The sequence below is a fragment of the Neopsephotus bourkii genome, unplaced genomic scaffold, assembly GCF_033783945.1.
Source record: "Neopsephotus bourkii isolate Nb327-2 ecotype Australia unplaced genomic scaffold, CSIRO-AGI_Nbou_v1 NB_998, whole genome shotgun sequence".
NCBI lineage: Eukaryota > Metazoa > Chordata > Aves > Psittaciformes > Psittacidae > Neopsephotus > Neopsephotus bourkii.
The window spans coordinates 568,887-700,901 of NW_026901490.1; the positions used below are offsets into that span (position 1 = coordinate 568,887).

At 38.5% G+C, this 132,015-nt stretch overlaps 3 protein-coding genes across 14 annotated transcripts; 2 read left to right on the plus strand and 1 right to left on the minus strand.

Annotated features, from left to right (window-relative positions):
- Window positions 1-4,648: 4,648 nt before the first annotated feature.
- Window positions 4,649-86,928, minus strand: PPP4R4 (protein phosphatase 4 regulatory subunit 4). Of its 12 annotated transcripts, none has more exons than XM_061359858.1 (25): window positions 86,467-86,923; window positions 85,910-85,983; window positions 64,589-64,691; window positions 58,042-58,189; window positions 57,294-57,367; window positions 54,723-54,829; window positions 52,195-52,302; window positions 49,202-49,323; window positions 46,508-46,630; window positions 44,065-44,234; window positions 42,902-43,021; window positions 40,974-41,051; window positions 39,534-39,617; window positions 38,128-38,310; window positions 37,328-37,433; window positions 36,375-36,522; window positions 34,842-34,986; window positions 33,929-33,970; window positions 33,762-33,836; window positions 31,674-31,749; window positions 31,188-31,268; window positions 30,777-30,870; window positions 30,259-30,329; window positions 29,244-29,379; window positions 4,649-4,812 (listed from the first exon to the last, which is right to left on the minus strand). In XM_061359858.1, exons 1-25 carry the CDS (start codon window positions 86,581-86,583, stop codon window positions 4,809-4,811), a joined length of 2,589 nt encoding a protein of 862 aa, XP_061215842.1. In that variant the 5' UTR covers window positions 86,584-86,923; the 3' UTR covers window positions 4,649-4,808. The 12 variants fall into 12 exon arrangements, 10 of the variants coding, with proteins under 10 accessions (XP_061215842.1, XP_061215840.1, XP_061215841.1 ...); XM_061359856.1 differs by lacking the exon at window positions 4,649-4,812 and adding an exon at window positions 23,811-25,313 and having other exon boundaries at window positions 86,467-86,924; XM_061359857.1 differs by lacking the exon at window positions 4,649-4,812 and adding an exon at window positions 23,811-24,990 and having other exon boundaries at window positions 86,467-86,921.
- SERPINA10 (serpin family A member 10) lies at window positions 13,185-20,965 on the plus strand. The gene is made up of 5 exons (XM_061359854.1): window positions 13,185-13,338; window positions 16,331-17,068; window positions 18,504-18,777; window positions 18,878-19,025; window positions 20,753-20,965. The coding sequence occupies exons 2-5, from the start codon at window positions 16,363-16,365 to the stop codon at window positions 20,942-20,944; spliced, it is 1,320 nt and encodes a 439-aa protein (XP_061215838.1). The 5' UTR covers window positions 13,185-13,338; window positions 16,331-16,362; the 3' UTR covers window positions 20,945-20,965.
- A 10,573-nt stretch (window positions 86,929-97,501) lies between the features above and the next one.
- Window positions 97,502-112,997, plus strand: DDX24 (DEAD-box helicase 24). The gene is made up of 8 exons (XM_061359866.1): window positions 97,502-98,254; window positions 101,942-102,319; window positions 103,995-104,148; window positions 104,562-105,077; window positions 107,140-107,215; window positions 107,760-107,948; window positions 109,864-109,997; window positions 111,800-112,997. Exons 1-8 carry the CDS (start codon window positions 97,519-97,521, stop codon window positions 112,029-112,031), a joined length of 2,415 nt encoding a protein of 804 aa, XP_061215850.1. The 5' UTR covers window positions 97,502-97,518; the 3' UTR covers window positions 112,032-112,997.
- The last annotated feature ends 19,018 nt before the right edge of the window (window positions 112,998-132,015 follow it).

The following is a 132,015-nucleotide window of genomic DNA, read 5'->3' on the forward strand; positions in this document are numbered from 1 at the left end:
CCTTCTCATCAAGACCCCTTCCACATGTTGGACCACAGGGCTTCTAGCTCTTGCTCACAGCTGGGTGGAGAGACCATAGGGGAAGGCTGGCACAGGGCTGTAACATGATCTCTCCATGTCATGGAAGGACAAGATCTGCGCAGCAGAGAGAGGACACCCACACCACCCTCACTCCCTCTGGGTGCAAGGGGACACCCCTTCAGAGGAGGCTGTGTCCCACAGCCTAGGGACGTTCTGGGTGACCACTCCAGGGCTAACAGGCACCCCTCCGCTCTGCTGAGGTGGCCAGAGGACACCTGTCCCATGGAGAATATTTCAGACCACTTCATGAGTCTGGAAACTGAGGAAGGCAGTACAACAGGCATCAGTATGACTCCCTTTTCTTTGCCTCCTTATCTGATATGACTGTTATTCAGTCAGTAGACATTTAGCAACTTGACCAAAAGCATTTTTATTTTATTTTATTTTTTTTACTGCATAGCCATAGGAAGTAAGATTTCATCATTATTTATTTTGTCTTATCATCAATAACTGAGCTAATAGGCTGCAGGTTAGTGAAAGGCATCGGCATGCCTCTACTCACTGGCAAGTGATAGTAGCTCTTCAAGAGGAGGAGAAATCACAGCTAGAAACTCTAGTAGGTTGGTTTCTTCATGGTTACTTGGAAAAAACTATTAGAAAACAAATCTTCCCAGGTGTAAAAGACTGTGACTGTCCTTCTGTGACAGCTACACAGAAGCTGCTATGGCAAAACCTGTGTGTGCTCATTCACGTGTGTCAGAATCACCACTCCCAGAGTGACCAGCCTCCAACCAGAGCTGTCATTGAAACATACAGCTTTTTCGGTGTTGGGTCACTGATGACTATCAACATTTTCAAGGACAGTTTGTTGCAGGCCAGGTGTGAACATGGTTGTGTGGCTTATCGGTCATAGGAGACCAGTGTGAGAATCTGGCTGTGTTTGTTGATCTCTCTCCAGGCAATTTGAGTATATGGATTTGAAGTACTCATGTTATGGCTGGATCTAGTTATAGCCATTATTTTATACCCCTGGGTTTGCTATGTTGGTATTTTCTTTACACAGAGAATCTATTTGCCTGCTAAATGATACAGCTGAGAGATTATCAGACTCCCCAGTATGTTGAAATAGCTGGCTTCAAAGTGAGGGAGATAATTGTTTAACTAACGTAACATGTTTGGCCACAGGTAAAAGTCTAGCATGACTTAATATTTGTATAACATCCAAAACTTTAACTAAAGCTTTAGCAATATATACTGGAGGGATTTACTTTTAATATAGTCTCAAAATATATCCTGAGTTCCTCACACATTAGTGGGGAAAAGATACACTTCCTGAGTAGCTTTACAGTGGCAATGAGCTCAGTCTGCCACACTGGGCAATGAGGGTGTGGCCATCTTTGTAGCCCACTGGCATCAGTCAGGGAAGCATGGCAGACTCAGCAGTCTTCCTAAACAGGCAGATCTCATACGCATTACTTCCCAAGAGGTCAGCTTCCCCTGGTCACGGAAGAAAACCTTTCCAATTGTTGCAGGGTTTAGTAACATACAAACACAAAGTTCAAGAAACAAAGGTTGTGTTTAATCTGGTGGTTGCAGAAAAGTTCAGCCTCCCTGGTTAGCATGGGAGGCCAGCTCACTCTGCTTTTGCCCATGGCCACCAGGACTGAGGATGTTGGGGCTAAGCCTGACTCTGTGCGAGGCTGCTTATGTTGAGAAATCAGGGACATCCCTACAGTGAAGGCTGAGGATAAGCAGGACCTTGGATGTAAGGAGTGACAGGGTTGTGGCTCCCAAACTCACTGCCAAGCGGAGAGCTGCTAACCATGATGCAAGAGTCCCCATGTCATCCACACTGGGCCCCTGCCTGTGTTGTCCTTCCTCAGGTAGCACACAGGGGGACAGCAGAGGAAGGTAGAAGTCTGGAGTTGGGGGTAGAAGTGTGTTTGCTGCCACATTTGGAAGCATTATCTGCCCTGCAGAAGAAATATCGATTTCCAAATGTCCCCTTTAACCTGATACAAGTAAACCCCACGTATTTAAGGTATAGTAACTGGGATCATTGTATCACTTGAGGATCAAAAATAGACACTTCAGGACAGCATGCACATCTTGTTTCAGCTAGGCTCTGCCTACTGTGTATATCAAATTGTAACTAATGCAGGTTACATTTACCAGCACAGGGCACAATGACTTGTGGAGTGCTTCAGGAAGAGGTGACTCTCACACCCCATACAGATGGGGAAGTGACCAAGACTCTGTGACAAGTCTGTCCCATCAGCTCCAGGCCTGTTCTCTTGATGTCCTAGCATATGGTAGCACCAAACACTGTGTTCGGTGTTACCATATTTCTTTCCTGCAGATGCATTCACACACAAATGCACATACACACAGACACGCTCATCTTTGGTGTATGTTTTGGGAACACAAATGCATTAACCACTGTTGTTATAATTAAACCAAATTACTCTATAGCAGATTGTGGCTAAGACACTTTCAATGAGTCACAGAGATTCTATGAGAAAATGCTTTGCTAGTTTATATATATATTTTTTTTTTTTCCCAGTCTCCTGGGGGAAATTTAAGATAACCTTTATGTTTGCATTGCAGTGAGCATGCTGACTTTGCATACTTCCACCACCACACCCTGTTGCTTGATTTTAAACTAGGAGACAAACTTCTGGGCAAAGAATCCATTGCACAGCTTATTTTTATTTTCAGCAGAACTCATTTCATGAGTGCTTAGGACCAAATTTCTAGCCTGGATTCAACTTTTCCTTTTGCAGCTTATCTTGTTTGCTTACAGGCTTTCATGCTGCAGACTGGCCTCAACACCTGCATCCATTGCATCTGCTTGAACTAGATGTGTTGTTTACCAACATAAACTGCAGCATGTGCATAATTAATTACTAAATTGGTCCTCCTTCCCTGAGCAAGGACAGTTAAAACAACAGCCTGCTCAGTGAAGTAATATGGTTATGTCATTATACAATTGTTTCCTACAGAGACTGTTTATGCTACTTTCCCTGGGCAGCATGAGTCTCTCACTGGCCCAGCTCTCAGTGAGAACTCAAAACCCATCACACTATGGCAGGTCTGGGCACACCTAGGGTGAGAACCACCCTGTTAGGTAAGCATAGGAGCCACACAGACACAGCAGGGCGATACACCTACTCCCATGGTTTTGACTAGCAGCAGAAGTTACGAGTTTTCAAGGCTTCACATGTTGAATTTTGGTCAAAAAGGCAGAAACAGTCATGTTAATTTAAAAAAATTCACATTACCTTCACATTAAAAATGCATGCACACAAGAGCAAGGTTCCCCTATAATATGAAGGATTAGTTTAAAGCCATATAGTTCTAAAGTAAAATATTTCTGTACAGAAACCTTTGTTCTTTCATAGAATCATAGAATAGTTAGGGTTGGAAAGGACCTTAAGATCATCTAGCTCCAACCCCCCTGCCATAGGCACAGACACCTCACACTAAACCCTGTCACCCAAGGCTCTGTCCAACCTGGCCTTGAACACTACCAGGGATGGAGCATTCACAACCTCCCTGGGCAACCCATTCCAGTGCCTCACCACCCTAACAGGAAAGAATTTCCTCCTTATATCCAATCTAAACTTCCCCTGTTTAAGTTTTAACCCATTACCCCTTGTCCTATCACTACAGTCCCAATGAAGAGTCCCTCCCCAGCATCCCTATAGGCCCCCTTCAGATATTGGAAGGCTGCTATGAGGTCTCCATGCAGCCTTCTCTTCTCCAGGCTGAACAGCCCCAACTTTCTCAGCCTATCTTCATGCGGGAGGTGCTCCAGTCCCCTGATCATTCTCGTGGCCCTCCTCTGGACTTGTTCCAACAGTTCCATGTCATAAGAAATTCCTTTTTATTTGTGTCCTGTGTTCAGCAGTAGCAGTCATTTTTTCTCCTTCTTGGTAGCTGGTGCAGTGCTGTGGTTTTGACTTTCGGCCTGGGGACAGCACTGGTAACACCGATGTTTTTAGTTACTGCTCAAATATTTAGTCTAACCAAGGGTCGTCTGAGTCTCATGCTCTTCCAGGGACTAGGGGAAGCTGGGAGGAAGCAGAGACAGGACACCTGACCCAAACTATCCAAAGAGGTGTTCCATACGTCACGTGATACCCAGGTTGTAACTGAGAATTACCCAGAAGGGCTGGCTCCCTGATCAGTTGGGCTGGATGTCGACAGGTGGTATTGTATTCTTTTCCCTTGTGAATTCCCTTATCATTATTATTATTGGTGATAGCAGTAGTGGTTTGTGTTACACCTTAGTTACTGGGCAGTTCTTACCTCAACACGTGGGAGTTACATTCTGTTGATTCTCCTTCCCATACCTCCAGGAGTGGGGGTAGGCGTAGAAAGGTGGGGAGTGAGTGAGTGGGCTGTGTGGGTTACTGACTGCACTTAAGCCATGACAATTTGTCATATGGCAAAGAATTTAAACTCAACCAAGTAGTCACTCTTATGCTGGAATGAAAGTTTACACAAGGATTTAGTGTAGCAATATTTTCCAACCACAGTTCCACTGCATGATTTCCTCATGAAGACAGTCCTATGTCAGTTAAACTTAGTCTGATACAATGAGAAAACATACCCACACTGAAAAGACTGTTAGCTTTCTTCTCTATATTATTGTAATGGTCTGTATCTTACAGGTTTCTTTCTTCGAATGAAAAACACCAGTTCTCTGTTTTCCATATTCTCTTTAGTGCTTCCAAAGTGTCTGCTAGCAGACATGGCTCTTCTGTAGCCCACCATGTTATGCATTATCTGAGAAGAACAATTTGATCTGATAAACAGTAGCAGGAGTATGAGCATCTGAGCACATTGTCACATATGGTCCACATTACTCATACAAGCCTAAGAAGGAGTTGAGACCTGATGCCTGGCACATTTGTCTATACGCTCCTACATATATGCAGTACTGACAATGTGGATTATCACTGAGTCTGACAGGTATCAAAGTAGGTCCAATGACTATATCCTTACTGTAAGGGACTACAGAACATCTTTGTGTCCAAACTTAGATTTTCCTGTGCATATTATGGATATGATATGCCTAAGCTATAACTATGGTTAAGCTGAAGCTATAAGTTTGGGTTTCAAGTATATAATGCTAAAGACTAAAGCTGTTCTCAAGTGCTCTTTTGATACAAACTCCTCAATTTCATGCTATTACTGCACTGGTATTCACAAAAGCACTTGTTTTCCTGTTGGTCAGAGAGCAAAGTCTTGTTAAATATAGTCGCTCGCTCAATAAAATGTAGTTGGAATATGATACTCACCCAACATTTGTCTTCTACTAAATAGAAATGTTGGCTGACAAGAAGTCTGACCACAGGACTGGCTGTTCTTTAGGACAATGACTGGAACTTGAAGGCACCACTGCTCACTGAAGAAGAATGGGTGGTGGACTGTAATTTGAGCCTCCTGTCAATGCAAATGCTTCCATGCTTATTACAATGCCAAAAAGAAAAATGAGTACCTCTATCAAAGGCAAATTATATGATGCAGAAATCTCATATTCATTCTATAATCAGCTGCTGACCAAGGTTACTATCATTCACTATGAAGTGACTTCAGTGGGATGCAAAAATTGTTTCATTATATAGGGAACAAAATAGATGCTTTCAATCAAAAACATCTAAGAAGAAACAACTGAAGATGCTGGATGAGACCCTCTGGATGGCAAGAAGCGTGTCTTGGATGTGTTCAGTGACTTATTCTGATCTGGCCACAGACCCAGGAAGGGTCTAAAATAACACTGCTCCCACACTGAAGACACCATTCTCTTTAAAGGGATATATAATACAGTGCGTTACAGGCTTTTAAACACTTCAGTATGGCACAAAATCCTGACTGCAGGAGACCGTGAATCTTTTCAAGAAAAGGCATATAGAGCAGTGCCTAGAGTTAGCAAGACTAACCTACAGCTGAATCTCCAGAGGCCCTAATGGTGAAGGTGCTTTAAGCTGGCCAATTGTCCACACCCTGCAGGAACACAACTTTCTACTCCGAGTCAGCACCCAAAGAGACTGCATTGACAGCACCAACCACATGGCAAAATGCTCTTGCTAGCCAAGGAACCTCTGTTCAATTGACCTCTGTTCAATGAAGTCTCAACTTCCTGCAACCTTGATTGTCTGCCTTTTCTTTTCCCCTCCATCCTGCTCTCCCCTCTCCCTCTAGGTATGGATACTTACATAAAAATTGCTCATAATCATATCTCACTACTCTCTGTTATCCAGCAAGTGAATATTAAGGTTTCATTTCCCTCCAGCACACTGATGGGCCTAACTTACTAGAATAAAAATATCAGAAAGCAAACCTATGCACTTTTTTTAAAATATAGAAATAGTTATCTGGACCGCAGATTCCAAAGCTGCTCTGGTGTGGGTTCTCTGATGGCTACCAGAGATGAGCTCATCGGCTCCTCCCACAGTGCAGGCAGTAAAAATGTTTCTGACCTAGATCAGGTTATCCAACTTCATGAAATCTATGAATTTGGTATGTTTCAGCCCTTTATTGTTTTGTCAGTTGGATGCAAAAATACTTTCCAATTTGTGAAACAAAATGGAAAGAAGGTAAGACAGAATGAGACAGAGAAAGTTTAACCTGAGGTTCCTTAAAGAAAACAACCAAGCTGAAAATTCACTGAGTCGAAGTTGCAAAGTTGGATGGCATTTTAGCCAGGAAAGCAACTAAATGCTGTAGTAGTCTAAAGGAAACATCCCAGAAGAACTATAAACTTTTCACTCAGTTTCCATAAAGGAGATTCATTTCCCAAATCATTTTTCTAATATAAATGTTATTCTCACTAGCAATGCATGTGCATCCTTAAAAAGCTCTATTTCAAAGATGAGTAGGGTTGCTAAGTGATATTAACACTTAAATCAAGGAAATGAATAAGTAACACTTCACATCTGGCACTGCCCACACATTAAATGCAATATTCTTATGAAACAGAAAACCGTATTTGAGCTCCCACACAGCTCACAGACAGGGATTGCTTTTCATTTAACTACTTCACTGTCTAAATATTTTTCCTTATAGGAAAGAAACAGTGGAATTATTAGTTACAATTTTTCAACTGATAATGGATTCTTAGTAGGTCTGTTTCTTGAAAATTAATATTATAGATATGATTGAGTGATAGACACAAGTATCCAGTGTCTCTGGCCTTACATTTGAGACTATTATGGTTGTCTTCTGCATGTAACAGCATGTAATTTATTATGCTTTTAACTCAACCTCACAAGAACTATGCTGTGGCCATATGACAGCTTCATATGGAAGTTGAGGAAAATGTTTGTACCTTCTGAAAGATTTGTTTATCTGCCCTTGCTTCTCAACTTTTTTGTTTTCAGGTAAATGCAGACATTGTCTTTTAAAAAGGGACTGGTCCCAACACCAGCATGCAGAAATGAACAGAAGCTCACAGACAGTGACTTGTCTCATTGAAGATCGGGCAAAGTGCTGAAGCAGTTTAAATAGAGAAACCAAGTCCTGTAGGGAAACTAACCCCTGCTTAAATACTTTGTGAAGGCACAGCCAGGCAGATACATACTTTCTCTAGGAAGAAGGATTGTTTTCGAATACCCACTACATGAAGCCTACAGGAAGCCCACACTCAACCCATGAGAACCAGTACCAGACCTGCAGCAGGTTACTGTATTGATATCCATGTTTAAAAGGAAAAAAACCAAAACCAACCAAACAAAAAGCCCTAACTCCACAATGCAGAGCTCTTTGCTAGCCACTCTGGCAATGTGGGTAACTAACTTGTACTCTGTAAACCTCAGCACATTTCACAAGTTCAGGAAAACATCATTTGCTTGTCCTTTACAGAGGCCAAAGTGCAGAGGTTTCTTCATTGCATCCGGTAATTGCTTTAGGCCAGACAGTCAGACTGCAAGTCACAGGAATTCAGCTTGGTTATCACAGCAATAAGGAGATGCATGCTCAGTGCATGTAAATATGGAATATGGATAGAGGACATTCCAAGTTCAGGTGATTAGAAGTCAGCGATGCCAAAATTTTCTGCCACTTTGAAAATGCAATAATGAGTTCAGCCCCCCCCCACCCCCACCCCCCCCCAACACATTGCAATTCCTGACTTTAACGTTTATTTTTTTATCAGGAATTTAAAATAGGAATGCACTTGCATTTCACATCTACTGGAGAAACTGTAAGATGCCCTCCCAAGAGAACAGAAATATCTTCCAGGGCCTTTTTTAAGTTTGTGCCCTGTCTGCTCAAGTCCTGCCCTGCGATACAACCTTAGTAAGGCACAAAGAAGGGCAGATGTCCAAGCACACAAAATTATTCTTCTTCCCAACAGAGAAATAAAGGTTCTGATGACACCTGCTGGCTCCACAGGGACTAGGCCAACACCAAGCCCCTGCTGCAGTTCTTGGATTCTTGTATATGAAAACGCAGGCCAAATGAATTATTGAGAATGAAAACGTTCCTTTGCTCTGAGTTAGAGAATCACAGGAAACAAGGCTGGGAGTGATTTTATAAGATCATTTACTCCATCCTGTGGAATAAAGTAGGATTCATGCTACTTCCATCATACCCCAGGCATGATTGTTTTACCTGTTATTATACAGTTTTTCATCATTTTTGCATTCCCTATAAAAGCTTCTATAGTAAAATGTCCTATTAGCAGACAATTAGAATTATATTTGTGTGTTCAAGGACAATTAGACAGTGCTTGACTCTGAATTTGAAAATATGAAGGGGTATTTCAGCCATGCATTATGAAATACTACAGCTTTACCACCTTGTCCATCTTGTACAGTAACACACCCTTCCAAACCCAGTAAGACACAGGAATACATACCTTCCAAAGATACTTTTACTACACAAATCCTCCCATATGAACAATTACATAGTCCTAGTTCTTTGCAAAAAGGGTCAGAGTTACAAACAGTGTGGAGCCATGAGAGTGTTTGCATCCTGCTGATTTCAATTATAATGTGCAGTCTTCGAGTGGGAGAAGCAGCAGCCACCTTGATGAATCATCTCGTTAACAAACTAAGTATATTCAAGAGACTATATAAAGAGCTGGTTTAGAACTGTTAGAGCATGTTAGTTTATGTCTTATGAGTAATTTCACAGTGAAACTTCAGAATAAATACACATCCTTGATATTCATAGAATCATAGAATAGTTAGGGTCGAAAAGGACCTTAAGATCATCAAGTTCCAACCCCCCTGCCAGGGGCAGGGACACCTCGCTCTAAACCATATTACCCAAGCCCTCATCCAACCTGGCCTTGAACACCACCAGGGATGGAGCATTCACAACCTCCCTGGGCAACCCATTCCAGTGCCTCACCACCCTAACAGGAAAGAATTTCCTCCTTATATCCAATCTAAACTTCCCCTGTTTAAGTTTTAACCCATTACCCCTTGTCCTACCACTACAGTCCCTAATGAAGAGTCCATCCCCAGCATCCCTATAGGCCCCCTTCAGATACTGGAAGGCTGCTATGAGGTCTCCACGCAGCCTTCTCTTCTCCAGGCTGAACAGCCCCAACTTTCTCAGCCTATCTTCATATGGGAGGTGCTCCAGTCCCCTGATCATCCTCGTGGCCCTCCTCTGGACTTGTTCCAACAGTTCCATGTCCTTTTATGTTGAGGACACCAGAACAGCACACAGTACTCCAAGTGAGGTCTCACGAGAGCAGAGTAAAGGGGCAGGATCACCTCCTTCGACCTGCTGGTCATGCTCATCTCCTGCACTACTCCTGGTACACTGGTATTTTGTTTAGTCTAAGAAACGTGGAAGAGGTTAGATTACATTCAATGCAAAAATGTTCCAAATCAACACTTTTTACCTTAATGTTTCTTTTTCTCAGCAGATTCCAGCCTGGACAGTATTTCTGACTGATCTCAACTAGCTCCATCAAGACAGGTGTAAATATCCTGTGTCTGCCCTTGAGAAACCAAATGGGTAGCCATTAGCAAGGAACAGAAATTCACAGGGCCTTGAGTGAAATGTATCTTTTGGTTATTGCCTTGTTTGAGCCAGACAAGAAACTCAGTTCCTAAAAAAGCTCTTACTGGGAGCCTTGTACACTTATTTAACCCACCAGTTTCCTTCCTGGAACCTGATTTCTTAGTTCTGCAATCATGCCCATCATACCTCATAGACTACTTTGAATCTCAGCTGTGGTCAAGTTACAAGCATTGCTAAAATGGCACACAGCACGTAAAATGGAAGCATTAAGCAAGGTCTATTGCTTTACTGAGGAGCTTGTTATTGGAAGGAATTACAGAGAGCACAAAGAACCTGAGCCCAAAACAAACCAGTTATTAAGATGACTGATTGCTCCACAGTCATTGAAGGTTTCCTGAATGAGACTGAGGAAAATAAGTAAGAGGAAAAACACTCACTGAAGCAGAGGTGTTGCCAGCCTCACAAGAACTGCAAAAGGAGGAAAGGGGCTTGTAACACAAATCCTCTGAATATTTGGAACAAGCAGCTGATCCTGATTCTGCAACATTCCCACCCCCCCACCCCCCCCCAGGTACTCAAGAGTCTCAGGGCCTTTTAACAGATTGCTGAGAACCCGGACTACATAATCACTGCCAAGTTTTCAGAGTTGTATATGCATACAAAACCCTTTGTCTGTTAGAGAACAGACAGTGTTTAGCTCAAATCCTGACATACCAGTTGCCTATTGCCCAGCCTTAGCACTGTGCTGGCACAGGTGCCCAGCAGAGATGCAACTGGACAGCAATACACCTGTATTGCCCTTCCTTGTTCTGGTCTCAGAGGTGGTTTTGTCTTAAATTCTGCCAGTGTGACACACTGGCATTCCTCTCCCAGTAAATCACTCTGCAAATATGTATAGTTTAGCAGAGTGTTACCCATATGCTGTGTGGTGTTCTACTGCTCCGAAAGCTGAATCCAAGGGGCGACTGACAATATAAACAGTAGTTGGTGGAATACGTTACTCTTAATAGTGTGTGGAGGATACTCTCAGCAAGGTGTTACCCAGCATAAAAAATGAGCAAGGACTTCATGAGTAAATACAGAGAAAGACAATTCCCTTAGATCTCTGTACACAGACAACATTAATCATAGCAGCCTTCTTTTTCTGCCAGGTAAAATAGGATTGATGTACTTTTTAGATGGTTTTGTAGTCCAGAAAAGATTTAACAGAGAGATTCAAAGACTTCTTAAAGATTTCTTCAAACCTTTATTTTCACTGTATTTATAAACAAGACTTTTTGATATTAATCAAATATTAATATTGTTGGATCTTAACTCAGGCAGGGCTTCCAGTGGTGACCTGCGTGTCATAGTCGTGATGCTAGGGCTAGAAAGAGGTTTGATTGCTAGGAAGAGGTTTGAATGCTATTGTAATTGAAAATAACATTGCTAATTTTGCTGAGCACAAAAGATGGGTATGGGTTTTGTGTACATCAGGTTTTCCTTGTGCTGCCTTCTTGGGCCACAACCACAGTACCACGGTCTCCAGAAGATGCACAGATTGAGAAGCACATCTTAGTAATGCAGTTTTGTTCAACAACATCAGATACGAATTTCTTCCATATAATGAGAAAACATTGGAATTTTAACTCCAACTGAATTAACCACAACTAAATATAGTCTAGTATAGTCTTCTGGACAGAGAACTGAAGTTCTGGGGCATTCACAGTGGGGCTTTTTATGTTTAGGGAATATACTCCATAATGTTAGGACAGGGCCTTCATTCAGTAAGTCTGTCTTATGTTTATGTGTTCTTCAATACAACACCTATACTTGGGATTATCATGACCAAGATTTTTTCTAAAAGGAAGAATATTTCAAAAGAATTTAAACCAAGGAAGAATTTAGGTACCTAGATCCTGTGATCTTTCATGTCCCCAGTGCTGAACTTCTTAAGAGTACAAAACCCATAAGTGCCCTCCAGTAATGTGTATTTGCGATGGTAGATACAAACCTGGTCAGACCACAGAGGGACAATGTTCAAGTCTTAAGCACTTCCTATTCAAATCTTGCACTTTGTAAGCAAACAGTGTTGTCACTTTCATAGAAGTAATCATAGTATCATAGAACAGTTAGGGTTGAAAAGGACCTTAAGATCATCTAGTTCCAACCCCCCTGCCATGGGGGAGTTGATACTCATCAACAAACAAAAGCCTTTTTGCATTGAGTGCTGGATACACAAATACTTTATGGGCTTTTTAAAACGCCATCCTTTCCTCTCAAAACTTTTCCATTTAGACTGAATAATTTATTTATTTTTTCCAGTGCAGTTGAAAAACAGAGACTTGTTCCCTTATCCTAAATTTTAAGGCCAAACACTTTTTCTTTTACAATCCAAATTAGAATGAAATGTCGTGTTTCATTTGGTATTTTAAATTAAAAAGTGATTTAAGAGCACGATGGGAACGTAGGGAGTTCCATGTTTATATTTTATTTGGAATTAGGCCAATTACCGAAATAGTGAGGAGTTTAGATCATGCACACACACTACAGAAATTGCTGAGTAAACTGTCTTAACAAATGTGCATTCCCAACTAATGGTGCTCAAGACCCAAAACCAGCCTCCCATATCTGTCCAAGCAAGACCAACTGAAAATTCAAAAAGTTTACTCTTACCTCCCATTGCTCTGTACAACTTTTGCAGGAATATCAGCTTCCCACAGTTTGTCTTTTTTGACAGAAACATCGCTCAGCACTTATCAGTTGGTTAATTTTGGCATACTGATATGTTACTGAATAGCTGGGGTGTTCTTGAAACAGGGAGTGGGGCCCTGATCTTTCCTCTAAAGAAATGGCCGAATTGCTGAGCAAAAGAGGTGACAGCACCCCTAGAAATGTTCTGTACCTTTTCCTTCCCTCCCTTGTGTTCTCCCCTGCCATGGGGAATAGTGACCTATTATTTTACAAAAAGGGGTATTTTAAGCAGGATTGGATACTGCTTCCACAACAGAGCAGCTCAGAGCTTGTCTGCAAAACAATTCTCATGGGTGATCAGATGTGCAAGGCCAAATCCTACCAGGGTGCCGAGGGCCTGGATGCAAAGAGTGTACTGTTCTGTTTCTCATGAAAGATACAACGTATTTACTGGAATATAACCCTTGCTCATTGTGCCATTTATGGGAAACACAATACTTAGTGTTTATAAAGCAGTTAATTTGTAACAGAAAAAGCCAGATTATCACTGGTTTGGAAGAGCAAATATTTGTTGAAAATCTTCTATATGGGACAGATACCTTCATCTTGTTTTTAAACGTAGTCGATGAGAAAAGTTACAGGGCAGCTACCTAATAGGTAAGACAAGATTTATATTAAGCATTTAAATTGTAAAGGGATGGATTATTATATTTGTGTATATATACATAATTTTATATATTTATCACCTGTTCTCTAGATGTGATGCTTTAAATGGTTCTAGATCTCAATCAGCATTTTAATATATTTTTTCCTCTTGCTCTAGCGCTTTCAAAAGAAAAACACATTTGAGCAAGAATCTTCTTGATATCTGAGACTACTAGAAACAAGTATTTCTTAAAATGGAAAGAATGTTCACTTTGCTCTAATATTTAATATGTTTACTAATGAATTGTCTACATTATGCATAAAGTGAGTTCTCTAAAATTAGCTTCTCTCAGGTCTAAAAATTCAAGTCTATAATGTGAAATATATATCACTTTTTTGTTTTCAGAACTGTGTTTCCTAGGCCTAAGGGACATGCTTTATTTCTAAGGGACATGCTTTATTTCTAACAGTTACAAAAGGTAAATGGTAAATGATAAAGCTGTTGTAATGTTAACTTTAATTTTTCCTAATCTCAGTTTTGCACTGAATGCTTAGTGCAATTGTGAGGTTCTTATTCCTGTGATATTCATAAGACCCAAATCAGCAGCACTTGTGTATACCTGAGGATGCAGGACTCTTCTATGTGCTGAATGGTCTAGGATGTGCCTGTAAACAAGGGCTTCTGCATTTGTCCCATCCTGTCAGCATGAAACCTATTTGTTTTATGAAAGCAGAGTCCTCTGAAAGGCAGCTCACTGCTTTCTCGATTAAGTCCCTTCACATCTCATGGGGGCATTTGGTGACCTGCCAGAGCTGTGTACTGTCCCAGACCTCTCAGAGAGAGACGCAACAGTGACGTCTGCCAAACATGACGCTGTCAGGATGTAGCATGGGTATTGCACCATGCACAGAAAAGGCAATGAATAGCTGGTACTCTGCAATGTCTTGTGAACAGATAGGCCTGATGCTCTTGTAGACACACTGCTGCTGTTGCAGAAAACCTTTCCTCCATGATTGAATGTGATCAGAAGCAAAAATTTGCAATCCCTGACTCTTTGATAGAGCTGACTCTGCAATGTGGAAGGATACCTCTTTGAAGTAGGGATGGCTCCCAGGGGAAAGGACTACTTCGCTGCCAGGCAGGCAGGAACAGTACCTCAGTGCCTGTGCTACTTCCCACAGAAGTGGGTCACTACATAAGGAGCAGAAATGGCTAGCAACTACTGTACTAACTTAACAGCACTTCTTGCAGCTGGGAGAGTAAATATCCCAACCATGCAGAAGTCGCATGCACTGTTTGGCCAGCAGGGCAGCAGCTAAAGTCATCCCCTTCTCTGTTCCAGTCCTGCAAATCCAGGTACTGGGAACCTCACTGAAAATCAAGCAGGAATTAATGGGAAAGAAAAAAAAAATAAAACAAAAAACATTCACAACCACAGAACGCTGCATATTTTACTCTGTTTCCTGCCATGCACTCAAGAGGAGGCATAACATTCAGAGATTTCAGTGCCTCCCAATTAAGTCATTACAGCCCATCTGTGCTGCACCAAGTACAGAACGTGACCTATTATCTCCAAAGAAAATAGCACACCTCCTGACTGCCAAAAGCACCCTGTGACTTGGCACCCAAATGTCTTAGGGCTCACATCAACATACCTTTTCAGGACAAACTTCCACAGCCTGAATCAGGCAACTGTGAAATTCAGCTGAACTCAGAATAAACAGCAATCAAAACCAAGTTTCCCATATGCCAAGTCACAAATCATACAATGACTGTAATTTGCTCTTACAGGTCCTTAACGTAAAAGGAGTAGTTAATAGTTGCCATGTGTTTTCTAGATTATTGAAACACTTACTACTTTAATGATGGCTGTATAATCCATCTTTTCATCTCATTTATCCATTTGCATGCCACTGCTAGACAAAAAGATTCTGTGCAGGCTTGGTGGTCTTGAGCATCCATTTACAATGTACAGTTTGAACATCCAATTCAGAATGGGAAAATGCATTTTCAAAGATTATGGCCATTCAAAATTTTTCCATAAGTTGCAATTCAACACTGTTCTGCGGGAGAGAAGTTCATATGTTGCTTTGATGGAAAGATGAATTATAAGCTTATTTGCATTTTGTGCTTGAAAAGTGTGTGTGTGTGTGTGTGTGTGTGTGCAAATTTACACATGCAATGTCTCAAGGCCAGGCTGGATGAGGCCTTGAGCAACCTGGTCTAGTGGGAGGTGTCCCTGTGTATGGCAGGGGGGTTGGAACTGGATGATCTTATGGTCCTTTCCAACCCAAACCATTCTGGGATTCTATGAAGCCAAAGTTTTTATGAGGCCTCCTGTAAGATGTGTAAAGTCCTCTTCAAACATTTTGTTAAGATGAGACCCTGTATTAACTTCCCTCAGAAATCAAAATTTGTGTAAAAAATTGTAATTTTAAGCACAGAACAACTGTTTTATCCTTGTGCTATTTGACACTGAAACTTGGTATTTTCAGAGCTGGTATTGACAAACCTGCCTCAGAATTTGCTGGACAGTAAAGGACGAAAGAACAGGGAATCCTTTGGCATGTGATCAGGAGAATGATCTGAAGGGAGTAATAAATAACCTGTAGCAGAAGGATGAAAAGTGAAATGAAATAATGAAAGGCAAGCATGTAATTTCACCCCATGCTGCCTAGAATTCCTGTACTTATAGATGACAAAAATCTAATTTGAAATCTGGGTATCATTTTGTAAAGGAATTGCAGGTTGGCAAGTGAAAAATCAGTGACATACTTCTTATGTGAACCACCAATACCAAAAGATCATGATATATCTCTGGATTCACTTCATGATGTTGGAAAGTTCTCTCTTTCACTAATCTAAATTTGAACTTTCAGATGAGAACTAGATCTTAGGTAATACACTGAAGATGCAGGAAGTCTACCTTGCCACATCCATGATTTTTTGCATTTTGAATAGAACTAAAAAGTCATTGTGGTGCCTTTTTTTTTTTCTTACTAGGAAAAGGAAAGAGCTGATTACTGAATGTCAACATGAAAGCAGGATTTTATCTACTTCTCTTAAGTGAAATATGTGTTGAAATCATTGAGGCTGGCATCAAACCTAACATTCCACAGAAGGAGAAAGAGAGTAATTTCTTGGAAAGAAATAAAAATGTCACTATTTCTGAAGAGTGGCATCATCACAAAAATACCTCTAAGCCTTTTGAAGACCAAAGTCTTGAACTCACTCTTTACAACTTCACTGAAAAGACTGCAAATTTTGGATTTAACCTATATAGAAAAATTGCAATGACACATGATAACAATGTCATCATCTCTCCGCTTTCTGTATCAGCTCTCATGACTGCGTATATGCTTGCAGCCAAAGGGGAAACATACAGACAAATAATAAAAGGTCTAAACCTCCATGCTTTGAAGGACGAAGTGGATCGCTATCATTTACCAGCTTTGTTTAAACAACTGAAAGATAACATCACAATGAATGAAGAACTTCTACTTGCGCAAGGTACTCTTTCTTTTATCCAAAAGGACTTCAGACTCAAGGAGTCTTTCCTCAATTTATCCAAGCAGTACTTTGATATGGAATTTCTGAGAGTGGACTTTGAAAACTTTACACAGGCAAAATTTGTCATAAATCAAAACATTAACAAAAGGACCAAAGGAAAAATCCCAGAGCTTTTTGAAGAGTTTAACCACCATAATAAACTGCTACTTGTGGACTATGTTGTCTTTAAAGGTAACTGTTGTTTTTATTTTGCAAAATAATTATTTAATGAAAGAATCAGGACTCTTAACTTCAGCTACATTAGATGAAGTTTAAAATAATTTAGGTGTCCTGTTTTCTCTATGTCTTTCTCTAAATTTAATTTCTTCTGTTACATTTATTCAATAGGAAATGATTTTTCATGATAGGGAACTATAGTTCTTCTATGCTTTCTTTCATACAACAGTCTGAAAGAGAACAAAAAGCCCTGCAACAAACATTTCAATCCATCTCCACTTAAAATGAAAAAGTCTTAATCATGATAGTCTTTTGAATGCTGGATACTGGGTATAAAATAATTGACTGACTGTACATAGTACACAAAATAATGAAAAAAAAATCTCTATTTCAGTCGAGAATCTTTTTCCCCAGATGAACCAAAGTACCCCATTATATTACCTTACAGGACAAGGGAAAGAAATACCTGTAGAGGGCAGAGACTGTTCTGTGGAGAAGACGTCTACTGCCAGATATCTTATGCTCCTTTTTCCATTGTTGTTTTTTTTCTGACCACTGGCTTAGAAGATAGATAAAGGACTCCAAAAGGAGGTCCTGGTAATGACAGGGAGCCCACCCTTTACTCTGAAACAGCCATACAGAAGCCAGAGATACCCAGTTAGTAAAAAGCAAAGAGAAAGAGTTAGGGTGACAAAGGGGACAAGAGGAATGGTCTGCAGAGAACCCACATTCACAGCCACTACTCCAGGCCAAAGTACTCAGCAGACGCCATCCATGAAAACCCCACTAAAATAAATACACACATAAGAACAAAGAAAATTACCATACAACCTCCTTATGGACTAAGTTTAATCTTTTGCATTTACAAAAGTGCAGTTTGTCCAATGCCAAGGTTACTTTCCCTGGCAGAAAGTCAGAGAAAAGAGATAGATGACTGTGGCTACATTTGAAAGAAACAGCAGAGATCAGAATCATTAGTTTAGAAGAGGTCACATTCCCATGCACCTTACAAGTCAGTGTACTGCTGAATCCCCATCCAAAATATTGCCTAATTAATTTAATGACAGGATGTTGAACAGCTAGTGGAGAATTTTGGAGAAGGTGATACGTTAATTAAAGAGGGATGATCATATGGCATTTAATAGACAAACATGCTATCAGTTCTGAACTTGAGTAGCAACTAATCAATGTTAGGAAAAGATTTCTCTTTTCCTGCAAATTAAGGAGTTTATTTGGTGCATTATTACTTTTTCTGCTGTAAAAAAAAATAAATATTAAAGCACATACGCTAAATATACTGCAATTATTATCCACTTATCCCAGACACAACTGACATCCACTTCAACTAGACAGATAGAGAAAATATCCTCTATGTTTTTTTGAGTGTTCCTGAACATTTTTCTGAGCAAGCCTGAATGCACAGAATTATTATTTTGTTTTCTTTCCCTAGGCAAGTGGCTATACCCATTTAATTCCAAATTCACAGAAATTGAGACTTTCCACATAAACAAATATAGAAGTGTACAGGTACCCATGATGTTCAAGTCAGATAAAATTAATTCAACTTTTGATGAGAACTTAAGATGCACTGTGATAAAGATACCCTACAGAGGGAAAGCCCACATGCTGATTGTCATCCCAGAAAAGGAGGGAGATTACATTTCACTTGAAGACCATTTGACTACAGAGCTTGTGGAATCCTGGCTGAGAAACATGAAACCCAGGTATTGCTTCAAAACTCAAGGGCCATAATATCTTTTATGTCTATTACAACAAAGCAACAAAGCATAACAAGGAACTTTCTTGGGTTTTTTTTCCAAACAGGAAAATGGATATTTCATTTCCAAAGTTCAAACTGGAGCAAAAATACAAAATGAAGAAGCTACTTTATGCTCTTGGAATTAAAAATCTCTTTACACGTTCAGCAGATCTCAGTCACCTCACAGATCAAGAATATGTAGCAGTTTCACAGGTAAGTCTTCCAAAATTATTTGCTACTTGGATTATCATAGTACATAAATGGCCCAGGCAAGTGACTGTCATATACGCTTACAGGTGCACTAACAGGAAAGGAGCTCATCTGCCAAATATATGCAATCCACACACCTTAACAAGTATGGATCTCGCTTCAAGCATGAGGTGTACATAAGTGGCAGTTGTATTTAATATGTGTTCAACACAAAGTTAACCCATCAAAGGAGGAAAGCTCTGCCTGAAGAAGAATATGGTTGGCAAGGAATTAGTATAATTAAACAAAAACAAGAGCAAGAAAGACATTGAAAATGACAGTCAGATTGGAAAAGCCAGAGGGAGGGAGGGAGCAAGAGAATGAAGGAAAGAAGGAAGAAAGTGAGGGAAGCAGGCAGGAAGGAAGGAAAGAAGGAGGGAAAGAAGGAGAAAAGGAGGAAGGGAGGGAGACACCCTCCCTTCAGGTATTTGTATTCTATCAGAAAGAAACCTTCGAAGCTACTGGTGATGCTGTTGCAAGTCTCCCTACACCAAATCCTTACAGAAGCCTTTGTGATTTGCCAAAACCATTAATAGGTAGTATGATAAACACTTCTATACAAGTTACAAAAACACTAAGCCCTAAAGTAGAGTTTTTAAAAATTGTGCTGGTTTAACAAAATAACCTTTTTGGTAAAACATAACATCCTAACAATAAATATGTAACAGATAAAATCACAGTAATTTTCAGTTTGGTATAAACTATCTCACTTTTGTGAAACACAACGGCAATCTGCAGTGCTTTTCTCCCTTTCTCTTAATCATACATCCATTTCATGCTGATTGTCAGCAGTTAACTCTATTGAGTTATGAAAAAAAATCACACTTGAGCAAGGGTTTGCTGAAATTCAAATATATTCATCAGCTACAAACTGCCAGAGGAGCATCCTGTTCCTGTGAATGATGGTATCCAGCTTCATTATTTAACAATGTTTAGCAGAGAGCTCAACACTGATGAAGTCCTTCAACTGCCTTCACATAAGTCAGTCTTAGAATTAGGAGTCTGGGAGTTGGGAATGCACTAGCTGCCTGAGCAGTTCACTGATACAGATCCAAATACAGAGACAGTACCCAGAGGTACATGCAGGCTGAAAGAACAAAAATGGGAAAAGTACCACACCTTACCAGGCCACAGTTTCAATGGGAAGATCCTCAGACCAATCCAGGATTGTACCTCATTGCTTTACATATTTACTTTGTGCTATGAAATATAGAAATTAAAAATATAGAGGAAAAAAAAGCCAAGATGATTGGCAAATTTGCCTAAGCTCTTACAAAATCAACTGTGAATTACATATCCAGCCAGTCAGTTTTTGTGACTGATGAAAACAGACTTCACACTTTTGAGAAACTCTCCCTTGTTAGATGTCAAAAACGAGCACTATACAAATGCAATGGTTTCTTCATGCTACCACTTGCAAGAACAAAACCTCTATGCTCAGAAATGTAGCAAAGCACACTAGCATCCACACTGTTAAGTACTGTGGTCATGGTGGCTGTACTATCCCCTTTGCTGCTAAAGTAGACAGCACAAGGGTCTACCAGTCTAGCAAACAGAGCTAGATTGCACAGGCCTACTCCTTTTAATCCTTAATAAAAGCCTATTTAAACTGAGTGCCTTGAACTTGCAAAAACATTTGTCATGTTAATATTTATCTCTGTCACATAGCTTATTTCTAAATTGCATTTCAGGTTGTCCAAAAGGCAGTAATTGAAGTGGATGAAGAAGGAACTGAAGCCACAGCAGCTAGTGGCTCAGAAATAACTGCATTCACAGTGCCTCCTGTCATCAAAGTGGACCGACCATTCCTTTTTATGATTTTTGAAGAAACTTTTAAAACATTACTGTTCATTGGCAGGTTAGTTGATCCAACAGAAATGTAAATAAAGAAATCACTTTGCTTACTGGGCTATGTAAGAGGCTTTATTTCCATTTCTCATGGTCTAACCCCAGCTGACAACTATGTACCATGCAGCAGCTTGCTCACTCCCCTTCATCCTCCTAGTGTGATGAGGAGGAGAACTGGAAAAAGGTAAAACCCATGGGTTCTGCTCACGGCCTACTGACCAATGTTCAGCCTGACATGAGCAGCCTCTTCTGGCCTTCCCTGGTGGCCATATATACAGGCCATGACATCCCATTGGCTGCTTTAGGTTAAGTGTCCTGTCTCTGCTCCCTCTCTGCTTCTCATGCCCCTCCTCACTGGCATACCATGAGAGACTGAAAAGTCATTGACCAAGGTAAGTGCTACTCAGCAGCAGCTATACATCAGTGTGTTCTCAGCATTATTCTCAGACTAAAGCCAAAACACCGCACTGAGCCAAGCTACTAGGAAGAAAACTAACTGCATCCCAGCTGAAACCAAGACACTGTTTTATTAATTTACATTAGAGTAAAAAGACAGTGAAATATGAAAATATAAAAACATATTTTGTCTCTCCAGCTAGCAATAGGTCATCCTATTAATGCCCAAATAACAAGCTAAATTCACTAAGGCCCAAAGTGACAAAAATGTGTCTTGTAAAATGTACCCTGCAAATAAAAAAACCTCAAAGAAATTAAAAAAAAAAAAAAAAGGCAAACACGAAACTGAACTTGGGAAATATTCAGGAAGCTCATTCCCGAACACTGCAGGCTTCATATTCCTCAATATTATCTTCTGTTTAAATGAGACTTAAGAACCCACTGACCTCAGTGTTAGTAGAATTTTGCCACTTATAAAAATAGAACAGGATCAAGCCCTAAAAGAGAATTCACCACCTCTGCCTAGAGGTTTATTACTGCAGAAATTACACTCAGTCTATCATGAGGTCTGCAGTGGCTTGGAGTGTGACCTCTTTCAAAGTGTTTATTCAGAGTATTAAAGCACCTCATTTTCTCCGGGTACGTGGTGTGTCTGCTTTTAAAATATTCTTTCTATTAAAGACAAAATAATTCTGAAAAATCACTTAGATATTCTGAACATGTAAAATCCGAATCTGGACTGCTTTATAACGCCAAGCTGGGCCTCTCCTAAAACCAGAATTTATGCATGCATTATCGTCTAGATGTCAGGGTGAACTACATAACAGGGCTTTATGCCTGAATTAAAACAGACTTTGTCAGGAAAAAACACACTTCCATAAAAGTGGAATAAATCTGTTCACAGAGTTGATCCTAAAATCCACAGGGAGCACCAAAAATGTTTGAGAAAAATATTTCTATGATTAAGATACAATTCACTCTATTCAAGCAGTGCAGTGATTCCAACCAAACAGCAAGATCTTTAACATTTTGTACATTTTTAATAGCAGCAGCCCTATGTATTAAGCATGGAACAATGTGAAAAGCTGCTTCCAGCTATATCTAACTAAAAGACCTAAGCATTACTCTACTTGTTCATACAGCCTTCACAAATAGCTGCCCAAAAGGGAGCAGAAGAGTTTTAAAGATCATTTGACATAGAAGCTTCAAAGGTGTTTATCGATAAACACACACAGACATCTGCAAGAGAAGATGCAGAAGATATATTACAGGGTAAACCTGGTAAATACCTCTAAAAATCATGTCAGTTACCACTAGAGGTCTACTGAGACACTGGTGCAAGCCACTCACCAAAGTATTTAACAGACAGATACTGGTATCTGACTAAAATACAAAAGTGCATCTAACCTAACTCCACATTCCAGTATGAATGTACTAGGAAAAAAAAGAATCACTCATTTCTGTTTCTGAATGAGTAATTGGAGAAATGCTGCTCTATATAAGAGCCACCTGCTTAGCACTGTACAGTTGACTTACAGCTGTTATTCTGAGTTGCAGGTAAGTCAATGCTGCAAAGGGTTCAGAAGTATTGGTGCTGTCCAACAGAAGTAACCCAGAAGTAAGCAGCCCCAAAAAAGACTGCTGGGATGGAGGTCTGTAGTGTGACAGGCTTAGGAAGGTATACAGAAGACGTCAGGAGCATTGTACAAGGAAGATGTGCAGACCAAAAAAAGTCTAAATGAAGCAATTAAAGCTTACATAGCAGGAATTTAATACACAGTAAGGTTATTGAGTGGAGCATGTGTTACCAGCCCTAACTATTCTATGATTCTATGATTAAATGAATTAATCAGTTAGAAGTGACAGACATATGACAGCCAACAAGAAACAAAAGACACTGTGTTAGAACTCATCACAGGCTTATTAAGGGAAGAAATAGATTGGATTGAAGTTTCTGAACTTACTTGATAGTCTGCATTGCTCTAGTAAAGGTATTGGAGGGTTAAACACAGTTTTGAGTCCTGTTCTGCAGCTGGCCACTTCTGATCTGAGTTTGGTCCCTGGCAAAAGTCAGACTGAACAGATTGAGCAGTCTCCTGCCGCCCATGGGTGAGCAGCTGTAGCTGGGATGTTAGTTGTCCCTGGGGAACTGCGAGTATCTGCTTTTATTAATGAGACAAATGCAGAATCTAGGAGGAGCCAGTATAGGTCATCTGTGCATCTGAACCACTACTGAATGTTAAGCATCATAATACTTGAAAAAGGCTTTAAAGAAATCTGTGATTTACAAGATCCTATGCCAGGCAACAGAACAAACAGAAAACCTGAGTGTTTTCACAGGATCCAAACAACGTCTGTGACTAAACAGAGAATACTACTATAACCAACTGCTATCTAAGAAGCTTAAGAATTCAGGCAGAAAAACACTGCTAAATCCAAAGACACATTTTGTATGTCACACAAGACAGCATACATCCAGTGTTGTTATTATTTTAAATAAATACCTTCTACAGGTGAATGATTTTATTTATTTTAATTATAAAAGATGCCCTGAGAGTGCTTTTTTTTTTCAAGAACATCCATGTACAGCATTGTCCTACATTTTATTTTGAGTAAATCATCATTCATATTTTTACATTATAAAAAGTAATCACACACGCATATGCATTCACAGATCAGATCACCTTTATCATACACCAATAAACTTTAAAACCCACATATTTCTGATATCAATATATTTACGCTGCTTCCATTCTGAAATAGAGAAGCTGACAATAGCTTCATAGGCTCTCTCTTTAGTATTGGCATAAATAGAACTCTTTAAAACAGAATTGCATGTTTTCCCACAGGCGAATTTTGATAGAAAGATTAGCATTAATACAAACAAATGCAGATGACATCACTGAAGTATGATAGCTTGCAATAGCAGTTGATTAAAAACTAGCTTCATCATTATAAATTATTCAAGTGAAAATACAATCTGAAATACTAAAAATTAAAACAGGTATTTATACAATAAAACCTATGAAATAAAACATTTTTATATCATCTGAAGACATTTGCTTTTAGATTGCTTTGAAACTCACACAGTATTTTTATAAACTTTACTTAGCACTTGTAAAAACGTTACCTTCAAATTCACAGCATAATGCTACTAAAGTTTATGATATAGACCGATCAACTGTTCTGGACTTTGGTCTTAAAGTAAGTTTGAATATTCCTTAAAATGTGGGATTACTTTTGCATATTCATTACATTTCCTTCTATTTCTTGCATAAAACAAGGGTGCTAAGAGTTGCTGAAATTGTAAATAAGCTAATTAAGTAATGGATATGTGTATTCTAAATCCAAGAATTTGAACTATGAAGGCATAATTGAAGAAAACAAAATCCTCTCTTTAGCTGCAGCAGATTAAGAGTACATAACTGAAGTTATATTTCATAACATTTCACTACAACATTAGAATTCTGCAACTGTTACATTATTTATTGGAACCTATTTTACATCTTCGGATTTTATTTAAAAGATAAAAAGTTTTAACATTGCAGGATGCATTTTATTCATTCCAGGCATTAGAGAGTCCTTCTGCTGCTCCCACCTTATCGCACCAGAATGCTGCTTCTACCACTTTCTGGTTCCCTTTTTTTCCATCAGAAGATCTCAAGAGTTTGATTTTCTGGATTTTCTTCATACAAAAGAAGAAACACACGTTACATATTTTTGCTATATTTTTTAATAACATAACATAAACTGCTATTGTGTGTAACATTTTAATACAACTCTTAGCTGCTGTACTTTAAAAATTACTAGCTGCTCTAATGTACCCACTGAAGAAGCCAAACAGACACATTCTGAGGGCTTTCTTCACAAGAAGGGTGTATTTTTCTCCATTAAGCTTTCTACAGAAGGTTGTGTAGAGATCGCTCTAAGTGAGATGTTAATGTAGTCCAAGCAGTCTAGTGGCTGCTACATATAATGCCAGAAGTCTCCATCTTAACCCATAATAGTCTGAGGAAAGTGGAGATGGGCAAGAGAGAATATATGATTTATTCCTAGGTCTTCTGCTGACCATGTTAATTGGGCAATTTCTGATTTTTCATAGACTTAATTTTTAATCTTTAAATATACTGTTCTCAACTTCAGAACTGTAGCTGTGTCAATTATCAACCTGTTCTTATTGGTCAGAAATATGTCAAAGACTGTGGCTTAACATTTAGAACTCCAGGGTAATACCAATTTGCATCAATATTTTACAGTACCACTTACAAACAACACAATATATTGTTCTGTTTCACATTTTTTAAATTGCTAATGAAACCCATCATGATAATGTATCAGTGTCAGAATATCTACTAGCTTCATCTAAGAAATGGGACCCAAACCACATGCCAGACCCACTGGACCTCAGAAATCTTAGCATCTTGAATAGCAGGATGAAAACATCATTAGAAGTTTTAAGTAACCAACTCAAAGTGCAGTAGATCAGTGGCAGAACTACTTTATCTTGTGCTCAACTTCCTAAGCAATCTTATGATTGCATGAAAGACACTACTTTGAAATATTTATGCATATAATGCTTACTACATGGTCACACACCAATGTGGATGTCTTAAAGGTCAGCTGAGGACATCTTAGGAAATACTGATATAGAATCATAGAATAGTTAGGGTTGGAAAGGACCTTAAGATCATCTAGTTCCAACCCCCCTGACATGGGCAGGGACACCTCACACTAAAGCATGCCACCCAAGGCTTTGTCCAACCTGGGCTTTAACACCGCCAGGGACAGAGCATTCACAACCTACCTGGGTAACCTGTTCCAGTGCCTCACCACCCTAACAGTAAATATCAATTCATTATTATGAAACTGATTTTTATGCAACAATAAATCTACTCCCACTTTTTACAGGATGGAAAACCTGTACCCCTCATTCTTCATTGGAACCGACTTTTTTATTAATATGTGTATATTTAGTACTAGGGCTGATTTTCTGAACAAAAGAAAAATAAGAGGTAGAGCTAAACATGTCTGTGGTCAACAAGGTAATGTGGATAAATGCACTGAACACCAACTATTCCTTTATCTGTACCTCTTAATATCTCCTTATAGAGCTGCTCCATTATTTGATGAAAGTACAATTAAGTATTGGTCTGGAATACAAAACTGATTAAAAACTGTTGACTTTACAGTGCAGCAGACAGTATGCCAACTTGAGAGATGCATTTTCCCATAAGAACATAGAACATTAAAACTCTTATTCAGTACTAAATGTAGGTCATCCTAAGCCTGCTCTTCTTTCTCCAAAAACACTATGCAGTTTAGGGACTTTCTGAACTACGGAGAGCATCCAGTTCATGGTGTTTGGTCAAATACCTACTTTCAAATAGTCTGCTGTTAAGGTATTCACCAATGTACCTCAATGGTACACTGAGACTTGAAGCCAAGACTCTTACATTCCACTTCCCTGCCTGAAGGCAAAGGTACAAACTGCTCTGTGAGTCTTTTTCTGTCCCTTTGTATTCAAGCAAAAGATTTTATTTTAAATGATAGATAGAAAAGCCTTTACTTTGTGAGTATTAATCCATTTATTTTCCCCGAAATTTTATGAGACAGATGAGAAATTGGAATTCCTGCAATGACTGCTAAAAATTTATAGCATTAGAACTATTTTTCTGGTTTTAAATAGAAGGAACAGAGGTATACAGTGACTAGAGTGAAAGCACATGGGGTTTTGACCACACTTAATTTTTGAAAATATTGAACACTGTATGTCATTTTATGTACTCAAAGTACAAGTCCCACTTAATTTATAGATAGCCAAAAACATCAGCATGACTACCGATCTAACTGTTGAGTTTGAAATCATGTGCTTTGAAATTAGTGACAGCCTAATGATCGCCTATAACAACTCTGATGTACTGTGGGTTAATACTTAGGAGAAAGCATTAGACTCTGGACAAGGCAGCGGTAGAGTGAAATTTGAATTGGTACTTTAAAGTACTTGTGCTGTGAAACCACTGACTCAACAGAAACAGTCCACCTTCATTCACTACTTATCTTACAACATTTTCTACAAAAATTCCGTTTTTAAAAACAATAGGTCACTATGCAAGCTTGATTTCATTCCAGAACAAATTTATCTTGTACAGTGAAGGTGGTAAAATTCCCAGAAAAATACTGTGTAATCACACAGCAAAAGACCGTGTATCGTAACACAATGTACACAAGTAGTTGAATGCAAGCTGTTCAGAGAACAACTTCACATATTTGTTAAAATTTTAAGTGTTTTATTTTGCAATTTGGGAATTTTATTAACTTTGATATATGAGTAAAGGTGGTGACAGGGGGAGTGTTTTGGTTTGCTTTTTACAGGAACATGAAAACCCCAGAAAGAACCACTCAAAAGATATCACTTTCACTATTGTTTTGCCTTTATATCTAGCGAACCAGTGCAAGGTGTTTTCCCTTTCCTGTCTGGTGTAGACTCCATCTACACTTCTATCTCAGCTCCATTATCTTTGAGGCAAGTTACAACCTCACATAGAATCATAGAATCATAGAATAGTTAGGGTTGGAAAGGACATTAAGATCATCAAGTTCCACCCCCCCCTCCCTGCCATGGGGAGGGACACCTCACACTAAACCATATCACCGAAGCCCTTGTCCAACCTGGCCTTGAGCACTGCCAGGGATGGAGCATTCACAGCTTCCCTGGGCAACCCATTCCAGTGTCTCACCACCCTAACAGGAAAGAATTTCCTCCTTATATCCAATCTAAACTTCCTCTGTTTAAGTTTTAACCCTTTACCCCTTGTCCTATCACTACAGTCCCAATGAAGAGTCCATCCCCAGCATCCCTATAGGCCCCCTTCAGATACTGGAAGGCTCGTGGCCCTCCTCTGGACTTGTTCCAACAGTTCCATGTCCCTTTTTATGTTGAGGACACCAGAACTGCTAACAATACTCCAAGTGAAGTCTCACAAGACTCTTCTTTTATTCTTGGTCTTTTATACCTATTCAGACTTCCAAGGCCCCTGCTTGAATTTCTCCTTTTTTTTTCAGCTCCCAGTTCTATTTCCTATTACATTTAAGTCTATTTTCCCAAACAGCTTCCATTTCTTGAAATAGCTGGCTCATTTCCATTCTCCATCCTGACTTGGCTAAGAAATCAAATCTCCAATAACAAAGAAAAATCTTAGTTTGAGCACCCAAAATTACAGCCAGTCCAATGACACTAATTTAGAACTACAAGTAATAGCATGAAAGGAATATGAAGGGAAGTAGCTGCTAGAGTCTAGAGATATTTGACTAAGTATGTACATGTCACAGCAAATTTCTAGGACTTACAGTTTTATCACAGGAGAAAAAAATTCATCTTTGATTTCATTCTTGCAAAATGTTGAGCAGTTTAGGGTGAAGTTTAAAGAAAACCAGCCTAAGGGAGATGCCTAGCATTGAAATTTTTTCATCTAAATGATTAAGGCAAAGGCAGCAGCCTTAATGATGAGTAGCAGTGCCAGTTCAACATAACTCTCAAACACAAAAATACAGAGGTACATAAAAAGGAAAAGGAAAATAAAATCATCTAATAATGCATATTTTCTATTTATCCAACTTCAGGCAGCTAAATCACTGTGACTGTAGTTACTATACATCAAATGCAATAACCGTCACTTTGTCACATTCCACCCTCCCTATAATGCTCCAGCTGAATGCAAACATGTGCAGAGGAAACAATGCAAAAGACTAACTAAACGGGAATGCAATCTTAAAAACTTTTGTAATTGCACACATCCCATTTTTACCATGTTAATTTAGTATTTCAAAATCTGGGTGAAGACATATCATAAATACAGGCTTAACTGCACATGGGTCTCTTCAGTTCACTTTGAAAAATGTTACCCATAAGCTTGATTTAACCTCTTGTCAACCACTTACATATTCATCTTTCGGGTCTGAATCTCCTTATTTCCACTGCTCTTCTGGTCAGCTGAGTTATATAAATTGCGAGAAGAACTGGAAGGGAAGGCAGCATTCCCACTATTACCACCAGAATGAGTCCGGAATGAATCATCTGAAATAAAGAGTTGCAGTTAAGAAAAGAATTTTGTCTGAAAAATGTACAGAGAGATTAAACAGAATGAGCTGGTTTTCCTGTGGCAATTTAGGCATATTTCCTATGGCACTAATTCAAAAGTTTAACTTTCTGTAACAGAATGGTTTCAACTTAGCATTTCTTCTTCTTTTGTGGAAAAAAATGCTAAATAAAAATAATTAGAAGACACATTTTGGAAGATAGCATTAATACATTTCATGTATGAAAACAGGGGGATTTAATTGGCCAGTCTTTAGGTGCTTAAAATGTATCTATTTAATCCAAGCTTATTGTCTAGTGTCTATTTGTACTGAATGTAAAAAAGACAGGTTCCTCCAGGAAGCCACTAATCTCATTTCAGTCTTTAATGACCCATACTTTTCAACAGCAAATGCAGAGAAGGGCACTTCCAGACAGCAGTTTCCCTCCCCTAATTCAAGAGAAGGTATACATAATAACCCTTTCCTCATGTAAAATGGGTGGAGGCAATTGCAAGACCAACCTTTTTATGACATCCAAAATACCAAGAAATGTCAAGTACATTTTACTTTTACTACATTTAGGTATAACTTTAAACCTACATGTAACAAATACCAAACAAAACAAAAAACAACCAAACAAAAAAACCCACAAATCCAAACAAACAATAAGCAAAACAAAAAATGCAACAAAAAAAAAGAGAAGTAGACTAACCAGACTAGCATTTAAGTGGCCAAACATATCAGATATATATTGTTCTATGATCTTTAGCAGAATGATATCTCACAGTATGCCTGGTAAACAGGGTATATGTGGGGCCCACATGTTCAGCACCCCCCCAAAAAGTATATATAAAATGTAATGGAATAACCTACTTACCAGTAAAGGATAACGTACAATCCTTTCCCATTCCTGATACTGAAGACGTATATCCTGTAGCAGAGTTTTTACTTAAAAAAAAAACAAACACAAAAAAAAAAAAAAGCAAAAAACCACAAATAAATTAAAACCAAACTGTTTATTACAGAAACATGTTTCTCCCAATTGAATGACCCTGCTCTTTATATAATATTGGGGATTATTTATGAGTTTATATAAAAAAAAATTAAATGAGAAAGTTATGCTGAAATTTCTTTAGATTTAGCTGTTCATATTGAAACTTGTTTTAACATATGACAAAAGGTGACATATTAACTTAAAAGGAATACATGAGTAGGACTCAGCATGCCTTAAAGTGATATATCTTCCTTCAGTTCAAAACTGCATGCCTTAATCAATTAAATAGGCTGAAAATTAAGGTCACAATTCAGTGAGCACATCAATACTTTTATAGAGCCTTTTGCATATAATTTCGTAACATTTGCCTATGAGGTAAGAAATGAAGATAATAAAGATACTTAGGACACTTGTCTAAGGTGTTGTATTTTGGATGTAGTGCTTGAGTACTGAAAGATTGGCTTCGAACCAACTTGGATTTTTTGTCTTCTTTGCCTAAAATTATAAGTAGGAAACTTTTTTTAACATATATATCATTGCATTTCCCCAGTAATTAAAATAACTTTTAATATAATTTTCTGTCAACTTTTGCTAGCTGAAGGAACTGATTTAAATGCTTCAATAACAATAAATAAACTTTATGTCACTTATTTATATAGTAAAGATTAAACTAAAACTAAAAAACATAGAAAACATTCAGTTCTAGGAGTGGAATCACTTCCTGTGCATACAAGGTTAAAGTAGCCCACAAATCCCAACAGCAGCTTTGCTGGGTTCCAAAACATTCTGGAAGATTTTTAAAGAGTTCTTACCTGCTGATGTAGCAGAAGAGCTTCCAGGAACAGAGAGTGTGATACTTTTTGCCAACACTGATGAAGTTTTACTGTCTCTGCCTAAAAAAAATCCAAGTATAAATACTCCTTTCATAAAGGTTAACTTTAAAAAATGAAAGATGTCGTAACATATTACAGCCCCGGGGTAAAGAGCAATAATATCAAATCCAGTGCTACTAATACTTCAGAAATACCACAGACAAGTACGTACACTACACACTAAAATTAAAAATACCAGAGAACTAAAACTGCCATGTGTTTTATTAATAAAGCCAAAAGTCTTCCCTCTAATAAAATGAGGCCAGTGTTTATAAGTATCTTTAGAAATATATAGAAAAAAAGGTTTATTGCCACTTTCTAAAACTCTATTTACTGTATAAAATGTTTTTTCTCTGCTCCTTTTTCCTCCTTTTGCAGAAGAGCAATACATGCACGATCAAAATGTACACAAATAAACAAACTTACGCTTCTTTTCAAATATTTTGTTATTAATATTTGTAGATCTTCCTTCATTTTGCTGCTTCTCTTTTTCTAATTGTTCCTAAAAAATGGATAATTTTCTTAGATATTCCTCAGAAAAAAAAAATAAAAATTGTGTTTCCAACTGGGAATCAAATAATCAAAAAATGTTGATTGTAATTATGAATGAACCTCAGAGCTGAGGTTCTGCATTTGATAAGCCTTTATGAAAACAAGACCAAGTATTACAATTGTTCAAGTACAGGGAATTTCTTTGCCCTTCTGTAACATTAGCTAGCCTTAGAACCTTTTGAGAGTACATTCATAGGCAGAATGTAGTGTTAACACAGCTATACCAATAACTTCAAAAGCCAATACTTGCTTCAGGATTGTTGCTGAATAGACACCACTAAACCTTCAAAAAGCTATTTAATGTTAGCTTATTTTCTGTACTATGTTAATAATAAAAAGTGCCAAGTGAACCTTAATTGTCCTATTCTTTTTTTTTTTTTATTTCATTCTAATTACTACCAAAGTTAAAAAGAAAAAAAAATCATTCAGGTCAAGGTTGCTGTAATATACTTTCTATTAAGTCACTTACTAAAATTCAGGAAACAACATATTCAGTATTAAAATCTGTAGCAGTCAAATACATTTAAGTAGGTTCACTGGTTCCTCATCTATTTGCAACATAGAATCATAGAATAGTCAGGGCTGGAAAGGACCTTAAGATCATCTAGTTCCCATGCCCATGCCATGGGCAGGGACACCTCACACTGGACCATGTCCCCCAGGACTTAGTCCAGCCTGGCCTTGAGCACTGCCAGGGTGTCACAATTTACTGTATACATCTCCAGTTCCTCAAAAACATGCCTCTCACAGACAGTGCTTAATGAGACCTTTGTGATACAGAAGGTATGCCCATTTCAGGGGGATATATCATGAAAATACGGGTGCTCTTCTAAAGTCTAGCTGTAGAAATAGGGTAAAAATTGTCATTACAGAATACAAGGTAACAAAGAGCATACCAGGGGCTATTTTACCACAGCCCCAAACTGCTTTAACTATAAAAACATTTATTTTAACTATCTAAAAACTGTTAAAGCTAAGTTCAAGTCTGAATATATGTATGCAGGTCTTGATAACAAAGCTTGAACCTTTGCTACACAAGAGAAGACATCAGTACCTACTGAGATCAGAGGGCCAGAAATACAGGCTCTGTAGAATCCCAAATTGGAAAAAGTGGGTTTTGGACAGTCTTGAACCTGTTCTGGTTTACTACAGAGCAGCTTCATTTTGTCAAATCAGAGAAAACATGATAATGAAATTCAGCCTCTTCTAAATCCTATCAGCTTCTTAGTTTCTCCCACCTTTGGGTGGAGAGGAGCAAGAAGAGAAGACTGCAGTAATCTCATCTGGGGTTTGTGAAAATGTAGTAGGCTAAGTGGTGAAGCGTTTGCTGCAGCTCTCACAGACATGACTGAAGATAAATAGTTTTTATAAGCTGGAAAACTGTTCTGCAGACTTTTCCAAATCCTAAGTAAGTAGCTTGCAGCACCTTTTGCTCTATACAGCCTGCACTAAATCTCCCTCCTGAGAGGCGGCAGATATCAGTGGCCTTTTTTCTGATTAACAAGAAAGCTTGCAACACACAGAGCCTTCTTCGGCTTCCTTGGCACAAACGTTAGGGCATTCATTGATTTGCCTATGGAAGCTGTCTGTCAATTCTGAGGTGTTTCATTATTCGATTTATTATGTTATACACACCTGAAAAATTGCTAAGCTCCCACAAGAAGATTTCATAAAGATGTGCTGAAGGGCTTGGATTTTAGAACTATCAAGGCATCACAGGTGAATATTTTTCAAGCAATTAGTTTTCTAACTGATACAGTAAAATTTAGATAATACAGAAAAGGAAGTCATATGTTACATATGTCTTAACCCTATTGTAAATTGTAAAATGAAACTGCACACAAATTATGAACCTACAAGGTGTCTTGCTAATGTGCACTTCCTCTACCTTAAAATTATTGCCTCATTAATATTTAGCTATAAACTATTTAAAAAAGGACCAATTGTACTCATAAGATATACCATTTCCAAAAGGAGATGTTCTTGTCTCTCTTTTTCTTGATCCAATAAATCATTTTCGTAAAATCTTTTCTGAAACTTCAAAATAAAATCAATAAAAATAAAAAAATCACTATATGAAAATGGGAATTAAAAGTACTTTGTAAGTATTAAAGTTACTGAGTACTTACAGCATCTACAGAGATCTCCATTCTGTCCAATTCTAACACTGTCTGTAAAGAAAATCAAAACATTCTTGTTACTCAGCAGCATGCCATACTTTCAATTAAGAAACTGTCCAGCTAGGAAGCTCAGAATAGTCATATTCAAAATTAAGTATGCCTTTTCTTCATTTGAAGCCTATGCCTGCATTTCTTGCTACACATACAGTTAAAAATTGTCAGAGAGTATTCTCAGATCCATGCTGAGACTCACAGACTAATAACTGACAGACTATCTATTTAGAATTCAAACTACATTCAAGGAAAGCACAGAAGCATGAATGGCTGGAGCATGGAACTAGGAACCAAGACTATAAAAACAACTCAGGAATTTGCGGATAAGCCAGGATGCTTCACACCCAATTTCTCCTGCAGACTGGCCCTATAAGGAAGCCACCTACTTTAGCTACTTAACATCATGGCTTACTTGAAACTAAGCATGGTCATCCCTAAAAGATGTACTTTTCCATGAATATTCACTGTACAAAGACATTTGTAACGTTTCAAAGTCCTGCATCTGTATATTGCAAATATATATATCTAGATACCTCTACCTCAAAAACATCATCATTTTTACTAAAGTCAATATTTAGTCCTATCTTTAGTCATCTGTTATTTTTTCACAAACGGTCATTGAGCTGAAGTCCTGAATCCCAGTAACTATAAAATAACCACAATATTAGTAACCAAGGAAACACCTGCTCTCAAATTTGGCAGAATGCACTGCACTACATCTTCTCTTAATTGTCCAAAATTATATGATAGACAATGAATTCTATAGTCTCCTGTTCTTACATTAAGAGAATCAACAGAAAGAATAAGGCTGACCATCTTTTAACGATAACCCCAAAGCAAAATGCTGCTGGAAAAGAAAAATGCTTACTCTTTTTACAATAGTCAGGACATCTTTGTCTTTCTCTTGACACAAAAGTTTCCTTATACATAACTCTAACTGCTGAAGTAAATGTTTATCAGTGGGTATCCTCAGAGTAGATTTAACCTTTGGCAACAAATAGCATAACTTCATTCTAAAAAAAGAAACAAAACAGTATATATTTGTCTTTTCATGCTGATGTTTAATAATCACCATTAATTTTTGTATTGCATGCTAGCATTTGACATAAGGTTAGTAGGTTTGATTTTCAGAAAATATTGTTGCTTATGTATTGTTTCCAGACATACTGTAACATTTTCAAAATCTCCATAGGTCAGGAAAAGAGTCCTATATCTGAAAGTCAATGAACATTTATTTGGTTTTGGTTTTGTTTTTTTTTAAATGGTTATCATTTTTGTTTTGACTGTTTGGTTGGGGTTCTTTTGTTGTTGTTTCAGGTTTGAGGGTTTAGGGGTTTGGGTTTTGTTCATCTGGTTGGTTCATTCTGCCAGAATGATACGCAGACCTCTAGGTTTTCAAAATTATCTACACATCTATTTATCTCTATCAGGTACCTAAATACACTGGAAATCTGGTTCATCAGTATAAAGCAGCCAAATTCTCACCAAAACTCATGTAACTGCATTTCCATACAACTGCAAGGATGAAGGAAACTTTGTGATTGATAACATTCAAAAAGATTTTCTTACACAAATTCATCTTTCTGTTTTCACACATTCAAAACATTTTAATCTTCACAACTTCCATTACAGAGCTACACCACTTTGTAAAAAGCTAGAATATCTCCCTATGCTCGTTTTAAAATTATGAGCTAACAACTATGTCTGACTTCTAAACTTCTGTCCACTATAGATGGTGCATCCTTTCTGTAAAAAGTGTTAGGAAACATCCAGAAAAGAATTATGAGAAAATTAATTTTAATGTCAGTTAAGGATTTACAAGTTATTTCAAGTTTCCATTAAATTTTTATATCATATCAATAGTGTTTTTCATAAAAACATTTGTTGAAAGAAAAAAAAATACCACATTCCCTTTTATTTTTCTATTTTTTAACTTACTTCAACAATGAAGTAGAAAACTTTTAAATAAGGTAAAACCTATGCTAACTTGTTAAGCTCAGACTACTTAAAGAACTGCTTGTGTGTTTTACTTTCGTATAAAGAGATTGAAATGGATGGAAATTAATGGAGACTGTGAAGTTACATTTCTCTCTATACTCATGAAACAGCAAATTACTTTCTTCTCACCTACAGCTGGCTCCTCTGCCTCACTGTTCCTTTCAGTGCCAAAACCTGACATTTTTGATGAGTTCCCCCAACACTCAGATTGACCTACTTATGTGGTTTCCAACATCATTACCACAGTGCCCTACACCTTTAATAGTGGTTACCTTAAAGGCTCTGTACATTTTTACTCCGCTCCCATTATTTAAGCAGGACAAGAAACCTGTAGCAATATTTCTAAATATAGCATTTAAGGTTTTTGTTTCCTGTTCACTGCTGCATACTCTTTGTACAGTACCTCACATTTGCCACTGGATCATGTGTAAGTTCAAGAACAGGTAGAAAGAAGTATTTACAGAAGAATGATTTTGAAAACAGTTCCATAATGATTTCACATGTATCTAAAAAACGAAGCCTGTTCCAATAACTTTTTCCTTGGCCCAGTTCTGAAAAATAACAATGCACAGATATTAAGTTTTCAGTGTCAGATAGGTAACTTTTCAAAGGTTAACCTAACATTTCCAAGATGATAATCACACTCATCACAAGACACACCTTCTCAGCCTATCTCAATTCTTTATTTCGGTGAAAAAACAGCCTTCCGAATTCAGTGACCATACCTGTCAGTGGACATTGTTTTTCAGAAATACAATCGGTTTATCTAACCATTTGAAAATGCAAAAATAGTAATTGAACTAGTTACCATGTTGAGCAAAGCCCTGTATGCCATCCAAACCATGTCACTGGTGTATGAAAATTACTGTGTAAACTTTAAGGATTGCTAATGAGAACTACTCATAATTCTAACCTAGCCTTAAAACACATAGCATAGACCAGAAGGTCACCTTAGGTGACTAACCCATTCATAAATTAATCTCTGAGAAGATTTATTCAGCACTTCTTATGATGAAGCCTCTGGAGAATTTTATTTCTATAGAGGAACCCTGTTTTGTATATTGCAGCACTTTCAGCTGAGCAATTTTGGATTCAAGAAGCAGGGCTGGAGGGGGCTTGGCATATTATCAGTTTCCCACATTGCCACATTCCCAATTCATTTGCACAAGTTTCAGATATTCCTTGCATATGCACTATATTTTGCCTGATGGTAATATGAGCAACTGAATGCCTTTTAAGTGTAATCCCTCCAATGAAGGCAGAAAGTTACACTGAATAAATACAACTATATATAGAAATAAATCTTTAGTCAAGACTAACTGGCACCTCTAAGTAATCATGGAAAAATTATCTTACGTTCAATCAGTTTCTGGATAACCTCATGCCTCTGTTCTTGTTTGCGATTATAACGCAAATAAACGCAGAGAGTTCGAGCAGCTGCTTTTTGGACTGGTAGGACATTCTTGAGAGAAATAAAGGGAACACAATTAAACATACCTGAAGAAATATGACTAAAAATGCATAAAAAATCTAGAAGTAGAAAAAAATAGCTAAAAAAGCTCCTAACATTATAAATTTTGAAATAATTGCCATGATGTAATGGGTAATTAGGAAGTTTAGCCAATTCATGAAACACCTGCTTTTTTATCCCTTCTGCCTAAGCTGTTTATTCAGTTATTTCTTAAAAGTCTTGAAGTATTTCATGTTTGGGAGGTGGCTTCTATATTACAGGTGTTAGAAAATAAAGCATCTCTTACAACAAACGTTCATTTTCAGAATAAAGTGGTTTTTCATAAGGAATGAAACACAATGTGATATAATGCGTGGAATCAGGAAAAAGAAGGCATATCTCAGGGGAAAAAGTTTTGATGTACCTAGAAACAAATTGATAATGAGCATAAGGAAATAAAAGAACTTTTGGGTGGGAGGAAAAATATGACAACCTGTCAATCCAAATTTTGCTCCTCAAACTGGGGGAAAGTTCTCAGAGCAATTTCTCAGCCTTATATTAAAAAAAACCACATCCTGATATACCATGTGCAATGAGAAGTAGCACTTTCAGACAATTAAAAAGTACTACACATAGCAAATATATGGTGGTCATTGTTCTAAATAGCATAAACAAACAAAAAACAACATGAAAGAGGTGGGCTTACATTTGTCAAAATGATTGTCAACATTCTGTGAAGAAAGCGGTAATAAATCTGATCACTTGATATGATGTGAGGGAGACATGCATATTTTTGCAGTAACTTCTCGTGAGTTCTCCATTTCAAAGAAGTTGCTGCTCTCTGTTCTGCTGTTGTTAATGCAGTAATCAAGTCAGGAATAGACAATAACTAGAAAAAAAATATAAACATTAAAATAATTTTACATATTCTAGCTTTATGTCATGTTACCATGCTTAAAAAGCACATCACAGCAATGCAACAGGGGAAGAGATTTTAAGGGGTCGGTTAATTCCTCTCCTCAGACAGGATCAACTACACTGTGACCACTTCCAGAAGATGTTAGCCTGCCTTGGTTTTAAAATAATGTAATGATTGGGTTTAAACAATCTTCCCTAAGCAGTAAATTCTATTTTATTACTCAAAAAGCTATTCCTGTACCTAACTAAATAAACTTTCATTTCCAATCCCTTGTCCTGACAAAGAAAAACTGATGACTGTACCCTTTTAGAGATATGAAAGAGCATTACGACAATTCTCTTCAGTCCTCTCTTTTTCAAACCAAATAAATTCCATTTTCCTTCTAGCCTTTTGATTTTGCAGTCATTGTTCTCAGCTCCCTAATTGATTTTAATAGGAATTATACACCTTTTCTCAGTGGGAAGCAAAGACTTTGTAGTAGCCAAGCTAAAGTCCCTTTAGCACTAAGAAAATGAAAGAGTGCGCCACATTTTGACATTGCACTTGTTACATGTTACATAGATTTTCAGCAGTATATATCTGAAAAGTTTACATTTTAAATTACACTCTCAACTTTTCTCCATATGAGAAAATAAATTTATTCATTTCTTATATTGTTGGAATATCTCAATTTCTCCATACACTTAGGAAGTATACTCAAAACAGAATCTTGAAGCAGGAGATGATCTTTTATGTTTCATTTTACAGGTAAGGATTCACTGAATAAACCATCGTCCAGAGCCACATAAAATTAAATTAGTGAAGTTGGGAGCTGAATATAGATCTCCTAAAACCTAATTCAGTGCCTTTCTTCAGCAAATAGGCTTTCTTCTACCAGAAACTGTGTCTGAAAATGGCAAACACGGGCAGTTGCCACATAAATAAAATAAATAAATAAATAAATAAATAATAAATTCTGTCATTCCTTTATCATGAAGCCAACTTATGTTTTAATTTAATGATAGTATTTCAAAATTTTATTTATTTCAGCAAATATGTGGCTAACTAGAAAAAGAACATGGATGAACATTATATTATGTCAAGTCTTTCACAATTCTTTTTTATTATTAGCATATTCATACCATGTATGTCTGAAAAACTTTGCTACTACCTTCATTTAGAAATCAAATAAAAAAAACCACGAGAATACCCACCTTGTTCTCTGATCCACAGTTTTCTCCTCCATTAGTCATTAGTTCAAGGATTTCAGGGAGGTGACCTACCAGGGCATCTAGCACCTATTTAAAGAAGGCTGCATAAATGAGTTCTGTAAATTAACTTGACTCAGTTTTTATTTCTCACCAACAATATCCCTAGTGACATGTTTTATAGTACTGTTCTCTCATATCTATCTCAACAAAAAAGAATGAGATGCAAAGTATTTGCTTTGATGAGGACTGGGATTTAAAACTGATGTTTCAATGTAGTTATGTTTTAATGTATTAATATAAGTACTATACATTATAAGTTTAAGAAAACAAACTGTAGTTTTGATTTATATGAATACTACAGCCAATGCTTTCGAAGATATTTTAAAACAAACATTCATTCTCAAATAAAAGAGCCTTGACAAACACAAAGAAATGGGATTTTTTATATTTGTCAACTGAATCTTAAAAGCAACTTTTCATGCTGTAAGAAAAACTGCAGTTGATAAATTAAAATAGAATGTATAGCTTATATGAATAAAATAGCCAAACTTTCAAATGTTGTAATTCTTACAAATAGACTAGAAAAGTACATAATTACATATTTTTGGCACCAGTTCTGACTGAGGTGGTAAATAAGGCACCAAATACTTCTTATTACAGGTGTCAAAACAGGGAATTTTTTAGAATCACCAGCTGCATCTGAGTCTCAACTTTCAGGTGTTCAACTTGAGAAATCTTTAAAGATGCATCAGAATTTCATAAACTGTAAGTAGATGTTCTATGAACACTTTCAATTCCCTTGAAAATGTCTAACAAAGGGTAACAATAGAGAACCTGAAAGCAAAAGGAAATTACGAATTTGTCTCATAAATATTTGTCTTTTTTCTAATCCAAAAAGGTCTCACACTATGTCACCTGTAATCTAGCTAAGTGATTCATGTTTTACACAGGTTGAAACTGAGGGACAGTAAACTATCTCATAAACACAGAATCTGTAACAGACCTTGGACTGAAATTCTTTCTATAAATTGTGATCTTTGAACCATACACAACTTCTTAATCTCCCCTTCAACTGAAGAAATGAAAATAAACCAAAGCAAAACCTTGAACACTATCACGGATTATTTTAACACAGTATCAAAACCAAATATTTCCATAAAATTTGCAAGGTAATAAATGATATGGCGATGAAAACAATTTAGAATTAACATTTTTAAAAAGTTATAAATTCAGCGTGGGTTTACTAAATTTAAACACCTTCCTATTTTCCTCATTTTTTATTCACAGAAGGCTGTCATCTTTATGAAGCATCTGTGAAACAGAAGTAAAAGCTGTTGATCCTTTCAAACTGTTACTCTACTGTCTTACTGAAGAGTTATTAAACATCAAGATAATCTGCCTCAAAGTAACAAGCAAAATAAAATTCTAGTAAAAGTATATTACCTCCAGTGATTCATCCTGCAACAGTGTAACCAGTTCTTTATGTATTGTATACACACCAGAATTTAAAAGCTTAGCCACCTAAAAAATGACAGGAAAATAGCAAGGTGAAACATTCTCTAGTTTCATATAACTACATCAATATGTGCTTACTTTACAGCAAGCATGAAGATGGGATGAAGAGCAATTGTTTAGTATCAGACTTCTAAAGTTGTGTTCTTTCCCACAGATCACATTAAAATATGCTAATATAAAGAATATGAGTCAAGAAACTGGCCTATTATCTAACCATCAAACATGCTTTCAAATGTAACACTTTCTTACACTTAGCAAAAAATTTTAAGACTGCAAGGCTAGGAAAAAGTAATTCTGGAATATTCAAATGTTGTAGATCATGCTCCTTAGGAGAATTAACATTTCAGACTGTTATATAATTTACAAAAGATAAAACATAAAAATTTGTTTAGCCTGTGCTGGATTTTAAGTTTCCCCAATATTTCCATCTGAAGTTTTCAGTCCTCCTTTGTTGTTTTTTTTGCTCTGATTCATAAATCACATATGAAATTCTAAAAACCACCCCCAGTCCATCTCCAGACTGTTATAAGAGTTTTAACCCTTTTCACATGAGAAAGCCTTGAGGAATAAGATTATTGCCATACTGAATAAATAGATAACTATTTTTAATGACCTCTTTATTTATATAAGCCAAGCAAAATAAAAGCTTGCTCCTAATCAAGATGAAGCTTTAAGGAGATGTCTAAAGGGAGCTTATTTATATATATAAAAAAAAGTTCACCTAGCAGTTAATACCATAAATTGCCCATTTTGGGCTGTCATATGGTTGCCTAGTTATGGTGTTAAAATTAAACCAACAAGCACTAAATGCATGTTCAGACCAAGGTATAGTTTTACAGACTTTTTTAAAATGAGCTAAAATACTTCATATTCAGGCAGCACCTTAAAAATATTATACATCTAACAAAAATTTTATGCAGAACTAGATGCTAATTTTATAATTTCAACAATTACCTTGGATTATCATTTCCTAAGGCAAAGCATCAATAGGTAGCAAGAAGCGGAAATACATCCATCTTTCTTATAATGGTGAAAATAAAACCATTTAGGCCTCTACTAGTGATTTAAATGCTTTCAGCAAGCTTCTTAACTTACCAATTTCCCCAGGAAGAAAATGGGATAAAAGGCTAGCTCGAAGACTGAAACACAAGGATTCTCAGTAAAACACTATGAAAACCTTGAAGATCATCCTACATAGGTTATTACAATCTGGAGAGAGTGTATTTTCTTTCTGGAATTCACCCCACATAGCTAATAATATCTACACAGTTATACATTTTTCAACTTTCTTGAAAATAATACACTGGAACGTATGTAAACTGAATGGAGTGAAAAGAATATACATTCTTCCACATCTGCACAAATTTTCAAGTAGTTTCATATTAAATTGAGCATTTAACTTAGATTTGACCCATATAAATATTCTCCACAGAATACCAGCATACACCAGCAAACTCTACCATTGTAAAGGAGGTTTTCCAGACCAAAACTGGCAAGTGCCTTTCTAACAGATGTCTCATTATTTTCTAGTAGCATTGAAAAACTTCAAACAGTGTAATTGCTACAATTGTTTATGCTTGTAGTACTAGACCATTCTAAGTTTCTTACAGGTTTTACTCCTTAAAAGCTCACCTAACAGTAGGTTCCTGTAGCCAAATGTTACGCAACTTAGACTAATGTGTGTATATGGGCTATATAGAGATGTTAGAAGGAACTGAACAACTTTGACAAACTGAATCCTTTCAACAAGTTTTCTCGAGTCTTTTTATTTTGGTCAAGCAGTCATACATATAACCTTAAAGAAGAAAACAAAATAAAAACATGTAAGTACTAACAAAGAACCAATGTAGACTTACTTCATAGAAGCTTAAGGCCATAGTATATCTGACAGGAACTTCAGGATCATGACAAAGGCAGAAGAATATAGAATATAGTTCTAAATGGAAATTCTTTGGGTCCACAAAAACAATCATGGCCTGTGGAAAGATAAATTCACTGCATAATTAAAGGGCCACACTGTCAGATCAAAACATTAAGCTACAATCAGAAAGACACTTAGGAGGTAACAGGTTGTGATTTTAAAGAGGAAGTATAGCATTTTTGATGGCTGTGTCAAAACACAGGCACCAGACAAACTCTGAAGTTGAGAACTAAACTGGATTTACAGATCTTCCAGACATGCTTCAGGCTTTTTTTCTCAAGACATAGACTAAATCCACAAGATATAAAACTTTAGTTCTATAAATATTGTTAACATTTCCATACACTAGTGGAAGGTGCAATTGGAGACTTCAGAAACAACAAACATTTTAGCAAGCAGCCAAGCAAGCATCTGAATTTCAAAATAGTTTTTTGTGTACATACCTTTGTTTTGCTCAAATAAACCAACAGATGTCTACCTACATAAAAGGTGCTTGTCTTTAAAAGGCCGAATAAAAATAGCTGTCTACTGGCTTGTTAGAAACATATTTTCTTTTACTATAAATACAGAATGTCAAAACACAAAGTAAATTTACAGAAACATGAGTGGTACTCTTAAAGACCTCACTTTAACTTGAAAAGACTTTCTGTATTCAGGCAGGAATATGACTGAAATATTAATCTAACCATTCAGATTCAATCTTTAACTCCCTAGAATGCCATGACACACAGCAAATGTGAAAACCTAGTTATGACAGTTTGAAACTGGGGACTTCTGTTTCACAGACATTTTCTGAAAGCATTTGAGCTAAGTGTTTGGAGAAAATGTATAAGAGCGAGACCAGTAACCTCTCAGAACAACAACACTTGCTCAGTCAAAACTTGTCAATAATTTTCTGAGGCTCTGTAAAAGGAATCTTTCCTGGACTCTTTCGGACAATCTCTACTTTGAGCCATTAACTTGAACTTTCCAGGAAAGATCTAGAGTCTAGCTAAAAATGTACATTTTGAAAATAACTTCTCTATCACTCATGCAGTCCCTATTTAGTAACCTATATGCACAACACAAATTATTTAACCTTAAATTAATGTCACTTACGGGAAAATTGTAAGCACAGTTCTTCCTGACCAAAATATACTTCTTTTCTTGTTCCAGAGTTTGAACTTGTAGTTGATTATCATTGTGTCCGTTTTCTTGCTGTAAACCCAGTGTGGAAAGCTTCTTATAAAATTCAAAAAACCGTAAGTGTTGTTCAGGAGTAAAAATGCCTCAAATAAAAAAAAAAAAATTACTTTCCTCATTACAAATGTTATTAATAACATCCCAAAACAAATCTTATTTACAAATCTATCAAATACATAAATTTTTATTCCTCTTCCCCTCACCTTACGTCTACCAGAGTATCACCACTACATATTATACAGAAAAAGTGATTACAGAAAAAAAGACAGCTAACTATAACAGTGAATCTTAATTTCTGTTTACGTAATTCTGCACTACTCAGGACTTTATGGAACTCAGTCACATGAACAACACATGCCTGCAGGAAGTTGAAAATTTAGGACATTTTGCTACAGATAATAGAGGTATAAAAGCAGAAAGCTCCAAACAAACTGGAATACAAATAGAAAAATTACTTCAAAAGTTACACATAATTTTATTAGTACATTAGTTATAAGAGAAGAACTGAGGAAAGTCTCAGTACAACTGACTGTGACAATGACTGAAGCTTTAAGTAGAGAAGGAATAGGTCAGTGGAACATGAGAGGTTTTCAAAATGTGCAGGATCAGATGTGCTTCATTCCACTATTCAAAAGTATTTGAAGTACTAACTACTGAAATCTTAAATAAGTGAGACATCAGAATGCACAATGGCTGAAGTGGTACTGATATTTAATCACTGGAAAGGGGAAGGACAAGCCCTATAATTACAGATCAGTCAGATTACTTTCCAAGTTTTTAAAAAATTGCAACAAAAAAAAACCCAAAACAACAAAACATCTACTTGTAAATACTGAAAAGAGGAAAATGAGTAGCAGCCAACATGGCAAAAACAAAACTTGTCAAAATAATTCCATTTCCTTTTATGACTAGATAAAAGGATCTGTGAATACAAAGAGGCAGCAAAGGTCATTTTTTTCACAAGCAATATTAGGAATCTGTAAAGAGAGACGGAAATCTATAGAGATGCTGCAAAACTGTTTGGAAAAACAGTTAATAGAAAGTTACCTGTGGTTCACTGACAAGAACTGGCAACTGTATAAAGAAAAATCTATCCTTGCTCTGCTACTATTCAGTATTTTCATTGGGTTTCTTGGATGTTTGCTTAAAAACTGATCCAGTATTCTGGTAACACCTATGAGGGAGACTGACTGTTCTTCAAAAGGTAGAGTTTAAAATGATCTTCAGACACTGGGCATACGGTCTTAAAAATTTAGACTATTATTCCAGCAGGACAGAGACAAGGTACCATGCTTAGGCGGATCCACATCAGATGCACAAGGCCAGGAAAGAGAAAGACTAGCTAGATCCCAGACATATCAGTTTTTCACACTCAAAACCAAAAAGCAATATGGCTTGCAAGACACATGAAGCAAGCCTTTCACTGTGTTCAGTTCTCCTAAGGCATAATACTTCAAGAAAAACATGAACTTGGCAGACAGAGACCAAAGGGGAAGAGTGACCAGTAATTAAAGTCCTTCAACCTAGAGAAAAGAAGACAGGAAAGACACAATAAAAACAGGATGGACTGTCCTAGCTCTGTGTTTCTGTAAGTAAGTTTGACACTGTGGAACAGCCGTTTTGAGTTATTTGTAGTGAAGCAACAGTCACTTTGATAGTCTCTAGCATATCAGAAAGGATCATTATAAAGATACGCAAGAAAGATCAAAGGGTTTAATAGTCTAGGGTAAAATCATAATGTAAAACAGAAAACTGTAATTCTGTGCTGCCCCTCTGCAGGTAAGCTCTGTGCAGAGGGTATGTGGTGTGCAAAATTACCAAGGAAAGATCTGCTATGATCAAGTGAAAACCACAGAAATTACAGGTAAAGATTTGGCCTCAGCTGAATCTAAGAATCCACAAGCCATTAGGTCTTCTTTTTCCCCTGAAGTTCCGTAAGGGCCACACTCTCTACTGTGCCTCAAAAAGGTTATCAGTCACAGAAGTGACTATACATTTAACATCATACCGTGTTTTCGGATGTGTCTAGCTTCAAAAATTCAGCCATCCAACTCAAGCTCCAGAATATCCACAAAGAGATCAAAATAATCAGTCAAACCAATAAACACAAACCACTGCGTTTCCATCTCTGACCCTGTATGAACATACCTGCACAAAAACCTAAACAATACAGATATGCATACTCAAAGATGAAGTTTACAAAATTCAGTATTTATGCAATAGATGATTTCGGATTTTTATAACTATAATTTTATTTGAAATATTCAAATCTGGATATTTGACAAGGGCTTCCAATTCTCCAATCTTTCCTTATTTTTAAGATTTAAAAAAAAATATATATTAAATAATGAAATCATACCATATAATCCATTACACAGTTTCCCTAAATGGAAAGATAAAGAAACTAGGATAGTTTCATCTGCTTTGAAGGATTTTTCACAGAACGATTTCACTAAAGGAAGCACAGTTTGACTTCTGTCATCTGAAAAAAAAAAAGAAAAAAAAAATTTATGTTAGACATTTGTTGACACCTGAAAAAAGAGCAGAGAGTGGACTTCCATAATAAGTTATGAAAAATCTCATTTAGTATTTCAGGAGTATTTTCGGCAGACACACACTGGAGGTAGAAAACAAGAGGTGAAGACAATGATGAACATACTACTATAATGCAAGACCTAAATTTTAATACTTACTTGTTTTATTCTGTTGTTTGTTTAAATTTTAGGGAAAAGGTGTCACTCAGTAAAGGATGAGACAGGGAATAAATGAACAGTCATTAACTTCTCCATTCACCAAGAATACAGGGAGTTGAAACTATACTGCAATACTCCTACAATAAGATTTCCTACAATAGCAGGAATACAGGGAGATCAAGACCAAATATGACAGTAAAATAAAAATCTGGATACATCTGAAGTAAATTTTTTCTATCTACTGAGAAGAGGAGGTTGAAAATCTTTTGGTAAATAATAAATTCAGAGAGAAACAAATTAATTAAAGATGGAGGAAAGAAATTAAGTAATTTAGAAATTAACGTAAAATCCAAGTGATCTGTGTCCTTATGAAATGAACAGGCAAATATTTAAAGAAATTTATGTTTTGACTTGTTTTAAATAAAACCTTTGTATTTGTGTACAAAAACATATTAAAAGTTTTAAAGGGCTTAGCATTTTTTTTCATGCAAATATCAACACTGAAATTCAGCACATAATTACGGCTGAACAAAATATTTAGGTTGACCTAAAGAAATACTTCGATATTGTGGGAAAGAAACTCTAGGATATAATCTTAGGTCATCTACCTCCAGAATGTTCATTTTCTAGTTCAGGCACACAAAAAAAAAACCTGCACAAAAATAAATTCTAGGAACACATTCATTACAAGCCTGTAAATAAATAATCCCTGATTGCTTTCTCAAAGGTTTTTTCAATGGCTAAAAGCCGCAGTTACCGCAGTTGGGGAATGCACAAGGAGGAGTGAAGACTGAGAGGTGCAAAGAGATAACTTGATAGCATCAGTGAAAAGGCTCAGTAATTTAAAAATTAACCTACTATCATACTATTAACAGCAACCGCTAAAACTTCATTTATTGTATTCTCCCCAAAACTATCTTATTTCTTTATGTACTTCTCCATATGGTTTATATGCAATCATGTTTTTCTAGTAGTCCATCACCAAGTTCCTGTACAGTAAATATTTTTTCCTCATTTATATATCTGGAAGGAGTAATAGAGTCAGTAAGATGGGAGTGGGAAATGTGGTGCAAAAGACAGTTAGTAATGAAGATAAACAACTGAAGAATTTGGAAAACTACAGTATAACAAGGCAAAGTGGCAAATAATGAGCAGTGATCGACAATATAAAATATTTTTTCATATACACTATAACAATGACCTGTTATGTACTTTGCTGCTTTGTACATTTCCAGTTGTAAAAAAACCCCAGCAGAAAACACAGCTGAAACTGAGCCAGAAAAGCTGCCTGCCATTGTCTTCTACTTCCCCCTGAAAAAATCTGGACAGAGCGGTTGAGTTGATTGGAGGACAAAGAACAGTGGTTATACAGAATGCTCCTACACTGGAGCAGTCACAATACATCTCCCTAAAGTTTATCCCAATCAATGCTGATCTCAACTTATGATGGGAACCTGAGAACCATGCATGTAGGTAACCCACCACTATGCCAAAAGAACTGGATACAACAAAGTATTTCTCCTTCCTCACATGAAGATACAGACACTCACCCCCAGACCTGGAGAAGCATGAAGTAAGCATGTTGATCACAGGAAAGATACAGAGCACTGAGAAAAATACAAGCATTTACATTTCCTATTTCAATAAAAAATAAAAAATCTTCATAAGATACAGTCACTACCTCATTGCAAAGAAGAAAGCTTTCAGTACCACATAGCCACAAGTTTAAAGCGATTTAAATAGTAGCTGCTGACACTTAGTACCTCTTAAACTGATCAGTTGTGCACACTGCAGTTTATGGGACATAAGGAAATATTTTCTGTTCCAAAATTTATAAATGTATTTTATGTATAGCACTAGATGTTAAAACCTGCAAGATTTACTGATGCACACACAAATATCATATCATTGCCCCAGTATGGGTTCTTCAGCTCAGAAGGCAGGCTGCAGTTCATAATTAGATTTAGCTTTGCTTCAGTTAAGAGGCAAAAACTAGTTAACAGCAAACTAGTTAACTCCAAGCAATGGTATTTGTTGAGGTAACATTTTGTATTGCGTATTGATACCATTAACTAACAACCCAATATTCCTATCAATTATACAGTAATTTTACTTATTCGATGTACTTATATTACAGTAGAAACTTGGAATAAGATAATGGATTTCATGGACAACTGGATCACCTTCCTTAAAACTTACTACGTATAAAGCACTGCAAGACATGAAATAAATGAAGGATGAAACAATAAACAAAATAAAATGAGAAATACCTGAAAAATGCAAACACAACATTTAAATACATTTGTAAGATGCATTAAAGCATTAAGAACTGGGCTAGTAAGCCTGAATTAAATTCTTACCTGCATCAAACATATCAAGCAGATTCACTAAGGTCTCAAAAGCTGCAAGGCGTACACTGCTGCCCTCATCTCTTGCCAGTTCTACCAACTCAGGAAGCACAACAGTTTTTGTTAGTTCTGCCCTGCAAAGTGAGGCAAGCAGTCAAGAGAAAACTTACACGGAAACTATTGCTACAGCCAAACAGAATTCTACCTTGAAATAATAAATTAGGTATTTTGGGGGCAGTCAAGAATGAAAAATTGACAAAGTTGTAAAGAAAGAAAAATTAAATAAAATCCTCCAGGCAATCTCAGAACCTTTTTGTTTGTCAACCAAAGAAACACGCAAATTTTAAATGCAAAACTTCATCACTAAAAAAGCATTCAAATTAGCTCAAAACAAGTCAGAGAAAATGCAGTCTGGAAAAAAAAAAAATCAAAGGAATGCAGCTACTTCACTCATTGAAAAAATATTCTGATCAAATAGGTGGAAACTGCTCAATATGATCATCCAAAGCCAAAAAATATTAAATACCATGCTGGATTGAAGTGTCTGGAAATCTCACACTTCAAGGATGAGCCTTCTTTACAGAGGGTAAGCAACTACTGCTCAGAGAAAACATGGTTTCCAAACTAGTGCAAACACTAGCTCTTAGGTTTGTTTTAAAGTAGTAAGGAAAGGGTTCTGCTTGTCTGGTTTTGCCTTGGTAATTACTAGGGCTGCTGCTGTGTGGGATGGTCCTGTCAACCTGAATCTATACACTGGCAGCAGATTATTGTCTTGTAAACTCTGATTTAGAAATCAGAGTTTAATGAGAGAGGTGACTAAGGAGGAGTGAAATACTCCTGGCACAGAAACATTTACACAGTAAGGTGACTGGCGTATTAAATTCAAAAGAGATTTGATCCTTGGAACAAAAGTATAGCTGCTGTAGAAGCTACTAATCAGCAAAATTCCCCATATCCCAGCTATAGCCAGCTCTTGATTGCTTTAAGAGATTAGAAAGATCTCTTTTGCAGCCCTGCTAGTACTCGGAAGACATATCCAGTATTTCCATCTTTTCCCCATGGAAATGCAGATGGTATCTCAAATAAGACACCAAAAAAATCTCATGGGATTGCACAATAACAAAAACAAGAAAAGAAGAAGGAAGGTGATTGAGACAGAGAAGAACATATGGCCCAGGAAGGTGAGAGAAGGGTACAACTACATCCTTTTTTTCACACCCAGAAATTGAGCTGTGGGAGGAAATGAGGACAGACATGACAACAAATGGGGAGGAGGGAATAAATGCTTTGCAAATGTGTTTCAGGAATTTCTGTTTTGGTGGCATCAAAAATCTTCAAGCCAATATGACAGTTAGAACTATTCTTCCCTTCATATCTTGGTAGTTGTGGGGAAAAAAAGCTCACTCCCTGAAGATAAACAGAACCCTTTCTTTCACTCACCTTTAATCTCCCATTAAACAAAAGCAAACTTTAAGATATATAAAGATACATGTATTCAGTAAAAAGAAATGTAAGCTCAAATTATTCAGTAATTCAATTTTGTAAAATGAATGTTAAATTTCTAGTTTCACAGATCATCATTTTTGACAAATACTACCTTTAATTTCTACTATCACAAGTTCTTTTAAATTCAAGTCATTCAGTATGGAAAATGTTAAAATGATTTACCGTGTTAACCTATGCTTTGTTATAAAATAAGCACAAAACCAAATGAGTAACTTAATTATTGAGTAATACTGTGATTTCAAGTTATTCACATCCTCTGAACTTTTTCAGGGCAAAGACCTTGCAGAAGAGATGCCTACAGCACATATAAAAAATTATTTTGCACACAATAAAGACAAGTTTATCTAGGAATCTAGAAATTTCTATCCTGCATGAGCTTGCAAACCAAAGTTTAAGTATATGGCTGTAATGTTTAGTTCCTGGCATGAATATTCATTCCCTATATCTGAGTAAGCTAAAACACTGTCTGATCATACACTTTCGCAGTATTCCATGGCTGAGAGGTAAATCACATTGCTTCAAGAATTTCTGGTGGTTTGGGTTTACTTGGTTTGGTTTGTTGTTTGTTTTTTGTTTGTTTGTTTTCTTGTTGGGTTTTTTTTAAATAACTCAGAATTTAAATCACAACATAATTCTCCATTAAAAAAATAATTAAAAAATCACTCCACAGCCACAGGAAAGCACCTTTTCCATAAACACCAGTACCAACATGCTAAAGTGCATATTTACTGTATCTTTCAAATTACATTTCAGTTTCAGCCTCATCCTTGTATTTGCCATAAATTCACATTTTAAAAAGCTAGAGGGACTCTTAAGATCTAATCTGTTCTTACTGTGTAACACAGGACAGGGAACCTGGCTTGATCATTTCTTTAAGTCTGTAAGAGAAGTTACTGCTTTTTTTCTTTCTGACAGTAACAGGTGGAGACATGGAATTTGAATGTACTTGTTCACTCAAAGACTTCTCAAAGCTACCCACACAGGAGTAGCTAACATGTACTATTTATTAAAAGTTCCACATTATCTATTCCTGTATGTGCAATATTGAAATTCTTCCATCTTAGAGTAAAAGTTGATACTGAACTGAAATTCACTTACTAAAGACATTTAGCATTTTTTTCACAAGTAACTGCACAGTAATTATTAGAAACTACTAATACTTCCCATAATCTCCTTCCATTTTTAAGTAAACACAGTGACATCAATGGATAATTGAGATGATTTCAAGAAGTGTAGATGAACTCATTATTTACAAAAAGAAAAAAAAAAGCTGTTTGTATAGTTCAGCAATTTTACTATCACAGAGAAACAAAAATTTGAAAATGGAAAAGAGCCAAGCACCGACCACTAATTCCTAAGAACACATCTGTACACTCCAAATTCATTATTGAGTTCACATGAATTAAATTAGAAATCTTAAAAAAGACTTTTTAGTTTACCATTAAATATTTTAGAGAAAGATTTTGCATTTAGAAGTTGTTATGCAAATTAATACTCACCCTATTCCTTGAGCTATATGTTCCAGTTGCCGACATATGCAAGTTCTAACTTCATATTCCGCATCCTGGCACAGTGATTTTACCAATGGAAGAATGTCCCTTTTAATACTAAAAATGTGAATATTTTTTATTAATTTACAGGACAAGAATATATAAATTCCAATCTGTAGTAATCAAATTTGACCTATATATTATTTCTAAAGAAAATTATATGGACATCAGACATTTCTATAAAGAAACAGTCATTGTAATTTGCTCATATTCGATCTTTTTAAAAAAAAAACCTACAAAAATAGTAGGTAGGCTTAGAGGTGCTGTTCTTATTTAATAACCATCTTCAGTACAATCTCTGAACAGCCACTGCAAGAATGCAAACTATTATATAAATGGAAGTGCAAATCCCAATTAGTATCTAATACCTCGTCTTTGGCATACATGTATTAACAAGGATGTATTTGGGGAAAAAAAAAATAGAAAAAGAGTTTAAGATTAAAAGCTTCAGTGCTGCAGTGCCTTTATGGAGAAGTAGACCCAAGTATTCAATGCAGATACAAAATAACTATTTTGAATTTATTTAAGCAAGAACACATACTAAAAATTGGCAGAATCAGCCATTGTGTTTCCTTTCACTGCCCAAGATGCTTTCATGAGTATTCATAAAACATCTCTATCCAAACCCTTATGTTTTTGCAAAATCCAATCGAAATATGAAGAGACATACAAGAAATTTTCAAGCCAGCTTGCTCGGCCTCCCCTCATTTCAGTAAAAATGAATTTACTTCTTACAACAAAATTTGGCCTCGAGTTTTAAAAACTGTACAAGGTCTTGGGAATCTGGCTTTGTGAGAATTTTCTGAAATAGGGACTGCTTCCAAAAAAAGACTTGTTTTTAACTGGCTGTTGAAACAGAGGCTAGAAAAACTGATGTTTTATTCCAAGCTTGGGATTTTTTCAATACTCTAAAAAATAACTTGGGAGTCATGTGAAATACAAAAGAAAAGTTTTTACTTGTAGCATACATTTTAAGAAGAAAAATTATGCCATTCTGAAGAGGAACATGAAGATACACTTATAGATTTTATACCTTGCCTACTTCAGTGATCAAGTATGTCTCCTGGGACTATACCAAGCAAGACCCCTCCTGCTAGGGGAACAACAGTGCATCATTAATCTTACTCCACCAGTGACATTCCAAACATGTGGATCCTGCTACCTTTTCAGGCCTCTGAACTGCATGCGCTCAGACCACTTTACCAGAGAATCACTACGTCCCAGAAAATTCTCAGCTGTCTCCTTAACATGTAGGTTGTGTACAGAAATGGTGCTGTTATCTGTTCACTGAAATAGAGGGTTTCCTGCTTCTAACAGCAAGGAATCATATTAAAGAAACCCAGCAAAAGAAGGTATGATTATTTGAACTTATAATGGCTAACACTATTAAAATTTCTCATAAGATTCCAAGTAATATGAAAGTCACTTGATTTTCATAAGAATGTACCATCAATTAAATAAAAGCAATTCTGTCAGAATCCTACCAACTTTGAAGATAAAGGTTTGAAGGCTTTGGTAATATTATCAAAAAATACTACTTTATCATGCTTATTAACTTTTGTATGTAGACAGCTTCTTTTTGGCTGCTTCCAGTTCTTTTTATTGAAGAAAAAAAAATCATAATTTAAAGACATATATTCCTAAATGTCTTATAATATGGTCCTGTTGATCACCTTTTTTGTTATGCTGAATTTTTGCATTTTAAGGCAAATCAAAATCATTATTAGAGAGGAAATCCTCAGCTACATGTAATTTCTGTGCATTTAGTAGCCCTCAGTGGTTTTCTTTTGTAATTCAAAATCACATGTGGCCAACTACCTGGATAGAAAAAATGTCTGGTGAAATGGCCCCACTATCATAAGGCTGGATAAACTGTCCAAGGACTGTACCATACCAACTACTTTGGGCAGATTTACTTTCATCATTGCTTCCCTCTTCTGCACCGCTGTTGAAACCCACAGACACTGAATCTAAGAACTGGGTATTATCAGATAAAAAAAACAGATCCTGATACGTCTCGATATAATTAGGGATAGAAATTAAAAAAAAAAAAAAAAGGATCTACATGTTAAATTTGGTTATACAAATAAAAAGCAACAGGATTCTTTTCTTTATGACAAAAAAGTCTAAGGTGATGTTGTCTGCCCCTGTAAATTTCAGAGAAATTAACTCTTTGGCTTATTTCCCAGTAAGAAAAACAATATAGAAGAATGGCATGAAAGTGAACCCATTTGAATCTCTGGAAGAACATAAAAACTGAAATTATAACTGAAAAACATCACCAAGTCTGAATAAGCTAGTGACATAGTGAACTTTTTTTTTTTTATCAGTAATTAATATCCAGATAAAGGGGTCTGTAAAAAGAAGGCATTTCATTTTTGCAGTAAAGTCTACTTTTCTTGTAGCAATTTTTTGCCCACTAACCAAGAAATACTGGTAGATACTGTGGAATTGAAATATGTGTACAATCTACTTACATATGAGCTTCAAATTTGTTAGCTAATTTTCCCATGATTTTACAACTAACTAAGCGGGACTGAAGTGTTTGAGAAAGCTGTGCTTTGGAAACAAGTGGATTCAGGATCTATATGAAAGAAAAAAGAAGAAATATGAACAGAATAAATGTGAGCAGTAAATAATGTATTCCTCTTTTAAAAAAAAATCATCTAGAAAAACATATCCCAGCTGTCATCTACCCCTTTCATGGAATTAATCAGCACTAACAGTAATGATGTCTATGTACTATGTCTTAATAGCCTATCGGAAACCCATATTCAATATTCAGTGCTAATTATAGCATATTAAACCCAAAATCTTGGCCCAAATAGTGTTTTATGATTCACATCACAGACACAGTTTTACATCTGTCTACTTGTGTCTTTATTTTGAATCTATGTTGTATATGAATATTTATAGTTTTTAGCTGATAATTTTCACAAAAGTTGGTAAACATATTCCTACACAAGAAAAAAAGAAAATACGCACCGAAAGGTAAAGGAAGCCTCTCTGAGGTTCTTTCTGTAAGTTTTCCCAGGAAACACCTCCTTTGATGTAAAATTTTGAGGCAATGATCCCTCTCAATTATGCATACTTTGGGGATTTGTAGGGAAGAGGTTTCCTTTCCATACAGATGTAGAAAAAAATGCATCTTTATGGAAGCTCTGCCATCAATTGTTGGATCACCTCTATGGTGCCAGAAACAAACTAAGAAAGGCCTTTAGATATATTATTTTTTTGTGCAGAAATAATCACAGAAAACCAGGTGCCAAGCTAAGAGGAACATTACAGAAATGTATCTCGTTGTCTGCCACAGTTCCTCATTCAGTCTCTTCTGCAGAGCTTCAAAAAAGAATAATATACAGGGCAGGAAAGTCCACCAATATTCTAAAATACCAGCTGAAATTTTTAGGTGAGAGAATCTGACCACTGTAAGGATAAATAGATCACTCAAACTAGAATTAGTACATAAAATACTCTTCTACCTATAATATTGCATAAAGAAACATGCCATTAGTTATCTAAAAACGGTATATTACTTATTTGGTCTTTGAACTATGACAGCAAATGCACCATATCTAGCAATACTAACTTCAATCACTGACCTAGACACATTCTCTCCCAAGAAGTAGCCATTGCCAGAGACAGGATACTGGGTGAGGCTGACCTCTGGTCTGAGACACACACCTTTCCTTATGTCCTTGGAGTCTATGATAGTCCTATGGTTTTTACTTATGAAAAAGAAAACAAATCCCAAAACAAACAAAAAAGCTAAGCAAAACTTAAAAAAAAAACCCTCTAGAATATTCCATGTTTTCTGTTACAAAAACACATAATGGTTTGGGTTGGAAGGGGCCTTAAAGATCATCTCGTCCCAAACGTGAAAAGATTCTTCAAGTAACATGAAAGGCCTCTTTTCAGATTTAGATTTCTGTGTAGCTCCTGAATCACTATTTTTTTCATCTGCGATCTTCCCAAAGCAAATCTTTGCGGAAACTTATACATGAGCTCCTAGAGACAAATCAGGGGAGAACCTCCACCATCTTTTAATGGCATCTGTAAAACTGTATTTCATTTAGATTTTGGAGGTGACTAGAATAATTAATCTTTTGCTTATTTTCCACCTAACTTTTTACCCTTTAGAAGTTTATTTTCTAAACAGCACTGAATTTCAATTAGCCACTGATTTTAATGAGTATTTTTATACTACATAATCATATATTTAAAACTCCATATTGTTTTAAATTATAAACACAGTAAAATATGCTTGTTGCAAAGCTTTTAAATTTAACAATGAAATATGAATACTTAAAGCAAAACTGGTATCAGAGTAAAGGGAAATGATATTATGAATTAGTGACAGATTTCCTTCCTCTTTCTTGAGCTACACAGTGAAAAATTCAGTGTTTCCAGGGCATTAGGTGTTTAGTGTATAACAAACAACTGAAATACACAATGAAATGGATCTTTAGCATTCAGTTCCATTTAACAGAAATCACTTTTAGTCCAGCAGCAAACAAAATGTAGTTTCTTCATGAAGACACAGAGCGAGATCCTAACTAAAACTGGACACATGAAAACATGTTAAGGGGAGTACTAAGTGAAGTGGAAGTGTTACAGTAAAAAGTGTTATTTGCGGAAGAACATTAACATTTTTAATATCACCTTGCTGTTTCACCTTTTAGCACATTTCTTCTCTTACGGTATGTTCCACAGACTGTTTTCACAGGCATAGAACTTCCACAAATCTTAATGAAGGCACAGGGGGTTGGAGCTAGATGCTCTTTAAGGTCCCTTCCAACCCAAATCATTCTATCATTCTACAGTTCTACGGAAGAGCCAACTTAAGTTGCCAGAGTTCAAATGCTCACAGAAAGATGACAAAAAATAGCCTAGCTCATTTTGCGACTTTATATCTCCTTTTGCCTCTTCCCTGAACCAGCCCACCTCAAAGGTGCTTTTAAGGTTTAACTCAAGAATGAAATTTGCAAGGAAATACAATCTTACAAAATATTACTGATTTATTGCTAGCATAAGCTTGGAAGTATTACCTCATGTCTGACAGTCTCTTTTGGTAAAGCTTCTATTACAGCAAGAAGAGTTTCTAGCCATGCATTGCTGACACCTGTTACAATGAAATGGGTTATATGTTATGTTGTACATATATAAGTATAACAAAACATGCCTCAGTTTCACAAAATTAGTTACTTATACACACATCTCTTCAAGGAGCTATGTCTCTAAAAGCCACCAAATTACACATTTAAGACTTCAAACTAAGAAGTAGGATATGCAAGAAGCACATTCTGTCCCCATTTCTTATATCTTTTAGATTCCTGTGCAAAAATAATTATTCTCTTTGTTTTGAAAAATTTATTTCCCTCATTTAGAAGCACATTCTTTTCTGATGCCCACTGAAACTTTCTAGTTTTCTAAGAGGCCTTTTTTTCCTTTCTATTCTCAAAATAGTGTCAAAGATGTTAAGTAAAAGTAATCATCACAAAAGAAACATCAAACATCCTGCCTCCATTTTCTCAGCTACAAAATGGTGGTACTTCAGTAGAAGCTTGGGCACAGTATCAACTGGGTTTTAGTTCTGTAGACAAAGGATTTTTGTTTGCTTCAATCAGAATTAGATTTAAATGTCAGTATGTTAGTAGTCAAAATCTTTGCGTTCATGCAAGTCTAAATACAAAGTGAAAGTGATTGCACTCACTGCTTTACACAGGATTGTACGGTCACTAAGGAAACAAAACATGCAGAAGTGATCAGTCATGAGTATAGCTGTACAGCCCTGACCTGCATCTCTGTGTTCCAGGTTTTGGAGAATGATGTGTAGGAAGGAGTGGGAATACGTATGAATGGACACCAACTCCTCTTGCAGAACAGTCAAAAATGAAACAGCAGCTGTTAACTGCATTTCCACTCCTGCAACATGCAGCACCTCCTGTATAGTTTAAAATTATATCAATTTAGAACATACAGGAAAAAAATCTACTGAAAGAACATTCAAATGTGTACATTTGGTTTTAAGAATGAATATACAACAACGTGGGTAACTTACAAAACTGGCTGTAAAAGTATTTTCTCTTAATCAGAATTACTTGGAGATATTAAAATCTCTCACAGAAAATTTAAAGAAAAATAAATTATAATATTTTTTGTGATTTTCAGCTTCAACAATGCATTATGTGTGGTTTTTTCCTACCGTACACAGTGAGAGGCAAAAATAGACCAACTAACAATTGCAGTTCTGCTGTCTATGAAGCTTAAAAGAATTCAAACAAAGGATTAAAAAATATTTCATTCATCCAGTGAGAGACCCTAAAGTAGCAGAAGGAAATTCAAATTTTGTCCCTTGCCAACTGACACAGAACACAAACAAAAATGTGTGCATTTTTATATATATATATACACACATAGTCTTAAAAATAAAGCAATATGTAGTAGAATATTTACCTACATAACTCAGCTTTTACTAGTGCACTTAGTAAAACCAGATAAATACTTAGCTTTAACCATATAAGAATATAATTCATCAGGCTGTCTTTAAAATCATCAGTTCACAAGTTAAATATAATAAGGGAATAAAATATTACTAAAATTAAATGAAAACAGGGAAATTTCGATTTCAGATCTATGCACACGACAAAGAGCATGTAGGATGCAATCTACGACACAAAATTCATTTTAATTATGTACATACCTATTGGCTATTTATTTACTTGTCTAAACATGTCTCACTCATGGCAAAATAAATTTTATTATTGTACTAGTAAAGCATTACATTCATTTTACAATTGATTCCAAACTTAGTAAGAGTTTAAAGCCCATACTTCCCATATAGCATGTTATATATATGTGGGTTTATTCCTGTTTTTAAAGTGCTGAGATGAACAGTGGTTTCTCAGATCCTATATCAAAAATCAAAGATAAACTGATATTTTAATTTAAAAAAAACAACACTAGAGTAGAATAAGAAAACATTCATTATGAACCTGAGTATTACATATAAATTTTGTTGAGAAAATAGTTTGCAGAGAACATCTGAGAAATGTAGTAGACTTCTCTTACTTCGAAGTAAAACAAAAACAAGTTTTCATTACAGAAATGTCAACCAGCTTTTGTGTGCAAATGTGTAACTTTTAGATTCTTATTTCAAAGAGACCCATTACTTATCTCTCAACAGCTGTCTCTGTATAGGCACATACGTTTGTAAAAGCATTTCCTTCATCCCTGCTCTCCCAAATGAATAAAAGAAGAAGCACTGCACAGCTTACCAATCAAAGTGTTATAAAATATTTGCTTTCAATAGCCACGGAAACCACCCTCTTGTTATCTCCACAGCCTACTCTGTCCTTGTTTTTCCATTGTTATTACAACAGCCAAAGCCAAGAATAAGGACACCTAGCAATTTTATAATTTGAATATTTCTGGCATTGAAATACTTGTGCACACTGTCCTGGGATTTTGGTTTACACTTGCTCAAAAAAACCGTACCCAAAATAATTAAAAGAGCTATTTACAAACTGTGGATGCTAAGACAGCACTGCAGACTGGAATGTAATGGAGCTGAATTCAATTTTATGTATGTATTCACTTTGTACGCAATGCAAACAGGGTTACTTACCAACAAATAAAGTTTCCACACAGTCTCCTCTAAAGATCCACACAACTCTGGATAACCATGTGCGAGAACACATTCTCTGGATGTGCCTCCTCATGGACCTCAGGAGACATCGAAATGCAAATTTCTAGATTGCTTACACACCTTCCTATATTGGTGCTTGCACTCAGAACTGTACAGTCCCACATATGCAAATATTTGGGTCTTACTCTAATTTCACTGAACCCAAGTGACTTAAATTTACTTAATATAAATTTATTTATTTAGAAAGTAATGTTATTTTTCCATACATGGATCCTCCACTAATTTTCATTCCAGAGGAAAAAAGCTTTCCCTGTCTTATTCAGAAAAGCGGATTTAACAGAATTTGAGGGTATTAGCATGTTCTTGAACTATTGTTATGTCTACAAGTTAAACTCAGGCAAGCAAACTTGCAAAATTTAGAAGGCCTGGCTTACTCCATTAGGTGGAAAACAGAAAATTCACCTCTAATTTAACACACTTCATGTGCTGCAGCAACAGAATTCTCTTGAAAGAATGCTGCTAGCAGAAACAGTCAATCATTTTAGTAACTGTGTTGGTATAACAAAAATCTTCCCTTAGGGCTAGAAAGACACATAAATAATGACGATTACAGAAATTCAAAGATGCAATGAAGATGAACCTTAAAATAAATACTAGGCATAAGACAGCATGAAAATCACCCCACCTCTTAAACTATAAAATCAACTAGGGAAAAACAGAAACTTTCAGGGGGATACTGCTATACTAGGAAAATTAAGTAACTGTGAAAATGAGTTTGGAACTAATCAAACAGCAACAAGTAAGGCTTGATGTATACACTTCAATGAGAGTAACACTGCAATCACAGCATTTGGAAAAGTCTCTTATTTGTTATTAGACCCCTGCAACCTACCTCCACTTCTTTCAGTGGTGGTGCTCAAGGATGGGTAACAGGGAAAATACTAATAATATCATTTGAAAAGAGCCATTTGGTGCACAAAGAAGAAATGCTAATGAGAATGTCTAAGCTTTCCCTAAATCCACATTTCAATGACTTTCAACAAACACAAAACCAAAAAACCACAAATAACCCATAAAAAAATGCCACTTCATTTTAATTATCAAATTCAAACAAATATTTCATAATCCCATTCTTACATTAACATCTAAATGATATACGATGCATCTGTTTTATTAGCATAACCAAAATACTGATGCACAATTTAATCATTACTTAGATTTGGTATATTTATTGGCATATAATATGTTTGATTTCTCTCATCTCAGACCTGAAAAACTTACATTAAATAGGTTCTTTGATATCATTTCAATTTAATTACATTTTAAGGAATGATAAGCAATTCACATATATTAATTTCTATATTTACTTATAAAAGTAACCACGTTTGTCAATTACTCACAAGTGAAATAAAAATTTGTAATGTATCCAGACAGAACATTCCTTGCATATATTACTTCCTCTGGCTGTTTTATCCTCAGCTTTAGTAAAAGCAGTATCTACTCTTGCCTTGGGCTTCTGCAAGTATCCTAAATAAATACACTGTTTTCCCTACCAGTTGTATGGTGACAATACCTTCAGATAAACAGCACCCTGTAACTACCACACAACTCGTTTTTCTTAGTATTAAAGAGTTGTTTTGGTTGTTATGATTCCATAATTCTATGAAAAATGAGTTGTATAGTAGTTTTATGGGCAAATTGAAATTCATAAATGATTTTTCCTGATCTAGAGAATTGAAACCAAGTGCAGTAATTTAAGTCAGCTTATTTCCCTGCAATGCCAGACTACATGTGAAAAATTCTAATTGCAGTTGAGATCAATTATGACTTTGTAACAGTGTCCATTTAACAATCAAGACTATTCCTCCAATAAAAAAAAAAAGGATAACACAAAAAAAAAAGGTCAAGTTAATGATTTTGCAGTTAAAAGTGCAGTGAACATGGGTACAAGAGACTGTTCTTTCATTACAGATTAAATAATTATGAGGTAACAGAGCACCAGTGAAGAACCTACTTTGTAAGAGTGCAGCCACAGAAAAAAATTTAACTCATATACATTCCAGAAAGTTTTTATTTATAAACTTTAAACCTGAAAGGAACACACAGATTTAAACTGACCTCATTATATTTCATTATTTTACCTCTGTCTTAAGCACATTAAGTTTCATTTAATTTATCATCTAGGAAGGCATTCAGTTTTGATTTAAATGACACTGCAAGATGAAAAACACTACTTTTCTCAGTTACTATTACAATCGCCTGCTTAATTTCTAATATTTTTGTCTTCAGTTTCTAACTCTTCCTTCTTGATGTGCTGTTTTCAGTTAAATGCTCTTCAATAGTCTGCAGGAAGATATTTTTACAAAGTAATTAAGTACTGCCTGATCTAAACACAATGAATTCCAATCCTAACAAGTATTTTCCACACCTTAGGCCCTCATCATGCTAATGATCATCCTCTTAAAATTTTTTCCCCGTTAATATATAAAGACCTAAGACTAGAATAAAAAACTGTATTCCCATTCAAGATCACAAAAGTTTCAGGAAATAATAAAAAGTTGAAAGGTGATATCTGATATTGACAGAATCACAGGATGGCTGAGACTGAAAGGGTCCTCTGGAGGTCATTTTGTTCAATCTTCCTTTTCAAGCAGGGACACCTAGAGCCAGAATATGTCCAAGACAGTTTATAAATACCTCCAAGGAGGGAGACAACATCCTCTCTGGGCAACCTGTGCCAGTGCTTGGTCACCCATACAGTGAAAAACTGTTTCTTGACACCCAGAGGGAACCTCCTGTGTTTCAGTTTCTGCCCATAGCCTATGGTCTTGTCACCAGGCATCACTAAGAAGAACCTGGTTCCATCTTCTTTGCATGCTCCCTTCAAATATTTATATACATTGATAAGATCCTCTCCAATGCTTCTTTTCTGAAGGCTGAGCAGCCTCAACCCTCTCAGCCTTTCCTTATAGGAAAGATGTTCCAGTCCCTTAATCCTTTTCAGAGCCCTTCACTGTAGTCTCTTTGGTATGTCAATGTGTCTCTTGTACTGGGGAGCCCAGAACTGGATGCTCCAGGGTGTAGAAGAGTTGAAGAAAGAGTAGAGGGAAAGGATCACTGTCCTCAAACTGCTGACTGTTTTGTCTAATGCAGCCCAGGATGCTCTGTCAGAGGGACACACAGCCAGCTCATGTTCAACTTGGTGTCAATAATGACCCACATGTGTTTTCAGCAGGGTGACCCACACATCTGTCGGTGCACAGAATATTACCGAATAAATCTACCACATGGAACCAAAGACTCCTCTACAGTAGGGCTTGCATTTAAATATCCTACAGAAGAATATTTGCTAACTAACTGTTGAAGACTACATACATATCTTTCAGTCAATGAATTCATAACAAAAGAGCAGAACATAAGTCATTAAATCAGTTATTCATAAATACTAAACTGTCCCTTGAACAGCCTCTTTCTTAAGAGCAGGGGACAGAGGGAGGATTCAGTTTAAGACCAATTCCACAAACAGTAAGAAATACACCAATTTTTCATAATATGATATTTTTTCTGGAATTCTTTTATTAATGTAATGTTTAGGTAGCTGCCTTAAAAGTAGAAAGAAAAAATTAAAAAATGCTGAGAGATATATGTCCACACAGCTCTTCAATAAAAGATGCAATTCAGGTCTTTCAAACTTCAACAAAGAAAGCAATGAAATATAAATGAGAATTTACTGGAATGAGTATCATTTTCACATAGGCTCACTTTGCTATTTGGAAATCACTTCCTTGGTCAACAGAAAACTCTATAACATAAGTTTGTGACTCAGCTATTTCACCTTTGTTACTAATATAATTGTACACTGTCTTACAGCTGGCAATGAGAATCCGATACAGATACAGCAAGAAAACTCACAGCAGCTACTCAGCTACTACAGAAGACATTTTCCTCTCAGCCCTGAAGTGCCTGCTATAGAAAGGACAAATAATTAAACTCTTTCCTCCTTTCTGAAGTGATGTAAATAATTTTCTTAAGCACTAGTTGTTTGCAAAATAAAATAACGATACTGTTGGCAAACTGTGTTAAAATAGGAAAGAATTTATATTATATGAAAAAAAATATCTACAAAGTGTCCTGGTAAAATCATGACTGAGTCACACTAGTGAAGATGTCAAATGTGCCTCCAAAAATGCATGGGGAAACTGATCTTGTCCATAAAATTAGGAACACAGTTCAATGTTTTCAAAGCAAAATTTCAACAAGAACCATTATGATTGGCTGGTTCTCAAGAAGAGTTCTCAAAAAGCTGTCAAATCACTGGTAAATGTTTAGAATATGTAAATAGCATAAATTCTGCATACTTTTCCTGGGGTTTGTTTTGTTTTCTAGGTTGGTTTTTTGTTGGGTTGTTTTTCTTGTTTGTTTGGGTTTTTTGTTTTTTTTTTTTTGGGGGGGGGGGGGTTGTTTGGGGTGTTTTTTTTCCCAAGAAAAAATATAGTGCCTGCAATACTTCAGAGACTTGGTGAATTAATGTGGAAGATGACCAACTGGACACACCTCTCCTAGAGATGGAGTTTGCAGTAAATTGGCCTTTTTTTGCCTTTGTTAAACTATTAGTCAATGTTAACTATTCTATGATTCTATGATACTTACACTGGCAGGAAAAGATACTTTCACACTTCATTACAAGTAACTTACTCTGATTTTTGGTAAGACCCGACGAAGGGTTTCTGCAGGATTTTGTCGCATCAGGACTGGAAGATTTGCCACAACACTTGTTCCTTGGATATCCTGGCCAGAACTTACAAAAAATACATACATACAACACATTAATCTCTATGATGATTACAAGCTCATAGCTTTCATTAAAGAAAAAAGAAAAAAACACAACAGAAAAACAAACACACTACCCAGGTTATTCATATAACTCAAAAGAGGCATTACTCTTTTTTTGTACAGTATATAGTAGAAAGCAACATTAAAAAAATATATCTACCATAAAAGCTTTTCCAATACAGAATGTTTTAATTTTTAGTGTAGCTTTGGAAAAAAAACCAGAAAATGCTTGCGAGACCTTTCAAACTTGATGATCAAGGCAAGGGTTTTATGGAAGCTTCAATATTATAATAGAAGTGATAAAGCATAGGGAGTGAAAACAAATAGGAAATATAAATGAAAACTATGTTCAACATACATTTTAACAGAAATCTACCATTTTTTCCTTTATGTAGGGAAAACATGTATAATCAGATGTATATTGACAAACATGATTAAAGGATGCAAAAACCTAGTTAGATTACAGATCTTGTACCTTTCTCCTTATCCTATGTCTCTCAATGGCATCCCATAACTGAAAAAATAAAGTGATAAAAAAAAAAAGGCAGAATGGGAGGGAAATGGTAGGCAGCTATGAAGAAAAGGCATGAAGTGAAGACAAAAACTGCTCAAGTGGATAAACTTCTAGAACCAAATGAGAAAGAGAAAGGCTCTGGATAAAACTAATATCAAAACATTCTTTTTCCTGTTTAAATGCATAAAATGAATTTTGCTAAATTCAGAATTGTTAAAGCAGCTAAGCAGCTCATTTTTCAATAAGCACACAAAGCTCCTCTGTACCCATGCAAGCATTTTGCTTAGTGTGACATAACAACTAAATGTACAATATGATTATACATATAATTTCAGAAGAAATTCATAGTAAACCTACCTTAAAATACTTTCATATATCACTCCCCATCCCATATCATTTCAAGTTTTCTTAGTGAAATATATGAGCTCAAGAAGGGGATGTAGGTACATAAATTGATCACAGGACAGTAAATTTGCACAACCACCCTCTTGTTTTGTTTTGCCTCTGCAGTATATTAGGGAATTCACAGTTAAGATGCAAAGACTTTCTGCACCATCTTTACACATTCCATTAATGCTCTACATCACCCACAACATTCATGTCTTCCAGAAGATCAACTGAAATTATAGATTTTGACTGCTACTGATGTAAAATTAAGCTGATGTGAAGACCACATTGAACAGGGCCTTGAGCAACCTGCTCTAGTGGAAGATGTCCCTGCCCATGGCAGGGGGGTCAGAATTAGACGATCTTAAGGTCTTTTCTAACCCTAACCATTCTACTGTTCTATGATTCTGAAGAGATTCTAGGAACCAAAGTTCTGGCTGGTTACTATATACACCCCTCCACGTTTTTAACTGTTGTCTGTGAACACAAGAAAGTTGGCAAGTTTTGACAGGACAAAGCCCTATTTAATGCCATTCAAAACAGCAAGAACGGATAAAAGTACAGCTTTTCAGACTAATCTTAATACTAGCAACCCTGCAATCTTATTTGATAAATATCTATGAGCTCTCAACAAAAACACATCTACCAGTAACATCTAAAGTCAGTAACATCTAAACACAGTGAAAGGACAGTATTCTGACAACTACTGAAAATGAATTTAATCAATGAATAATAACTGATCTATTTACAGCTTGCAATATTTTTGCATTATTCAAACGCATTTTATTACCTAATTTAAAGCCATGAATATTAAAGCCTTTCATGTTTATAGCAGATTCCTCCGAGTATCACATACTAATTCCAGCAAAGCTTTAAAGTAAAACTGATAAATCTAAAGCTCCCAGAGTAAAAAAGGGTCACAATGTGGATGAGATCCACAACTTCTTATGATACAACTTCCAAGGAAAAGATGCGTATGTTTGTATTACCCAGCAATAATTCAAAAGTTCAAGGTAACTTGCAGAAGCTATGTAATTGAAAATTTTATTCATTTTGTATCAAGGTGGAATAAATCCTAACTGCTAAAAACTGCAAACAAAATGCAACCTTTATCCACCAGAAATTTAAAGCAAAGGGGAGCATTTCACTTTAAATCAGAAACGCTTAGTATCTGGCTTGCTGCCAATTAAGAAAGTGAAGCAGGAGGCATTTCAACACCTACACAGCCTGTAATTTTCCAACTGCTTCTTATTTTTATTCTATATCTCCCAAAAGAGCTGCACCATAGATTTTCTTTACATATTAAATAATTCAGGATTATAGTGAATTATTGCTAGATGTTCAAATTTAGACAATTTTGTAATAATAAATGTATTAAAATAAATGCTTAATCTTTTCTTTAGAGCCACAGTAAGCTTAGTGTAATGAAGATGCTATTCCTTTATTAACTGTGCTAACTACAGAAGAACTCAACAGAGCCCTATACTTAGAAGCAATTTTGCTCAACTACTTTTATGCTAGCAAAATGCATATAGATAATAACATTTAAATATAAAACCTGAGGACTCATCTTCTGAGTTCATCCTACAGGAGATCCCAGTGACTTTACAATACTGGGAAACTCAACCAGAGGGGGGGCTCTCATGCCTGAATGCTTCTGTCTACCACTCACTGCCTCTGTAACACCAATTGCTCACTGTCAGCACCAGAGCAGCTCATTGAAGAACTGGTCCTTCTCAAATGTAAGCATAGCAATAAGCCTCGCCCTCTAGCCCCTGCATTTAGTTTTACTTTCTTCTACCCTCACAAAATGAAGTCTGTATTATATTTGGGAGTGCCTTGAGATTGGAACAAATCCTCCTAGAAATCACTTGCAAACATACAAACAACAAAAAGTGACTGGGAGTCATCAGCCTGGGTTTGTGAAGGGCAAAAACACACCTGACCAACCAACTTGACAGCCTTCTACAATGAGATGACTGGCTTGGATGTTGGGAGTGGTTTAATTTATTTTAGCAAGGCTTTTGACACTGTGCCCCATAATATTCTCATAGATAAATCAATGTAGCACAAACTAGTTAAACTAGGAAAGTGATGTGGACTGAAAACTGGCTGAACTATTTAGCTTAAATGTTTGTGATCAGTGGCAAGGCTGCCAGCTGGAAGCCAGCCATGAGTGGTTCATCTCAGGGTCTACACTGCAGTCAATACTGTTCAATGTTTTCATTTATGACCTGGGTGATGGGACAGAGTGCACCCTCAGCTACTACGTAGATGACACAAAATCCGGTTGAAGGGCTGATAGACCAGATGGTCACGATGCCTCAAGTAGCTGGTGAAACAAAGAGGGCTCTTACAAAGGTCAGTGGTGGGAAATACAAGTCCCACAGCTGAGAAGGAATAACTTCATGCATCAGCACAGGCTGGGGGCCAGCCAACTGGAAAATAACTTGGCACGAAAGAACATGAAGGTCCCAGTGAATACCAAGCTGACCAGAAGGCAGCAATGCATCCTTGTGGCAACAACAGGTAAATACATTGCTGTAATAGGCACTGCTTGGAGCAGGGAGGTGAGCTAGATGATGTCCAGAGGTCCCTTCCCACAGCTATACTGTGATTATGTTCAGGATAGGTATTTCCAGGTTTACAAACTTCCAGCAAGCTCAGGGCTGACAATAAGATTTCTTATATTTAAAACAACTAACTACTTGAAAATGTATGCTTAAAAATTCAAGTAAGTTTAATTTTAAAAGTATTCTAAAAATCATATTCTGCAAAATCAGAATAAAAAAAAAAATCAAAAGTCCCTGGGTACTCAATTAGGAGCATTTGTATCTGGAAAGGGAATGAAGGACTACAGCTCCTTCTATGGCATGAAGAAAGAAGATTAGTCACTGAATGTTCCCAAAGAGAATATTACCACCAAGGAGTCTGAAAAAGAGAAGATAGATTTACATATGTCTCTATTTGCACTAGCTTGAAAAATACATAAACAGGAGCAGAATGTTGCATTGGAAAAAAGACTGAAGTACAACGTTTACCCAGACTCTAACTAAAGCACTGTGTTTATGAACTTACTTTTCTTTAAAGTGCAGCTAAACAGCAATTCTTGAATCAACCACTGAAATCTATGCTTTGTGTAACTTAGTTTTACAGACCAAGTAGTTCTGATGGATGGCTGCAGGGGATTACAATGTTAACTCAACCTCCCATAAATGGCATTATTTGCAGTGTAAGATGACAAAATGTTCTCCATTGACCTAAATTTGTTGGGAAAAAAAAGTAAAAACTCATAAACTTCAGTAAATGAGGGATTAGAATAACAAGGTAAAAATTGACTAAGGTAGTCAATAACTAATTAGGTATTAGAATAAATTCACAAAGAGCATTATCAAATACTAGAAAAGTGTTTCAGAGGTTGAGGAAACCTTGGAGATGTTCAAAGCTCCTCTGACAACGTCTTCAGCAACCTGATCTAGCACTAAATTACATTAGGCTTGGAAGTTTGCCCTGATTTGAGCAGGGCATTGGACCAAATAACCTCCAGAGGTCCCTAAACACTTAAACTGTTCTTTGCCTGTGATTCATAAATTCTAAACTCAATTTCCTATTTGTATGAAAGTTCAGTATCTGACAGGATTTAGCCTATTTAGAAAGATTCAACATCAATTCTCCTTCCAGGATTTCTCGTGTCCTGTACAATATACTGTTTGCCAAGGCAAACTAGAAATCCAGATAAATATTTCTGTCAATAACATAAAAGTGCTTGTCCCGTAAGACTTCCTCAGAGAACCTTCTTCATTTCATCGTAAAGATATTTACATAGCAATCTTTGTTATACAGATGGGTAGACACAAATTTAAGTTTATTAAACTGCTTTCTACATACTATTCTTGTTCAGTAAAAACTAACACTTTTACAAGTTTTCTTTTTAATTGTGTCTTTGCATAATTTCAGGGGGTTTTCTAACGAAAAAGGTAACCGTCCTGGGTTCAACCACAACAGGAACAAACACCAGAAAGTAAAAAATTGTCTTGAAATAACAAATATATGTGATTTTAAGACTAATTTTCATTTTATTTTAAGGTGAATACTCCTCTGATAAAACAAAGTCTGGTATTTTCTCTAAAAGTATAACCCTTTCTTAACACTGATGTAAAGCAGTTACTTTCTTTTTATTTTGTGTTATATATGCTTACATTTATATTTCTGTAAACAAATTATACAACAGGACTGTTTGAACATCTATTTGACATACATCGTTGCAAGTAGATTATAAACAGACCCAGCCCCATGGAAGGCTCTGTCACTTCATTAAAATAACTTCCTATAAGAGTCTCAGTTAAGCAAAGCCTGAGAAGCTTGAGCTGTGCAAATATTAACATAGCCTTGAAGCTGTATTTTATAGAAGTGCTGTACAAAATGTCTTGCACGTTATCCTCTGCCATGTTGCAAATGACAAACCGAAGTAACTGAAATCAAAACAATGCTTTACCTGATAATTTTTCCTAGGATTTGAAACTGTAAAGATACACAAGATATTTGGGATATGTTTTTTAATCAGATATCTGATGGATCAAACTGCTTACATTTCTGGCATTGTACAGTAACTGCTAAAAAAAAAGAGGTTTCTTTCTCAAAGAAAGCTAGTACAAGAATTTAAAAAGGATTACTCATTTAGACAAGCACATACACATAATTACAGATCTATGTATCATATTAACTCTTTTATACACTATAACTAATCTCATGCATTCAAATACAATATTGGGGCTCCTAAACAATATGCTGTAATTTCTTCACTGTCAGAACAGCTTTTGAAGACCACAGTTAGCCAGGGAGCATATGTAACTATGTCAAAACCAATTTAAATTGTCCTAGAAGTTAATGTCCTTTTTATCTATGTACTAGTGCACTGTATAACATTTATATATGCAAGCCTTCAAGTACATGACATTTATGATAATAGGCAAGATTCTAGACTAGAGATATAAATCAGACTATTACTAAGGTCAAGACTGATGGAGGCAAAGAAGCATTAAGCAGCTTTGTCTTTTAGCTCTTCTGTCCCTTCCTTTGTTACCTGTCTAGCCAGAGCAAACAAAGAGAAGAAATTTTACTTTCAGGCTGCTATAATTTTGCAAAAAATAAGACAGAAGAAAATGAATCTGAAAATGCAGCATGTGATTAATATCCATTTTTAAGAAGTCAGAAGTCCTGATAATATCACAGTATGAACATCCTTTTGCAATTGACACTGTACCCCTTCTATTAAAATCTAATTTTCAAAACCAATTTCTCATCCTCATCTTCTACTTCAGACATATGTGCCCATGGTGATTTTACAGCACGTCTGAATAAAATCTACATGATCTACATATTAAAAAAGAAGAAATTAATCTGCTTTTAGTGCATATCTGAACATGCACCAATACACGTGAAACTTCTAGTGCAATTAAAGTAAGAATGGAAAACAAAGATTTAGCTGCACGGTAGTTTTGTATTCATAGTAACCTTGTTTACCAGGATCAGTTTGGCCAACTGACATTTCTTATTTCTGTTTGCTTGCTGAACTGTCAAAGAAAGAAAGGGTGTCTAACTTAAACAAATACTCTTTTCTGTTCCTGAGACAAACCAAATGTACTATAATGACACAATCACTTCATTCTTCCTAATATCATCAGTTTCTGTGAGTTTAGACAATAGTTATTATGAAGAAACATGAATCTTTTCCCTGTTGAATTTTAATAAAAGTTTCAAGAATGTAAAAAGTGCCTCAAAGGAACACATTTTTCCTCTCAAATATTACCCTTGTATCAAGATTACTATTTCCCAGAAGATAAGCTTTCCTTTTCCTTAGAGGATATATAAAACATACTGCATTTTGCATGGTCTTTTAGGAGTAAAACCAGTCTTTTCACTCCTACATCAAGATAATGCAATTTCCAATTTCTGGGTAACGTAATACAAATGAGCCAGTAGCTGATATTTTCTTTTCTGCCCAGTCCTTATTCACTGGCCCTGAAATTCTAATTTTCACTTTTAACAAGATTTGTCATTTCACAGCATGCATTCATTATATGATATAAGAAGTCTTCTGAAAAAGTACATTCTTCTACACAGTAATTTTTCTACACAGAAAGTGAGAAAAAAGAAGAATCACAGATGCTAACAAAATTATAGAAGGGTAAATTACTTCTGTTGACCTAAATTTATCTTACAGTCTAATTTAGACATCGGATCTCTTTTCATTCTCCAGTCTTATTTACTGTACCAGTATATGTCACCCACAGAGATGTGGTATGTGGTTTGTGGCATGAAAGACATGAACACTTCAAATGACCTAACAAGTACTTAAAATATACTTAGAGTCTTCTTCAACTCATGGGTCTAAGTGTGGGGCATTATAAACAACAGATCCAAAAGCTCCTACTTTATTACTTATCTATGTCTTTCAATCATGCATTCTCATCCTCTCTTACCATAATATACTTCATCTTGTATCAATTCTGGGTTGCTGGGGTGGGGGGGTGAAGCGGTTCTTTTTTCCCAGCCAAGGAAATCTGACTGTGATATCAGAATGACTTTAGTTAACACTAGATTTCTACCAAATTATTGCTGTCATACTCTAAGGGCCTGGTAAGCTTTATTTGTTTGCCTTTTATTCATTATTCAAATATTTCCAAGTAGTATTGAACATTACTTCAAACTGATGCAGTTACATGCATCAGCAATACAATCTCAAAAACTAACTCTAGTGTTGCTTTCTCATCTGTCAGAAGCAACCATAGATCAAAGGCAGCTTTCTGAGATAAACATGCAAAGAACTAAAAATTACCTCAACTCCAAGCTGTTGCTGATTCACTTTCTGCCAAACAAAAAAGTGTTTTACTTGATTCATGTTCACTTTGGGAAGTAGGATGAAATTCAGCTACTGAATTAAAATGAGGAAAGAGTCAGAGTCATGTCTCTCAGAAATATGTGAGATTTGTTTCATTGACAGCATACAGCTTGGAGTGGACAGATAATCAAACCAGACAATGCATTTGACATAATAAACAAAGTGATGACACAAGTCTTGCAAATTTCCAGTTCTCTGGCAGAATAATTTAAAAAAATGGATAAAAAATAGTATTATATATACAGATAATCCCATATATACATACAGATAATTCCATATTTACATTCCTGTTAAAACCATTATAAGCGCACCACCAGAATCTTCTAGCCTACCCAACTAGGTTTAGGTAATTATAATCCTTATAAGCGCACCACCAGAATCTTCTAGCCTACCCAACTAGGTTTAGGTAATTATAATCCAAATAATGTTCCCTGCCTTCCAAATCACTACAGTGATCTTAAATAGCTTTTTGATAGATTAGTTTTTAACTCACATACTCATATTTTAACTTATTTCTAATGGTATAATTATCCCCCAAAGACTTTGACATTCTGCAATGGAAAGAATAAATAAAGCATTTACCAGTAATTCCACCCACATTTACTAAAATTAGTTCATATCATCTCTGGAAGAAAATAATATCTCTTTCCTTTGAATGTGTGTCAAATATGTTCCACTGCATAGATCCTTCATAGCACACCAGTGTTAACCACCAAATTATCTGGTTTATCTGTTTGTTATGTTAGTATCAATAGCCTTCTACGCAAGCAAAAGTAACATGGAAAAAGAAAAAATACAGTAAAAAGCAATCACTGATATGATACCATTTGCACACCACTTGTCCTCAGTCCCACTTCAGTTTGTTTGTTACTGAAAATGAACAGAATTAACTGATTACTAAAAGTTGTGGACAGTAAATTTCCAGTTTAAACTCATTGTGAAATATTATCAAAATATATTAATGCTACTTTTATTACCTATCTGACATGGCATCCGTTCTAATGGACATCTACAGTATAATATACCTTAAAAACAGCACACAGCACTTAGAATATCAATGCTACTGCAGTGCATCCAGAACCCCAAAGTTCTGTACAAGTATCACAGGGACAACAGTATTTACAGGTGTCACAAACCATTTCAGCTGGTATTCAGTGTATAGTCTCTTCCAGGAGAGGATAATGATCTTAAAGTAAACCCTCAGTTATAGGGATGAAAGCAAGGAAAAGGAAAATAAGCTCTATGCACTTGCAAGGGAAGGAATACCATTTGGGGAAAAATAACATCAATGATCTGTATGTTAATCTCAAAAAGCAGGAGCTACAGAATAAAGAAAATATACTTAGTACTTGCATCCTTCACCAAAAAGCATGTAGCGAGTCATGAACACCTCAAATGAACTATTAAGTACTAAAATCTACTTAGACTCTTCTTCAACTCATGGGTCTTGTAGGTGTGGGACATTATATGCAACAGATCCAGAAGCAGTTACTTTCCAATTCTTCACTAAAAATAAAAAAGGCATCTTAATTTAATCAAAATGTAAGATGAGGCACTGGAAAGGCATATAAAACCTTCAGAACTGGCAATAAATAAGCAAGAAACTAAGATCTGGGTATTAATTTTAGTGCTTTATCTACTCTTTTAACACATCATTCTCAAATATGTGGTATAGTTTCAGTGGTCAAAGCACAAATACGTTTATCTGCCCTTAAGAGTTGATTTTTCCATACCAGTATGCACCTAATCATCTATTACAAACTCATGGTGCAAGTATTTCCTTTGTGTGTAATACAAAGGCATGCAAGGTTCAAAAGAAGTTACAAGCAACCCTTAAAATACACCTACATGGTGATAAAAATCAAAGGAAACAGACATACTTTGGGGCTAAAACCTGTACTAAAGAAGCAATTTAATTTTAAGCAGCATTCATTCTTTTCTCCATTGATTCAGAGGTTATCACTTGGCGCATTTGTAAAAAGCAAAAATAAAATTAAATCTTGCCTTCGAGACTATAACCTAAATAACTCCTAGCTCCCAAAATGGCAGAGAGATAGGTATCCTAATCCAGAGCTTTTAAATGAAATTACAGGAAGATTAACTGTTTATAACAGAAGAATTTTGGTGCAAGCAGCAATGAGGCAGTGACTCATGTTTTCTATTTAATATGGACAGAAATCATCCTCCTCAAAAAGCTCAGTTACAACTTCAGCAGTGAAAATGGCATCTTTTCTGTTTCTCCCTTTAAAGCCAGCATTTTATCTCCAGGCCTACCCAACAATGTAAGTAGTATTACCATGTAAGTACAAATATTTAAGCAGATGCTCTTCACATTTCTCTTTTACATCTGTTTATTCTGTCAGAGATAATACAATCAATTAATATTTACAACAAAAACATAGTTGGCATTTTTAAAGCATTTCCTTGCTGTCCCTAGTCTATCCTCCTCAAGACACTCTTAGTAACAGACGGCAGAGAAGAAAATAAAACAAGTATAATCTGCTTTAGAATATCAGGCCACAAGCTGATGAGCTGCACTTCTCATGCAACACAGGTAAACAGTAAATCGTTCCATTTTGCATACACAACCCTTTGCAAGCAAAATGTAATGGTAGTACTGAGTGCAACAGCACTTCTGCTGTGCAGCTCTGTTTATATCAATTGAGTTATCAATGCTTCAACCTAGCTTGAGTCCAACTTTCCTGCTCTTCTCCAACTGGTAAAGAGAAATGCATTGGAGCTTTGAACAACTTCATTTAATCTTAGCACAAAATAAAGGCTCTGGTGCTTAATGTTACTCTTTGATGTTCAAGAATAGACACCAGATGGGAAAGCTGATTACTTCCAAAGTTAATTCACTCTATCTACTTCAAGAAATGTGGACTTTTTACTAGGGATATAATTGGCAGTTTGTACACAAAGCCAGTTTCATAAGCAAAAAACAAGGAGCTCCAAGACTTTATGCTTATACCCTTCCTCGTGCTCCCAGACTGCCATAGAAAACCCCGTGTCAACTCTTCAATTTTATTCAAACTTATAGTGCACTATTTTTTTTAACAAAATAAAATAAATTACATCATTCTGATTTAAGATACAATGGGGAAATTGAAAAAAAAATCCAATTTTTTATCCTACAATCAAGTGGAAGATTTAACTTCAAAAACCTATGAGAACAATGCCTCTATTGATCTGTATTGAGCCATCTACAAAGCCAGAAGAATTCTCTTAAACTTGATGATTATTGAAAAATGAATAACGACAAGAATAATGGATAAATGGCTTTTTTTCTTTCCCATTAGAAGGAACGTAAAACTATGTTCTTTGAGGTTTCAGCTTTTTTTCATCATTAAACATTATTTTGAATTGGTGATACTGGTTACCTTCATTTAGATACTCTTACAGAAAATGTAAGTTTTAAAAAAAGCCTTAAGTCCTACAAATACCTCCCCAACTACTCTAAGCAGATGAAGTCAGTAAAACAAGACCCCTAGTTATTATACTCCGCTTGGATTCATATACTTAAAATGATGCAATTCCATTAACGTCAGCTCATCTATTCCTGCTTACACTCAACACAAGTCTGACTTTCTTAAATACAGTAAATTAAGGAGTGGAAGAACAGGAAAACAAGAACGACTGAGAAACACCAGGACTAAAATCACACTGTAGCATGTTTCTGTAAACAAATGGTGTGTAATTTTGGAACTATACAATGACTAAGTAGTAATGTCTGTCTGTAGAATCTGCCAGGAAAGGGGTAGGTATCTAAAATCTATTAGTAATTAAGGGTAGGTGGGCAAGACGCTTCCACCAATAGTTAAAAAGTTTAGTAAAGCACAGCAATTCCCCTTGGTTCTGCTGTGAATCAGTACAACTGACAAGCAATGACTCAGCTAATCTGCACATGAGAGTTGTACACATTCTCATAACCCACAGTCACGCAACATGGAATAAACAAAACTGCTCCTGAAACAACAGCTACTAGGATACGGAGGGATATATCCAGAGGCTGATATTTTTATTCCTTAACATTAATCCCTCACAGGGCAATGCTTTTCAAAAAGAAATATGCAGAAACATACCTGAATGCAAAAGAAGCTAAATGATAGAATTTAAATGAGAATATCTTCATCATGAAGAGTCCATTCAAATAATATCATGGGTATTAAATAACTGGTACATTTTTCTGCTTGCATACAAGTATCATCCAGAGGCAATAAAGTATGTTTCAGATAGAATCTAAGAGAACTAGGAGATGTTTGCAAGCGGTTCTTTGTCTCTTTTCTCATTCTGTTTGATTATGACTCATAAAGTGAAAAGATATTTTTTTTCCATTAGACAGGGGGGTTCATCTGATAGGCTACAGGGAATTAACACTCAATGGGAAAGACTCCATCTTGAAAAAAGTGTCTCCATTAGACCAACAAGGTTATTCATGGAGAGAGGAGCAACTTCAAGAACTCCAGTGAATGGGATAGACATAAGAGTTAGAGAACGCATATTTTTAAAGCCTGCAAAGGATTCTGTTATTTTCAGACTGGAAAGACCCATACACAACCTCTTCTATGAAGGCAATTATACACTGGAATCAAGAGCCAAGAATGCCAGTGACATGTTATTTCTGAGAGTGTGAGTTTCAAGAGCAACTTAGCTGCATAGCATTCCCATCACTATCACCTTCAAATTGAAAGATTCTTAACTACTTTTGCATCACTGGCCTACCTTTAAAAATCTTCTTTTGAGGACATAACTCTGTCTTTGGCTAGAGATGCTACTTGTGGCATCAGTTTTGGAATCTGAAGTGACCTCTTTCTCAGGCACAAAGTCCTATAATTGTATATAATTTTAGAGTTGGTTCTTTAGCTGCAATACAGGCTTTGACAGACTATGTGAATAGAAATTCTCACTATAGAAATCACTTCAACTTTCCTTTATAGTTTGTCTTCAAGACCTAAAGAGAACTTTTCTTATACAACAAGCTGCCCCTGAAAGATTAAATAAGACACTCCTACAAAAGTAGGAGAAATTCTCAACGAACAGTAGAGACCTCCTTGAATTGCTTAACCTCAAGAACTGTCTACATTCCAATTCTGTTTTCTGATATAAAAAAATGAAATTAAACAACCCTGCTTTCTTTCCTGTGACATAAATCTTACAGCTCTGAGGCTTGACGAAGATCCAGTGTAACTTTACCACAGTGTTGGCATTTAGACTACCAGCTGGCGGAACAAAGACGAAAACATTAATACCACTAAAGTTAACTCTAATATAGCTAAATAAAACAGTTCTACAAGTAGGAGGGCTCTGCAGAGGGATCTGGACAGACTGGATCAATGGGCTCTGGCCAATGGTATGAGGCTCAACAAGACAAAGTGCCAGGTCCTCCTGCTCTTGAGCCACAACAATCTGATGAAATGCTACAGGCTTGGGGAAGAGTGGCTGGAAAGCTGCCTGCCAGAAAAGGACCCAAGAGTGCTGATTGACAGCCACTGAACATAAGCCAGCCTGTGCCCAGGCAGCCAAGAAGGCCAACAGCATCCTGGCCTGTGTGAGAAACAGTATGGCCAGGAGGGCCACGGCAGGGATCATCCCCCTTTACTCAGCACTGGTGGGGCTGCATCTCAAATACTGTGTTCAGTTCTGGGCCCCTCACTACAAGAGAGACATTTGAGTTGCTGGAGCAGGTCCAGAGAAGGGCAACAAAGCTGGTGAAGGGTCTGGAGCACAAGTGTGATGAGGAGTGGTGGAGGAAACTGGGGTTGTTTAATCTGGAGAAGACAAGGCTTAGGGGGAACCTCTACAACTACCTGAAAAGAGGTTGTAGTGATGTGGGGGTTGGTCTCTTCTCCCAAGTAATAACAAGTGATAGGACAAGAGGCAACAGCCTCAAGCTGAGCAAGGGGAGGTTTAGATTGGATATTAGGGAAAAACTTTTCCACTGAAAGGGTGATCAGGCATTGGAACAGGCTGCTCAGGGAAGTGGTGGAATCCTTGTCCCTGAAAGTGTTCAAAAAAAGTGTGGATGAGGCCCTCACTGATGTGGTTTAGTGGTGGACTTGGCAGTCCTGGGGTAAAGGTAGGACTTGACAATCTTAAAGGTCTTTTCCAACCTGATTGATTCTACAATTCTATACCACAAAGAAGAGGATTAATTTTGAATCTCAATGAAGCTATTTTGTGTCTCATTCCAAATTATTCCCGTAATAGCCTATCAGCTGAGGTACAGGCCCAAGCCCGCAGTCCTAGTCACTGAAGTCCTTAAATTATGATCAGAATTTCATCTCAGTTAAACAGCTCCCCTTCACACAAAGTTTACAAAGTGCAGCAATGTGAATGAAAGCATAATAGTGTTACCTGCCTTACTTTGATTCCTCTGAATCTCCACAGCTCTGAATGTGAAGATATGCAGTGTATCAGCACTAACAATCTTTCTTCTGAAGAGTCTGAGAGTACTCAGATTTTTGGGACAGGTAATGGTAATATCGTGATACTCACAAAACTGAAATGTTTACTACTGCTTTTAGGGGAAGAGTAGCTGGACCAGTACTAACTGCTGCTGCTTCTCTCTGTCAGCAACAAATGAAGCAGAATCAGAGTGCAGAACCGTGGAAGCATCACACCATGACATCTGAAGGGCTCCAAAAGCCTACAACATAGTCCTCAAAACACCTGAAGGAATTTCCAAGAAAATCTGCTAGATAGTTGTTTTAGCCACTAACACGACAGTCATTGTAGTACAGGGCACAATCATGTGGAAGTGCTGTCAGAACACTTTATTGTGCTGCCATAAACCAACAGCCTGAACTACCTCTTTGAGGAGTTTGTACCCTTGATATATTCTAACACAAATCATTGCATTTTCCCATCTACATCCTCATGCAGTTTTCACTGGATATATCTCTAGGTTCTAACATAAACTAGTGCAATACTACTTCCTCTTGCCACCTCGAGCAAAGGATACAAACCTAAACTAGCAATATTGAGCAAGCATGAGAATAAACACTCCTTACAGGTGCTAAATATTGTTATAAACACTTGGAACTCTCCAAGGAAGGTGATACAAAGGAAAATTATTACACTTACACATTAATTATGTGCCATCTAAAAATAAACTGTGCAGCTGTTAAAGTTATTTATTAAATGCCAGTGCTCCTCCAACAAAAACAAAACAAACTCAGTCTCCTGCTGGGCAACATGCTGTATGAGATTTGCAATATAGAAAGAAACTTTGTAAATATTTAGCTGGATATTCCTATGTAGATATTTTCTAGGAGAGCATGATATATTTTTCTCAGGGCGACAGAACAATTTTTAGAAGTTAAGAAAACCCAAGGTTCTTTCAACTCTGTTTATTATTAAAAAAGGCATCCACACAGCTACCTAGCTTCTCCTTATTATGGTCATGCCCAAAGATGCTCTGAAACATACTTTACAACTCCAGAGGAGAATTTGACAATGCATAAGGAAGAGCTACTACTGATATCACCCACTGCAGCTTGCACATAAGACTTCCAGAAATTCATTCCATTTCAAAGGGCTCATTAAGTACACTACAGCAGATACTTTATACTCTGGTCATTTCAACTAGTACTTGACTTCACAGATACAAAGCACAGATTCAAAGTATAGATTCCAGAGTAACCTGGGCTAAATCTGTTCCTCGATTCATGAGAGAGCAATCTACCACCTGTGATTTCTCTGCTCACGCTCACACAGTAGCATCAGCAGTCATGCAGTTGCATGTTTTGTTGGAAGTGAGCACCTGAAAGATTTGTTAAAACTAATGTTATTTCCCTAACCTGACTGAGCCTGCATGACTGCTATAGGACTACTGCTGGCACACATAACTTACCAGTAACATGCAGTCACATAAGGAAAGGAAAGAATACATACTCTTTCTGTTACAGGAAGAGCTTCATTCATCTTAATCTTACTGTGAAATGATACATCAGGAAATGCTAGCTCCATGAACACTGTCAGCCAGCCAAACACAGTGGTAAGGCTAAAAGCCATTTCACCCACTCCTGAGCACAGTTCCCATGCTGCTACCCAATTCCTTTGTGCTGGTACAGGTCTTCCAGGTGCACAAAGTCCTGTATCACTTAGTTGTTCTGTTTTAAAACTAACCATTATTTTCAGGGTTTCCCTCAGATAAATTCCCCAGTGTGCTGTGTAGGCACATTGGCAAAAGCTGCACTAACACTAGAGGGGTGAGAGGACTGACACCGCTATCTTCCTGCCGGTTGCTCAGCTATCATTCTAACTCAGCAAATATGATCAACACAAATATTTGCACAATTCTAAATTTTAATGTATGTGGGGAAAAAAAGTAAAGTATGTGACTTAGTGTAATTTCAGAAGACTACAGGTACACATTTCACCTTAAGGTGAAAGAATCAATTCCATATATGTAAATTTATTTGCACAACAGAGCAAGGCAACTAACTTAACCATTCAACTATGTGAATCAGGAATGCAACTTTTATAAAACTTAACTTGTAGTTTACAAAATAAGATGGGGGGAGGAGAAGCAACTGAAGAAATATGGTTTATGTTAGTATTTACAGCTTGCCAGTATAGTTGGAAGAATTGCTTTCCAATGCACTTAGCATGGTAGCTGGATCTTTCAGTAGCCTATGTATGCATCAGTACCATAAATTCAGAAGTGCCATAAATGGAATAGACTATCCAGTTCTCATGATTACGTAGCACAAAAAAATTCCACAATATGTATACTAGAAGATCAGCTCCAGGGTTACATTTAAAAGAAAGCTTTCATTTAAATTCAAAGGTGAGATGCCTGCACCTATAGAGAAAAGAAAATCTGCAAGACTAACATGATGATGGCTAAAAACTGGAAGAAAAAAAGTTAACGGTTTAAACAGTAGTGGAATTGACACAATTAACAACATACACTGTATGAAGAGGTGCTTAGAATTTGAGAACACTCTAGATAATTAAGAATGACTACAAAAGCACAGCTTCTTGCGGTTTTTGTTTTGGTTTGGGTTTGTTGGTTTTTTTTTGTTCAAAGCCATGCTAAGTTTATAGGCATTGAATTCTGCCCAATCTAGATAAAATGTCTATTGTGTCTTCAAAAACTGTGTTTTGGACAGGGACTGTGGTGTTTTCTAAACTGAGAGATAGGACCACTCCAAAACTAAAGTACAGTGTGCTCCCAAAAGGGTGAATCCAGTCTTCCACCTTGATGACTCATTATTACCCCATTATTTTGAGTATGACAGAAATGTCAAGGCCTGGAAGCTTTAGCACTGAGCAGGCACAAACAAACAAAAAGTAGCTGAATACAAATTAATAAAGTACATAGAACAATGTAAAAACCCTAGGATATCTATCAGAAAAATCCTCAGAAAACTAAATGTTCTTGTAGTGTGCAGGTTAGTAAGTATCCTTGTATCCAAAACAGGTCCACATCAGGCAAAGAATAGATATTTTGCTATTGGCTGTTTGCTGTAAAAGGGCAAGCTGCAGTAAGATTAATAAAAATCAGTAATGAGATCAATCAAATGTCAGCTAACATGGAAATAAAGACTACAGGCAGAAGTTCATAGCAGGAATAAAAATTACTGTCCCTGAGCTGCTTATTGCCACTGTGCCAGTAGAGGTCACAATGTCCTAAAGTGGAATGCAAACTCTTCAATTGCTTCGGTGCAGTTTGGCAGCTTGTCTTAATCTGCTGATGGCTTTATGATAAGCCATCAATCTTGACATCAACATGGCTGAGATGCACAAAGCTGTTTTGCTCTCCTTGCTGTTCTGCTGCACCAGCAACATGCAAAACGCAGTCAGAATACAAGTCCTTGGTGATTCCAGGCAGATCCTCCAGTAACCACCAAGCACTCAGGCCAAAGCTCAGAAACATAGATCCTAGACACTCAGACGTCTTTTGCACCTTAGGTGCCTAAAGCCATTTGATTTCAATGGGAAGTTCACAAACACCCCTGACAACCTGGTCTAAGGAAGCCCAGTTCCTCAACCAGAATCAAGGTTAATTGAGATTACAACAAATGCTGTCCCAATTTGCTACCACATTCTGATTAAATTAGAACTTGTTTAGTCTAATTTCTCAACACTATCTAATTAAAACTGAACACTCTGAGCAACAATGATCTAAAGCTGAAGTTCACCCATGCTTATGTCATATTAAAGTGATTCTGGCTATTAGGAGAGCTACCAAGTCCCCTCCTGTTTGTTTGCACAACTGTTTCCATATTCACATGATGAGCCAAATCAAGGAGTTGATTTAGATGAAAACTAATCTGACCAAAGATTATCAGCTTCAGCTAGATCATGTGTCAATCTACCTCACTGCATTGTTACCTGAAGAATAGCACTGGCAGAAGTGAGGAGACTGAAAGCAAAATCATCCCCTAAGAATGAGGCAGGGAGGAGAGAGAAAGTTGTCAGCATTATCAAAACTACAATTAGCACTTTAGAATGTAAAACCAAACTATGACAGGTAACAATAGGAAACCAATTAAAATGAAGCCACATCCCCATGAAAATGAGATCTCAAACATAGTTCATGTGTGCATGTACTCACCATGTGCTAAGAACATTTATAGGTGTGGATTGATGTCACACATAAGAAAAGACAATGAACAGAAACTTACAAAATCTATGACAAAACATCCTGACTAGATACAGGCAGACAAAACATTGTGGAAACACAAAATAATCATTACTTGGATACCAACATATACTAGATGAGCAAAACAAGTAACTTTTTACAGTATCAAGTAGCAAAAGAGCGTGCCAAAAAAACTCCACAGTATTACTGACAAATGAGAAGTAACACAAGAGGTGAAAAAAGAACTAACTGATGAAACTAAGTGGAAAATTGATACATTCTCATATACACAGTATGGCAAGAATCAGGCGAAAATATCAAAACCCAACCATCCAAACAAAAAGCATATACTCAAAACAAACAACCCCCCCCAACACACACACACTATTCAGGCACCAAACGCCTCAGACAGTAAAAGGCTGCATTATTCTCTCCCACTAGAATGTCAATGTAGCTGTTTCCAGAATACAATAGTAAAAGAAAATATTCAGAAGCATAACTCTAGAAAAGGCAAGTATCTACAAAACATGCAACAATTCTGCATATATTTATCCAAGTTCAATGGTGAGGAGAAGAAATTTGGAACAGATTTTTGAGGGACAGGAGAATGCAAAAAGGGAAGAAACTGGTTGAGGTTTTTTGTTCAGAAGCAAAGCCACTGAAATATGAGCACTGCTCATGGAGTTTCATAGCAAATAATTAGTAAACATTAGCTTTGCTGTATCATACTAAGGTTTCACTCAGTCAGCTCTACCGTACTGTACAAGCAACACTAAAGATATCCTCCTCAGTAAATTAAAAAATCGCCACCTTTCAGTTTAGGTTTACGTAAATGACAATTTAAAAGGCAATGTGACACACCATGAAGTATTTTGATACTATTTGTAGATATTTAAAGTGTGAGATTGTTTTCTATTATTTTTCTTGCATGTTATTTAATTATATGGAGGTAGCATCATCCTTTCCAAATGGAGCACAACACTGACATAATTAACAATTCATTTCAGTCTCACAAAAGCAATTTTTATAGTGGGATATTCAGAAAACGCAGTGTGTTTCTGGATAACATCAAGGAAAGTCCCACATCAGGGACAACCTAAAGGACAGCAAATAATTCATCTGTGTAAGAAAATGAGGCATGAAAAGACCAGACTGACATTATTGTCAAACAGGAACAGGCAGAGTTATTTTATTATAATAGATTTTAAAATGCCAGACAAGCCAAAAATACATACCTTTGTACATCATATAAAGGATACTGCCTGTGTTACAGGCAGCTTTTCAACTCTGCTTATACTTCACTCAGTACAGGGAAGGCAATATGCTACTGAACAGCAAAAGCTTCCACTGGATTATTGCATCTACATACCTGGACAATCACAGCAGGTGATTGCCTTACAAGAAGCTTATCAAGCAGAGTTGAAGCTACCTTTCAGCAATGAGGACAATGCAGAGGCAAAAGTGGAAACTTCACCACAAGGAAAATAATGTTTCCAGAACAGCTGCTCAAGTAGAGCGAAAGCAGATGAAGATGTCAGGAGAAGATCAAGGCCAGGTTGAAAAGCAATTAGTAAGATAAAGATATGAAGTGGGACCTTTTACCCTTTAACAAGGCAATGATCCAGTAAAGACATATTGCTGGAAACACGATCTTTAATTAGGAAAACAGCAAAGAAATTTGCTGCCACGCAGGGGAAGTCAACTATGCTGACTGCTGTGAGGTAAAAACCCAAACCAATATGCATCCTTTGCAATTATATGCACCACAAAAAAACTATTTCCTCTGCATTTCCCTGAAGTCAACAGACTGCTTTCATTACAGGAACTGTTATCAAACCAGGTTTTAAAACCCACTCTTTAATAACGTTCAATATTAAAAAACACAAGCAAACAACCACAAAAAAGAAAGCACCCCTCCAAAACTCAGTATCAAAAGTAGCATCAATGCTTACCTAAAAATAATGCCACGTGCCCCCAAAAAAGAGAAAATTAAGGCACTGGGAATATCTGCTCTGAACATTGATGACAGGCATAAGCTAGAAGGGCATTTAAAACAGCAGAATAAGCAAACTCAGAGGGAGCTGCAGCTGGTTCTCCAATTACTAGATATTGTTTAAAAATGCATATTCAACTCAAAATCCCTCAGAACATTTGTACTCTCAAAGATTACTTGCATAGTAGTTGAAAGATCTTTAAGCTGTCAGATGTAAGTTGTTCAAGTAGCTGCAAATAAACACTTTAAGAAACAAGAAGGAAGACAAAGAATGACAAACCAGAACACAGGGAAGTATTAATATAGTATCTTCTACAGTATTTCCTAAGGACTATAAAAGTAATCTCTCAAGTTTTCTCTTCTGAAAGCCCAGACATATACAGTATGCTCAAACAGCCCTGTTATCACCCTGTGGTAACTGTTCAGGAGTGAATATTCTCTCACAGTGAATACAAGATCACTGAATGATTGGTGTTATCGTTAACACCCAGGGAATCTTGCAAGATCAGCTGCAGGGAAAAAGAAGACGAAGTACAACTCAGTGTTGGTGAGGGCCATATCAGAAACTCAGAAATGTTTATACATGTACACAGTTATCCTATTCTATGCATTAAAAAAAAATAAGAATAAGAATACAGTACCTATTTTTATCTTGCCTATACTTTTTACATAGAAAAAAGTAAAAAAGAGCTGCTACTGAAAGACAGAAAATAAAATGAGTTAAGAGTAAAGCACTAAAAAAGCTGTATGTAAGCATGATGGCCAGCAGTGTTTCACAGTAATGTTTTAGGAAATACCTGAGTAGGTAAACAGCCCTTTCAATATCACTGAGTTCTTCATCAACTGTCAATCTTTCTATTTCTTCTGGTGTCTGTGAAGCATGAAATAGAGATTATGAGTTTACAATGCCTTATTATTTCATCATTTTACTCTTCTTAAAACAACCCCTTCTTCCCAGCATATCCAGGGATGGTTCCATGAGTAATTTGAATTTAATCCCTTAAATCTCTGGCCAATATTTCAAATTCTATCAAATAAATCTTTCACCAGGAAAAGATGGAATGTAATACAAGTACAGTTCCATGTCAAACACTATCACTACTAATCACTTAAACAAGTCACATATAGATTAATCTAAAGACATAAGTATATTTTTCTCTTAATATTCTTATACTGACAATATTAAGCCCCTGCTATATAGAATTCAAGACTGTTTATTCCAAAATGACTGAAAACAATTTTTAGTATACTGATGCTGTAAAAAATAAACTGCCTATTCAGTTAGTCATGCATAAATAAATCAGACACAATTTCAAACAGATTTTGAATCATCCCTGTATTTTGAAGTGTATACCTTCAGGCTCCTGCGAACTGGCCTCTCTATAATAGTTAGTTCCTGCAGGTCTTCTATGTATCCAAACAAATTGCTCTGACTAAAATCCATTTTGGAGAAGATGATTATTGGATGCATGCAGCAACTAAAGCCTTCGGCAAGCGATGCTTTCCCCAGTCTCTCTCACATAGCACTGAAGGAGGCAGCGCAGGCACCTCGCAGCGCCTCTCCGAGCGCGCCTGCCCCTCGCCTCAGCGCACACACTGCGGCAGCGGCCGCCGCTCGCCCCCGCCGAGCCTCCGGACGGGAAACTTTCTCCTCTTGCCCTGGGCGGGCAAGGATCGGGGCCGGCGCCAGAGCCCGGTGAAGCCGGTAGTACCTCGGAGGAGTGGAGTTTGGAAATGAGTTTCCCTTCTTCACGGGCCACCCCTGCCCGCGGGGGCGATGGGGTAGGCTGCACCGTGGGAGGGGATGGCGGAGCCTCCCCGCGCAGTGCCCGGGCTGCGGGGCTCGCCCCTCACCGACGGGGCAGGGCAAGGCGCGGTGCCCGGGTGCCGCCTCTGCCTCCCCAGCCGGGAGGAGGGACGTCCCTGCGGTGCAGTGACGCTCCCCGCCCCCGTCCCGCGACGCAGCCCCCCAGCCGCTCTCCCCAGCAGCGTGGGCCGAGCGCCGCGGCACCAGGGGCCGGAGCAGCCCAGCACGGCGCCGGCCACCGCGGTGGGGCCGCCCCCGCCCCGTCGAGCCGGTCGCCGGGGCAACGCGGCTCTAAGGCGGCCTCCGCGGGGCGAAAAGGCTCCGAGCGCGGCAGCACCCGAAAGCGCGGAAGACACCGCCCCTTCAGCAGCCGCTACCCGCCCGCGGGGCCGCGCCCGCGGGGCCTCGTCCTCGTCCGCGGCCGCCGCCCGCAGAGGAGCCTGACCTGCCGGGCTCCCCCGCTGCAGCTGCAGCCTCCCTGGAGCTCCTCGTCCACTCTTATAACGTCCCTTTCCAGCTGTGCCAGGACTCCACCGGTGTCCTGCCCCGCTGTCACAGCCATTTCAAGGCAGAATTAAACAGAAGAAAGCTATAAACATGCTGATTTTGATGACAAGTCCAAAGCAGGTTCCTGCCCCAGTGTTTTTATATATTAATCTTGAAAAATAAAATATTCACAGAAAAAAAACCCACAGAAAAACGTTTGACGTCCTTGGCAGTGAGTTGTGAACCTGCACCAAATGCACCACTTATGTTTTTTCCTAACTTCTTCACCTTTAGAGTCCTTTCCCCCCCTCAGGTTACACACCACTCATAGAGCAGGACAGACTTATCCATGGATGTTCTCCCCAGTCCATGAAGTTAGGTATTGTACGCTGTAGGATTACTGCTCCGGCTCACAAATACAGACTACATTGCAGGTACAAGGGAAAGTATTTATTTAAAAATAAAAGTATACTGCTTTTACCCCCTAACTGATGTTCAAATAAGCATGAAAACACCATTTTTAATTTATTTTTTTTTTATTATTTAGTAAGACTTTTTTTTTTGGAAGGAGTTAGTGATGCAAAATGCTTGCAGGTCAAGAATCAACACATCAAGTTCCACATAGCATTTACTGAGCTAATTAATTCTCCAAGCCTCAAGACAGTGGCTTTTGCAGTAATTCAGAGTAGCCCTGTGTGGGACTTGAGGGTGTTGGTTGATGAGAAACTGAATATGAGCCAGCAGTGTGAGCTTACAGTCCAGAAAGCCAACTGTAACCTGGGCTGCATCAAAAGGAGCGTGACCAGCCGGTCGAAGGAGGTGATCCTGCCCCTCTACTCTGCTCTTGTGAGACCTCACTTGGAGTATTGTGTGCAGTTCTGGTGTCCTCAACATACCAAGGACATGGAACTGTTGGAACAAGTCCTGAGGAGGGCCACGAGAATGATTGGAGGACTGGAGCACCTCCTGTGTGAAGACAGGCTGAGAAAGTTGGGACTGTTCAGCCTGGAGAAGGCTGCATACAGGGGTACCAGAGACGGACTCTACATCAGGGATGGTAGCGATAGGACAAGAGGGAATGGGTTCAAACTTAGAGTGGGGAAGTGCATGTTAGATATAAGGAGGAAGTTTTTACTGTGAGTGTGGTGAGGCTCTGGAACAGACTGCCCAGAGAAGTGGTAAATGCTCCATCCGTGGCAGTGTTCAAGGCCAGGCTGGAAAGAGTCTTGGGCAACATGGTCTAGGATGAAGCATCCCTGCCCATGGCAAGAGGGTTGGAACTAGATGATCTTAAGGTCCTTTCCAACCCTAACTGTTCTATGATTCTATTCTGTGATTCTATGGTTGTATGGAACACAACTAACAATCAACACACACCAGGAGTTAAAAAAACCTGTAAATATTTCACAAAGGCTTGTTTGAGCGGCAGCAACATTTCCCTATTACTGTGAAATGCCCGTATGAACAATAAGTTCGTTGATAAAGTGTAAAAATAATTCTATAAAATGTACGGATTACATAATACTATGCCATATATTGCCCATAATTTTATTAACTTCTATTTTATAATTTGCAAGTACCTCAGCTTTTAGTTAGCAAAAAAATAAACATAGTCTCTGTGTCTCTGTCTACCCATTAGGCCAAATCCTGCCTCAGTTAAACCAGTAAAACAGTAAAAAATTAAAGCATCTCCATTAATTTCAAATGTACAACAGAATTACTAGCAGAAGAATGTAATCCAAAGTACATATAAATAATTAAACTGTTATGTAACAGACAACCAAAACCATTTGGAGCTTTTAAAGCATGATGACATATTAAAATGAGAAATGCTATTTTGAACATCTCCTTTGCATTATCCTTTTAACCAGGAGACATCATCAGACAGCAAATATAATAATTATAACTGAACTAAGTCCTCTCAAAGTAGTTAGTTAACCAGCTCCACAAGAGAAAAAAAAGAAAATACAGATTTATAGAATGTTCTCTTCTCAGAATTCAGAATCCTGACATGCAGGTTTCTGCCAATGATTAAGTATGAGGGAAACAGAATCATAGAATAAATCTCTATTACAGCTAGTTAGGAAAATCCTTTTGAAAGTTCTTTCACAGCCAATTTGTGGTTATTTCGCCTTGCAAAATTTTTCATGAATCTTAAAGACCTTATGGGACTAAGAACATTTTTTTATGTGTCTTGAATTAGGAACTCATTGCAGTTTTCAAGTCAGGTATTCCATAACTTGGTTCTAAAGACTGAAAGTGAGTTTAGAGGTACAATTAAGCTGATATATTATGTTATGTTTTACATAAGTTTTGTAAGCCACTAAAGAAGAGGGGGTTTTATAAACATGTAAACAGCTCCCTTAATGCCTTTAAAAATCTGTCCTTATAACTCAGTCCAGGAAAACACTGTGCATTCATGATTGTCATTGATTTTAAAATCAGTAGACCCGTCAAAGAGACCTACCTATATCCTGAAAGTGTGAAAAGCAGAGCAAAAAGAAGACTTTTTTTCTTTTTTCTTTTTTCCTGTAAATTAAATACTGGGCCAGAATAAATATCATAGAAGGAATTAGCTTGCCCAGGTTCAATATAGACATATCTCCTTCTGGTCCTCACATTTGCTCGGGGGGGGGGGGGGCAAGAAGAAAAAGAAATAAAGAAACACAACAAAAAAATAAACCAATAAACCAAAACTTTGCATATTTTGTTACAAACCCACATATATAAAAATTAATTCCCTCTGACAATAAATCTGTGGGCATATTCACTCTAAGTGGTCTGTCATTCTCATTTGTGGTGAAAGTCACATATGACTTCCCCTCACTGCTACTGATTTCAGCTCCTCCCTTTTCCATTCTTCTCCTGCTCTGCTTGCAGCTTCATTCTAACCTTGGCATAGCTATCTTAATTGTAATAGACTGTAGAAGTATTTCACTATGTTTTGTGAAAACCAGAATGAATTGGAACCTCCATTTTAACACAGGAGCTTGTGAAGTCTTGTGAAGCCAAAACAGGGCTGATTTTAAATAATCCTTCCTTGATGGAGCCAACTGCAGAGCACCTGAGAAAATGGTACTTATACCTAGTGGAAGAAAAGAAATAGTGCTATTCAGGCCTTCAAAAGCAATAAACTCTAAATGCAATACAGACAAATATCAAAAACAAAAAAAAGGCAAAAGGACCTGAAGGATTCTTCAGGTACCTGAAGCGTACCCGAAGGATTCTCCAGGTACACTGACTGGACTGACTCGACCAAGGACTCTTGGGTGAGGGGATTTGTCATGTGGCAGAGATGCACAGCTCTCCTTTGCTACTCAGCAGTTACGTGTCTGCCTTCTGGAAACTGCTCTGAAAAGGCTGTGAATCTTACTTTACCTGTTACATGTTCTCAAAGAATTAAGCTGTAAATCAAATTGCTTACAGAGAAGTTGAAACTGTAGGAAGTGTCAGAATGTGTTGCAATGCCTGAATCAGCTTAAATATAAAGGGACTGGTTTGGAGGGTTTAGAAGGACATGCCAAAAAATGCTTTCAGGCAAAACGTGTGCACTCCAGATTAAAAGCCAGAATTTTTTATTCAATGGCCAAACCAAAACAAAAAAAGGAGGAAAAATCCAGGAAAATATTTGTTTATTATGTTGGAAGGGTAAAACAAACAAACAAAACAACCCCAATACATTTTGGTTCAACTTCTAAGCAATACTTTATTTCATGTTTTATTGTGGTTTTTTGTTTGGTTGGATTTTTTATGTTTGTTTTTTTTAATTATTATTATTTGGACTACTGAAGAATTTCCATTAAGGTCAAAATTAAATCAAACAATTCATTCTTCATCTCCTTTTTTCTATCAATTTAATACTCCACAAAAAATAAATAGCCTTTCATAATGTACACTGTGTAGATCATGAACTCTGTAATCACAGTTTCTGCTCAGGACTCCGCAGCTAAACTGTGCAGAAGTTCAATTCAGTCTGTTCACCACCACTGTGAGATCGCCAGAGCTGTATCAACTGTTGCTCACCATCCAAATGAGCTGCCTCTGCCCACTAAACGCTTAAAACCCCCCACAGCTTTAATGTTCCATCTAATGCCTTACAAAAACAAGAATTTTTATTTCATTTCCTTTCATACTCACAGGTGTTAATGTTTGCACAAACAGTGATTCTGCAGAAAAACTCCACGTCAAGACAAACCTGTAAATATTAATCTAAACAAAACACACTGCTTCAGAACAATGCTTGAAACATGGAATCATAGAATAGTTAGGGTTGGAAAGGACCTTAAGATCATCAAGTTCCAACCTCCCTGCCACGGGCAGGGACACCTCGTCCTAAGCCATATTACCCAAGGCCTCGTCCAACCTAGCCTTGAACACTGCCAGGGATGAAGCATTCACAGCCTCCCTGGACAACCTACTCCAGTGCCTCACTACCCTAACAGGAAAGAATTTCCTCCTTATATCCAATCTAAACTTCCCCTGTTTAAGTTTTAACCCATTACCCCTTGTCCTACCACTACAGTCCCTAATGAAGAGCCCACCCCCAGCATCCCTATATGCCCCCTTCAGATACTGGAAGGTTGCTATGAGGTCTCCATGCAGCCTTCTCTTCTCCAGGCTGAACATAGTATACACAACCTCAGCAGGAAAAAAGTATTAGTTATTTTTCCAGTTTGTTGCTAAGAAACTGTTGCTTCATTCTACTTTGTCATTTGCGGAAAATGTCCGGTTGTTCTTTTGCCACTTTGGTCATCTTGTTCTAATAGCTATATAATTAAAAGGGTTATAAAGGAAAAAACCACTGGAGCGTATTCACTATGCCTTCATCGTATGTAGCCTGATCTCCCATACACTCTCACCTCTCGTACTCTCTCATGTAACTTAGTACCCTCCAATACGATCTAAAAAACCAAAAAGATTATTCACAAGAACACAGAAAAACAAATCCTTAAATTTGTTTTCATGTAATATATAAAATTTGTAAGTTTGCAGTCGCTGTGTTCTGTGTCCTTCTGTTATGAACTAATAATATTCTCCACCTATGGTGATTGATGTGCTGCCCTCTGTCCCAAAGTAGTTATAGCACATGCACAGATACAGAATAACAATAGGGCAAACAGAAAGTGCCATTTTTCCTCATACCTTCCAGCTATTTGTAGGATCTTTGACCTGAGAGTAGGATCTAATAGCTAACTACTTCATGAAGTTTAAATGAATTATTTTCTATTATGAAAGAACATTTTTTTTCCAGGTTTACTTTTTCTAATTTCCAAATATCTGCATAAAGCAGAATTTGTTAATATTTTAGGAATAGGAATAACAACAAAAATCTCAGGGCTATTTGGATTTCAACAGGGAGGTCTGTGACACATTCTAGTATGAATTTTCTTAACCCTTAACAATAAGCAGGGAAGAGAAGCCATCTCTGGAACCAGTGTCCGATTAAACAATAGCATTAAACAACAGATGGTACAGGGACTGGAGCTCCATTATTCATGCTATGAAATCTCCAGTCCTCAAGGCCCCTGAGGCCAGCCTGCACACTCCCACATAGCTCCCTGACTCACGCCAGGCATTAGTGCCCCTGAAACATCTCCCTGCAAGGCAGTAAGGATGCAAGCACCCTAACTTGGGAGGGGAAGAGAGTATACCAGTACGGGCTTGGTTAAGCCACAGCAGTCTGTCTCAGAGCCAATGCCTGGCATTGCTATATTCATAACATAGAGCAAGCCGATGAGTCCAGTTCCTTGTTATGACAACCACAAACACTATCTGTCATACACATGTCAAACTTTATATTAAAACTAACAACTTTTTGCCTTCAAGTACCCTTTACTCACTGGTTGCCATAGTAACTTCAGATTTCCTACCTAAAATTACCATTGGCCAGTTTACTGAGTTTCTTCTTGTGACAGTATTGTCCTTTAAATCATTATTCCTTCCCTGTTATTTAAAGACTGCAGTCATTATTTGCTATAATCCTGAGTTAAACAAGCTAAGTTTATCATTTAGTCTTCACTTCTAAACCAGCCTGTTCATTCTTCTCATCACCCTCACAGTCCCCTTGGTATCTGCTGCAGTTTGATTTCAACTCTCTGGAACTAAGGTCAGAATATAGCATTGAAAATAAACATTTCAGGAAAGTAATGTCTCCAGTGAAGAATGAATATCTGTACAGGAATTAGTTTACCAAATATACTACATTGGCAGCTCAGTTATCTTGTGATCAATAAATACTGCCATACACAGTGATCTAAAACTAATTAACTCCCATCTTAATAGTATAAATTCTCAGTATTAGCCTTAGCTGAATGGTGCTGCACTTTTTATAACTAAATTAACTGAATTATTCTGGTCCTTGAGGTACGTTTTATCTGCCGGATATTACAGTTCCCCTCTGTATTAGTAACTGTGTCATCAGCCAAGTTAACATTGCTTTACAGTTATTAATGAATAAGATTAGTCCTCAGACTTTTGAGAAACTCCTTGAGTAAACTCCATATACCTGATAAATTATCGATATACACACTAATGTGCTCGCTCAAATGAAACATGCATTTCCCTTCCCCTTTAGTCAACTACTTTCACCTCCAAGTTCTCTCCTATTGCTTATTATTAATTATTTCCCATATGAAAACATTTTGAGGATGATCAGGTAGCTTAGATAAACCTTATCTTTCTGCCAGAATACCAGTTACTCTTATCAGCAGATATAGATTGAGTTTGTATCTCCTTTTGGTTAACCACTACAGCCTTTTATTTCATTTTTTGTTACTTTGTAACTTCCTTTACCATTCTCCCCTTCAAAATATGTGCTTAAGTATCTATTGCATCTGACCACATTTGCAACCATTCTAAATGTTTCCCTTGTATCAAATGAAGGAGTCTTCACTATTCTGCAGTCATACAGAAAAAAAAATCTTCACCTTGATACATCTGTACTTAAAAAAAGCCTTTGCTATTGTAACTAGAATTAAATGAACCAGTACTCTTCAATCTCATGCCTGGAGATTATCTTGTTCTCCTGGCTCCGTGAACACATTAGCTGAAGCAGCAGCACTATGTCTTTGACAAAGCACACCATATACCAAAATGCTTCAGAGGTAAGCAATTTATCTGTGAAGTTAGAAAAAAGAACAAAGAGAGAAAAAAAGAATTAAAAAAAAAAAAGGGGGGGGGGGGGGAAGAAAAAAGAAAAAGCAGCACAGACAAAGGGATATGTTTTCAAATGAGGTTTAACAACAGAGAACTAGTAAATTGAAGAAACATAGGAAAAAATGTTCCGGAATGCTACAGAAGGCAGACAGAAGGATCCAACCTAAAACTCTTGTCCAGTTAACAAACCATCTCCTAGAGTTATTGTTTTTATAGTACTATGTCTTAAGATCTTGTCAGCCCTGGAGCAGTATTCCAGAACTTTTGAATGTGACAGCAAAGGCCTCAAGCCTGGGAGAACCAAGATTTTACCTTCTTACCTCAGGACCAGGATGACTGGCCTCATTGGCATGCCAGAAAGGACAGAACAGCAAATTCTACAGCCTGCAAAGCACAGGAGGCATCAAGTACCAGTTATTCTCGACTCTTGCTGATTTCAACTCATTTCTTACAGAACATGAGGGAAGAGCATCAAATGCTCTTTAGCCTTGCTCACACAAGGATTTCAGTTGGAAGCAACTCCTCATATTGTGCATTGGCAGATCATTAATGAGTACCTGGAGCTGAAACTGTCCTTGGAGAAATTTAATATGTTAATTTCTGCCCTTGGCCTTAAGACCTACAAAAAAAAACAAACAAACAAAAAAAAAAAAAAAAAAAAAAAAAACACAAAAAACAAAAAACCAAAAAAACCCAAACAAAAACAACAAAAAAAAAAACAAACAAAACCAAAACCAAACCCCAAAACACTCCCAAAGGAACAAACAAAAAACAAACCACAAACACACACAATCCCAGCCAATACCCAAACCCCCCCTCCTCCCGCCAAAACACAGGAAAGAAAACAACCCTCCATCTCCCTGTGTCCTCACGGAACCAAAAAACACTTGCAGACACCACAGAGAAATAATTGTAGTTGTTGCTGTAATCGCACCTTAATCTACTGACCTGCCTCTACCATCTAAAAACCTCCTGGTTTTTTCCCTCTTCCCCATTTCTTAGGAAAACAGCCACTCAGAGCATTTGCCAGTTTTTCAGCAGAAATAAAAATCTTCCATTATCACAGTATATAATTTATGATGTTTCTTCCTACACAAAGATCAAGCTGCCAAGGCCAAGGAGGAAAAAAAAAAGTCATGCTGTGACCTCAGTGGTATGCTTGCTTCTATAGCTGTTTGCAACTTCTCTCTAAATTTTATTACTTTACCCACAAGAGTTTTCTGAATAGGGAATAATAAAGGACACATTAACACATAAGCATGCATGAATAACAAGTTTTTTATTGAATGAGCAGTGCTGATGACATTCAACCTTAGCTGCTAATTTCAGAGTTGAAATTTAAGGGGCCCTTTATGTACTCTTTCTGGAACGAAATGTATTATGCACACAATCATACTCTATAGAGATGTTGATTACATTCCAAAATAAATTCTTCACTTGCAGTAAGGTAAACAAATTTTCGTATTTCTTCTTTGCAGGGCTGCAGCAGTATGTCAACTCTACCATTTAGTATTATTATTTACATGAACACCACCATAGCTACTAAGGTTCTTGTGAAAGGTGAGGGCAGTGCCTGACTATGTCTTCATGCTGGTGAAGTGGCTGTCACAATCTGCATTGTCAACCAAGGGACTGCAAGCCAGGGCTAGCCTGCTGTTTACTTTGTTCAAAACGTAGGCTTCAGTAACAAGTCATACAATAGTAATGTTAGCAAGCAGGTGCTACTCCACCATAACCCAAAACCTGGAAGAAACAGGGTATATCCTCATTTTTCCACATTAGCAGCTTACATATTAGAAAGCTTGTCTCGTTGAAGTCAAATCATACAGCCAAAAGTTGAGGGAGTCTGAGCACTCTTTAGGGACCACGTTAGGGCACCTAAACTAAGGCCTCGCTGAGAACAACCCCCACCAATGACCAGCACACCTGCTTTACCTCTGAGAGAGACATCAGGTACCGGCGCCCACACGGCGCACCTCAGCACCCTCGCCGCCCCGGCCAACCTCCGCGGTGAGGGACGGGACCAGCCGATGCACCTGGCTGCCAGAGAGCCCCGCGCCCCCCAGAGGCTCTCTCCTCTCCTCCTCTCCCTCTCCCCTCCCCGACTGCGACGGCGGCGCGGGAGCCCCCCGCTACCACAGGCGCTTGCCCTTGAGCCCTCCGCTCTGCAGGCCGGCTCCCAGCCCACGGAGCCCACACACAAAAAATACCGCAAGCAACTCCAGCAAGGACAACGGGCAACGACCGCCGAACCGGGCCTTCCTCAGGAGGGCAGACCCTGCCTGTCCCCAGAACGCATGCGCACACCGCCCCCTCCTGCCCGTCCACCCCGGAATGAGCGCGTGGCTCCGCAGAGTGACGTCACATGGCAATGGCGGCGCCCGGGAGTGCACGCGGCGGGTGGCGGTGTTAGTGGTAGCTGTCGGTGGCGGTCAGAGTTCCCCGGGATCGCTCCCTCCTTCTCCCCCTCTCTCCGTCCTGGGGCTGCAGAGCGCGGTAAGCGCTGGGGGTGGCGGGGGAGCTTCTCGCTCTTGGGCTGCAGGCCGGTGGGGCCCCGCGGGTCTCCCGTAGGTGCCTGGAGTCCAGCCCTGTGCGGCGGTGGAGGCCGGGCCGGGCCCGGTGACGGCCGGGGTAGACAGAAGCGGGAGGGCTCCGCGGCCTGCGGGGGTTTATCCGGCCACTCTGGTCTTATCTCCAGAGCTGTTCCAGAAGCGAAGGCTTCGGCCTGCCCTGCTGGAGTTACTTGTCAGGCCATTCATAGCAACGATAGCTCAAAAAAAAAAAAAAGAAAGCAAACAAACAAACAAAAAAAAAAAACAAAAAAACGGGAAGGGAAAGTTGAACTGTGTCCTGAATTCTCATTTGTTTATCATCAGAGTAGTTCTCGTTCTTTTGATCCGATTCTCTGCTTCCTTTTTACTCCCAGGTCTGGGTTGTTTGGGTTTTTTTCAGGTAAAAATGAAGGCCAAGAAAGGAGGGAGATTCAGATCTTCTTTTAGGTTGAAACAAAAAGGCATTGAAGTAATAGGAAAATGGAAAACTGTGGAAATCGACCCGAATCTATTTGCTGAAGAGGAGTTTAGAAATATAGTATGTTTGGAGGAACTTACAGACTACAGGCAAGTAAGTTCTTCCAAAGTGGGAAAAGTAAAAGAGAAGAGAAAGGCTGAGAGTGTTTCAGAAGAAGGTAATGGGGAGGAGGAAGAAGAAGAATCTGTCATCCCTCCCAAAAAGAAGAAGAAAACCAAAGATTTGAGAAGCAAAACAGATGAAAGCAATGGTACTACTGCAGCAGAATTTGGTGTGCAAGTTGATAAAGAGGCAAAGCATAAAGAAAAAGTCAAACTGGGAGATGATGAGGACCACGGACATCTGGCAGACAGTATGTCAAGTGCAAAAGATGCTCCAAAGAAAAAGAAAAAGAAGAAGGTAGCTAAAAATAAGGCTTCTCAAGCTCAGGAAGCTCTTCCGTCAGTATCTACTTCTAAAAAAGTTAAAAACTGGACAACAGAAGTTTTATCTGCCTCAGCTGATCGCAAAGCAGGTGTGTCTGCATGGAAAGACCTCTTTGTGCCTGAACCAGTGTTGCGGGCCTTGAGCTACTTAGGGTTTAGTGCTCCAACTCCTATTCAGGCCTTAGCCTTGCCTTCTGCCATCCGGGATAATATGGATGTTCTTGGTGCTGCGGAAACAGGTACAGATCTGTTACACTAGTTGTATGTGCTGGGAAGTTGCCATCTCCCTCTTTAATCACAGCTCATGGTTACAGGTTTAGGTATGTAACAGAAGCAGGATTTGTATGTAGAAGAAGAGCTTGTATCTTCTGTGTATCCAACATACTAGTAATGATTCATTGTATAGTATTACAGCTTTGTAACTTACAAATACAGGAGTTTCCATCTTTCCAAAGTACAGTGCACAAAGCTTTGAAGTCTCAATAAGATTTTTTTTGTTTTTGACAGAAGTCTTTTTGTGTTGTTTCTCAAATTGTTTCTCATTTGGGAACTAACAAAACAGATGGGGTCATTTTTCCAGCATCCTAACTTTTGTAGATGGACCTGTGCCAAGGCAAAACAGAGGAGTAGGTTCCTCTGAAGAGGACTCAGTACTAGCTTAGAGCACAGTGCTAGGTGTGAATATGGTCTAGGCCTTTACTGTAGCAAAAGAGGTTCTACCTCTGAGCTTGCCCTGTATGTGGTCACCAGCCCTTCTCACTGCTTGTGCTTGAAGTATTACATTGATACCTGTAATGTATACAACTGTAACAGAGAGGTGCTGTCTTGTGTCTATCTTCTGATAAGCTCCTACCTTTATCTTTGAATATTGCTAGCTTTTGTGAAATTTGTTATAGCTCCTTTTATACTTACTGCTGTGAAGTCTCAGAACGTTACATTGCTTATCGTACCTTGAAGTTTTGTCATCTTTAGCAGTGGAACTTTTTTTTCCTCAAAACCCCTAAAAATAGGAAGCATAGAATAGTTAGGGTTGGAAAGGACCTAAAGATCAGTTAGTTCCAATGCCCCTGCCATGGGCAGGGACACCTCCCACTAAACCATGGCACCAAGACTTTGTCCAACCTGGCTTTGAACACTGCCGGGGATGGAACATTCACAACCTCCCTGGGCAACCCATTGCAGTGCCTCACCACCCTAACAGTAAAGAACCTCTTCCTTATATCCTATCTAAACTACTCCTGTTTAAGTTTTAACCCGTTACCCCTTGTCCTGTCACTACAGTCCCTAATGAGTAGGCCATCCCCAGCATCCTTATAGCCCCCCTTCAGATACAGGAAGGCTGCTATGAGGTCTCCATGCACCCTTCTCCAGGCTGAACAGCCCCAGCTTTCTCAGCCTATCTTCATATGGGAGGTGCTCCAGTTCCCTGATCATTGTGGCCCTCCCCTAGACTTGTTCCAACAGTTCCATGTCCTTTTTATATTGAGGACACCAAAACTGCACACAATACTCCAAGTGAGGTCTCGGGAGAGCAGAGTAGAGGGGCAGGATCACCTCCTTCGACCTGCTGGTCACACTCCTTTTGATGCAGCCCAGGATACGGTTGGCTTTCTGGGCTGGGAGCGCACACTGCCAGCTCATGGTCGTTTTTTCATCAGCCAGCACCCCCAAGTCCTCAGGGCTGCTCTGAATCTCTACTTTGCCCAACCTGTAGTGTGAAAGCATAATTAGAAGCTCCTTGGTTTAAAGGCTTCCTTTGCATCCTTTTCATCTGTTCTAGTTGCCTTATCTCACTGCTTGTCTTGTAAAGCCATTTACTACTCATGAGCATGAAGGTATAGTAACTAATCAGATATGTGGTGATTTGCATTTTTATTTTAATTAGAAGCTAGGCTGGTGCTATTAACTTTAATAGGATTAGAAAGGCCTGCAGGGAGAGTTTTCGAAAATGGAACTGAAAATTTAAATGGTGTTTTTGTGGTGCAAATAAAGTGCCATTTGGGCACTGCTGGAAAGCAAATCCCTCTAGCTGTAGAACGGGTGGTGGCAGGTTGTGCTGTTTTTCTCTAGTTTTGCATCACACTGAGGCAGTAGGGCTGTGGTTTGCTCATTTATTTTCTTCTTTCATGAGGAAAAGCCAGGTTCTCTCCAGAGAGCCTAGTGGGTCATCAGCGTTCCTATAGAAGTCTGAGAGAAGATTGGGACAGTTGTCTGTAAGGAAGTGATGCAGCTGGGGCAGGCTTTCTCCTTCCTTCTTCCCCTACATTCTAGCACTTCCCATAGCATTGAGCCTAAGGGAGAAACATGACATGTCAAAGAACTACTCATGTCCCCTTTTTGGTAGTAACATGAAGAGCGATAAGATTTTGATATGGCAGTATCACACAGTAGCAGTAGATTCGTGTGAAGATCTGATGTGGGGAGTATCAAGGTTCACTGTTTCTGCAGTGGATCTACCCAGTTCTGTTCATTACCAGGTAGAACTTGTGAAGTTTTTGGTTAAGGAACCCAATTTTATATGTGTAAAAATCTCACCATTTAAAACCATTAAAAACATGAATTAACTTGAGCTGTAGTGTCTAGGCATTGCTAAGGTGTACTTTTCTCCTGGTTTTGCAAGCCTGACTATGGTATGTGAGCTGTGTGTTGTGAAGATAATGTGCACTGTGAAGGGATTATTTGATTAATTTGTGGGTGAATCTAGGGCCTGCAGAATAGTTCTGAATATCACAGTCCTAATCTAGCTGGGTACAGTACTGATATTTGCACCAGCCAAATTGCATTACATTTAATTCAAGATCAGCAGTGTTCTTCACCTTAAAACCAGATATTTTAGTAATGCAGAATCTTGCCATATCAGTGCTCTGCAAGTCCATATATAAGCAGAAATGGTAAGAGACCTCCCAGACTTGGAGAAAGATGGGGAAGGGGATATGAAGAGACTTCACATCAGTGTCAATCTGAATAATGGTACTGGGCTTAGCTATGTATTAACTAATATTAAGGTTCTCCTCTAAACAGGCAAAATCTTGTGTTACTAAATTTGGCAAACCATTATGGGTTTGTGATGTGGACAAATAATGCTTAAGCAACTGAGATTTCCAGAAGACTGCTTCCCAGCACTGGCCTGCCTATTACAGGAGTGGTATAATAGTGTCTTGTGCTTTGGATGTTGCTTTTGTGGCTGACGAACTGGTATTAATGAGAACTTTAACTGGGGTGGATGTGCTACCAGGCTTCTCTTAATATCTTTATTAGTGACAGTTCAGAAGGGAATATGTGGCAGGAATGCAACTCACAGTTTGGTACAGTGGACCCCTGAAATTAAAGTTGGGGAGCATTTTTGTATTTGACAACCCTCTTGTCTCCAAAGTGCATTATCTGTTTTGGGTCAGATTTATGTGTTTTGATTGCAAAAATGTGAGCTGGTGAGAGATCAGGAAATTAGATGATGGAGTATTTCCAGATACAGTTTCTTAGAAATTAGTAAACACGGTGCTGTAAGTTGAAGATGGAAGCGAATCCTTGAAGTACGGTTTGCCCTTGGCCTCATTTGCTGTTCCCTTACTTGGAGAGCATGGATTGGAACTGTCAATTAGGGCATGATATTCTCCTTATGGGCATAAAAATACCTTGGCTGCAACTGCAGTTTTCAAAAAACACTTTGAGAGCAAATGAATCTGCCTGACCTGCTAGTGATTGGAAAAATACCTGTTCCCCAGGAAATTTGCTATTGGTGACCTCAAGACCTATAAAAGGAACAGGAGGAAAGATGCTATTGCTTCAAGTTTTTGGTTTTCTGAAAATCGATAGTGTGTGTCTGTTACAAGTGTATGGTTAAAGAACAGTGTGCGATTGTTGCTTTTTTCATCTTTTCAAATAAATGACTTGTTGGTCTGTGTTATTATTTTTGTTTGTTTTTTTAGGAAGCGGCAAAACACTTGCATTTGCAATTCCAATGATTCATTCTGTGCTGCAGTGGCAAAAATCAAATAGCTTAGCAACCAGAAATGACAATGTTTCTAAAGACTCCCATCAGCATCGTGATGAAACAAGTTGGGAAAATGAGAATGAAGCAGAAAAGCTAACCCATCAGGAGGCTGAAGATGGTGGAGATGAAGATGATGCATCTTTCACAACAGGTTGTGTGAAGGTGCTGGAAAATTTTGAATTCGATTTGGGTGACAAGACTCATACTGTTGACTACCGTAAGAAGAGGCCACTTTTAGGACTGGTCCTTACGCCCACGAGAGAATTAGCTGTACAAGTAAAACACCACATTGACGCAGTTGCACAGTTTACAGGTATGTAGACCCCATGGGTCATGTCCCAGATTGTGCTGGGTTTGGATCTTAGCATTTGTGTTGAGCCAGAATGTGTGCCACAGTTTCTTCCACATAATGAGACTGGGGTGGCTTTTACAAGGCTAGGGTTTGTAGTCCCTGATATTTGAGAAATGCATTAAGAGTCTTCAGTGGGTTGCATGTGGAAGTAAACAGTTAGTATGGGATATTTTGCTTTAAATTGTTTCTTTTTTCAAATAGCTATTAACTGGTGATTTAGTAACACAGAATCAGTACTCAGCCACAGTTTTGTCCTGGTTTTGAATAATGTAGGTTGTATATGAAAAATAATTCGTATATATATAAAAAATATAGATCATAATTTTCTTTTTGACAGATGTTTCGATCTATGTAGCTAATAGATACAGATATATATATACATATCATTTTCGTCTACCTATCTGTGTATCAGAAAGAGAAATTATGGCCATAAATTTTAAGGGTGTATAGGAAGGTATTGCTGGATTGTCTGACTTACCTCCTGCAGCAGTCAGGCCACAGCATTTTGCTGGGTAACATGCCCGATGAAAGACATTCCATCCTGTTCCTTTCTCTTCCAAACCAGAGGTCAGCACATCTGCGAAGTGACTGAGTAAGGATGTGAAATTGTTCAAGTTAGGGATAATTGGGAAACAACTCCCTACTTAATTCTCCAATAGCAGTAATTATTGGTGAGGATATGTAGTGCAATGAACTGCTTTTAAGCACATCTTCCTTTGGTGTCTGTACATCCTGCTGTGCTCATCAGTCTACAGCTAATTGCAAGGCTAATTTTAACTCCTCAATTTATGTCAGTACAGTTCTGATAGGAGTAGTTCTATTTGTGCATAAAAATCTGCTCACCAAGTGATGTATAGCTGCTGCAGCAGAAGAGCAATAGAAAGCAGGACTTTCTTTATTGTCTCAAATTCACTTTGAAAAGAATTCCCACCTGGAATAATGGGGTTCCACAAGAAATAGGAAGAGAGATCAGTGGTAGCTCAGGTACTGGAGGAATCTTGCACACTATCATTGAGTTTGTCATGGGCCAGTGTAGTCTTTGAAGAAATAGGGTGAAATAAGCCATGTGTGGACTCTCTGCTTCCAAAGATAAACTCCCTTTAGTACCTGAGCAAATTAATTGAAGCTAACTTAGGGTCTGTGCTGCCGTGCAGTCCAGGAAATCATAAATTGGGCAGAAGCATTCTTGTTAGGATTATTCCATAGCAAATGAGCAGTTACTAGCAAGACAAGCATTTCTTGGTCTTATTTTTGGAAGAGCCTGACGGTTATTCCTAACAAGAACATACGTGTTCATGCAGGTATCATTGAGAAAACATAAGATTCTGAAATAACGGGTTAGCAAAGCTAACAGCTGTGGAGGGCATATGTGATTCTTCCTGCTGTTGGATGATAGGTATAGTAAAAGAAAAACTATTTTATTTTTGACATCCAGTTATAATGAGGATTTTTCTGTAAAATTAAGGGCATTGCTGTGCATTCAGTGTTACATAAAACTGCTGAAGTTTCCTGGCCAAAATGCTTGCTGAAAGTTGTGTTGCAGACTTCTTAAAATAATTCTTTTGGGTGGATGGATGTATGTGAAGACATTCACTTATAAATAATTGAGATCAAAACTGTTATTTACATGTTCTAGGCATTAAGACTGCAATTATAGTTGGAGGCATGGCTGCACAGAAGCAAGAACGTGTGCTGAATCGAAAGCCAGAAATTGTAATTGCAACCCCCGGCCGCCTGTGGGAGTTGGTTAAAGAGAGACATCCACATCTTTCAAATCTTCGGCAACTCAGGTAACGGTGCCTTTTAGACTAACTGCTGGATGCTGAACTGGGCATCACTGCATGCTGATTGTGTTTACTAACTAAATAATTTAGACTACATAAGATCACATATTTCTTTGCCAGAGTGTTTTATTGAAATGCACAGTGATTGTATGGATGGAGGGCCAATTGATGAGAAATGTCAATAAAATGTCAATTAAACCAGTAGCAAAACCACACTTTTTCCTTTAAAAAAACTGTTTTTAAAAAAAAAACACCGAACTTGTAAGGCTGCTGTAGCTACCCTGGTGTACCTGGTATTTCTTTGGGTTTTAGATGCAGAACTTCCCTCATGTATTCATCAGGAAATGTTCATTTTAAGCATATCAGGTTTGTATTTACATGTACGAGTGAATTTTTACTGTATGTTTTCTGTTTGACAGGTGCCTTGTGATTGATGAAGCAGACAGAATGGTTGAGAAAGGTCACTTCTTAGAGCTGTCTCAGTTGCTGGAAATCTTAAATGATTCACAGTATAACCCTCAACGACAGACTTTTGTTTTTTCTGCCACTTTGACTTTAGTCCATCTGACTCCCACAAGAGTTTTACAGAAGAAGAATGCTAAAAAGATGGACAAGAAGACCAAACTAGAATTGTTAATGGAAAAAATAGGAATAAAGGGCAAACCCAAAGTAATAGACTTAACAAGAAAAGAGGCTACTGTTGAAACACTGACAGAAACCAGAATCCACTGTAATACAAATGAGAAGGACTATTATCTGTATTATTTTCTTCTCCAGTATCCAGGAAGAACCATGGTCTTTGCAAACAGTATAGACTGTGTGAAACGCCTCAGCTCTCTCCTCACAATCTTAAATTGTGATCCTCTTCCTTTGCACGCCAACATGCACCAAAAGCAAAGGCTGAAAAACCTGGAAAGGTTTGCTGAGCGAGAGAGGTGAATTGATTTTCTACTTCCTAGTAGAGAAAATCATGTAAAGGGCAGCAGAGCTCTGTTAGAGTAGGAGCCGCTTGGGGAAGGTAACTGTGGAAGCGAGGTTATTAACAATTCAGGATGAGGTTTCATAGGATGGTTGAGGTGATGAACTAGAGCAAGTTCAGTGGAAGGCCACCAGGGATGGTCAAGAAGCACTGGCTTTGTAAGGGTGAGAGGCTGAGGGTTTGTGTATCACCTGGGAAAAACCTAATGGCAGCCCTCAGATATCTGAAAAGAAGTTTATCCAGAAGATGGAGCCAGGCGCTTCACAGTGATGCATAACAAGAGAGTGAGAGATAAAGGGTATAAGTTAAAATAACAGATTCTGGGTATAAGAAAAAGCTTTTTCTCTGGAGGACAGTCAGGCACTGGGACAGGCTACTTGTTCTTGGAGGTTTTCAAGGTTCGCTTGGATAAAGCCGTGAGCAAACTCTTCCAACCTTATTGCTCATTCTGCTTTGAGTAGGAAATTGGACTAGAGACCTCCTTAGGTCTCTTGGAGCCTGAATTATCCTCTGGTCTGGCAGCTCACTGGTGCTGAAGGAGCTGTCACTTGCCCCATTTGCAGCCATATGTTCTTATAACTATCCTGCACATGTCTCTGCCCCTGTGCCCTAGCTCTCCAGATCATTTGAATACTTCAGTAAGTCATTTAATCCCAGTAAGCCATCAGAAAGCTAACCACTTTTGGCTGGGTTGGGATTTTGCAGGTTGAATTAGATGAATTAGCTTCCTGAGTGTCAAGGTATACTGCAGCAACGCAAGAGAAGGGGCAGTTATGTCTTTCAGCAGCAGTAGGCGGTCAAGTTTGCCGGTGCAGGCCTGTCTTGCCATTTGAAGAGTTAATGTTTCCTGCTGACTTTGGAATGGCTTTTGGGAGGAGGTTGGTGGTCTCAGTACTTTCATAATCCAGACACCTCAGTTTAGTCCTGCTATGAAGTACTGTATGCTGTCTGACTGTGGGAATTTGTACCTTTTTAATAGATTGAGGCAGGGAGAAGAGAGATTGAATTGCTATGACAGATCTGCAGTATTCCTTGGCAAAATGTGGTATTGATAGCATTGGTCTAGGCCAGGTAGGGCATTTTCAGGGACTGTACATTTTCAAGGCAAGAAGAAATCTGTGAGGCCTTCTGTCATGGCATCTTGCAGGTTGTAAGCCATAGATTTTTCTGAGTTTAATTCTCCTTTGAACCTTGTAGCAATGTACAGTTGGATGCCATAAAATCTCAGAAATTCCTGTCACCTACAAGTAACTTATTTCAGTAGGCGGGAGATTTTTAAAATCAAATTGTTCCATACTCTAAGGAGACATCCTCTGTAGTACACTGTTTATGTAAAAGGTCATTGAGTTTTTTAGGTCTTCATTTCTAGGGTAAGGAGAAATACTAATTGTCAGAACAGAATCCCTCCCCCCCCCCTGTCATGCTAGCTTTTAATTTTCTGAGAGAACTTACACAAATGCAACTTGGTAGAAGATATTTCAGCCCCCAAAAGCTCTTAATTACAAAGTTAGTAACGTGATTCTTAACTGGTGAAACTGTACTGCCAAAAAATCAGCTGTGTTGTTGGTAGTAATGTCATATCAAGCTAAAGGTATTTTTAAACCCAGCCTGAGCCACGCACTGAAAAATGTAGTGAAAGGGAGCATATCCAAATGGTTGGGTTAGGTCATTGAATAGTGACATGCACTAGTGTTCCTGTGAACTGGGAGAGAATAAAAGCATGGGAAAACAGGATCCAGCAAGGTAGTGAATTTCTTTATTGTAAACGGGACAGACCTGAAGGTAGCGTTTGCATTTTTTTGTTCTACTTCAAAAATTGCTGTTTCAAGACTGCTTCTGATATAATACTGGGTGCAGTTTTTGTAAGGCCAAACAAACAATGTATTTCCAGCAGATGATATATTACAAATCTGTTCCTTAAATTGCTGTGGCAGAATTCTAGGGTGCTGTATTTTATGTTCCTTGGCAGATGGCTTACTGTTCAATTTTATGTTCATTAAATGTTATCACTTTCTCAGCTGTGTCCTCCTGACAACAGACGTTGCAGCTCGTGGCCTTGATATTCCCAATGTGCAGCATGTCATCCACTACCAGGTTAAATATTTTTTTTGCTTTTATTGTTTTGGTCTTATAATTAAATTTTGTTGATCCTGGACACTAAATCTGTGATTCTTGGTCCTGTGTATAGTCCCTAGTGTAGAGATTTAATCATCATTAATTGGACTGTACTTAGAGCTTTTTACTTAAGGATCTCATTGTTGCAGTGACTGACTATATACAATATGTGATTATATATGAGGAATGACATAACAGATGATTCTTTTTGATGATGGGCTTTTTTATTAGCTTTGATATACAGAGGTGTCAAATGACTCTGAAGACACATACATTTTTTTTCAAATTAGACAGAGTCAGAAGTTAGTGGAGACTCACAAAAGATTATACAAGGAAGAATAGTGGACTAGAGAACAGGAAGTGTCTCCAGACATCATCTTTTATATTACCTTCAGCTGCGTTACTTACAATGTGCCATGTGTATATAAAAAACAATGTCCTGTGGCAACCTCTTGGTTACAGCACACTAAGTTGCTGCTAGTTTTCCATGGTGAGCTTTATGGTATTTTCTGAATATTTGCAGGTCCCTCGTACTTCTGAGCTGTACGTACACCGAAGCGGCAGAACAGCCCGAGCTGCCAATGAAGGCCTCAGCCTACTGCTGATTGGCCCTGATGACTTAATCAATTTTAGGAAAATTTATAAGACATTGGAGAAAAGTGAAGAACTGCCATTTTTCCCAGTTGAAACCAAGTGCATGACTTCTATCAAGGTAAAGAAACAACAATCTCTTTGCAGCCTGAGTAGTTGCTTGCTTACTTATAATATACGTTTACATTGCCCATCACATTCTTTCCAGATTTCAGATGAAATTTACTCTTCAAGGGCCTGGGTTTGAAAATGAAGTTAATCACATCTTATTTTAAACAATATTTATGATTTCAATAACTGGCCAAAGAAAGGTGTTCACACATAAATATCACTTACAGATTTCTTGCATGTTGATGTAAAGCTTCTCCTGACTAGATTCCCAAAAAGAGAACAGGGAAGCAAGTATGATTTGTGGGTCAGATGCTAGGATGGCTCTGTTAAGTGTTAGACTAGAGAACAGTAGCAGGTCCAGGGATCTTCAGTGGTCTTCATATGCCTCTTCTCAGTTGATGTAGTGAGTTGTCTGCTGTTTTTAAAAGTTCCTGTATTGTGAGGCTACTGAAGCCTATCAAAACAGTATTTAGTATGAATCTTTCAGGAGATGCAGCTTTCTGAAAGAGGAAGAAATCAAAGAAATGCTTCCACAGTCTCATGTTTCTCCTCTTGTAAAGAGAATTTGATAATTATTTTTTTCTTCCATCTCCTCCTCCATCTGCCCCCTCCACCCACCAAAAGTTTCTGGTTACTGAAAGAAATCTGTTGTTTTTAGAGTGTTTCTTCAGAGGTCCCTTCTGTGTTTCTTGATGAGTAGTTCTTGGCTCCTGTCATGCTCTGTCAATTAATGAGTAAATAGATAGTGTTTCCACACTCAAATTTTCCTGCCGCTATCTCACGATCTCTGCTATGGGTAGTAGTGCTCCTCTCCCCAGAAACGATGCCTGTAATTGTAATTACAGGATTTTAACCTTCCAAGCCCTTCATATGTGTCAGGTCTCATTTACACTTTGCCCTGGGCTTAGTCACAAAGCCATAGTAGTTGGGACAACTAGGGCTGCTGGGTCTTTATGTCTGTCCCTTTGGCATGTTCATACCCTGGTTCTACTTGCTTCCCTTCAAGTTCAGGAAAAGTCTGAAGGGATTTCACACTTGAGAGGAATAGAATTGGTGAACCATGGTAGAGGAAAGACTGAAAGTGAACTCAAGTTTTACAGAGATGGAAAAGCTGTTTAAAATTTCTTGTAGCACTCAAAGAAGACGCGACTGGTTTATTTTATTAGCTCACTGGACATGTAATTTCCTGTCTCTCTGCTTCTTAATTATCTGGCAGTTCTAGCTGGTGCAGTCACGGTATAGCACCAGGCTATTCAGTACGGGTGGTCAGGGTGTCCAGCACAGGGTTTGTTTTGTGTATCCACAGGCATGTTCCAAGCCACAGAACTTGCTAATGGGTTGATTATTATTATCAGTGCAGATTTTCTTTCCACAGCATGGCCCTGCTGGAAGGCTGCAGGTCATGTTAGATTTGCTAGACACCTTTGCTCTGTGTGCGGCTGGGAAGAAGGACAAGACATTTTGTCCTGTGCCTAAACAAGATCCAGGTGCATTTCTGAAAACAGGAGTACCTTCTTCCATATGGATGGCAGGAGATTACTTCTTCAGAGTGGGATGAAGGTAGTGGCTACCCTTTACTCCTGAGACTAGTAACTTTATTATAAGGTGCACCATGTACCTTGGAAATCTCTGAATCATGGTTTGTCCTTTATCTTTCTGTAGTGTTTGTAATGTTTCATTTAAAGGAGGAGTTCACATTTTGGCTTGTTTAGTAGTTGAGATATTTTAGAAGTCAGGTTCTATCATGGAACTGAAGGAGGAGAATGCTTCAGCAAACGGTCTGTTATTTGAGGATATCAATAGGGAACAGAAGTGTCTCTCTGCATCTTGGTTGCATTGTAATGCATGTTCTCAAGCACTGATTCTGCTGAAGTGCCCCACGTTTAAAGCTGATCACAAGTGTCTAAAATTTACTTTTTTTGCAGGAGCGGGTGAATTTGGCACGGCAGATTGAGAAGGCAGAATTTTTTAACAGTCGGGCAAAGCAACACAACTCTTGGCTCCAGCAAGCTGCAGAGGCTCTTGAGATTGATCTTGATGATGACATGCTTATGGGCAAGTGGAAATTTTTGCTTGTTTATGGATATAAACCTACGGGGCTCAGGTGCTCTGATAGAAGTGGTGTTCAGAAGCAGCTGCAACATGGCTGAAGAATTCTTAAAACCTGCAGGGCAGAAGGGGAAGGAAAGGACTGTCATTACTTAGAACATAGTGCTGCTGGTATTTCCAGGTTGATTGTGCAGTAGATAGTGCTGGAGCTGAGGGAGTAAGGTGTGACAGTTCTGGCAAGCTGCAGACAAGTCCACTTGTCATAGGACAAGAACTGTTTAGCTTCTGGCAAACATTTTAGAGTAATCTAAGAGCCCAGAACTATCTGCTTGAGTTTTGTCCCCTCTGTGTCAAAGAAAGCTGTTTCTCTACTTCAGTTTATCTCTGTCAGCCCCCTGTAGTCAGGCAGCAGGACAGGATCCTGACAGCTCTTTGTGTGGGAACACCCAGGAAGTGCTAGCCAACACCAAAATTGTGTGAGCCTTACTTAGGTTGAGCTGTGTGGGCTAAACAGCCAATACTTAGATTCAAATTGCTGAGGTTTTTGGTGGTGTTATAGAAGTAAGTAATTTCTTTCATTTTAAAAATGAAATGTTCTGAGGTCTGTGCCCGAGAGAATGCCCACTGTGCATTCTCTCAGATAGTGCTGCACAAAATAGCCCTGTGTAGCTAGAGGTGCCTATTAGTTCAGTGCTATGAAGTTTTGCAGTGCTTAGATGCACTGTAAAATGCCACATTGTATTCAAGTTTTAGGAGCTGAAGGTATGATTTTTACCAGTTTGAAAGCATGCTGAATACAGGCGCTGCCTGGGCCGTTTCAGCTTAAGCTGTCTCTAATGTGTTAGTTGCTAAACATGCAGATGCCTTAATTTTGAAGCATGTTCAGATGAATATTTTCTTTATTCATGGCTGGACTAGCTTGTTCTCAACCATTTTGCAAGCAAACACTGATTGTCTCAGTCCAAATTGTTCAGGAGCTCTCTCAGATAATTAGCACTCTGCTGTCTTGTTTTGACATAATCTGAGTGTGCTGTGCTTTGGACTGAGTTTCAAAACAGCACATCCAGTCCAAGTAAGTTGTGGCTCTCAAGTGAAGCACTTTGTAATTGCCACGCCGAATCTTGCCATATTCGTGCTTTAAAACATATTCCTTCTCTAATTCTTCTGCTGTTTGTTGGAGACCAATTAAAATCACAGTCATTCCTCCAATAAAGTAAATACCTCTTATGCTGTTACAAAGGATTTAGTAATGTTCTTTCAGTTTACATCGCAGCAACCTTGATTTCGTTTATTTTCTCCAGTTCAAGTCTCTGACCCTATTAACTCTCAAATCTCTTCTGTGCCATTCTTTCTCCTATGTTATTAAATCTGAACACCTCGGTGTTCATGTATAAGGAGGAAAGGGCTTCCTGCTTTATAGATGCTGAAATAAGGCTGGATAAACTAACAAAATACACAGAAGAAGCTTCTGCCTGGGGTAGAAGCTCTGGGTTAACACCTTGTATTCTGGACCCCCTTTCCTTTTGTTCCTGATTCCATTCAGGGTTGAGAGTCCACTGAATAATTTAGTAGAATAGTACATGGGCTATAGTTGCTCAGTAGTCAGGATTCTTCTTGATCTTGTTATCTTGTGGACAGCCTTGGTGATCTGAAAGTGTCACAGACAACTGGCAGACTGTATGGGAGTTGTGACCTTGTTAGAGGAAGATGAGATTCGCATTTCACTATAGCATTACAAAAGACTGGTGAAAGAGGCCAGTGCAAGTTCTTCTCTTGTAACATTCTGTGTCTTTATTTTCTGCCCAAAGGAAGAAAAACTAGTGAGGAAGAAGAAAGCCAGAAGCAAAAGATGTTGAAGGGGATGAAAAAGCAATTAAAACATGCATTGTCCCAGCCACTGTTTAAAGTTCTTATGAAAACCAAGTATCCAACACAGTCTGGAAAACTACTTCTGCCTCAGACATCAGTGAGCATTTCAGAATCTGCTCTGGGTACCGTGTCCAAACAACAAGCCAAGAAGAAGAAATCAATAAAATTAAATTAGGTAACTGAGTTAGATCACTTAGTGTGATGGAAGCAAGGACAATCCTTATCAAAGCTGTCAGTGCTTATGGAGGAACTCAGCTAAAAGACACGTAGTGTCAGAGGATGTTGCCTGTATCTTGGTTGCAGGCACAAAGCAAAACGTTGACTTAAAGGGCTCTGTTAACATGCCATGCAGGTGGTTACAGTTGAATCTTGTCTTGAATCTTGTTTTCTTCTTCTTTTTTTTTACTGATTTTTTTCTTACTTTGTGTAGTAATAGTAGTTAATTTGGTTTGAAGTAACTGTTTATTACTCCCTTTTGTGAGATGGGTAAAAGCTACTGGGTAAAGTTCCCTGTGGGCATATTTGATTTAAATTTTAAACTTGGTTTAAACAGAACTTGATCTGATTTTTAATGTCCTTAAAGGACAGGGGAAGATGGGCTGTGTACAGTCCAAGTACAGTCTGAGCTGGTATTAGTGGGAGGTTTGGCTTTTACTGCAGCCAATTCAGTGACAAAGGCAGCAAATACAGGCAGTGTTACCAGCAAGTCTATAATTGTGGTTATGGAAATCTCTTCCAATTTTCTTTCTCCTCTGATAATATCTCTCTGTTATGTTCTCCACTGGATCTAATTCCAGTAGTCCTGTGTTAAGATGTTTTAGAATGTGTGAAAAAAGTCAAGGTGACAATGGGCTAGGACTGAGCTTGGGAGATGTGTAGATTTTTGAGGAATAAATGTTGCTACTCAGTATTCTGTTAGTTAATATCTGGAGTTAAGTCTGTATTTGAAAACACATTAGAACCTTTGCTTGAGTGGGATAGATGTTGTGAAATGTCACTTCTGAAGAGTGATTCCTAAGAATTATGCTTGTAAATCATTTTACCTGACCTGAGCAAATAATTTTTAAAACATATTTTTTAAAATATGTCAGAAAAGTATATTTTTAATTTTTTTCAAAATATATCTGCTATAAATCCCAAAGACTCTGTCTGTTTTCAGTCACTTGAGATTTCTAAATTCCTCGTAGCAGATGCTGTTCGTGCTTAGCAGGCAAGGAGAGGGGAAAAGCACCTGAAGGGTAAGAAACAGCAGTGGGATCTGTGCTGATGGGAGCACAGAGAGCCTTCAGCTGTGAGCTCTAGATTGGGCTGAGATTTTGCATGTCACACAGTATAGAACCAGTGTTGCTGCCAGGATAGGAGGCACCAATTTATTCAGCTAGTGAAAGAGCAGTCTGTGGCTTTGAGTGCCCCCTCCAACCACTTGCTGGTTATGTGAGAAAGGCAAAGCCTTTACTCTTTCATCTATGTAAGTAAATAAGCCCCCTCCAACCTCCTATCTCTGGAGGGCTTTTCTTTTGCTTCCTTGCCTTACTGAAGAGCTGTGACATAAGCATACAGAGCTTATCAGTTACGTATGAAGCTTTGCTTGCATTGCACTGTTTGTCCAATGCCCTTAATGCCCCTCAGAGTAAAGGGGGGAAGTTTTGTTGGGGAAGAGATGGTAGGGTTCTGCTTCCTCACCCATGTGAAAAGACGACACATCTTTGAAGTTAATGTGACATCTGAAAAAAACGAATTTAAAGGACGTTCCTTGTAAGGAAAGCTGAAAAAAACCCACAACTGAGCAAAGGCAAGCATGCCTTCCTTCCTTTTCTGTGCCTTTTTAATCACATTCTTACATTATGGAAAGGAAACTTGCATTGACTTTGCATCCCTGAAGGGACTGAAGACCAGGTGGGCCTTTTCTGCATCTTGTGATATATTACTGCTTACAATTCATCAGCAAAATCAAGGCTGGATCCTGACACTAGAGCTCTGCATCTCCTCCCTTGTTTGAAATTTGCATAAGGACAGTTTTGGCAATTTATAATTCCATATAATTATGAGAACTGAATTGGGTGACAGTGAGGGGGTTGTTATTTCCTCTCCATCATTGCTGTCAAGTTTTTCAGCTGCTTCTGTTAACCTGTGTTTACCAACCTAGTTCTCACACTCCTAGCCCACTGTCTTGCTAAGTCCCCACAAGATGTATCTTGACACTTCTGCCCTCCTCACCACCTTCATGCTTGTCTGTGGGGCATGCTCTGCTGCTGGTTTTCTCCCACAGCCTCTGATGTACTCAGCATGAGTTCTCAATGCTTAATCTGCTGATGCTGCACCCCCACAGGAGCTCAAGGAGAGCTTGGACTCTATAAATATCTCTGTGTCTTAAAAAGGCTTGTCTAGCGCTGTGGAAGCTCTCTTGTGGCCTCCTGCTTTGCTTTGTCCTTACCAGCATACCTTGAGTCCTCTACCTAGAGAAAAAACTTAGACTTGCTTTACCTCATTTAAATAAGTTTTTAAACAATAACTGGAAAATATTACCACTTAGCTGCCCTTCTCCAATGGGAACCAGGTTACTGCCGGAAGGGAGGAAGGCCAAGGAGAATGTATTTTCCAGTTCTGATCATTTGCATGTGCATCACTGGTGCACATTAGACGTGAAGATTTTTATATCAAATAGGTTTGGGCAGTTTATTTTAGTATTTAATGAAATACGTAGTATCAAGTTGTTTCTGTAATGTTTTTGCTGGCACAGCAGTTACACTAAGGCCTCAAACACGTAATCCTGTGTTTTGTGGCATCTTATGTCTGCTAAAATACCCATTAATTAAAGGACTAATTAAGTCTATTTAGGCTGTCACAGCAACTTCCAAGTAGATTATTAAAAGTGTGAGTTCTGCAGAGTATTGGTAGGGCACAAACTGACACAGAGCAACCAGTACTATGTAGTAGAAAACCGAAACCCTGATAGCTTCTGAGCCTTCATTTTTCGTTTTGTGAGTAGGAGAGGCCAGTTGACATCCTTGCTGCAGATCTCCTGGTCTGTCATAACTCCTGTGAACAAAAGGAAGAGTACCTAGTGTAAGACATCTGCTAAGGAGATAGTTTGGACAGAATCTCACACATTAGAAGCAAAGTTTCCCAAATTTCCCCATGCCTTTTCTTTCCCTTCTCCCCTGTATGTTAATAATCCAGCAAGTTAGCAAAGCAGGATCTGGAGTGCTGCCTTGCCATATGCCAGCAGCCCAGGCACATGGCTGGCCATGTGGCATAAGGGAGGTAATTTGCACCTTACTGGAAAGGACTGTGTGGCACGCTTCCTGCAGTCACTCATGTATCCAGGTTCCTAAGGGGGAGAGAAGATTGGGAAAGGACACTTGGTGCAGCCTGACACCAGAAGGAAAATCTGATTAAAAAAAAAAAAAAAAAAAGCTGTGCTTTCTTGAGTGTTAAAACACCCACTGCTTTGTCCTGTGCTAGCAGTAGTTTTGATGGCTGATTCCAGTTTGATGAATGGCTTGGTGAACAAAGGTGCTTAGAAGACCATGAGTTGAGTGACTAGTAACAGAGTGATAATACAGCAGACAACAGTATATAAGTAATATCTGGTAGTCCTTACAGAAAAGTAGGACATCAGAGGTCATAGGAGTGGGGAGAAGAAGAAAACCACCAGATAGAAGGGCTGTCTTTCAGGAAATGGTCCTGATTCTGTAACCGTCCATAGACTCTTTCCATGCCCCCTTCTGATACTTGGGCAGATGTCTGATATTTTTCTGGACAGTGAGATTTCTTATTCCAGCTTCTTTTTGTGAAAGGTATTTCAAAACTCCAGTGTTTTCTCAAGTCAGTCACAAGCTTCTCCTGGGGCTGGCATCACAGAGTGGATAATAATAAAGGGGAAAATAATCTGCAACTCCTGAGGCACAGGAGCTTCCCCCTGACCTGGGGAAGCAAGTGAACAGAGCTGCTGTGCTTGTTTGTCTTGGAGTTCAACAACTCTTGCTGAGAAGCTGGAAGAAATTGTAGCCTGTTTCCAGAGCAACCAACTTTAGATGGTACAAATTGCCAAATCTCTGTAGGTGAGGGCTGCAGTTGCAGAACACAGAACCAAATACTGGGTTGGAAAAGAAGAGGCACTGCAAGTACACACAGGCTTTGGTACCACTGGGCTAATAAGAGGTCTGATGTTCTTTTATTATTGATGTAATTATATCAGCCTAATCAGCACTATGAATCCTTCTGAAGGAGTAGAGTTTATTTTCCTTCTCTCAGTATAAGCAATTTCCTTACACCAGTATAAGCAATTTTAGCATTATCAGCTGTTACAGATTTACACATGCCAGTCTCTCCACAACAGGGTCCCACCCTTGGTTCTCACTGGTTAATATAAAGTCTGAGTGAAAGTTTCCAAGTCTTCTTTTATTAGTTTTGAGGTTACAACTCGAGCTGGGTCTGGAGAGGGACCCCAGCCCCAGATCATGCCCCTCAGTTATACCTGTACCAACCATCACTCAATCCTCAATCACTTAATTCTGGTCAATGGTCTTTTGATTTCTTGTTCATTTTCACTGTTGCTGGACTGGTCTTGTGAAGCTGACTCCTTCTCTTGGTTTCTAGAAAAGAAAAGGATCTAAAACCTCCTTGCAAAGAAGGTTTGATACCAGAACTAGGATAACCACTTCTGTTTTAAGAAGCTATAATCTTAATCTAATAATAAACCATCGAGCCTCATGGCTAACTCTCCTTCACTGGGCAACCTGTTACCACCTGCATGCACAGCATCAGTTTATGTATCCTGCTGCACCTCTTCTTGTTACATTTCCTCATCTCCAACCTCAATGATGGTTCTCCCAATGACCTTTATAACAGTTATTTATTACTCCAGGATGACATGGGCCACAATTATTGCAGGATAGCCAAAGCCAACCATGCTTGTGTCATCTAAAACCTTTTCTTCTTGGATCTGATCCTGAGGTGATTACCACTCTACAAGGACCAGGCAGTACACTGTCCTTGATTTATGGTCTCTGATGGGCTAGTCGGTCAAGAACAGGGTGACTCTCTGGTCCAGGTTGCTCTAGAAGGAGAAAAAAAATTACCTTATCCTGGGGTTTCCTTCAGCATTTGTAAGATCAAACAGTCCCGGTTTCATTCTCCAAGTTAGGGTTGACTGAGTCCTGTGGTATTGATGGTGGTCAATGTAACTCAAATTCTTTGGGCAGTCATTCAACATAAGACTAGTGAATCCAGTTATCCTTTTCTGCAACCTTTACAGCAGAGTAAGAAGTTAATAACATAATATGTGGACCCTCCCATTTAGGGTTCAAATTTGTTTTGCAAGGGGTTGACTTTTATCATTACTGCATTGCCAGACAGGATGTCATATACTTGCATTCCAGCTGATAATGCTTAATACTGCTTGAAAGTCTCTGGCTTGTGTCCTCTTGTAGGTGTTTTTGTATCCCCAGTACAAATTTGGTACCTTGTTCATTTCCATCCAAGAGGCTGGTCCTAGCAGGGACAAAGGTCCTGGGTACAGCTAAGTGCCTGCCAAACACCATTTCTGCTGATGACAATGCTAGAGGTTGGCGAGGGGTATTTCTAATATCCCATAACATTATCCCTAAAACTTCAGGCCGTTTCAAACCTACCTGACTACAAGCTCAAGCAGTTTTATTTTTTAGACTCCTATTCATTGTTTCCAACTGTCCTGAGGACTGGGGATGATAGTTGTGTAAGTTGTCACTTTATTCCTAAACTTTTATAGATACTGTTAATATTCCCACTGAAAAATGAGTACCCCTATCTGACTCTATAGTTTCAGGTATTTTGTATCTGGGAATGATTTGGCACTAGAGTGCTTTGACCACTCCCATAGTATCAGCTTTCCTGGTGGGAAAAGCTTCTACCCATCCTGATCCACAATTACCAGCAGGTGCTTACATTCACTTGCAAGAGGCATGTAAGCGTAATCAATTTGCAGTTTTTGGAATGGGAAGTGTGCTCATGGTCATCCTCCAACCTCCTGTTTGGGTTTTGCACCTGAAAACTTCCAACACGCGTGACAAGAACTCACAATTCTTTTTACTGCCATATGTATTCTGGGGGCTGCCCGCATTTTTTCAATCTGGTTATCAATTGCTGTCATCTGTCTATGTGTTTTATCATGAAACCTAGTCTATTTTCTGAGTAAAATGGGGTTTTTCCCCCAGTAATCCAAATTCCAAATTCCAGTTTCATATTTCACAAAGCCTCTCAACTTTCCCATTGAGCATATTGTTCCTGAGTAGCTTGTGCATATATTTGAGCTGGGTTACTGATTTCAGTTTTGCTGGATCCTTTGATATGAGCTGGACAGCGTACTGCAGGGATGTCCCTTGGAAGTTTTATAGCTTCCAATAGCATTTGGATTTCAGTTCCATTAGAAATACTCTTTCCCACTGAAGTAAGGAACCCTCATTCTTTTGATAGCATACCTACTGCATGACACACTACAAAAGTGTATTCAGAATCAGTATAAATAATTATCCACTGATTACATCCCCACAAGACTGCTCATGCTGTTGCAGTTCATTCAGCCCCTTGGGCACTCACAAAGGTTCTGCTTCAAGTGCCTCTAACTTTCCCACCACTGCATACCCTGTGTGTTATTTTCCATTCACATAGTAGGAAGATGCCTTGGTGAAAAGGGTTAGATTCGAATTCTCTAGAGATTGATGCTGTAAGTGGCTCTAGTGAAACTCAGTCATGGTGTGGTTCACTATATGAGGGAACATGCAGTGAAGCTGCTGGATTCAAAACATTGCATCTTTCTAGAATAATATTATCCACATTTAAAATCATCAATTTGTAGCAATGCGCTATTTGTGGGGACGCTTGTCTAGCATGTTACTTAAGAATAATTTTCTACTTCATGCAGGATATACACAGTCGTTGGATGACCCAGGACTAATGGTCTACTTCTTTCTATGATAGTCACTGTTTGTTGATTGGTTTGTTGGTTGGTTTGCTTTTTAACACAGGAATTATTCACGGCCACTTCAGGATCCGGTTGAGTTGTGTAATCAGCCACAGGGCAGTGGTGTGGACCTAGCTTTTTAGTAAGGATTACCAAATGATAAATAAATATGAGTTGGAAAAACTACTGTCATTGCACTTTTTAAAAGAAACAAGAAAATCTCAAGGTTCAATCTCAACTAAACCTCATCTTAAAAAATGCACCTTCCTCTAAGGTGAAACAGGATCCCTCTTACTGATTTACTATTACTTCTTGGTATTTCCCATCCAAGGACAAAAGTGACATTGGTTCATTGGCATTAAAAGGAAAAGGAAAGCAAGACCTGATATTTGGAGTGTAAAAACCAGGGCAGCTTTATCAAGTTGAAATTCCATGTTGTTTTCTCCTATTTAAAATATGATCAATGACATCTCAAAAATAAGCATTGGGCGACATTTATCAGGAACTGTTTCATTAGGAAAGGGTTCCCATCATTTATCCCCGCACTTTTCAGTACACAAAAGTCCAGGTGTACTAATAGCCAGGGGCTGCTTTCTGCTTTCAGTGAAGAAAATGCTTGCATTTTCTGTTATACTTCATTATGCTGCAATGCTTTATTATTAAAAAAAAAATCCAACCAAACAATCAGAAAAAAAAGCAACAAAAACCAGAAAACAACCAAAAACCTAGACTGGGAAAATTTCCTCTCATAAGGCATTAGACTGACTGAGAAAGGGTTATCTACTGTACGTCAATGGAAGCTGCCTTTGTTACTCCAGCATTTTAATCAAACTGTTCCTCATATACAAAGGGTGAAACCAGAATTCAGTTCACAATAAATTACAGCCTCCCAGGGTTGGGTTATGTTGCAAGAACAAACAGCTGTGAGACAATGGTTCCACTGCTGGGCAAACAAATGCCATAAACAAACATTCCTGCTCTGTAGTGTGCTTCTATTTATGACCATTTTATACGCTCTGAAAAAACAAGCCAGGCTCCTGAATGAACAGCATCATTTCCCCAAGAGAGGACTAACATACAGGCACGCACGGGGCTGGTAATGTGCTTTGCTCTACTGAATAGCCAAAGCAGAGGAGTTAAGGAGGAGGGAGTTCAAGAAAAAGCTTTTCTGTGATCTTGCAGTTGCTAGAACTGCATGTTCTCCCTCTCTGCTTTGTTTTTAAACTATCAGCATAACTTTCCAAATGAGTTAATGTGAAAAGTAAACACTCATTTAGAAAAACTGATTAAATAACTTGGAGTATTGGGGTGCAGAACTGGATTCGAGAGACAGCTTTACAAGTGGAGCTTGCCAATTCCTGACAGCTCTCATTAGTTACTGATCCAATAATATAGACAGAATCACCAGGTGCAGACCAGGCCTCTTGTGCTGGTTCCATAACAAACACTGAGCAAAAGATTGTCCAAGTCCTGTAAGCCTGAGCCTGTTTGGGTGTCAAATCATCTGTTGTTTTAGAACCCAGGCAGTTCAGCAGGCTGCATTGTGTCCAGGTGATAGACAGGCATCATTCTCAATTAACGTATTAAAAGATTCTGGCTTCATCTGGTCAATGGTGGTTATCATACACTGTGTTTGTGTGCCCCTTGGATAAAAATGCTGTAATCATTCAAAAACTTTTATCAAGCTCTGGAACGAAGCCCTCAAATTCAAAAGGATGCTGCTGTTGTGAGAAGTAAACAGGCCTTCTCTCTGCTTCAGCCATTGGCTTTACCCATCCTGGCAAATCTGATAGTACATTTTTCCCTAGCTAGCACTGAATTTTAAATAAACAAATTAATTTTGCTATTAGATTATAAAGTGCACAGCACACTGCAACACTGGATACATTGAAGGATAAGCTGGTATAGTGATTAACTCCTGTATTAGCTTCATGCAGAGGTCTCTTACGGAGCTATTGTTTTGTCCCTTGTCCAAAACTTAACCAGGGTGATGCTGCTGCATAAACAGTGGATATTCTCTTTGTGGAATCCCATCTCTTCTGTGTAAGAGGGAAATGAAATACAGTAAGATGAAAGAAAGCCCTGCTCTCCTCCCAGTTCTTCCTCTGTTTTCTATCTCAAGGTCCCTCACCATTGGCTGTAGTTACCACTTCACCTTTCTGCCCCTCATCCCTGTCACAGTAACAGAGCATGAGTTGTTACTCTGCCTCTTGCTGGTTACCACCATGCGGACTATAAATCCCAATCTCTGTCTTCTTTTTACATTTGCAGCTTTCTACATATTTATTTATTCAGCTATTGCATTAAACCCAAGTCTTCTTAGTTGTCATTTCACTGCAGTGATTGAGAAGACAAGGAGAGTTCTTGAAAGAAAATGAGTACTCACAGTACTACTACTGCTGATAATTCATTTCATGGAAACAATAACACAGCAAACATCTGAGTTGTTAAAATGTCTCTTGCTAACATGATATTTTAAAAAGTCACAATAAGACAAAGCTCTTTGAATCTAATCCTACTAATGGTAGGGGATTCCTAGTCTGGGCGATGTATTTCCCTTCCCTTACTCTTCCAAGCAAAATCCTCTGTATCTGCCTGTCAACTCATCTCTGTGAAAAGCCTCAATAGCCCTTTTCCCAAGCATGCAGGAGCATGTTAAGGGAAGCTACGAGAGGGCCTAAACTTGTCCTTTCTTCCCGTTAATACAGCATTAACATGTCAGCTGCTTATATTGCTGAAACCTGCCATGTTTCACTTCCTGAACAGCCACCATACCTTGCTGCTGAGTGGAGCAGAAGGCTGGCTACTCTTCCTGGCACCCTCCCAGTGCCGATAGCTGTGTCTCTGAGCTGGCCTGGGCGCTGGTGGCTCTGCAGGCACCCACCTCCACCTTACCCGCAGTGAGGAGGAGCAGGACTGGCAGAGGATTGGGATGGCCCAGAACAAACAGAAAAAGAGAAAAGAGAGCCTTTTCTGGGATAGCCAGGCTTGTTTCAGTTCTACATCCTGATCCACTGGCCACAGCCGTAATACAAGTAAGAAAGCTTCCTGGAGTCTTGCTGGTTTCTCAAAGTATCATCACTTTTGTTCACATTTTGTCCAATTTTCTGCAACTGGCTGTTGCTCCTTGGCCTGTTTCTGCAAGAAACAGTTTGTGTTTGAGCAGCTGATCCATCTGGCTCTTTGTAAAACAGAACTGCAGCCGCCAGGCAGCAGCAGTATCGCCTGGAGGCGCATCAGGCAGGAGATTTCATCTCCAGCACCTCTGCAGCATATTACTCAATGCCTTAAAGATGTGTTCAGCTGCTCTGCCCTAAACACAGCAGCCTGGCTGTGCTGTCTGGTGGGCTTTTTTCAGCCATACTGAAAGCATCACATATCATTAAAGATGTTTCAGGCTGTTGCATGTTGCTGCTTTGATGTGCTTTTTAGATTCCCATCAAAATGTCAGCACTGCTTGCAAGAGTTTTACTTAGCAAGCGACTCTTCTGTTCTGCTTATGTGTCGTGGTTTAAACCCAGCCAGCCAGCTCATTCACTCACTCCCACCCTTTCCTCCCTCTTTCTCTCCTCCCCCCCCCCACCCCCCCTTTCCTGCTCCCAGAGGATGGGGAGGAGAATCGAAAGAATGTAACCCCCATGGATTGAGATAAGAGCAGTCCAGTAACTAAGGTATAACACAAACCACTGCTGCTGCCAGCAATAATAATAATGATAAGGGAAATAACAAGGGAAGAGAATACAATACCACCCGCCAAAACGAGCCCGACCCAGAAGCCCCCATGCCCTTCTGGGTAACTCTCAGTTACATCCTGGCCATGACGTGCTGTGGTATGGAATACCTCTTTGGCTAGCTTGGGTCAGGTGTCCTGTCTCTGCTTCCTCCCGGCTTCCCCTCCTCCCTGGCAGAGCATGAGACTCAGAAAGTCCTTGGCCAGAACAAACATTTGAGCAGTTATTAAAAACATCGGTGTTATCAGCGCTGTTCCTAGGCCAAATGTCAAAAACACAGCACTGCACCAGCTACTAAGAAGGAGAAAAATGACTGCTACTGCTGAACCCAGGACAGTACGATAGGCAGAGCTCATGAACACCTTGTCTGGCCAGGTCAAAGGGTTGCCTAGGCCAGTACCTGGGTCAAAGGCTTGCTGCAGGAGGCAGCAGGCTCTGTACTGAATCTCTGCAAACACCAGGGAGTGACTTTTCTGTGAGGTTTTAGCCTTTTTGTGTTTTCTGAAGCCATACACATCAGATAAAATTCTTTATTATATCAATGTGCTCGGGAAAAAGAGTAAAATTGAAACTCTGGTGTCTTATTTAAACAATTATAGTAAAATTCAGACTGACTGGAATTGGTGGGTTTGTGGGATTACTTGGGGGGAAAGGGGTGGGTGTCCTTCCTCTGTGTCGTGGAGTGTGACAACTTTTTAGATGAAGACATCTATATGACCCTTATGAAAGCCTGTACCACAGCAGCAACCACCAACACCAAATATGCCTTTTTTTCCTTTGCTCTCTTCTGCTCACACATAGTTTTGGCATCTTGTACTGAAGATCCCATTTGCTGCATATACGTAAGGGTTTTTGGGTTCTGATAAGCAGATGCCATCTTGTTCTTGCAGATCCATCTGAACAGAGGCTTATGAAAGCTATGATTAAATAGCAGCTTATTAATTAGTGAAAAGGCAAATATATTAAGGCACTTCATGTTTCATTTATCCCTGGAATGTCAACTCTAACACCTGATTTAACAGAACTTTGTGCTTTCTCTCCAGAGGGAAACATCCGAGTGCTCTGAAGCACTTAGAAAGACATTGAGGGAGTTTTGAATGCCTTCTGAGTTGAATTTCATTGCGTGGTTCACAGAGGGCAAAACTGTAGTACTTTCTATGGGTAGCAGAAAAAGAGATGGGCAGAAAGAAGTAACTTAACCCTGTCCATCTCTCCCTTTCGTTTAATGACTCGATGATTGTATACCTATGGACGCAATGCAGTTTGTGAATCTTCTGTCTCAGGTGTAGCTTTATCCAGGTAAACTCATTAGCAACTAGCCAACTGAGTATTTGCTAGAATGTCTTTAACCACAACCACGTCTGCTCAAAATGGGACATTTCGGTAGTGAGGGAGAACAGACGCTAGATGGCAGAAATGCACTTGCAAAACAAGAGGAAGGCTGGACCAGGCTGAGCTCTGAGCATCCTCTCCTCTTCAAATCTCTGCCTCTGCGGCGAAAGCGCCTGGGTGGGAAACATAAGGGAGTGTGACCAGAGTAATTATTAACCACCAGCGTAATACGCTCTGCTTCGTTGGCTTCTGCAAGAGGTGTCATAGGCCAAGTTTATATATTATCTGTAAATGTGACTCTCTGATTCATGGATTGATTTATGAGCATTGGATACCAACATTCCCCCTTGTACTTGCCCAAACTCACTTTTATTTTTATTTTTTTTTTGGTAACTCATTTATCTCATCACAAAGAACATGGAGCAGACTAGACTTCAGTCTCACTTAAATCATCATCAGTTTGCTCTTGTGCACTTGTATTGATCTGTGTATGCTCAGTCCCAGAAATCATAGATACAGAGAGTACAAGGAAGGGACCTCAAGGACCATTTGGTCCAATCTTTTTTGGCAAAAGCACAGTCTAGACAAGGTTGCTCAGCACCCTAGCCTGTTGACTCTTCAAAGTATCCAGTGCTGCGGAATCCACCACTTCCTTGAGAAGATTATTCCAATGTCTGATGTTCTTATTGTGACAAATTTTCCCCTTGTGTCCAAATGGAATCTTCCCATCAGTAACTTGGGCCCATCACCCCTCCCTCATCTTTTCCATATGACTCCTCGTAAAAAGGGAGTCTTTGTTTTCTTTACAGCCACCTTTTAAATATGGGGACATGGTGGTAAGGTCTCCCCTGAACTTTCTTGTCTCTAGACTGAATAAACCAAGCCCTCTCAGCCTTTCCTGATATGACAGGCTTTCCAGTCCTTTAATCATCCCTGTGGCCCTTCTCTGGACCCTCTCCAGCCTGTTCACATCTTTTTTGTATAGCAAGGATGAGGACTAAACCTAACATTCCAGGTGTGACCTGACAAGTGCTGAGTAGGGTAGGATAATATCTTCTTTATCTCTGCTCGTGATGCCCTTAATGTAGCCCAGCATCCTGTTGGCTTTCTTTGCCACTGCAGCACACTGTTCAGTCATACTGAGTGATGATGATGAATGAAAACTATTGCAATTGTCCCTTGGGTCTACCCTAGCGAGGCAGGGCAAAGGGAGCTGGAAGAGATCTAAACAAAACAGTGGTGTGAAGCAAGCAGACAGACGTGGGTCTTGACAGTGAGGACCAGCACTATTTAATCAGGTGAACAAACCCCTGTTACTGTTCCAAAGCTGTCCAGTCACAGCATTTCTGGGCTGATTTATTTCCCCATGTGCCTCCAGCCTGAAACAAGGATATTTTAACTCTCCACACTTATGTTGGTAAATGGCCTCAACAGACAGCTTTTGTGGGTTCCTGTTTTAGGGAAATATCACTCAGATGCTTAACTTATTGGTACTTACACTCTATAAACTCCTGATTGTGATGGTCACCATTTATGCTGGTCAGCTGCATACAGATCCAGCATGGGGCAGCAGTAGAGCCATGGGAGCTTGGATGCATGCAATGGGGCTGTTTGCCAAGCACATCTTGGTGTGGATATCCACAGACTACCCTCTGTTGAGCTTCCACCAAGATGCTGGAGGAGCTGGATCCTAATCTGCTTAAGTGCTGTTGGTGCTTGCAAAAGCACAAACCCAGGGAAAAGCCATAGGGATATGCTCTCCAGCCAAGTCCCCATGTACGCCTGGGGCATTTGGCACAGCCATAACAAACAGCAGGGAGTGCTGCCCACAGCACCTGCCCTCTCCTGCCTTTTGATTTCTTGCTCCTGCTACAAACACTGATGGCAAAAACCTTAAGCCAGAAGCCAGTCTATAAAAGACATGAGACGAATAGAGCAACTACAGTGCCTGCCCGCACCTAATACATCCACCTGTTTCTCAGCAAACGATGATTTAGGGATTCCCACTTCATTTGGTCTCACACTGCCATCCTGGAAAGCCTGTTCAAGAGCTGCAAGAATCCTTTAATGGGATGGCTGAGCCAGAGCAAGGTTGTAGGAATATAGGAATCTAGATTCAAGTCATAACTATTGCAAACATGGGGGATATAAAATTTAAGGGGAATCTACCAGATACTTGTTTTTAATTTTTACTCTCAAACTTCATGAGCTTTTAAACAGTCAGTGCTTATACTCAGCTTTATGTACTTCTGTTACCTGAAAGTAAGTCAGATAGAACATTTTTGCTGTCAGTATTCAATGTTTTCAGTCATTTTCTCATTTTATAGGACCAAAGCACTACTTAAAGTTTACAATTCCCCCTCAGGTTCCTATGAAAGAGAATACGAATCAAAAGTAGACTGGATTTAATTTAGTGCATAACATCAAACACTATCCAGGTTTAATTCTCTGTAACACTGACAGCAAGACATTCCCTGAATGACAGTCAAGTTATAAAACAATACTTCTTCAGCTAGGAAACTGAACTGAATTGTGATTGCTGTGTTTAATCCTATAATGTTGATGTGATAATTATCTTGTTTTAATGAGATACACATGTACCTGTAGCTACTGAGGGCATGCAGCCATTTGGCAACAGGCTGATCTGTGATATGTAGGAATTGCTCTTGTGGATTGCAGCAGTAGACCAGCTTCCATCACTGACAGCAATCAGAGGCAGCTGTTGAGAAGGAACACTGCAAAAAAACTTAACAACTCGGGACAAGCAGATGCGGGTTAACCGGTCCTGCACAGAGGTCTCATACTGATCCCAGAAATTAGATATTGGGGTAAACTTTGACACCCAGCATTGTGAACATGTGGTGTACTTTGTGGGAGATTGATTTTTACTCTGTTCTCTTCCCATTCCTTTCCTTTTCTTTCCCTTGTCTGTGGAGAATATGTTTTGGGTGGAAGGGATATGGCTGTTCTATGCAGAACATGATATATGATGGAAAAAAATCTCTCTTGTGCATGATGATCTTGCTTCATGAACACAAATTTTTTGAAGCAGATAATTTTGGAAACAGATACAGCTTCATCAGATTGCTATCCCACTGATTGGTGAGTGTTTATTAGAATAAAAGTAAAACAAACTGTTCTTGCTGTCTTTTCCATTAAGTAATTAATTTGACAAATGCTATTAAAAATCTTGTTGAGGATTTCAGTGTTCTTGATGGATTTTTATATCCATTTAGCAAAATCAGTCTTGTTTAAAAAATATAAAGCTTCAGTTGTTTGATCCCATTGCTCTAGTATTGAGTGAGCTACGGATTAAGTTTCAGCAGGATAAAACAAGATTGGGATTGCTTGGTTTGAGGCAAATCCCTATTTGTCTCTGTCTTGGATCTTGGCCTCAGTGTTCTGTGCTTGGTATCACTGTACGTCTTTGACCTCTCTTCGAGTTAGGGTCCCACATGAAGCGCTATGTGTGCAGGTAATAAGCAGAGCCAACCAAAAAAAGTGAGAGGTCTTGGGAATTTTTTTTTTTTTTTCTTAAAAACCTGGTTTTGACCCAAACTGGGCAGGAAGCAACGTTTTCCTGAATTGCCAGGGGACTGAAACCATGGTGTGGCTGGCTGGAACTGGCACACCTGCTGGTTCCACTGCTAACATCACCTGTGAGATGCAGCTCCACAGCTGCCAGCCAAGGCACCAGTGCTAGCTCTTACAGCTGTTTGCCCACCTGTCCTGAAGGTTAGCATCCTTGGCACCAGTACCACTCCTTGCTGAGTTTGGCAACAAGCACAGGGCATGAACAGTACTCAGCTGCTGTCCCACAGGGCTTTTACTAGCTGGATAATTGGTGACTCAAGGAGGGCTGGTCTTGAGGAGTGGTTTGATGCCAGAGCTATTAAAACTGATGCCTCCTTTGGACTAAGACAAAAGATAAGGAGTTTGAGGCTAGATCTGAAAGAACTTGACGCTGCCTGCAATGAGTGCCTTTAGCTTCATCAGCTGGTGAGTCACTTAGGAGTGTCTAATTCAGTGGCTCTTTGGAAACAAAACTTTAGCAACCAGCTCTCATGTTTAGACTGGTGTGAGGAAGAAGTCAAGGGCTGCAGCCTCATGCAAACCACTGTCAGATACTTTCTTTCCAATTTGGTAGTATTTTCCAGCAAGCTTGCTATAGTATAGAGATTTAGCAGCCTGCAAGAATGCTGTGAATGCAATGTGCTGTTACAACATTGGGAATCTTGGGCAAGGTGTTCACCAGGTATAAGTCAGTAGAGCCGCTGTGTTTTGTAGGTAATGAGTCACCTCTCATACAGAGTGATGGATGCTATAATAACACAGTGCAGTGTGTGTGTCACTGGCCAGTACCCATGTACTGCCATAGTATCATGGGACCTGCAGTGCTAGGTACACATCCTGCCCTTTCTTGCTCCTTCAGTCCTGCTCACAACATCTGACCATGGGGAGCCTCTGCTCTTGATTCCCTCCTCTACCTATTCCACCTCAGAGCTGAGGAGCCTCCCAGGACTGGATTGCCACTGAGGAGGGAGTGTAGGAAGGAGAATGAGTGGAACAGAATTGCACCCCATTCTATTCTTTTGTCTGTTGGTGATCTCAGAGCTGTCGGGTGGTCTCAGCCCTTGAATAATGGACTGGGGAGGTGTGCCCTGAGGGAAGGGGGGATGAGAGTCCAGACTCAACACAGCCTTCTTTGACTTCAGGTTCAAGGGTATTTAGAGGGACTAGTGTAAACCCCATGGAGCGAAGAGCTAGTGGGGACAGCAAGAGGCCAAATGCCTCTGTCCCCCACTGGTCTCACTCTGAAAAAACTCTGAAGTATCATGATACAGTTTGAGCACTGTGAGTGATTCCAATAGCATCACTCATCACTGTTCCCATGGTGTTCTGGTCTGCGATACTTTGTCCATTTTGTAACTCGTTTTTTCTCCCAGAGAAGAAGGAAATAAAATGAAGGGATCTGCACTAATTTCAAAGTGGATGCCTTGAATCAGAGTCAGCACAAACAGTGTAATGTCAGTGTATTTTATTGCCAGTGTGTTTCCATTATCCAACCATTACACCTGTTTTTGCCAAGCTTCGATAGGCAGGGAAAACAAATGAAATGAGCATTAAAAGAAGAATTAGTTCAGAAAACCAGTTAGCCTGATGCTGAGGTTCACATTTTTAATTTGTTGAAGCAGCAGAACATTAACCTAAGATATGCTTTCCATTCTTTTTCGCCACTGCCTACAAGTAGCCTGTTTCATGCCTTCTTCACAGCATCTTGCACTGAGCCTTGTCTCTGAAGTCAGACTGCAACTTTGCAGATTCGTCATGGTGTCAATAGGTGTACATATTAATCTTTTCAGAATTGAATTCTGCTGATGAAAATGAGAGGATTCCTCCACAGAAAATCATTAATTGCCTCAAGCCCTGTCCTAACCTACGGGATTTGAGTCCCCAGCTCTGCTCTCCTCAGCCTGTGTGCTCAATGTGGTCTCATCATGGGGCTGTGCTGTGCCTTGCAGGCATGTGCTGTAGCTGGGAAAGCAGGCAGAGTGGATCAGAAAAAGTGAAGAAAGGAGTCTGTTTCTGTACCCTATTAACTAGTACTGGACAGTACTGTGATTATTTATTAGCATATCCTATCTTTAGGATTTTCTGCCCTTGCTATAAAACGCATATAGATGCAGACTAGGTCTGTGATACAGGTTTTGAGACCATAATCTGAATGGATTTCCTCCTTTTTATGTTTGCAAGGTAAAATAATTTGTCTGTTCTCAGCAGGGAGAGGATTTCAACTGAAGATTGAGAGAGATGAGGCAAGGTTCACAGTTAGACCTGAATCTGTAACAGTTTGGGAACTGTCTTTAGATACTACACTTGGCACTTTCCCTGGGTCCTCCTCTGACCAAGCACTTCCTTATGTCTCTGTTATCTCTGTCAAGACAGGATTATTCTGCTAATCCACTTTAATACAGGGCTTTGGGAAAGGCTAGAAAAAGCCCTTAAAATATTGATGGAAAAAAAAACATTGCAGTTCTCACTTTCTAGAAATGTCCATATATAGCTAAACTTAGTGTCCAAGTTGATGAATCTATCCCAGCAGACTGCATACTCTGTGAATTCTCCAATGATACACTGTTCCTCAGGTTTACATTCCCAGAGGCTGAATCCTGAAAAGATCAGCTTTGAAAAACATGTTGTGACATATCTTGGCCAAGAAATACAAGTCTCCCTGTCCTGGCTTTATATTCTGGCTGTTGTCAGATCATCTGAAAGGAGCGTTATCCACTGCTGTTTGTTTTACAGACTAGCAGCAAGATCAGACTAGCAATGCTCTGTGTAGTGTGCACACCACACATGCATAGATGCATGTGCTACTGATGGTACATAGCCGCTTTTAGCACCTTTCCACACAGTATTTCAGTTGTTAAATGCATCTATTAACTCTCCAAGAAAATGTGAGAGGTGGAGAAATACTGTTTTTTGTGGGGAAAATGAAGCATGGGGTTACATGACTTTTTCCCAGACTCTTTGTAACACGTTAGTGGAGCTGAGCTTGCGTCTTCCTGTTCCTGGCTGTTTGTGCAAGACACTGCCCACCACTACAATTCCCCTGATCTTGTCAGTGATGCTGCTAGACTGGGTGGTAGTGCCATTGCCAGAGCGATTTGGTGGGCAGGGTGAGTTGCTGGCTCTTTAGCTGACCATGAGGGTGTGCGTGCTCCTCCCAGACCAGTGCCACACGCAGCAATGCTCAGTGTGTTTGTCACTTACCCGTCTCATGTGCAGCTTGACAGCAACCCAACCTCCTGCCAAGGCTGTATATGATGGGTGGCTGACAGCAGCTGCCTTGTTCCTGGCTCTGCCCCAGCACTAAACCCCTGCATGAATTTCCTGTCCCTCACAGTAAGTCTAGGATTACCAAGTTCCCAGAAAAAGACATTGCTCCCATGGGGACAGAGCAGGCTCCAGCCCGGTACAAATCTCTAGGAGATACTGGTTTTCTTCTGGGAGCTTCCCGATGGCACTGCAGCTTTTGTCTCTGTTTCTTCCTTGTGACTCCGGCGGGCCTCTGTGCAACCCGCTCACCTGCTGTCTGAAGCAACCTTTCTCCTGGGTGATGTGTAGCTCCAGGTCTTTGTTTTTTACCATGAGTTGTTGCCCATTGTCTGGAGCAGGTAAAGCTCACTCATCAGCATCCGGATGAAGAAAGCAGAAAGCTCTCTCTCTCTCCTGTTGTGCTTCTCACTTGCCAGTGGCCAGCTGTGATGGCTTTCAGTTACCAAATGACTTTCCAAGTGGCTATAAATGTCTTTGCAAATTTATCAAGCCTGCTTCTGGGGCTGGGCTAGAGCAAGCATAGGCTAAGTTGGTCCGCAAGCACCAAGGCTGTTCAAGGGGATGTGATCTCTGCCTTTGCTGTCAGGGCCACCTTCTTCTTTTACCACCAGTGCTGAGGTAAGCCTCAAGCAGCTTTGCTCTCAGCTCTCAGCCATTGCTGAGCAGAAAGGTTGGCGCCAGGAGGAGTGCTGCCTGGATGCAGCCCAAACCTAGTGAGCACCCCTTGAACCTCCTTGGAGCCTGGCCTGGAGAATCAGATCCAGGGCAACGATCTGAGGCTTTTGCAGTACAGCTTTCTCTTGGTCTTTCAATTTAATCCAGTTAAAATAATGAATAAGGGTAATTGATTTAACTAAAAATATCAGGAGTGATCTTTTAACCACAGAATTGGCTTCAGTAGCAACATTCTGTAAACACGGGTCAAAATTAGGCTTCAGTAACCATGTCTGTGTATTGCTGTGGCCTGAATTACACTTGAATCTCCTCCAGAAACTCACCTGATATCCAGAGAGACTTCCAGCAGGGACAGAAACCAGGCTGTGCAGTGGCCACTGACACCACTCATTTAACAACAGGGATTTTTTTTCTAGCCTGTTCAAATGAGGGGGATATATTTAGTATTTATGGTCAGCAATAGCTAGAGAAACATTCCCCTCTTCATTTGTTACATGTGACATGGCCCTAAGGATTTCTTGCAAGAATATGACATTCAGCACCACAGGGAATTTGATTTTTAGGTGGTATGACTCTGTTGACCTAAATCACACCCTATAAACCATAAATAACATGCTTAATAATACTACAATTTCTGT

Coding starts and splice junctions, on each gene's coding strand:
- PPP4R4 (XM_061359856.1), bottom strand. CDS start 86,583: ATGCATCCAATAATCATCTTCTCCAAAATGGATTTTAGTCAGAGCAAT. Junction 37,434..38,127: donor TGACAATCATTTTGACAAAT/GTAAGCCCACCT, acceptor ATTTCTCTCAAG/AATGTCCTACCAGTCCAAAA. Junction 33,837..33,928: donor TGGAGATCTCTGTAGATGCT/GTAAGTACTCAG, acceptor TTTATTTTGAAG/TTTCAGAAAAGATTTTACGA.
- DDX24 (XM_061359866.1), top strand. CDS start 97,519: ATGAAGGCCAAGAAAGGAGGGAGATTCAGATCTTCTTTTAGGTTGAAA. Junction 102,320..103,994: donor CGCAGTTGCACAGTTTACAG/GTATGTAGACCC, acceptor TACATGTTCTAG/GCATTAAGACTGCAATTATA. Junction 104,149..104,561: donor TCAAATCTTCGGCAACTCAG/GTAACGGTGCCT, acceptor TCTGTTTGACAG/GTGCCTTGTGATTGATGAAG.
- SERPINA10 (XM_061359854.1), top strand. CDS start 16,363: ATGAAAGCAGGATTTTATCTACTTCTCTTAAGTGAAATATGTGTTGAA. Junction 17,069..18,503: donor GGACTATGTTGTCTTTAAAG/GTAACTGTTGTT, acceptor TTCTTTCCCTAG/GCAAGTGGCTATACCCATTT. Junction 19,026..20,752: donor AATATGTAGCAGTTTCACAG/GTAAGTCTTCCA, acceptor ATTGCATTTCAG/GTTGTCCAAAAGGCAGTAAT.